The 144,179-nt window shown below is 38.5% G+C and overlaps 1 protein-coding gene and 1 long non-coding RNA gene across 2 annotated transcripts; one reads left to right on the forward strand and one right to left on the reverse strand.

Annotated features, from left to right (window-relative positions):
* The first annotated feature begins 23,367 nt into the window (after positions 1-23,367).
* On the forward strand, positions 23,368-24,679 carry LOC133626026 (uncharacterized). The gene is made up of 3 exons (XR_009819233.1): positions 23,368-23,412; positions 23,543-23,707; positions 24,617-24,679. It is a non-coding gene; the product is annotated as an uncharacterized LOC133626026 (long non-coding RNA).
* Positions 24,680-32,261: 7,582 nt separating this feature from the next.
* ATP10B (ATPase phospholipid transporting 10B (putative)) lies at positions 32,262-82,478 on the reverse strand. Its single transcript, XM_062002750.1, is given in 22 exon segments — positions 32,262-32,763; positions 35,688-35,875; positions 36,324-36,428; positions 36,532-36,612; positions 38,063-38,263; positions 39,603-39,728; positions 40,251-40,327; positions 41,603-41,915; positions 45,222-45,406; positions 46,864-46,990; positions 47,713-47,819; positions 48,337-48,946; positions 49,487-49,666; positions 55,138-55,373; positions 56,334-56,586; positions 57,716-57,843; positions 60,267-60,398; positions 63,974-64,080; positions 66,782-66,867; positions 68,595-68,799; positions 80,937-81,131; positions 82,201-82,478. Coding segments are annotated over 22 exon segments (4,419 nt in total). The 5' UTR covers positions 82,476-82,478.
* Positions 82,479-144,179: the final 61,701 nt, after the last annotated feature.

Below are 144,179 nucleotides of genomic sequence, written 5' to 3' on the forward strand. Positions count from 1 at the left end.
GTGTCAGGAGGCTGGGACATCCCTTTTTTCTATAGTAGCTAGCAACAGGACTAGGGATAATGGGATGAAGCTGGAAAGCAAAAAGTTCCATTTAAATGTAAGAAAAAACTATTTCAGTGTTTCAGTGAGGGAGCCCTGGCACAGGCTGCCCAGAGGAGTTGTGGAGGCTCCTTCCTTGGAGGTCTTCAAGACCCACCTGGACACGTTCCTGTGTGACCTGATCTAGGTGAACCTACTTCTGCTGGGGAGTTGGACTGGATGATCTATAAAGCTCCCTTCCAATCCATTCTATGATTCTATGAACTGCCTGTTAAACAGCACAATTTCCCCACCTCGTGATACCATCATTGCAGCCTCCCACTGCTGTCACCTGTTTCTGAAGAGACATCATTGGCCGATCTGTAGCTGCTCAGGGTAAGCAAATATCTCAAGCTGAGAAGTCTGGTATTGGTACATGACAAGAAAATCCCTCAACCTTAAAATTGCTTATGGTAAAAAGCTCCAATTTGTAGATATCACTGTCTAACAGACCAAACCATCTCGGGAGTTTAGGAATGAACCTGGCATACACTGGCGGGGGCTGCTTATGGGGAAAGGGAAGACTAGCATGAAATACAAAGTTGGGTTTGAAGGAAAAGCATCTTAGTCTAAATCTTTACCTTCCAGTATTTAAGTCACAGTGGAGCTTCCTGCCATTATTACAGCAATTAAAATGCAATTACTTTTTCATCTTTATTTCAGTTTTTGAATAATTGAAACCACTTCAAGGGTGATCCGTAAAGGAAGGTATTTTGCATGTGAAAAGCTGCAAAGCGTGGAAGAGTTTGGGGTGTCATCAGTCAGCAACTGAGATTGGTAATGCTATAGTGAGCCTCCTCCTTTGCCTAGCCCTACAGGATCATGGAAAGAGGCCAATTGCTGGATTTCTGTACTTTATCTTGATTAAATGACTGTTTCAATTTGGTATTCACTCCTTTCATATTTTTAATCACTTTAAGATTTTCATTTTATAGTATTCACTTATTTAACTGCTTGTTTCCTGCCAAGTCTAAAAAAAGAAAGGCTTTTCCCTCCCTTCTACTTGCTGCAATAAAGGCAAGAGTTTACACAAAATTACTTCTATATTTAAAGCCTCCTGATGTAAATCTCTGATTGCTTTAAATAGTCAGAGCTGGTAGATACTGCAAATAAGTATTGGAGTGAAAGATCCCGAGCTGCTGGGGGAGGCTGACAATTGCTGCGAGCGTGTGGGCAGGTTGATGGGTGTCCCTGAGGCACAGGGCGAGGAGTAGCTCCCCTGGGACCTGTGTGGGTACTGCTCCTCCCCAGATCCTCTGCAAGATCTTGGGAATTGCTGTGATTCCTTCTCAGGTGTGTGCTGTCTACCTGTGAAGGGACCATATTCCCCCCAAAGGCTCCTGCAGCACTGGGAGTGGGAGAGCAGAAGGCTGCCAGTGGCTTCATGTCATGGGCAATTCTCCAGAGATATGGGAAGAGGAATGCCCTTCCCATGGGGCTGTAGTGATTGCCAGACTGACAGCAATAGAAAAACAAGCCCTTTTTGGTTCCTTATCAACCAAATTGAATATCATCTGCCTTGTATCTTAGCCATGGTAATGATAAAAGAAATACAGTCTACATGTGCTGGAAAGGATGAAACTGTCTTAGGTTTTAATTTTATTATTAGAGACTTAAGGAAATCAACATATTCTCAAGTGTTTGCTGTACTACTTAGCTTTAGCACCCTCATTTAGCAAAACTTTTTAATTGGTGTTGAGGGATGTAGTTTAAAGGTGAACAGCAGGAAAGTTAGAAATCATCTGGAGGGAGCTGCTTTTGCAAGATAAGCTCAGGGGTCACTGCTAGAAATGATGCCTGCAGACACAAATGCCATTGCTCAGCTCAGCTTGGGCATAGTTTCATGTTACAGCCCAATAGCTAGAGCAAGATACATCAGGTATTCTCGCCTGCCCAAGAATTGCGCTGTGCTTTAAATTGGGTTTGACTACTGCATTTTAGGTACAAATAGCTTCTTAACTGTTGGGGCACTCTGTGATTAGTTTATGAATCCAGTCCTAGAGAAATGCTTTATGATATATTTTTGCTTTTTTACTCTCCAAAGTGGATTGGTTTTAGCAGATACCTTCAGAGGACACAAGGAGGGGCAGGCAGACTGGCCAAATAGAAGACTTGCAGAACATCGGATTGGTCCTAAAACTTGACTGGCTGCAAAATCTTATCAAAACGCAGCTGTGGCACAGCTCTGCCATAGTAAATCCACAAGTAGTGGGAACTAAAGTCTACTTTTGCCTGCAATCAGTTGCAGTGCTGCAGCATGGGTTTTGCTGGACCAGTTTGTGGTGTACATGAGTACGAGAGTCTAATAGGGTGCTGGGGAAATGACTGCCCAAGGAAAACTGTTTTCTTGGTACAAATATTAGGTCAAAAGTGAAAGAAAAAATGAAGTTACAAGCCTGTGTGACATTTGAATTTAAGCTGGATTTGCCAGGAACTGTTCAGTCATTGGCACAAACTTGGCCTAAGGACCAGGACTGTGTAACTGCATGGACTGTGTTTTCTAGATTTTCCTGGCTATTAAAAGTCTTTTTTCTTTTCTTCTCTGCCCTGATAAGGTCACATCTGGAGTACTGTGTCCAGCTCTGGGGTCCTCAGTTCAAGAGTGATAGAGAACTGCTGGAGAGAGTCCAGGGCAGGGCTACCAAGATGATGAGGGGACTGGAGCATCTCTCTGATGAGGAAAGGCTGTGTGACCTGGGGCTATTTAGCCTGGAGAAGAGAAGACTGAGGGGGAACCTCATCAGCACTTATAAATAACTAAAGAGCACATGACAAGAGGATGGGGTGAGTCTTTTTTCTGTGGTGCTCAATGACAGTATAAGGGGTAACAGGCAAAACCTGGAACACAGAAAGTTCCCATTGAACAAGAGGAGAAACTTCTTTCCTCTGAGGGTGAGGGAGTCATGGCACAGGCTGCCCAGGGAGAGTGTGGAGTCTCCATCTCTGGAGGTTTCCAAACCCACCTGAATGTGCTCCTGTGTGACCTGATCTAGGCAGACCTGCTTTAGCAGGGGGTTGGAATGGATGATCTCTAGAGGTCCCTTCCATCCTCTACCATTCTGTGATTCTGTAAATGAATAGAAGATGTTACAAAGAGCAGTGTGTGGCAGGACTATCAGTTGTCAACTGCTTCTTGCTTAAGTTACAGGATGAGTAAGTGAGGGGCATACACTGTGAAGGGAAACCTGAAATCTATACCAAGTATAGTTCAGCTAAATATGCTGGAGTCTGAAGGCTTCTTACAACATGTAGGTGTTTCATGTTCAAAAAGCAGCTGTGGCCTTGATGGTGTCTGAGATCTGAAAAACCCTCCTTCTCCTTTGTATGGATTTTCTTTAGCCTCTAAATCTCAGTGATATGAATCAATCATATCTGAGCATCTCTGTAAAAATCTCACGTCCTTTCCACTATGAGTTTCACCCATCATTCCCCTTTTCAATCAATAGAACAAAAGCCAACTTCAGTCTTCATTCATAATGGGTACAAAAACCAAGTCTGAGGTTTGAAAAAACCCCACCTTTTGATCATTTCTTACCCCCACTCCCAAATGTATCTAGTTTCTGACAAGGTTTAGTAATTAGAATCCTGATGGGCACGAGTTCTCATGGATTTTCTGATACTGCTGGAAACAGCACCAGCCTTGCCTTTTTGCCATATCATAACTGAAAACCTGACAAGGATGTGTGTGATCAGAAACCTTCTGAGAAAGTGTGGAATGACTAAGCAAAAGTTGGAACAGTCTTCTGAGTTGATGCTCCAGAGGGGAGACAGAAGAGATGGAGGAGTTTTAGGATTTTCATGCCTCTTTCTGGAGCCATGAGCACCGTGAAGCATGGGCATCCTATAGCAGCTCCAGTTCAAGGTCTCAGCATCATTCACACTCGTTAATGAATTGCTCAACCTTTCTGCATAGTGGAGATTTGACTTTGCTGTGATTTTTGAGGCAGGAAGGAAAGTTAAAGAGCAGCTAAAGGAAAATCCAGGGATTTGTGTTTGACTGAGCAACAGAATGACTGGAGCCCGGTCTTGCACCCCAGGAGCTGGTGTGTCTATATAACCCTGTGTGCTCAGAAGGCAGGGAAACACAAAAGGAGATGGTGTGAGCGAGGACAGTGCTTCACTACTGTGGGATGTTGGGAGCTTTAGGTGAAAATTAGAGCAAAGCATGGATTTTTCTGTGTGTTAAAATTAAGCCTGTATGAATCCTTTACTTGCTCTTATTGGACTCACTGGCTGAGGTGTGGAATAGCCACACAAACTACCATCATCACAGACAACCCCTTGTTTTATTCACTGCCTGTTTTTACAGTGAAGCAAGGTTTTACCCTGCTTGGTTGTACACTGAAACAGTAATTCTGTCCTCTATATCAAAGTCACTGCAGGGCACAGAGCTCCTTGAGGTGACACAGCCAGGATGACATTTCTTTACAGGTTGCCATGCCTTAACCTAGCTGCACTGCAACAAGAAAGAACAACCACGGGAGGAGGGTGGAAAATTACCTGCCAAGTCATTTGGTTTCAGTACAAGTGGTCACTTCCCAGTTCCCTTCACTGCAGAAGTTTTCTCTAAACACGTATTCCTGCAGCTTGCAGCCAATTCCACTTGCTTTTCCTCCTGCAATTTCTCCTGTCCTTGAATTTGATCGAACCAAGCTGTACCAGTGTGGTATTCAGGGCTCAGAGCATATAGTTTCATGAGCCGTGCTCCAAAAAAATTAAACGAATTGACCCATTGATCTCCTCACCCTTCACCCCCAGCCCCAAACACGCAGCAAGACCTGGGCTTCAGCTGGGGAGTTGCTGAATTTTTATTGTCTTAGGCAGTTTTTCTCTGCAGATTGATTTCTGTGAAACACCTCAGGGTATTTGCTAGCATAAATGCTGTTCCAGTGGTACAGGTTGTTTGTTTACATCCATAGGAGGAAAAGAGCCCTTATTACTGAAATTTTGCCTCCTTCCCTCAAGCTTGTCCCCGGGAGCCACCACATAGGCAATACTGATATCTGCTTTTTTAATTTAGGACCAATTTTCTATATAGATGGATGTGACAATGCATAAATAATACACCTCTTTGCTGCATGGATTGTTTATTCCAGACCTCATTGGCATGCACAGCACACAGGCAAACCAAAAGCTTCTCTGGATGGGTATTGTCAGATAACTTGCCAGGTTGCTCCCTAGAGAAAATCATCAGGCACACAGAGCTGGAGTTTGTAAAGTCCTTTTCTTTTATTCTTTCAATGCACTCTGTGCTGGTACAGCAAAGTTCAGGCTGAATCAGCACTCTCATTAAAATTCCTTATTTTCAGGAAGTTACAAGTTGCCTGTGAAGGGAAAGAGAGCAGGACAGGACAGTGTGGAAGCAGGGCTCCCGGGATGGAGGCTTGTGCACAGGAGTTTGAAAAGCACACAAAACCAGAACGACAAATGCTGGTATAAAGCAACCAGTCGTGCTGGATGGCTGTCAGGCTGTGGAGGGTGAGCACTGGAGAGATCACGCTGCTGCATTCGGGATGTTTGGGCTGTCTGTGCAGATACCCACTGACTTGCACCCTGTTGTGCCCCAGCACTACCTGCATGGGCAGGAGAAGGGGCTTTTTGTGTTTCAGAAGCCCTTGCTCTGAGGGGATGCAAACACCTGGAAGGCTTGTTTGCTGTGGAGATTATCATGGTGCATGATATATTCTACTTAAATAGATTATGAAAGACCCAATTCTCCCCTTAATTGCAAAATTCTCAAGAACTTCATTACGAGCAGCCCTTAAATGTACAGTTTAGAGCCTTAATCACTCGATATGCCATATGCCATTCCCCAAATCTAATACTGCGAGCAAAACCCACTCCTAAGTGCTTTATGATGAACTCAATTTACAACAGATACCAAATAATATTCAGCTCTTTCTTATTGTCTTAACGCTGGGAAGTATCTTCTGCATTTTTTCGATGAAAGTACATTATTAAATCTGCTGAAGCAAGGAGTGAAAGGGGGTTGGGTTTAGGAATGTTGGATGGTAAATTCTGCCCTGCTCTCAGTCTGAGGGCAGTCCTGGTGAAAAAATGGGGGATGACAACAAACCCCTCTGTTTGCCCAGCTCACAGAATACTGGTTTGCATAATGACTGTATATTAAGTTTGCATTAGGTTTATAGTTTATACCAGTGCCTCAGTGGCTACATAATGCATGGAAGCATTCTCAGCATCCATATGGTGGAATGGCTCATGATTTTTGAAGCTAACAGAAGTATAAAGGATTTTCCTCAGCTGACTGCATGGTGTTTAGTGTTAGTTGTTTCAGATTAGTGAGAGCCTATCCCTTCTCCCAGCATCTAGAGATGACAAGGCAACACACTACTGACTGGATTGTTTTTTTTTCAATGTTTGTTATTAAATTTTGCAAAAATGCAAGCGGGGAAATAGAGTCCTGAGAAGCTTAGTCAAAGCAAGCCTATTACCCAGAGGAAATTACATCAATCTTGGAATGTATTAGCAGGGGAAAATGGAAAACAAAAGACATTTTGTTAAATGAGACTTGTTTGAGTTGTCTTTTGGAATGTTTTTTTTTCCTTAGCAAGTAATTGCCAAGCTAAGCTGCAGTAATACTATAAGCGTGGTACCAAGATAATGAATGATGGATGATTGATAGCTGACGTGAATTTAGATGGGTGATCCAGCTGACCATAAGATCAAGGTGTCCTAGTTAATGGGCAGGAAAGGCTTGGAAAAAATGAATATGTAAAGTATATTGAATGAAGCATAAGAAAGTTAAATATGATAATGTTTTGGACCTGCTTCCTTTGCACGGTCGCCAACAACACATTGCAGTCCTGCACTGTCAGCCTCAGGTGAGGAGGCTGCAAGTCTGACTGGCAGGGTTAAGGTGTTCACTTCTGCATCTTGACTGGAGCCACCTGATTTGCTTTCAGCAGCAAAGATGTGCTAACACACACAGCTTGACTTCTGATGTATATCCATGAGAAGGGTTTGGAGTGACAAGTCAATGGGGAGAAATGGAGTATTGGCTGCTTTTAATTTGATATTTTTTTACACCCACAAATTCTGTGTCTCATTTAGACAGCCAGTCTTTTAGGCTCCCTCCTTAGTCAGCAGAAAAGATAAGCTGCCTCTATGGGCAACCATTTTAGTTGCTCCTACATTTCCTCGTCCTTCTTGTCTCAGAGTCCCTAACCAGATTTGTAAGAGGAAATGAAATCATTCCACAGAGCTGCCCATGTTTTCCTACTCACCTCAAATCTCTGTCACAGGCAACTGAAGCCCTTGTAGGAACAGAGGGAGATCCTAGCTGTCACACAGAGCTCCAAACAAACAAAACAAGTATTTCTAATAGAGGTTAGATCAACATATAGATGAATGACTTTGATCCTGCCCATGGCAAAACACTCTCACCTGCCTTGCTATGTGCTGAAGAGACTCATGGCATTTCTACTTCCCTTGTTTTAAGCAAAATTCTCCCTTCAAAAAGTACCTGGGCTGGTAACGATGAGCAGATCCAGACAGCAACACAAACAAATAATTCATGCCAGAAATATAGCAGTTTTTTAAATTTATCAATAATATTTTTAAATATCTATAAACCTTCAGCTGAGGAGCAGTTTCCCAGAGGAGTACTCACACAGCCAGTGTCACTGCTGCTCTTACACTGTGTGGCTGAGAAGCTCCCTTGGGCATCAGGACGTTACATGCAAACTGTGCACAGACGTGGGAGGGCTTGGTAAGCAGAGCTCAAAAAGCTGGCAGTGAGAATTAATGTATTTTGGGTACAACAACTGAGCTCCCTCAGCTCCATGCTATGCCCACAGCAGCAAGAGAGAGTACCTGGCGTGCTACTGGGGGCAGTGGGGCTGGGCACACCTCTTGCCTTAAAACGAGCCATCGTTATTCAGCTACCAGAGACAGTCATTTACTTTCTCCAGCCTGACTCTACTCCAGAGCACTGCTCACTATGAAGAGATTTGTCACCTTTGAAGATCTTGGAGTGAAAGCCAAGATTTCTGGGTGCCACCCCTTGCTGCAGCCCCCGCCAGCAGTGTCTCTTAGGGTGGTGTGGGGAGCCTGGCCTGGCTGTACTGCTGCGATGGTTCAGGTGATGGAGGGCTTTGAAGAGCAATGAGAATGTGACTAGAGCTTGAATTTCAAAAGTGTTATTAGTTGTTTCAGAATTATTAAATCTAGGGGGAGAAAAATGACCCTAAATCTAGAGCTGGAAGGTGTCTGTTTGGTTGAGCACTGCAGATGGGTGGCAGCCAAGGGACCAGACCTCCGTCCTTTCATCAAGTACTTTGGTTACAATGCCTCATCACAAACACTGGCATTTTTCATAGTAAGTGTGCACATCAGTGCACAGAGGCTGAAATATTGGACCTAGTATGCCTGGTGCTATACCCTGTGCCAACTCCTAGTGCCCTGACTCCCGCTCTGTGTGGTTGTTCAGGTAGAGGTATCATCAGCCCTTCGCAGGGGGCAGAGCAGAGCGTGGTGGGTTGCTCATCACAGCCCAGACACAGTGGTAAAGCCCTGTGTGTTGTCAGATGCCCCAGGGACCAGCTGGATGAGGCTGAGCCCCCAGCAGGGGAGACAAGCAGAAGGCTGGTGCGATTATGCTCCAAAATGGCTTTGGGCAAGATGCCTAACACGAGGTTGGGGGGCTTGAAAAATTGCTTGAGATGTGCAGCCAACCCTGGCACATCTCTCAAATGAGAACCATCTTTTTTCTGCTGGGATAATCTATCATACTTGAAACATTCTGAAAGGCTGTATCTTTCCCCCTAACCATCTTTATCATTTTAATTTAAAAGCTTTTTAAAATTATCACCCAAATAAATGATAAGTGGTAACAGGGTAAACTGCTCTGAGCTTTCCATTAGTGCAAACAATGCAAAGCGACTGTGCTCTATTTACAGAAAATTAATGAACGTAAAAAAGATGAACTGCACGTCATCCTGGTGATCCTAAGTTGTTTTTCATGCAAGGATGTTTGCAGCTTTATACATTAAATCCTGGGACAAAAGAAATGTCTCTGCAATATTAATAGTTGTAATATATGATTGTATGTGAAGGGAATAGAAATAACATTTATTTCATTTAATGAAGACTAATGAAGTTGTTCTGATCTTTCCATTACAGTTTCAACAAGTTTTTCTCATCAAAAAAAATCTACATTTTGAAAGCTATGTTTTAATTTTAAACTTCTGAAATGCCATCAAAACAGTGGAATGCAAAGGCAATATTGTAGGATGTCAGAACATTTCCAGTTCTGATGGGAAACAGATCCATTTCAGAGGTTCTGTTTTGGTTTTTATTAAAAGATAAGAAAATCAGGTTGTTACAGAAGAATTCCTTTTTCTATAGAAAAACAGCACATACTCCTCAGTGGGCTTATCTACAGCTGAATGGAGAAAGAAGGTCTTTTTCCTGAACCTAATCAGGGCAGGATACTATGCAGCTTAGGATAAAGGACAGTGTTGAGAGATTGAGAGAGGGAAGGAGGTAATCACTGAAACGAACTCCTCCTGGGGTACCAAAGTCAGCATAGATAGTCTTTGAAAAGTGCCTTTGGCTTTTAAAGTCTGGTTAAAAATGCTGGAAAGCAGATAGGACCCGGCTTTCTGGGGAGTATTCGTGACCAGATTCACGGTGGAACACGCTATAGGAACCCACTCATCTGTGGGGTGATGGAAAGGGAGGGCATGGACCTGGCCAACCATATATGCATGACTAGTAACAGAGGAAAAGGGTAATGACTGTTCTTTTGGTTTTGTGAGCACCTAGAGTAGCTCGTGGGCAGGAGAGAGGAAGCTCCTTAAGTAGGGAAATAATTGAAAGCTATATCTCACCTACTTCCAGGGCAAATGATCTAATAGCAAAAACATGGAGAAAGAGAGAAAAAGCGTCTCTTCCCTTTTATTATCACCTGCAGCTATGCTCCTGAAAACCCTGTGGAAATGCCCAGGAGGTACTTTACTGCTGATGAGAGTCTCTGTCTAGGTGCACCTGCCCCTCCTCTCCCTATCAGCTGCTGGGTTTCAGAGCACAGCTTCTAGAGGGAAAAAAACCTCATGGGGTAAGTTGTACAGAATTTTGTTGCCTTAATTTCTGTCCTATATATCTTACTCTGTGTTGGTGCTGCTACATAAATCTGCTGTCTAACACCTTCTCATAGCGTTAATAGGGTTGTTGAGCCTTCAACATTTTTCACACCTGATAGTTTCTTAGAATGCATCAATTATTTTCCTACCTGTGTTCACAGTTCTGTTGTCATTTGTAAAAAAGAAAAAAAAAACACTAAAAAAAAAGGAAAGAGAATGAAGGATTGATTCTATTTTTAATTTAAACAGAACTGAAGCCTTTCATAGCCTTTATATAAGCACAAATGTGATAACTACTGAAGCTGATGGTGAAATCTGAACTGGTGAACTGCCATTTACAGGCCAGCAGGTGTGAAGCAGAAGAAGCAGGACAAGAAAGTCAGGCTGAAAATAAGATGAAAATAAGATGTTGGTGCCATTTCTAGCTGCATTGGTGCACCAAAGCACATGTAGAGACCCACAGATACACACACAAAAAGCTTTTGTCCTATAATGTTTCATTATTATATACTGGGTAAAATTTCCTGGTATCATTTATCCTGGGCTGAGATACATCTGTCTTCTCTCATTTCTCCATTCTTAGCAATGTGTAGCAATCTGCCTTCTGCCTCTGTTGTGTCCCTGCCCCCAGTTTCTCATCATTCCCCTGTTCTCTCACCATTAGACACTACTTGTTCTGTAGCCTACTGCTGGAATGGTGCTGGAGGCGGCATATTGATGAGACCTTCATGGCACCTTCTGTTCTCTCTGGTGCTTCTGGAATGGCACCATGGCATGCAATGGCAGACAGATTCTTGTCGTACTCAGGACCCCTGATGTCATACTTTTGTTCTAATATACTTTGTGCTTTCCCTCAGCAGTATTACCCACACATTTACTTGACTTCTTTCTTGCCCTTGCACACATAATATAGAAAACTGACAATTTTCATAAGTATAGACTTTTCTGCCTAATGGAGATTAACATAGATAGTAAGCATTAGTGCAAGACCTGAACCTTGGTGCCTTTCATGAATTTGCTCATCTATTTGCTGGGTCAGGTTCTGATTAATTATTTTCTCACATATTTATGGTGCAATGTCATAGGATAGACCTACTTATGCTGTTCTGCCTTTCACAGCATGCACAGGGAGAGGAAACCATCCCCCATCCGTGTAGTTGTACACATCCCCTGCTACCTCCTCTCTCTGTGATTTACCTGCTTTGCCATACTCTGTGACATTAGAAAATCCTGGTGTGGTCAGGGAACAGTATGGCTCAGCAACCTGTCCCTAAGGAGACCCCAGCTGCTTCTGTTGTCTGTGTGGTTGAGTCCTGATGCTGCTGCTGTTGCTGCCCCCTGGGTGAAATGGAGCAATAAAATGACTCCAGAACAGTTGGACATTGCATTAAATTTGTAATGGTTCCAGCCTCTAGTAACTGTTGGGTTGGTGACCTTGAGCAAATCACCTTCTCTCATGCCTCTGCCATCCCTAGAAACAAAATGTGATTTCTGGAAAACCTGCCCATCTGACAGTGAACTCTTTAAGGGACAGAGATGGATTTTCTTAGGTTTTATTTTTTGACATGTGTGCTTTTTCACATGTGGTGTGGGACCAACAGTGTTCTGCACTAGTCCCTGCTGGCTGTGGGGTGTGGTGGTACCAGGGGAAGTGGGGCAGGGAGGACAGACCCTTCCCTGCCACTCCAGGAAAGAGCAGTGAGATGACTTCTTGTCCAAACCCTACTCCTTGATGGCACCTGTTTTGACTTGCTAGATGCTTCCATCAGAGCCCCATGGGAGCACTGAGCTTTACCTGCAAGTGACAGCCAGAGTTGGCTGGGTGCTGCTCACACTGCTGTGCTGGTGGGACTTAATGCTACAAGAGCTGGAAGGAGTCATAACCCACCAAACCCTGCAGCCCCACTGTATTTCCCAAGAGGTACCTCTGTCTCCAGAGTCCTCTTTCCATGCTCTCTCTCAGTTTTGGGGGTGTAGAGATCTCTGCTGGCTCTTCACATCACAATTTGTTAAAAAAAAATGCAGTGGAAGCAATTCAAGATGTGGCAGCAAGAGTCAGGAGTGGGATTTGGCACCCGAGGGAGTGGGGCCCATCTGTGGCTTCAGCATCACGGCTGCTCCCCGGGAGCTCGGCACAGAGCAGGGAGGGGGAAAACAGGAGAGGGGGGAAAAAACAAACCACCCAGGGAAATTATTTACGTGAATTTGATTTCTGCACAAATCTTGCCCTAAAAAGGGCACAGCTGTCGCTCCATTTGTCAACATCAGCAAGTAATTATGTAAAGAAAAGCATCATTGTACTTTTGACTTTGATGCTTGCCGTGTCAGCCAGAGGCCGATAGATGGACCACTTGGATCACCAAGGTAATCCCACGATGTGAATGTGCCAAGCTGCAAGAAGGGCTCCTCTGGCTTCAGATCAGCTTGTTAATTTTTTTTTTCCCCCTAATAATAGAGTGAGAATTGAGAAAGAGAGAGAAAATTAGCAGCAGAAAAAGCAGCTTCCCTTTTCGAATAGACAGTTTAATTTATTCCAGAGCACAATGTACCTGATGAGTGATAAGAAACAACTTTGATATCATACTAAATAAATAAAAAAGGGGTTGCATAACCTAATTTTCTCTGGGTCTTACAACAGTTTCCATTTTATCAGCTTTCATTTAACTGGAGAAAAATTAATATGATGAGAAAAGTAGAGCTACCTTGAATACTACCAGGTTTCTTAAAAAGAAAATGAAAATGTCTGTAAGCAAATTATTTTGTGTGCAGGTTGCTGTGTGGTAATTCAGGAGAAGTTGATGCTGGGTGAGTGGCACTGAAGGCTGGGTTCTCGCTCCCTGGGGTGGAGCTCACTGGCAGAGCAAGGGCTCTGGGGCTGGTTGGGGTGCTCAGGCTTGGCACGTGGCTGCCTGTGCCTTGGAAGGAGGGGCACCAGAGAAGGACAGATGTCCACATGCACCTCAGCTGCACTGAATGCAAGCTGAATGCTCCCAGGCATTGCAACTACCCCCAAGATTTCAGAGGCAGCTGGTTATAACAGCCATATGTCTTTCTTGCCCATAGTGCCTGATGTTCAGGAACATAGAGCCCATTGGGCTGTCACCAGGTGAAGATGGCTCCCAGAACGACTTTAGCCTTTTTGGCTTTGTGTGTGTTTTAAAATCAGTCTGAAAAGAATAGTGGTACAAGGGTTTAGCTGTAAAATTCACCATTAAAACAGGCAGTTGTAGGTAATTTCAGTATTTTCTGGTTTCCTATTGCATTGCAAAGGAGACAAGGAGTTGAGGAGGCCTCTTTGCAGCAGTTTTGCTTTGGATAAGTCCAACTCACGTTAACCCAGAGGAGAGTGTCAGTGCCTGTCTAACTGACTGGTGAGGGCAAATTGCGTTCATGCAGAAGTTCAGCCTGCAAAGCTGCCGTGAGTTGTACTGCTGCAACATCATTTGAACTAGGTGTTTCTGAGGGGCTTAAACTGCCACAGCAAAAGGGGGGAGGTCCCATTCTCTTTGTCTGAGCAGTTGTTTAAGCTGCCACGTGTGCAATGTGTCCCGCGTTCCTACCCTTGATCTGAACTTAAAGGCTTCTGATAATAAGAATACCAGATGCCAGGAGTGCCTGGGAGCTAGCTCACCCTCCTCCCAAAAGTGATGCCTATCTGCCAGCCACTGGTCCCAGGGCATAAATAACTCTTGCAATAGTCTGACATGGAACTAAGCCTGTTACTTTACATGTGTTGTAGCTCTGCTGCTGGAAGTAAACTCGTACATGTAAATTGTACATCAGTAAACAGTGACAAATGTGACCCGATTCCTCAGGCGTTAGGCATTTACATCAGTATCTTTTGTGCTTCAGAAACACAAAATGGGAATGGGAAAGTAAATTATCCAGCATTAGGGGTTATTTCACTTGGACTTATCTTTTTTTTTTACAAAAGGAAGAAACTCCCTGGTTGTGCAGCATGTCAAGAGATGCTAGCTGTAAAGAGGCAGTGAGTGCTTCCTGCAGTGCTTACTGCTTTCACGCCACTCAAGTAATGATAAACCTCAAGTGGGCATGGTTTGGGAAATCATTCTGTAGTTCCCTCTCTGGCCTATGCTGTGCTGGTCTCACTGCTTGGCCCACAGTGCCAAGTGACATATAGATGGGCTACAGGCAGACACTTGCTGTGGCCAAGGGCAACTCTACCTCAAAGCGTTTCTGAGAGATCAACTGAAACAGGCTGGGGCATGCCCTATATCAGAGCCACGCTGTCATACAACCATTGCCACCAAGTTACCTCCACTGTACCAACAGGCTTTCCACCACACAGAAAATGAAGATAATTCAGAAGCATAGCAAGTTGTAGATGTGCTTTGCACTAGATTGAGGTATAGAAATATATTGCAGATGATATTTGCTTAAAAAGACAAGTAGATTTTTATTTTTCTATCTGCTAGGAATGAACTTAATTAAAAGCTAAGCAGTGTTTTCCTCTTCAGTTATAATATTACAATTAGTGGCAACATCTGTGTTGCAAAATTTATTATTTGTATGTGCAATGCTGTAAAATGCACTTTCCCAACGTTATAAGCTGGTGTACAAAAAGCCTGCAACTAACTAATTAAACAACATTAAAATGCTAATCTAATTTGGAGTAAGGAAACTCAATATAATTTCTTGTCTTTTAAAGTGCTTTTTATTCCATTACAGAATGCCAGGGAAACTGTGCTGCGGTGTGAGCTGGGAGGGTGTCCTTTCACCAGAGGTTGGGTCTGTAACATACAGGCTGACACTTCAGATGAACTCAATATTGGGATGTTAGAAATGGAGAAGTGCCATATGGATGGTCCTTGAATCAACAAGATTTGAATGAAAGATGTCTTCAGGAGATCCCTGAGTGGCCCAAGGAACAGACTTCATCTCTGCATCTTATGGTGCAGGGTAAGGACAGTGGCTAAAGAGGTAATTTCTTTCTGACATGAAATACTATTTTCCCCCAACTTTTGATCCCCAGAAGTTACTTAACATAGAACATGGTGGGAGTCTTCTCTGCAAGGACAAAAGGAATTGCTCACAGCATATGGCTGTATTTATCTTTCTCTTCAGCTAGTGTTGTACTCAGTCCTCCTCTCACTCTCCTTTCATCACCTTCTGCCAGTGCCTTAAACAGACCCCTCCAGTTCCATCTGTCCTGGTGTTAAACCCCAGTGGTGGCTGAACCCTCCTGGGAGGCGCAGTGCTTCCAGAAGCCCTTTTGTCTCTTGCCTCATGGTACATGGGCAGGAAAGTGGAGAGACGTGGGAGGCAGGGTAGCTGCTCAGCCTCTGGTGTCTGGTAGAAGCCCAACTGCTCTGTGGTGTGACTCACTTGCACAGGAGACTGATTAAGCAGAGGAATACCTCTGTATGGGTTATAAATAGCCTAAGTAGTACATAGCCTATTTCAAGTCAAAGTCAAAAGATGACCTTGATTGTCATCATTGGCAGCTTAAATCAGCCTGTGTGCCTTTGCTCAGAGGCAGATCAAACAAAAGCAAGCCTAAGCACAGGAATAGTTATGAGGAGAAGCTCCTCCTCTGGGGAATTTCACCCGTGACTCTCCTCTGCTGCCTTGGTACCTGACTACAAGTTCAGCCTGGTATCAGGAATTCCAGATGGAAACGCAGTGTCAGCGTGTTAGCAGAAAGAACTTGCAGGCAGAACCCTTCCAACGGGGTATGCTTAACCTTGGAAGATGGATTTAGCTGGAGTAGAAGGGAATAGCCTTTTCCACGACTGCAGCCAAGCTTATCAGGGATTGTGCATTGATCTGAGTCAGTAGATTCCTACAAGTGTGGCTCTGCTTTTAAGCAAGCAGAAGTAGAGGCACATCAATAGCAGGTCTCTTTTGGAAAGACCCATTAACACCCCACACCTCAGAGCTCCCTTCCCCCCTCCCCATTAGTCCGGAGACACTCAATGGGGCTTTGTCTCACATCTGGGCTTTTAACCTCTGTGAGCTGTTTCTTCAGCTCAGAGAATTGATTGCCTTCCCAGTTCTACTTAAGCTGGCAGAGTATCTTTGTACAGCCCATTACAGCTGCCAGTCATCTAAATTACATAATTTGCATTGATTTGATTAATTCAGAGGGTTTCTAGCCATTTAGAATGGAAACTGATTTTCTGTTGCTGTTGCACATGTGATGCCTAGAGACAAAGGTACGTTGGGCTTGCTTTGCCTTCCAGACATCTCCCATCCTGCTGCACAACTGGTGCATACGAGCTCTCAGAAGTACCTCACTGTGCAGTCAGACAGGCACATTTCAGGGTGTTCCTGCTTCTTCTCCACCCATCAGCAATCATTTTGTCAGTGCTGAATTTTCTCTGTACACTTGCAGCTTTTCTTCTATCATTGAGATGAAATACAAGTGTTTGGTGATGTGACACAACCAGGATAGAAAATATTGAACTGAAACACATCACCTCATCAGCCTAGGGGTTGAGAAGTATTTATACAGCAAATCCAACTCTTTTCCTCTGAAATGAAGCCATTTGTCTGCTGTTTAGGAAACAGGAACCTCTCTTTGATGAAGAAATCCAAGCTTCCATTGGAGTTACAACTTTGCATTGATGCTGCTTTTCTCCAGTAGCTGTGGAGAAATATAGTGATAAAAAAGTAGAAAATTGTGTTTTGTTGGGTCAGTGAAAGAAAGGGTGAAGTGAGAATGGGAAAGCTTAGTTAAAAAAGAAAGGCAGAAATACTTTCTGTTGCAGATGAAAAAGCAGAACCGAAAACTCTGGAAATCCAGATCAAATACCATACAGATAGATTCCCTTGGTGATTAATTAGTTTGTCAGGGAAAAAAAAATCAAATAAACTGTGTTTTTCAGTGTTTCTTTTGCTGGGTCCCATGTTGTACTCTTGGTGATCTCAAGGGGAGCACTCTGCTGCTGTCTGTCGCCAACCACTTTGTGCTGGTGCCCTCTGCTCAGTCCCAGGCTGCTCCTGCCTACAGAAGGGATGAAAAGATATCAGGAAAACCTCAATGCCTATGAGGAACAGTTATCTTTGGGATGGGCTTATCACTTTATCTTTTTTGTACTCTGTTTTGAGGCAGCAAGGCTTTTGCTCTTCAATTCTTTGCACTGCAATCTGCACTATTCAATGACTTTAAGACAAAATAAGTTGCTCATTCTCTCATGGGTAATAGCCCAAGGCTAGAAGAAAGCTGAGGACTGAACAGGTAGAGAGAGAAAGCATCATGATAAATTTGAATTGCCTCTCTGATCTGGTTTGGTTTCATCCTAGTGTGTGGAGTAGGAAATGTTCTGACTGACTGCAGCAATGCCAGGATTAGATGGTTTTAATTACCATCAGCTGTTACATATGTTTGTTATACATCTGATGTCAGACTTTGTGGCCTATAATACATGAGTATCCTCAGTTATGTTTGTTGAGTGACTCTGGAAGTCCAGTCTATCTGCTACCCTACAGTCTGATTCTCCAGGACCTTCCTGCAGCAGGGAGGATTCATAGGGCAGCCTGGCGGGTTTACAAGTGTGAACAAAGCCTTGTTGCCCCTGCACAATGAGTCTGGGCATGAGGGGTCAGTGGCTTGCTTCGTGATTCCTCAAGCTTCTGCCAGAGACAACTTGTCCTGAAAAGGTCCGTCCGTGAGCTTGGGCTCACTCTCCCAATTGCCTTCAACGCAGACTGTGATTGCCTTCTGGGGCACATCAGAGTACCACATGCTGCTGACTACACTGCAAAATATGGCATGTCATTCTCCTGCTGAGAAATCACCTCTTCAGCCTGTCTTCCCTTTTTCTTGCTCCTTTTTCTTCTGGTACTGAGGCTTCCTGGGGTGTGCAGAGTGGGGCATGGATCAGATGTGCTTATTCCTGCGTGAGCAGAATGAGCCCTGCCCCAAGAGCATCTGAAAGCTGGAGCAGAAATCACAAAAACTGAACTTTATTTTAGGCCATTGAAAGATGACTCTCTCTGATAATGATACTTAACAAAATGTCTGTTTGTCCTAGGTCAGTAGGCACCAAAACCAACCCCTTGTTCCTGCCCATTCTCTCCTCAGCTGAGCAGCCTGGACCTGGCTGCCAGACAGGCTTTTAGGTCATCCAGCTGCCATCAGTTTTCTTGGAGGCTGAAAAAATCAAAGTCCTCACAGAAGCAGAAGAAAACCTCATCATTTTTCTGTGGTTTGTCCTGTGTGTTTTATAGCCAGACTTTCTGGCTGCTGCTGGCAACTTTCTCCAGGAAGTTGGGAGCCTTTTCTTCATACACTCCTCAGGAGAGATGGGGAAAAAAAAGTGTGACTGAGACCTCTGTTTATCAATGTGTAGAAAAGAAATTGGCTAGTGCCAAAATGGTCAGTGACGCCTGCCCTGGCCCTTAGATGTACAAATAAGATATCCAAGAGCACCAAGAAATGAAATCTAATAGAAATAAAGCTCTGGTGCTTGTCTGGCTTTTGGTGCGTGGATAGGTAGTGGTCTGCCCTGTCTAACCTTCCCTCTCTCTGTTGACTGACCAGCACCATACCAGGGAAGGGAACACGTAGGAGTTGTTTGTCTCTTTGTCAAATCAGAGATATACTTGGGAGAAAACAAAACAAAACAAGATAAGGCAGCCAAGGTGTCACTTGTACCCACACAGGGTAAAAATGGCAGGTCCCACTGAGCCCAGAGGAGCTGTACTGCTTTCTAGCAGCCAGATATCCAACCTGCTGATCCTCAGTTTAAATGCAGGTTAAGCCCAAGTGCCACACAAGAGAGGAGGAAAGCAGAAAGGACAGGTTTTGAGGTAGAGCTATTAACAAATTCCTGTAAAATATTTTTTCTACTCTCACTGCTGTTAAAATTTGGTTGGTTATGTTTTGTTTTGGTTTATAAACAATCAGAGTAATTCCTCTTTTGCAGGTTCATGTTTGCTTTAAAGTGCTGTTAGGCTTCATAAATCTATTTTGGATTATCCTGTCCAGATAACCCTGCAGGCAGATCACATTAGCACCTACTCTTTCCACCACCTTGGTGAAGTCCCTTTGTGTGACCTGGAGGGTGATGAACCAGCAGCTGGAAGTGTAAACTCTGAGACAACTACCTACTTTAGTGGTAAGAGCACATGTAGGGACCAACAAATTCACCCAGAAGCCATGTAAGAGAAAAATATTACCAAAAAACAGATGATGCAATGTAATATGTACCCACTCATCTCTTTTTCTAGAATATTTGCAACTTACCTTACTGATAGCAAATGCACTGATGCATTACACGTCTGATATTCTTAGGAAAATTCCTTGTCTGAGATTTTTTTCTTCTGTGAAAGCTTTTAATAATTCAAATCCAACCTAGAAAGTCACCACAAGGGACATTTTGTCTTCTCAGCTGTGCAGAGGAGGACCTACACTCTGCCTCTCTGATGTTGAACTACTCAAGAATCCTCCTCACAATTTATTAGGCTGAATTTAGCTTTTATTAAATAATCTTTTTCTTGATTTTTATTCATAGACCAAAGAAGCGAGGTTGATGGGGTTTTTATCACAGCTGATCCATCAGCCAAAATCAGTCCAAGTTTTCCTGACCATCATGCTTGCTAATTTTTGTAAGCTCTTCCACATATACAGAGTTATCTGCTCCATCCAGGCAGATCTGGCAGCAGAAATTCAATGGGAAATTAATGGCCATCATGTCTCTTCATGCCTTGATCTCCAGGTGGGCTGGCAGGGCAGAGTGGGTTATGAACTTGCTGATAAACGAGGAATTGTACCTACTAGAAGGTATTAAATAGTATGGGTAAAACTTAACAGATTAATATTTCTTCTTTGTTAATGTAAGTACCTGGAAAATCATGGAGCTTATGTAAAACAATATACATAGGGACATGCATGTGAGTATATGTATATATATTTCAAAGTAGGGATATGGAAATGCACACCTTTGCTTCCCAGGGTTACAGTAGTTCACGATTAGTCAGTTTAAATCCTCCCACTACATAACTGCCACGATGAAAACTAGTTTTTGTCTCCTTTCCTCCTTTACAGTGTTCATTTTTTTTAATGTCAAATGTGATGCTTTTGACACTCAGAAAAAGAATTAATTTGTAAATTAATTTATTTATAGGCTTTTCTATAGAGTTCAGCACTGTCAAGTTGGAATGTCCTTCAAAAGTTGCTAGGTGACACTGTCGTACCTCAGTCTGACGAACAAATGAGAGCTCATTATGTTGATGCAGTGGCTTCAACCAGACACCCTCCTTTCATTTTGATAGGTTTTTTTTTCTCAAATCATTGTAGGTTTGTTATGAACTGCAAGCAAGCTCAAATTATACTTTTCAACAGTTATGCTGTAGTTCATAACTAAACTAGTTCATAAAGTTGATGCAAATCTTTCCATGTTGTTTTCATGGCAATCAGAGCAAATTCCTGTACTTGCATGAGTGAAAATATTCATAGACTGATCCAGAAAAAAGAATTCTTCGCAACTTTTAGCCTGAATTGCATTTACTGAAGATGTAGCTAATTCCTTATTTCCCTGCCTGTGCTGAAATGGAGTACAGCTGACCCAAAGAGTGCTTCATCTTTGTAACACGTCTTCACATTCAGGAAGACTAGTTGAAAACCCACACGTTCAGTGTACTGAAGGTGCTGCATACACAACAGAAACATATATGTGTATGTATATGCTTGTGAACCCAGGGCAGAGGAGTAATTCTGACAATATGGATCCTTAATCAGAGCAAGTATATTTTCTTCTATCTCCTTTCTCATAGCTGGAACTGTAACAGCTAATATTAGAGCTGTATGACAAGGTAAAGGAGGAAAAGAGTAAACATCCTTCAATTTCTTCACATGTTTTTCTTTATGTTTTTTCTTTTTTCTTAAGCATTTCCCAATTTCTTTCCTCCCTGTTTTGAAATAGCAAAGATGCTACATTGACTCATGAGCATTCACGTCGACTTGTGAGTATTCACAAGGTGCTCCCACTTACATGGAATCGGTGAGAAATGTGTTTCTAACAATTTCTCTGTAGGCAGGAACCCATGGAGCTGGGAACTGTCTCTCAGTGGGGCTTGTCTGCAGCAAAATTGTGAGTTAGAAAAGGAACTGCCAAGGGTTTTCAAGGCTCTGACCTGTCTCTCTCTAGCAACGTTTTTGTCATCCAAATTGGCATTGATTCAGGATGTGTTCCTGTGCGGGGTAAACAATAGCTTAAAGCAGCTGTTAATTAGCTCAACAGTTCTGATTTTACTTTTCATGTCTAGATACCTCTTTCAGAAATAAGCAGAAGGAAAACATCCAAGCAGAAGAATCAGAAGGCACAGGAAAATAAATGGATGGGGATTGCAAGTGAAAAATTAATGAGGAGAGACCTCATTTTACAAGACTTATATAAAGCCAGGCTGCATCTGTGCAAGGAACAGGGACCCAGAAGGAGAAATCTGTAAAAATTTAGAGTAAGGTGCAAAACTTGGTAGCCTCTTTCTCTCTGTTTGTGAATGTAGGTGTGTCTCAAAGATCAGTTGTTTATGGCCATTGCAAGCTCATTTCTGAACTTTCTACCTTGTTTTTATACCCCTCAGGCAGATCCTGGCTCAGGAAGCAGCAGTGTTCATGGAGGTATGTGCTGTGGGCTCAGCAAGGCTTATCTCACATTTATTTAGGGATATCAAACCTCCTTATGCATCCCTTTTTACCCTATCCATTCATCACGCATAACTATGGATTATATGCAGTTTAGATATATGGTTTAATTATATATGGTTTATATATAAATAAAAGCACTTAGCTTCTGGCCAGGATGAAACCCTTTGTAACATTGCTGCTGCTCATCCATCTGCCTGATGAAAATTCTGGAAAGCTTGGGACTGTTCCCAGCCCAAGGTGTGCAGGTAAACTCTGTGTTTGTGGGTGCAGGAGAAGTCTGCAGGAAGTAATTTTTGCTGAAAACAAAAGGTACCTGGGCAGTCCTACAATGGATTGGGAATATTTGTCTTTCTTTTACAATTCAAACTGTCAATTGATGGACATTTCCATTCATAGACTTTTAGTACCTTGCATGATTGGACTTGGATTCTCACTGTAAACTCTTAGTACTTAATACCTGAAGAACAGGACTTTTCATGGTTTCCCTGAAAGAGAGGAGCATCTGCAGGACTGCCAAATCAGAGTGCTAGTTTAAATTATACCTCTTGTTTATCTGCCTGTTGCCCTGACTGGAAACTCAGGAGAATGATTGAAAATGACAACTTTTGTCCTCTTTACTAAGAACATCTCAGGTAAGATGGAGCAGCTCATCCTCTAATATTAATTGGTCTCCAGGTATTAACACACTACTTATCTCTCCTACTGATTTCTCCTGCCAATCTTTGCCTTACAGTTGGAATAAAGGGATGGAAGCATCATCTGCTATCCCATTGCACAGGCTTTTTCTCTGAGTAGCATCATCCGTTAGCAGTCAGTCTAATTTGATTGTTTCCAAATCAGAAAGGACAGCTGTCAGCCGCCTCCTAGAACAGATTCAAAGGTTATAATCAAGAAATATTCTCCAAGAACTTGTTCAAAGCTGGGGCTTATCACTCTTAAATAGACTGAAGATAAACTAGTCAATTTACTCTAATGGACAGGTGTAATCCGAGTATTTAGTGTTAATATAGACTGGCTAGACTTAATTTGAATGCCATGGATCTTAGCTGTTAAGACTGGCAGGACATGAAGCAGTAATGATAAATGTTTGTACTTGCAAAACTGATACTTCCAGTTTATTTTCTGATATGTTAACTGTTGAAATTAATAATGTTTAAAACATGCACTTCATGAATCTGTTCATATTTCCCTTTGAAATAATTGCTATTAGTTCTCATAATGTTGCAAGGACCTGCCACAAAATAGCAGGGATTTCTCCTGATGGTTCTGATCTGAGTTATCTCTAAATCTGACATCAATGTTATTTCCTGCCGTCTTTGGACTGCTCCACTTCTGCCAGCACCGCAGCCACTGATTAGGTAAAGAATGCTTATTCTCATACCATTTGTGACCTGTAGGGTAAAGTATTATTATTCCACTTACAGAGTGGGAGGGCAACCACAGAGAGATTTCTCCACCTCCTGGAAGGTGTTTAGCTCTGTCAACATCACTGAGCAAGACCTGCAACTGATGAACCTTGAAGAAGCATATTTATTTTCCTGTGGAGAGCTGCCCAGGGCCAGACTTCCAAGGGGGAATGTCAGCTGGCAAAGGCAGCCTCACCCTGGTTGTTTTAGGGTATTTATGCATTTTGGTTTTGTTTAAGACACCCTGTTGCAGAGGGAGAGACTATCAATCCATCTGTTGCACAATTCAGTCTGAAAAAAATACACACTTCCCAAAGTCTGATATCTTTCTGTTTTAGCAGCATGTTACCCGTTTTGGTACTGGCGTCTGCATCTTTCTGACCCTGAGACCTCTGCACTGAGGGAAGAGGATCCCTAGGGGCTGGCTCGGGAAGGCCAGTGTAGTCAGTGACTTCTTAACCTCAAGATACTAATTAAAAAATGCCCTTGATTCAGCTCCAAGTCAGGTAACAAAACAAAAGGCCCCAAAAGGCCTGGAGAGGGATGGATGTTCAGTAAATAACAAGACCTATAAGACCTTACTGTTGGTGACAGACAAATAGTTTCAGTATATAGAGCTTAAGTCTTATAGAAAGTTGTTTAAAACTATGTATATCCAGTTTATTTTTAAGATATACAAGCAAATTGTTCCCTTTGCTTTTTCCAAAGGTCTCATTATTTATCAGTTGATCTATTTGTGGCTTAACAAAGAACTATACACAAACTAATACCCATATTTTTACAATAAATTGTCTGTTTTGCCTTTTGGGAGCTGAAACCATCTTTTTGATGGTGACAGACAATTGATCAGAGTTAGACAAACAGTATTAAGCAGGCAAAACATTTCTTGAATGTGAGCATTTAGGGCATTCTGAATAATTTCTTATTCCTTATCAATCTTTAAAATGATTTTCATTTATCAATGAATGACAGATCTAAATAAATCACAAAACACAGTTTTGCCCATAAACCGTTGACTTTTGATGTTGAAATGTCAAAAGAATGAGGACAACTTTGTTAAGAACACTGTAAGAGCAATGATTAAGCTTGAAACAATCCACTACTGTATATGCATGTCAAAAGCAGAAATTTACTTGGTAGAGGTAGAGTCAAGAGACTGATGAACTGTGAATCAACGAAGAAATCATGTAATGGGTAATTGTGTCAGGGAGGAGACCATGACCACCAATTCATGGACCACCAACTCCAGTAGCACCCCCACATTCAAAAGAAGGTGATGGAAGAGGCAAAGTAGGCATACATGCTAAATGACATACTAGGCAAGAAAATACTGGCCAAAATAGGTGTGTATAAGTGTGTAATCTATGTGTATAAATACAGTGCAGAAGCTCATGTTGGGTGTGCTTGATTTACAGAATTACCACCGAGAACCCAGGGCTGCTGGAAGCTGACATGTCTCCTGAGTGTATGATTTTTGGTGAGTTACAACTATGTTAACACTTTGACAGTTTTAACATCTGTTTTTTAATAAAACACAACTAATTTGCACCTTAACCTATTTCCTGCCTTTTTTTTAGATGGTTGTAACTTTCTGGTATGAGAATAAAACATTGTATGTAACATACAGAGCATATCTAAGGAAATACTTTCTACTAAGTAGTTTTCAAACTTTTGATGTTTGTGGGCATTATCATGAAGGTTAATAATGACAGAAATAATAGCAAGCAATAGGTGCTGAAACTCCTACAATAAAAGAGTGACAAAGTGAATATGAAGCTTCAATATATTGACATTTATATGCATCTATTATCTTGATATCTAACTCTGAAAATTCCATTTTGCTTCAAGATGTATGGATTTTTATACCAAAAGCATTGTATGGAAGGCTGATGTTTTGGAAATGGTCTGATATATTAATTCTGCACCATGATAAAACTTTTAATGTAAGCCACAGAGCTGCTCTGAAGTATATCTTTCTATTTCAATTGGTTTAGAAAAAAAATCATACATTTCTCTGTGCTGGGGGTGATACAGAAATACAGAAAATCTAGACTGTGGTGAAAATGATGAAGCCAATTTAATTAGGAAAAAAAAGTGAAAATATTCAAGACTTTCCTGTTTCTTGGTACATGTTGGACCTACCTCTGTGTTACTGAATGCAGCAGAGGCTTTGCTGTTGACCCCAGGGAGTGGTGGGGTGCTGTCCCCAGCACAGCACCCACCACTCCTTTCATAAGAGGATTCTACTGCCTCTTCCAATCTGCCCTTCAAGTCTAGGATGTGCTAATGAAATTAAAGTTAGGGATTACTGATCCAAATATAAAAATGTACCTCCCCTCGGCAGAAATAAAAAAGTGAAGAAGCCCTACAATAACAGCAAATCTGTAGTTTCAAGTGCTGTGATTAAAAATCCAGTTTCAGAAACACACAATCAACATGAACCAGAGAGAGCTCTTCAAAATGGGCTATAGCTAATTCCCCTGTACAGCTTGTCTTTTAGTTTCTCTGGTTGCTAAGATACTAGCAGTATTACCTTTCACTATGTCTTTGGGATTTGAAGATTTATATTCACTTACCTCCTGTAAATCTCCTCCATGTATTGCATCCATACCTTTACCTGCACCTTTCCTTTCAGAAAGAGCAGGTGGAGAGTGTAGGTGAGATTCTCTAAAGCCACAGACCCTGAGTTACTCCAGGGGAGCACTCCTACCTTCCAACCACTTACAATCTGGCCTGGTAAATGTACTGCTTTATTTAGAAATTAACAGTTTTGAGGTCGTGTCATACCAGGTAATGTAGGCTCTTCTATAAATACAAAGTAACTTAATTATCCTAAAAAATGCCCCAAAAAGGGTTCTGGTTTTCAAAGTTAACTTTCAAATGATATGCTCAAAGACCTGATTGCCTCAATCAAAAGAATTTTGATATCTAAATGGTTGTGTATTTTAGGCTCTACCATCAACCTTGAACCATCAGGAAGCCTCCAGGCTGTGGAAGTTATCTTCAGGATTTTATAAATGATGTTGTCCATTTCCATGAGAACTGAAGATGGAGAGATTTGAAAGAATCTCATTCCTTAAAGTTCATCACCCTGACTAAGCGTGATTAAACACTATAAAATGTAACATTATTTGCTGATAGAAAATCAAAGCATTTGCCCCCAGCATGCTGACATTTACAGCAGTGGAGAGCATTTGCACATTTTATGCTTATAATAACAGATGAGGTATGAAATGGATTCTGATAATGCTTTGAACACCATGGAGGTCTTGTCATTTATCACAGCATATGAAATTGCTCTGGATCTCTGCCGTTATTGTGATATACTTCTATTCACTAAAAGTAAAGAAAAGCTTTATTTCTATGATGGATGCTGGATGAGTCTTCAAAAGTCCAATAAGCAGGTTCTCTTCAAGTAAGCCCTGCTGCAGTGCTAATCTCATTTCTCACAGGGTTTTTTTAAAAATTAAATTTTCCTTTCCTTTCCTTTCCTTTCCTTTCCTTTCCTTTCCTTTCCTTTCCTTTCCTTTCCTTTCCTTTCCTTTCCTTTCCTTTCCTTTCCCTTTCCCTTTCCCTTTCCCCTTCCCCTTCCCCTTCCCCTTTCCCGTCAATAAAGACTTGAGTAGATAAATAGCTGATATGGATTGTCTCTAACTCCTTACTGCAAAGGCATGAGATTCCCTCTACTGTCTTACATTTCTGTGAAACTATGATATATCACAAATAAACAGTTACGTGGAGAAATCTCAAGAAGTTGCAATTCAGTCTAAATTTTAGATGTATGCAAGTCAGATGCACAAGTGTTGCCAGAATATTGCTTCTAAATAGTCTGCCTTCCAAATCAGTACTAGGATTTAAAACTTTTATTTGGTGTGTGCTTGGACTCCTTTATTGAAGGGTACTAGAGAGTCAGATTCCCTTGGGATGTAAATTTTAGCTTTTGGGTTTTTTTGCATCTGAGAACTAATAGCTGCCAGCACAATTCTGGCTCTTTGATGTCTCTGGACTATATTCCCTCCTTACTGAGAAACTGAAGATTATGAAGAAGAGTAGAAAAGATCTTAAGAACTGATTCCCACAGTTTAAATATGTTTTAAATTTTTGAGAAATCATCTTTGAATCTTTACACATTACCTCCTCTCAAAAGAAGATTAAATGTAAAATAGTTGTAGCCTACAAGTGAGGGGCCATTCTTTACAGTCCTCTGCACTTAACTGAGAACATACATGGAGGCATACTTTAATTAAAATGATAATTTAAATGATTAAAAACATTAGATAGACACTTCAGGTCCTGAGTAACCTCTGAACAATGCTTTAAAGCAGTTTAAGAATTCTGTTTGGAAATCTCCAGAAGGCTTTGGACATCTTCACGTTCTTCCTTCATCATTATGGTGCACTCCCAACCTTGGTACTTATTAGTCTATCATCTCCCACTCTATCTTGTATCTACACTGTAATTGGATGAAGAATTGGCTTTCTCTTCAAATCTTGATTTAGACCATGATCCTAACAGCCACAAGATGCTGAAATACTGTAAAATAGGAACTATTCAGATGGAATATATATGGATGTTTGTTCTTCCTGGCAAAAGTGACAGGTCCTGCACTTGGATCAAAACAACCAATGTTACAGGCTTGGGGATATGTGGCTGGAAAGCTGGATTGCAACAGCAAAGCAGCAGGTAATGACTTGATTTCTGAGAAGTCAAGGTCAAAAAGCAGGTTTTGTGCAGGCAAGACTTGGCCTTTTAGTTACAGTGGTGATCATTTATAGACCTCTGCTCTCCTGTTGAAGAACACAATAGCCACATAAGTTCTTTGGACACTAACCATAGAGAAACCTTCAAAGTATGCCTGTAGGTGGGAGCATATTTCAGTAGCTGCACTGGGAATGGTGGATAAAAAACCATTGCCTTCAATGCTGTCACACAACAGGCAGCTACCCCTCTGATATTTTTGGACAAATAGTGATTCAGACTTCATTCAATCTCAGTCTTGTTTATGTAGCTGAGAGTAATCAGGTGTTATATTAAAGAGCTGGGCAGCAAGTTCTAGTCAGAGTTGTCTTGTGTGCTGATAATTGCAGCAAGTTCCAACCACTGCCAATGTCAAAAGTACTTTATAGATCTTCAGTGTTATTTGGTCAGCTCTCAAAATCTCACCCTCTGTGATCATTATGTTCAAGAGTCTTTTGCCTCCACGTTTATATTTTTACTCATCAGTGGTACTTATGAGTATCTAATCATGCCACATCCTGTCTGCACTCACCTTACCTCTAAAGCAAATAGCTCTGTCTCCGCACAGCACCTCAAACTGCAGTCAAACAAGTGAATTAAACAGTGCAGTATCAGCCAACAAAGCGGGAAAATACATGCAATTCATCCTTGGGAAAAGTGGTTTCTGTGCTGGTGCACAATACAAAGTGTAGTTTATCTATATCTACATAGTTTAAAACCTGGGTTTGTATTTTTGAGATAAATAAGAAAATAGAAGTGGATCCTTCCTTCTAAGCCACAGTAGTCCTGAATTTTAGACTGAACAGTTGTTGCTGATATGAAATGATTATAATCAGCTATTGCTGTCAAAGAAAGACCTCCTCCCCAACTTGCTGAGCTAAGACTGACATGGACAAAGCATACTTACACATTTCCCACAGTGTATATTTCCCAAAGTTATACATTTCCCACATCTTGTGTTTAAAAAAAACAACCCTGAAAACTTACCTCTGTTGAGAACATGATGGATGACCCTTTACTGACCACTGCAAGCAGGACTGGGATTAATCTTCTACTCAGCCAACAGACCTGGTACGTCAGCTCCGTTCACCTCCATATGAGATGCCATGTAGGTATAACTCTGTATAGCTCAAAACACTGTTGTACAGGCAAATGTTGCTGATATACATCACTGTATATCATTATTATAATAATTTCATAGACCAAAAAAGAGAATATGCAGTAATTTCATAAACCCCCATTATTTTTAGTGTTTGAATGAAGTGAATGAAGTGTTGGATATTACCAGAGGATACATTAAAAAGTAAGGCACCTGTTCTATTGTGATGCATTCCTGTTAGAACTAATGGAATACCTGTCTTGAAGTACTATTAAACATGTCTTGAAATTATAAAAAAGCTATCTTTAAACTCCAATTAGAATAATACACTAGTGAATAGTAGTAAATGTAGTAAATACACTTCTCTTGCAAATAAATTCATTGGAGGGCTTGCTTTCCTACTGTAGGCTTTCCTACTGTTTTCAAACTCTAGCTCCTGCTTTCCAAAGACATTGATGGTCTCAGCTAATTTACCTCATGATCAACAGCAAGTGTCTGTTCACCACCTTTTTACCATGAGATGGTTCACAATCACTGCTTACCCAGGAGCACAGAAAAGAGCACACTGTTTAGCAGTGAATGTATTCCTGAACTACAGCAGTATGTGCTTTGTAGCAGGGATGGTAGTATTGTCACCCAGGAGGAGGAGGTATCAGGGGAGAGCTTTGTAAAGCTGTGGAGCCAGCTGGGATGCAGAGGCCAGGTTGTGCCTGACATTGCCTTTTGTTTCTGGTTGTTTCAGCTTTCTCTCTCCTCAAGGATTAGGATACTTCTATGTTGAAAACTCTCCAGATAAATTAACCTATTGGATCATGTTGTTATCATCTACCACACAACACTATTAGCAGGTTGTAGGTCCAGCTGAAGAATTATTTAAAGCAGCCAAGTTAATTTGGGTTCTTTCTTTCTTTTAACTGAAGTAACTATTTTTATTTACAGTCCAGAAGCTATTTAGACAGGGTTTGTCTTTCACTTCTTTCATCCCCTGACAGAGCAGGGAGTCCTTAGCTATAGAGCTTTTAGGGACTGTTTTGCTGGAGGTCATAAGCAATCTTTCCATCATTCACCTTCTTAAAAAGACTCTCCTTTAACTATATACTATTTTTGAACCTATGCCCAACTGTCAGGGCAAAATGCATGGTGGAATGGTTTTACAGATGCTGTGATGACAAAACATGAAATTTGTTCTTGGTTTTGAATTCAGGAATGTCTACAGGTCTTCCAGCCTTGCTTAAGCATAACCTGTCTATCCCTTTTACATGCATGCTCAGTCACCTTGCACACTCAGATAAATCTGTTTTCTAGTTTTCATGATAAGCATTCCTTGCATCACCTACTAGATAGAGGGGTGGCATCTGAAAATGTGATTTTGTCACTCATGGCTGACAATAGGAAAACCACTCCTATACCTCTAGTTTTGCCCTCTCAACAACACACAAAGTCACGACCATATTACATTTATTGCTATAAAAACACTTCACATTTTGTAGTAAAATATATAAGAAATTGGTGTCATCTTTAAGTTCAGAGGAAATGGACCATTTAATGTAAAAACATGTTTTTTGTGACTCATAAAGGCTTATCTTCAGTCTTGCCACCCAAGGTCCATTCTCAGTTAGTGAGCAACATTTGAGCAATCTCACACCCCATTAACAATAATCTCAGCTATGCCTAATTTCCTTCATTTTGTACATCATGCAAAAAACATCTTTCTTAATTGTTTTACAGCTGACAATTAATACTTTAACAGTTACAGTTCTATGTGTGCTCTGGCTCTGGCTCCCAGAAATCCTACTGGCAGGTATTGTACTCAGTTTTGCCTGAGTTGCTTTAAAGTAACATCTTGATGACTGTAGTTTTAGTAATAATTGTAACACACAGAAGTTAAATTATTCTTTGCTAAATAGGTTATCAAACAGGTTACACATTTTAATAGGTAGTAAACAGCTAAATTAAGATAACATGTATAAAAAAAGTCTAAAATCCTACTTAAATCAGAGCCAGTGGAGGTTCACAAAAGTACAGATTTCTTGAGTTTGTAACATGATTAAGATTTCACCCTACATTGTGAAAAAAAACTTGGGAAATGGTCTTACTAGTCTACATTTCTATAAGAAATAGCAAAGTCACCTTTCATTGCATTGCAACAGGTAGTGATGACAGTGACACTTTATGGTGTTTTTTTCCTGCATCTAGTTGCCCTGAGATACTGAAAAGGATGAATGTATTATGCATATTTTGGTCATTCCACATCATGTACTTACTGCAATGTGATTAGTGACCTTCGTATATTGCTTGTCAAAATCTCTGTTACTGAGATCTTCTTCAACTACTGAATGTAACCAACTGTGGGAAGTAGCATGATTTATACTTGATGAAATGCAGCAACACTACATAATAATATAGAAAATGGAAGGAAGACACGGAATTTTTAGATGAAAAAGCAGGGTTAATTTTAGAATTCTAGAACATAAATCCTTGAATTTGACTTGTTATATTTGTCTGCTTTTGTAGATAGGAAGAAGTAGACTGCATGTATTCCTGAGTTATCCTGTCAGTTCTTGTCATTCAGTATATGCACTCTTCTACTTCATAAACTCATTTGTCCTTTTCTTAACAGTATCATGTCAAACCACCGTCTGCATAAAATACTGAGCTTACTGTTCAGGGAAAACAGACTATAGACCTGATATTGTTATATATATAAAGTATGGTGCAAATACTTTTCATACCAGGAGGTACCATTTTTTTTTTCCAGGCAGAACTGTAATTTTTAAGTTAGTAAGGTATTTTTAAGACTTTGATAGTAAAAGCTAGAGTGGAATGTGTTGCTCTAAGACTTGGCTTAATTTAGAATGTGTTCTCCTTCTATCACCTCAATAGCATAATAACACTGAAACATCACTAGTACAATTCTTCCCTATGATGGTGAAATAAACATATTCTGTGATGAAAGAAGGTAATTGTACATTTCTCAGCAACTGTGTGATACTCATGCAACATTCATCTAACGATACAAACCCAGGAAGATGAAGGAGTCATGTGATGACAAACCCAAACTATTCATGCACTTAGGAAAAGTTGCATATTAGAGATATTACTCCTTTACTCCACATGCCTCTCCTTTTGTAGTGACCATCATGGTTAAGTATGAATAGCCCTTTTTTTCTTTCCTGTGGTCTTTTTCTCCACGTGGGCTGTGGATCCCATTTCTGAATGTTCCTTCAGAGTGTCACTGCACTCACGGATCGCCGATGGCTTCCATGGTTAAACTTGTCTTTACTTTTAGTCAGTTTGCCACCATACTGTCCAGGAGTTGCTAACCTATTGGGTACAAGAGGGTAATGGCCAGAGGAAGGTCCTGCTGAAGAGTCTGTGGCAGTAGATCCTTCCTCTGCCCACTTATTAAAGAAATAGTAGCCTTCTTCAAGTCTCAGTTTTCCGAGAGGATTTGCTTCAGAGGCAGAATGTTCCTGACTTTCTGTGTCCTCATGAGACACAGCTGCTGCTGCTGGATGTAAAAATGGTGACACACATAAGTGGCTGACATTTTGGTCAAGGTCATAATTAGATGCAGGTGATGCTACGGGTACTCCAGTAGTTTGTTTTCTTGATCTTAATTTCTGGATTTCAAGATCCCGTTGCCCTTTAGGAAGTTTATCTAGTTGCTGTGCCTTCAGGATCAGAGATGCTCCAAAAGTTCCTCGTAGAGCAAAAATAAAGAACCTGAAGAAATAGAAAGAGAATTGACTGCCTTACCAATGGATTCCTTCCATAATTTACATCACTTAGCAAATCTAGTTGATAATTTTCCATTGCTCTGCAGACATCTGGTAGACACCTGTGTCTGGAAGACGAAAGGTGACTCTTGGATCTTAATGAAACGTGTAACTATACATTATCTTGGTCTATATAGAGTAGACCACATGTATATAAATATTAAATAAATGATAACAGAAACATTTGATTGTTGAACAGGGCAAGACAGAAACACAGAAGCTCACCAAGAGATGCAGTATTTGAGGAGACTGAGATTCTATTTATATTGCTACAAGGGGCTAAAGAAGGGATCTCAATTTAATAGATAAACTCATAAATTTAAAAACCTCAGCTAAGGAAGCAAAATAAAAAAAAAAAGAGAGCTTATATAACTATATATTGTGTGCAATAAGAGCACACATCCTCTCTCCATGTCACGTCAGTTTTGTCTGGAAATAAGAATCTTTTTCAAAGTATCTTTCTAATAGAATTTGACCTTTTTATAGATGACCTCATGATGTATTTTAAAACAAACACACAGACTCTTTGAAATTTCATTAAACAAGTTGCCACCTTCACATCCCGCTGTTATATGTGTATGTGAACAAGTATAATAAGATTAAAAAGCCTAACTAGCTAGATTAAGTACAAAAAGGGCTTTTAAGGCAGTAGATTTCTCAGGCCTATTTGCACAACTAGAAGTGGATAAATTCATATTTGATGTGTCTGTGCTCAAGCTGATCAGTCCTGTAGAATCTCAGGTCTGGGAACTGAGTAGTTTCTGGTCATATTTGGGCAGCTAAGAGGACAACTACAGAGAACTCAAGTCCATCTGTGTAGATCTGATGTGAATGATACTGTCTTCTGTCTTTCCTCTCAAGTTGTCCTCAGTATCTTCTGTGCAAGTTGCAGGTAGACCAGAGAGGAAGACAGGGAAGAGAAGAACTGTGTCTTCCATCCCGTGAACTGCTCTTGCCCTTCCCACAGCCCTGCAGGGTGTGAGACTCAGTTGCCTGTTTAGCTTCTGCAGGGTTTCCTGGCAGACCATAATCTGCCTTCCACAGATGGAAAAATGCATCTGGTTCATATGTTGAAGTCTTCCAAGAGATATGATGCCTCCCCTTGCCAAGTAATGCACATGTAGTTCAGATCCCTTCCTCTTAACAGACGCAGAGTTTTAATACCTCGTGTTTGGCAGTTTGTATCCCAAAACAAACTTCAGAGTCAGTTTTGAGATGCAGATGCTCACAGAATGCACTACAAAGTACTGCCAGACAGTGCTCCAGGAAGGGCCTGTACAAAGGCAAGGCACAGGCAAGCTCCCCCAGAGTGTCTGCAGCATCTCAGAAATGTCAGCGAGAGCAGAGGGCAGTAGCAAAAAGAACCAAAGAAAGCAAGGCTTTTAAACAAAACTTCTCAGAAAGAAACCAGAATCTTAAGAGTGCAGCTGGTTTCTAAAGGAAGTGAAGGAATTAAACCTTAAAACTAAGTATATTTTAACAAACACTGTTTTCACCACTGCTGTGATATGCTGACAAAGCTAAATTGTAGCAGAAAGTGGGGGCTGGATATTCTGTGAAGACTCTGCAGAAAACAATCTGGAATATCTACATGAGGAATAGCAGTTCTTCAGCTTGGAAAATATCAAGATATAAATCTTTAAGCTCAATACCCTGCTGAGGCAGCAACAGTCTTAACCTTGTTGAATTCCCAAGATGGAGATACGAGTTCTGTAACCATGTGTTTGTTGTAGCTCTTAGTAGAGAGCTCAGGATCAGAAATGACACTGTAAATGAGGGCTGATAGGAAAACAAAACCACACAGGAGCAAAACAGACTGGAAAAGGATGCCCTGCCTAGAAGACATGAGACCTTACTGAACAACGTGTTGTTTATCCTGACCTGAAGTTACATAATGTAGCATGAAGTCACAAGAACATGTCAAATGGGGAAATAATAATAATTTGAAGAAAAATATTATCTAGTCTTGAAAGGTTTCTTTTTAGACAAAGTTAAGGCTCAGATTCCAATGCCTCAAAGCACTTACAAAACCAGATGCTAAAAATATATCCCTGATTCTTGCACCAGTGTGCTGCACTGCTTCATGACAAGTAGGACAAGAAGCAGACTAGTGAGATACTCGGTAAGATTGCAGTAAGATATTAGTAAGGTTTCTTTTATTGGCCAATCACAAATAAAGGTTTAAAATAAGTGATGCAACTCAGAGAAAGCATATCTGCTTAAAGAATGATTAAGGTATTAAGCACTAGAAGTAATAAGGTTACTATATGCATATATGGGAACAGAAAATCATTAAGTTTTACAGGTATTTGTTTTTTCAGTGTCCTATCAAAACAATTATTCCTCTCCAAATATTATTCACCCTCAGTTAAAGTCATCTTTAACATACCCAGATTGTCACACAGAGTAATGCAGGAAATTGTTTAATATAGAAACATATTCTTAAATTTGGCTTAGTAAGGTACTGTAATATACTTAAGGAACAGAATACATTTTGTAAATCTCAAAGCACATAGGAATATTTCAAAGACTTGCCTTCTAATCTTAGTCACTTCAACAACATTGTGTTTAGGATAGTGATCCATTATGCAGCAGATTTGTACTGGTAAACTTTGAAGAGCCCAGAAAGAAAGGTTTTCATGATGGGAAAACAAAATAAATAGATATATAGTGACTTATCTAGTGTTATATAACTGAATAAATCAATGGTTCATGAACTGGAAAGTTGAACCCAGGCATCTGACTTCCACAATGATCACTTATCCCCGTGAACATGTCTGCCTGACATATCACATATCCATAGACATTTCACTCAAATGCCTAGAAACCAACAAAATGAAAAGTGAGAGGAAAATGGTGCATCATCCAAACCTTGGCAGGAGTGCGATGACTGGGGTAATAAGGCACAGTAAATAGAAGGTGGGTTCTGAAAGCTGTTTCTCCATAATCCAGTACGGGTTGGTGGGAGGGTTGCAGACCACACAGGTGGCATTGTAGATCAGAGAGAAGACGAGGTAAAACACCACACTTCCAATCATCGCTACCAACTGGAACAGGGTCTGTAATTGTATGAAATGACAGTGATGCTTGTGACTGTGAGTGGAAGATGGGAGGGTACAAAGACAGATTGGAAAAAAAGTATCCAATAGTCCATGCTACTGTCAAGTGCAGTATGAGAAATAACTGGAAATCCACTTACAAAACAACAGTGACAGTGAATACGGTTCGTTAAGAAGCAGATTGTCTTATACTGAAGTATGTAAAAATTGTGTACTGTCCTGTTCAAAGGCACAATAGAAGGAAATTCTGTTGCTGTGCACATGAAAGTATAATCCTGAAGCTACGAATGAATTCTGACACATTGTGAAGTCTCAGTGCATCTGTTAGTTACTTTTTGTGACTTGGAATTCAGATAAATTACTCTGAAAGACAATGCCATGTCTAACACAGTATGTTATGTTCATGTAAAAGAAATAGTCACATGAACAGGACAGGTGAAACACATACCCATGTTTTCATTTCTAGAGCCTGATGCAAAAGAATGGTCAGGAGGGAGATGGTATTGATGGGGTTTCCAAAGGAAAACACATCTATATCAGAGTCTTCGTACATCTAGAAAACAGACAGACTGTGATGAATCTTGACTATTTAGAAGTAATTTCTTCTGTTTTTTTAAGGATGGGAGAACAAGAATAGTAATGACTCTGGTACTTACCAAATAGGGGACAAAGAAGCAAATGAGGCTCTGATAGAAGGCATCCAGCATTGTGAGAAGAAAAGTTGACAGCTTGTATATCTGCAGGAGTTTATGGATAAGTCATTATAATGGGGCACACATCTCTACTCTGTCCTATAGACATAATTGCTGCCTGTTTTTCTTTCATTCAGACTACTGATTATAGCTAACTGGTCTCCATGAGTAAATGCCTCCCAAGCATCTGATTTAGATTGAAGCCTTATTTCTGAACGGACAACAACAGCTCTTGTTTCAGGGTGGATTAAATGCCAAAGCAACAACAATGACCTCTTCAAAATGGTAAAGAACATATATTTTGCATATATCAACAGTTCCTAAAAAAAGGAATGGAAAGTCCTACAGAGGATTCTCAAATTCTGCACTCCCTTGCCCAGGATTTTCAAAACATCATTAAACACAATGTGAACCACGTCAGTGTTCATCAGTGCTAAATATCACAGTCCAGGATAATGAAAGTGAGTATCAGGAGAAAAAGAAGTGAGAAGAATTCCTAAGTACCCTGTAATGCTGCAATTTAAAACTAAGGCCGCTTCAAATTCTGCTCACTAAGATTTTCAGAACTTCCTGTTAAAAATGTTGAAGCAGCTTGGGAATAACTGCTACTCTTCTCTACATAGATGAAAACCTTATATGCATGTCTATATATGTGTACTCCTCACAAACATACTGGTTCTCATCAGACTGGTTCTCTAAACCTGACAGGTACACTGAGGGAAAAAACACATTTCATGCATATTTCCCGAGGATTACCAATACTGACTATAAGTAAAATAACTAAATAAATGAAGCAGCTTATGCCTGGAATAGCCTTGATACCAAACTATGACAAAATCCTATGTGTATCAACAAGTGTATTTCCAAATCTGAGAGCAGGGGAGAAAAAGTTGGTTGGTTGTTGATTTTAGAGTTTGTATTTTCTTGTCCTTTTTTGCTGTAACTTTTAAACAAGCTTTTTCTCTTCAGTAAGTTGAGTGTTCAAAGCACCAAATCTGAGCTGAGTTTAATCAAGGATCAGCTAAACTGTCTTTCCCTCATCTGTTACATTTCTTATCCTGTTTTATTTATTTCTCCCTATGTCTTCACTGCAAAATTTTCTATATACGTGGTGCATACAAATGTACATACACATGTATTTGTTTCATTATCTCATCTTCAGATCAGAAACATCAAACACAGGGCTGATTCACTAGCATATTACCTAAAATACTGCAGCATTTTGGTATCAGACTGCATTGCTTCAAGTTTTTAATGGCAGAAGCAAGCTTCTCGTTTACATCTCCCAACTATGACTAAACATTCAGCCTTCCTTCCAGGAAACAACTTCAATCATATGTTCCTTACTAATTCTTCTGACAGTAAACTAGAAACCAGATCTGGATTACTTGGTTCTAAATAAGTCTAAACTCCACTTTTCCTTCTCTTCTTGCAAAATCAAAAAATATGTGGTCCTTTAGCTTATCAAGCAGTTATTTCGGCAATCAAGACATACCTCTGAATTCTGTCCACTCTTGTACAATTCAGGCAAATCTAGAAGAGTTTCTGCAGAAACATCTCTATCCAGGACTCCAAAGAGGAGAGGGGGTACAGAAGTGAAGAAGAGATTGAAAAAAATCATCTGCCAATAATCTATCATCGTGCCACCTGAGAACCCACAGAAGAACTGGTACCAGAAGAGCAGGTTGACGTAGCTCTGTGGAGAAGCACATGGAAACACAGTTGCCTGTTACAAGCTGAACTGTGGCTCCCCACACGTGCAGAAGCACATCCTTTGTGCAGATGTGATTTCATTTCTCTTTGGGAGTTGTGAAGTTACATCTCTCCTGTGGCCTCTCCTTTATGTCCTCTTCCTTTCCCATGCTATTCCCTACTATTACAGTTAATCTGTAGTTAATCTGTTAATGTATAGACAGTCTATGTCTCTCACAGTTCTACCTATGAGGTTTATGTAGTACATTGGTTATTAACAGAATTTCCCAAAAATACATAGTTTTGGTTAAAATGACTGTCAGCTCTGCACTTTATTCCATAAAGCACTCCACAGAGGTCTACTTCACACTGATCCACTGTGATACAGCTTTTTAAAAGCTATTAGGTTTCTTTAAGAAAATATCAGAGAATAATTAAAAGTTCACAGCTCTGAGCACCAGATTTTAAAATCCTTTTACAAACTAGTTGCCCCTGGGGAATCAAAGGCCTCCTGCTCCCTAATGGTAGGGGGAGATAATAGAATGGCAGCATCTCAGTCTGGAGAGCTATTTCTCATTGCAAATAAATATCCTTAGAGTTCAAAGGACACCTAATCAATTAAAAAAACACCCCTTTCTATTTCCATTACTAATTTTAAGAGTGATAAGAAGGAATCTTTATTCAAAATTATTAAAAAAAATCCCAACAGATACTTTGGATTCTAAGTAAATAGTCTTTCATGCTCAGAGTGCGTTTCATGTCAAATGGACTTGTTTGCACAGTCTTGTAGAAACTGTATTGCTATCAGTTTTTTTCACTTTACATTCTTCTTCAATGCACAGTTCATTTGCATATACATTAAATTTTTAATAAAAATGCCAGATATGACTGCATCATTACTTGCAAGTGGTTCCTATCAAATTATATGCAAAAATTCAGAGGTTTCACAGGCAAACAATTCTTAGTGCAGAGTCATCTTCTATATTCCAGCACTAATAATCTGCTCTTTCTTATGCAAATTTTATTTTGAGGCTCTTGGATATTATTAATAAACCTTCTTGAACTATCATATAAAAGTTACTAAGCTTTGAGTCCTTTTTCCCCCTGGAATAATGCTATTTCAAAATATGTTTAGAACCCTTATTTCTCTGTGTTTTATGCAGCACATTACTAGGAAGGAGGTAGAATACTATAAACTTGCAAAGTGAAGAAACAGGAGCTGTAGCTTCGTAAAATGTAAGAAAGTATATCCTGCAAAAACAAACTCAAACCAAAGAAGAACCTCTCTGCTCTGGACTTAACCCTTGCTAGGATGAAAATGTCTAAAATTTTAAGAACCTTACCACATTTTTGTAGAAAAAGTAAATCACCATCTTTGCCAGGCGAGAATAACACCAGTGTCCATGGACAAGAAGGAGTTTTTTGAGGTGCTTAAATCGGGATATTGCAAAATCACTAGCCATCACAGCCTTTAGTAAAAAGAATAGAAGTTAATTTACAAGATATCTGTTTTCACACCCACTATGATGCAATTTGAACATGGTCATTGCAATGACTTCTTACTATTGAATATTGTATAAAAAACCAAACCCACAACCTTGAGAAAACAGCTGGAACTTCCTATCTCTGCAGAACTCTGCATCTCAAGAGAATCAGGAAGGGGGATGCGTGGAAAAGGATTTTCAGTAGAAAACACTGGAAATGCTATAGCAGAGATGATTCGGAAACCAGATGCTAACCTAACACTGGACAGACATCTGGTAATTTTCCAGACTTATGAGCAAATACACGTTTGTCCATGCATGCTAATTGTTGGCTCAAAACACTCTTTTTTGACTGGACCCATAATTGCATCCTGCATATTAATTTACGACAGTAATCATGCCAACTTGCATTGTTAAGGTGATGCCCAAGAGTACAGGGCTATGAATCTTATTAAGCAGCAAGAGACTATGTGACAAAAGAGGAAAGGGAATAAATTGAAGGGATACCTGCATGCCTTCTTGCCCAGATATTCCAATTCCAACATCAGCTGCTTGTATCATACTTACATCATTTGCACCATCACCTGGAATGGGAAGAGAGGAGGGAACAATAAAGTTCAAGAAAGGGTACTTAATACAAAATGCCTCTATCAGAACAAGGGAAAAACACTAGCTATGTTGATAAACAAAGACTATTCTGTGCATACCATAAATCTTAATTAGGGTAATTGATACTCATCATCAAGCAACCATGACCTCTAGGCTCTGATCTTGAATCGAACATTCTCCTTCCCAGGAGACCTGGATCCACCAGGGCTAAGTTTGACGTTGAGACCAGCTGGGTGATGCCATGGGCACCCTAACACCATCTACATCTACATTGTTTTGTGCATTTCTGCTTGGTGAACTCCATATGCTCAGCAATGTGCTTTGCACTACTCCACTGAATTCTCCGTATTATAAATTTGATTGCAGTTGACAATGTAACAAGCCAGTTTCAGGAGTTATTCTGCTCATTTCAACTTGCAGCAATAGGTTAAACACATAACCAAATTTCTATGGAGAGAACAGCCATGGTTGCTGCCTGCAATGTAGAGATTGTGAGTTAGGTTAGCTAGTAAAGCAAAATAAATGAAGCAGAAGACTGAAAGCTTATATTTTGAACTCCAAGGCAAAGTGAGAAAGTTTGAAATACAACAGACTCTTCCTTTGCCATTTGGTCCACAGATGATATTTATTAGTTTTAAGTCATAAAAAGTCCATTCTTCAAGGATTTTAGTGGGATCCCTTACAAATGGTGGAACATGAAAATAAAAAACTTTTCATGTTATTTGGAGGCAAAATGGAAATCATAGAATCATAGAATGGTAGGGATTGGAAAGGACCTTTAGAGATCATCCAATCCAACCCCCCTGCAGAAGCAGGGTCACCTAGATCAGGCCGCAGATGAGTCAGTGTTTCTGGAGATAACTCTATTTTCACCAACTGGGTAAGTCTGACAGGAGAAGAGCTTTCTGAAAAGACAAAATGGTGACTACTATTGACTTCTTTCCATTCTCACAGAGAGGGCATTCTGGATGGAATGTGTATGCTTTTTTACAGATACACATGAAAGGATCTACTGGAGATTCTCAATTTGGAGTGCCTTTATCTAGTTTAAATGGGGGCCAGATTTACTCAGTGAAAGCTGAAGAAAGACTTTCATATGGTTTTTGATGAGGAAAGGCTATTCAATGCGATTTTTCCACTGTATCTATTTGAGGCAGAAGAAGCAGCTCATACAATATATTCCATACATTTCCATAATTCATAAAGAATCTTCTTCCCCCTTTCTCAGGTGAAATTCAGAATGGAGGTACCTATTGACAGGGTCATCACTTTAAGCTGCCTCCGGACGAGCTTGACCACCATACTCTTCTGCAGAGGGGTGGAACGGCAGCACAGCACCGAGCGGCAGTACTTCGTCAGCTCCAGGAACTTGTCCTCCAGGTTCCCCTGGAAGATGATGTTCAGCGTCCGTCCATCAATCACTAGTCCAAACTCAGGACTGGGGGCCTCAGAGGCTGAGAAAGATGTTGGGATAATGCCAAAAAATTTCCTCTGTGTTTTTTCAGCCTCATAATTCTTCCTCACCTCTTCCAAGGTTAAATTCAAGAGAGACTCACAAGTTTCCTGTGAGAAAAGAGAAGTGGTTCTGGAAATAGTAATCTTCATCTCTCTTTATGGCATAGCACCTTACAAAGTGTATGTTTGTATAATCATGCCAGTGGGTCTAAGCCTATCAGATAAACATTAGGGAAAACTGTTTGGGAAATGCACCGATTCATCAGATTGGAGATTATTGCAACGACGTCATCAAATCCTTTAGTGAAAACAGTGTGCCTCTTATCAGCTAGTGAACTGTAGTGAGGAATTATTTTAAAAGAAATAAAATTATCTTCACATCAGGAGAATGTATTTGCATTTGCAAAGCTGAGAGGTCGGAATTTTCTGGAGGAGATTTAAAAAAAACTACTTCTGATATGAATGATGTGAGATATTGCAGCATTTTCCTCCCTCAGAAATAAACAGTGCTAGAGAAACCAGAAGTCCAGATTTTCAAGATTATCCTGTGACTTTGAAAGTTGGGCTTTTCTAGGTCATAAATCAGGTGTGTGTCACAGTCAGGGAGACAAAATAAAGCTTCATATTGCCCAGTGCTGTGCCTCAAACACAAACTAAGTCTTTCCCATTTAGCAAATCTGCCTCATTGTGGACCAAAGTCCCCTTTTGAGATGGAAACAACAGGAACTGACTTAAGTATCAAAGCTGAACAGGTTTAAGGAGAGCACTTTACTTCTCCCATATAGATCTCCTACATTGACATATCACTATCAGAGAAAACCCAGAATGTTCTGAAAGTTGTTTTGCTGCCCGTTAGTATTAAAAGTTCCCTTTATTTAGCACTGAATACCTGAGGAGCTAATTGCTCCCTTTTCTACCTTTTCTGTCAGCTTTATTGAGTGATGACTCAGTTCTAAAATGTTATTTTCACTTTATGTTGCATAAGGTACATGAGTAGGATGTTTGCAAGATTTAAATTACACTTAAGTGGGAGGTTCTGCAATCAAAGGTACCTCTGACATCTAATAAAACGCTGCATCTAGCCTGCACACTTAAAACCTCTGAAAAACACTAAAGCAGCAAAATCTTTCTGTGAACAAACCAAAAACTGTAGAGGAAATTCCTGGTTTGCCTTGGCTTACCTTTTTTAAACAAACCCCCAAAACTATCTACTTTGTGTTTCTTCTTCCTGGAAGATATATACTTTTCCATGTTTGAAGAAGCTACTGGGCTCAGAGGGAGAGAGAGTCCCTTCCCACCAAAGTCAGTTCTAGGGTTAACTTTGGCAAAAATAATAGCTTAAATGCTTTACTTGTATTATTTGTTTTTTGCCTGCTGCTGCCATTGGGACACTCTTTCAGAAGCAGTGTCCTCAGCTTCATTTTGCAAGGGAGGGAACTAAATCTTATTGTGGAGCCATGCCAGCACCCACTGAACTGCACAAGCACCCATATATTTGCAGCTTGGACTGTCTGTATCCAGGGCTGTACAGGGTGTTACAGGTAAGTGCACACATTGCCTGTGTTTCCTGGAGCCAGGGTGGTCCCTCCTGCAGCATCACTTCTCTGACAGAAACCATCTTCTAATTTCCATCCTAAATATATTCATTCTGCCTCCCGTTAAAGCAGATATGCGTATCAAATGAAATTACACATTGAAGCAAGGAATGTATTCCGTGCCAAATTCCATATCATCTTTGCATGTTTCCCTATTTCTGTGACATTAAAAGACAGACACATTTGCATAGGATTTTATTCTTGTTTGGAGAGCTACTAACTGCAGACAAAAGCAGTTAGAAAGTAGGCCATCAAACTGCTCTACACAATTGCCTGTCACAAGAAAAGCTGTCAGTATTTTAACTACATTTAATTAATCCTCAAAATAGCTTTATAGCTAAAGGAAAGCTTGTATCAGTAGTCCCTCTTCTATGAGAAGAAAAGCTGAGGCAATCAAGACCAGCAACTTGCCTAGTCACAGAAAGTAGCCCTATCTTACCTCCTCAACCTCCTGTCTACCCACAGAGAGGCTCATCTCACAGTAACTTCCATTACTGCTGAGCATGGGCTCCAAGTGTATGCTGCATAAAAAGGGCTGAGCACTCTCTGGAAAAAGGGCAGAGGCTGCTGCCTGGGGCACCTCAAGGGCATCCAGGGCTGTATGAGAAGAGGTCACCAGTGAGAAAATAAAAAAGGGCATCACAGATAGCTTTTTGGACCCTGCTTTAGGGCTCTAGAAATGATCAGGGCTGACTTCTTCTTAGCAAACAGGTTGGATTTAACCATAATGGCTGAACTCTCTCTCCTCTAAATCCATCTCACAACGTCATCTGTCCCACCAAGACGCCCAGAGGGATGAGGTGCTGGGCTGTGCACAGTGGTGGTCACTCTGCTTTTAAAAAACAAGACATGGTTTTCCTGGTACTCTCTTTATGTTGCTTTACAACCTGCAAAAGCCAAGGTTGCTTTCCTAAAGCCCTATACTTTCGCCATCCTTAATGGCTTTTCCTTCTTAGAAAGTTAAGACTTTATTTTCTCTCTTCTGTTCAGACCATTCCAGGAACAGCCATAGATTCAGATGGTTTCAGAAATAGCCATAGATTGCATCACAGATTGTTCACCGTATTTTTAGTGAGTCATAGGAGCTGACAGGCGCACCCTTGAAATGATTATCCTCATTTTGGAGTTAGTTTGCTTTGGCTACTGCCTGACCTTCTTATTGCTCATGGAAATTCAGGGAGTATCTGTGCACATCAACAACTCTGTGTGCCACCACAGAATGTCAAGAAAGTGACTGTTTTTAACCAGCTCTCAATTATATTTAGGTTTCCAAGAGGGTGAAATGCTACTTACACAAAAAGATACTGGATTAAATAGTTCACTAAAAATTTCTTATTAAGCCTAATCCTGTTAGGGAATACTCAAGTAGAAGGTTCTGGATTTAATCAGACCTACACCTGCATACTTTTTCCAGACTGACTCAAACAGTCCTTTCCAATTATCTTCCTACAGATATCACTTAGGGTTAAAATACCATTGCAACTGAAATTTCCTCTGCAAGGTGAAAAGGTGGATATCAATATTAAGGAATTGGGCACTTAAACTGCATATTACCTTCTTACTAAAGCTTACTATTCAGGTGATTTTAAAAAAGAATATTTTAATTTGGACAAATAATTGTATTTTAATTGGAACTCAGCTGTCTTGTCTTTAAATTCATCCTGTTACACATGGTCTAAAGAGTTTCTGTTCTAATGCTGCTATATGGGTTTTGGATTGGCTGTTTTGTGTTGAATGCAGTCTGAAGCAAAACAGTGCCAAGCTGTAAGACACAAAGAAATGGAAAGATTGCAAATTCTGTGCATATCTCTGTACTCACCTTATTTTCAGTGTTAATGGTGAAGACAGTGTCTCTCTGGTCCAGGAGCTTACAGGAGTATGCAATGTTAACTGCTGTTTCCTGTTTGTCCCCTGTCAACACCCAGATTTGTATCCCAGCCTCTCGAAGGGCTGCAATAGTGTCAGGCACTCCATCTTGCAGACGATCTTCAATCCCTGTTGCTCCTGGGCAAACAGGAAAAGAAGAAGTGAACTAGTTTTTTTTCACTTTGAAATCATGTTGGTGTTTTTTTTAGAAAGTCTTTGAGCTCCAGTTGTGACCCTGAACTTATCAAGAGCTGAGTGAAGGTATTGTCCAATAAACAAACACACAGGCACAAGATCTGCGTTTGGATTAAGATCTGAATGTTTCAGCAATTATGTTCTGGCTCTTCATTTTACTTGTTGCTAGAATGACATATTTCATTCCTTTTTAATAACCTAAAATGACAATGTACTGTCAGAGGAATTACACCATATGCATTTTAAAGTACTGAGTTAAGTTATGTCGAAGCAACCAGGAAAGATGAACTTTGACTATATAAATGAATGCTGTCCTTATTGTCAAATTATGTGCTTCACCTATCAAAGAGAGAAGAAATTGTGCAATAAGTTTTCGTTTTGAAAATGCACAGACTTCAAAGCAGATGCCAACACCCATCCTGGTGGCAAATCATCCTCTGAATGCTACAATACTCCTCATCTCTTCCACTAGAGGTCAGTTTGAAGATGCTCTAACTGTGATACGTTAAAAATAGGTATTGAATTAAGCTAAAAGAACACTTTTTGTGAACTAAAGTATGAAAGCACGCAGAGCCTTAAGAACTGGCAAAGGTAACAGATTCTGACAAGATCTACATTACCTCTTATGTGGTTCTGCTTAAGGCATTTACTGTTATTACTCTAATTCTTTAAATCACTGCAGAGATTATGAGAAGTCATAATGCTAATAGCTTGCAATTACAGAAATTCAGGATAATGAGGTATGGGCACAGATCGTATTCACAAGAAGATGAGACTGAGATAAGTCCAAAAATCAGTCTTAAAGAACACAATGTTTGGAAACAAAATAGAAAAGAAAGCAGTGAAGTGCTTCATAATTTAACAGAGAAGTGTTGTTAGATACAATGATGATGGATGATGCATGTGTCAATTAATGTAATGTTTAACTTGAAATATCCTTTGACAAATGTAGAAAGCAAACACAATGGCAATGCATCAACAGCTGGAATTCACTACCAAATATGCCCATGTGTTTAAGTGACCGGTTTTGTACTCTAGCTATCAAAGTTCCCTTGGAATTTGTGCTCAAAATTGAAGCTATCTCATAATATTTTATAAGTTTATCTATGGACAAAGACATGTGATTGAATTATGGGAACTTCACGATCTACCATGTCAGCCGATGTTCTTTGCTCCTGGCATGTGAGAGTTTCAGTACACTTTTTCCAAGTTACTGCTGCTCAAAATGCACAAGAACTTGTTTAGATACTATCACTGGTCTGTATACCCTAGCCTTGAGATTTCCAAATCTCAGAAGAAGATCTTTTATATAAATTAGTATAAGCTGGTGTCTGTCTACTTGCCAAGAGTATCACAGGAGAGCGAGTGATAGTACAATGACAATTCTTATTTTTAACTACCCAGCAAGGTGAGTTTGGTCTCCAGATTCTGTGCTGTCTCCATTAACAGCTCATCTCTGTTGTCAATTGCAGCTTCTGCCTCCCGACGAAAATTGGCCCATTTTCGAAAGTCATCTTCATTCAAGACCTGCACAACACAATTTCAACAGAGCTCATTGTTAAAATGAAACAAGAGAATGACAACATTTTGGATCACAGAGACTTACTTAACTCCCATCCAAGCTGGTAAAGTAATGTGTTGCCTTTTAAATAACACAAACTTTTCCAAGAGAAAACTATAAGAACTAGTACTAATGAAAAAATTAGACCTGCCCTCCTGTTGTATAAATGGCCTATGACTGAGACTTAAAAACATGACCCAGAGAAACTCTTGATCACACAGCCCCTTGGTTAGTACTTTGAACTAGAACATACTGTTTCTGAAGGTTGCTCTACGTTTCTCTAGAGGATGAATGTGACCTCTTTGTGGCACATGACAACCTCCGTATTGAAGTATCAGGCTAAGATGTACTAACTGAAGCTGAGGGCAAGAAAGCTGAATGCCAAACAAAACAGGAAAAGGCTAGCCTCTCTGTGATTTTTTTCCTTTCAATCACTGTAGAAAAGCTCATCTAGAGTTATTATAAGAGAAACAGAAATTAAGATTTTGAGATCGACCAAAAATCCATATGTTCACATGAAGAGGAAGCAAAAAAGAAATCAGAGCAATCAAATAGAAGGACAAGAAGATGGGCTGTCTCTGTCTTGTTCTCAAAACCAGAAAGAATGGTAACCATTACATTTTTCTAATACATTTGTTGACATGTACAGAGCAAAGCTGTAAATAATATCAAGCTAATGCTCTCCTGCCTTCTTAGCTATGCACAGAGTTCGTAGGCCATCACGGGCATAGTAGTCCAGATGCTTCTGTGTTTTTTCTTTTATTCTTTTCATTCTCTTCTCTCCACTAATGTCAGCTGTGAAAAAAAGGAAAAGGTTCCATATTTTAAACACATATCATTCAGACCTAATGGCCTAAGATTAACAAAGAGTGGGCTTTAGAGAAAACTGGATTCCAGTATAATAACATTTCCTTTAAAAGCTCAAGAAGTGTTGTCTGTTCATAATCTGAAAGCTTGATAAAGATCCTTGTTCTCCTTGAGACATTACTTATTGTTTTTTTTGTTTGTTAATGTTATAGCACTGCTGTTGGCAAGCTGAAATACAGTGGTCAGGCTCTTGTGACAGAATTATTACAGAGGACACGATTCACATGTGTTAGAGCTGTCAGCGAATTTTAATTAGCTCACTCCATATCCTAAACACCACTTAGGTTAAATAAATACCTCACTTCTGATCTGAAAAGACAGCACTGGAAAAGCTTACTCTTCCTGCGTATTTCTAATGCCTACATATAATATTCCATACAGAAAAAGGTACTGCAAACTCCTTGTGCACTGCAAACTTCTTGTGCTTCTTTATAGGAGACACAACAGAAACAACTCATTGACTAATTACCTTTGGCAGAGTCTTCCAGCAAGTCCATTACAACAGAATCAGCTCCTTTTGTGTAGACAACAATCTCCTTTGTCAGAGGATGTCTCACCACTACAGACATCCTTTTCCTTACTGAGTCAAATCCCAAAGTGTAGAGAATATCGAAAGTCAGGAGTGTGCCTTGGGGCAACCGTACAGTCACCTGTTCAGGAGTACGGGACACTAAAGTGAAACTGTATGCCTGGGCAGCGTAGACAAGTGCTGCCTCATCTGGGCTCTCAGCCTCATAACAAAAGTCTGTTGGCAAAGAACTGTTAGTCACAGATTTAAAAACCTCATCCAAGGAAGCATTACCAATATCCATACTGTCCTTGCCCTGGAGCTTGTCATCTCTACCACCAGCACAACAGTCATTGTCATTATCACAGCAATCCAATGCAGCAAGGTGCTCCTCAGTGTTCTTTGCGCTGAAGCTGGCACCTAGTTCTGAACTAGACTGAGATGATGAAAAAGACTGACTCAGGCTTGCTAATTTTAGTCTTTGAAATATCTGATGAATCTTCTCCAGGGTGATTCCTGAAGGTTTTATAGGTGGTGGGACTGTGACCTAGAAATACGAAAAGACCAAAGATTATAAATAACTAAATGCCAACTACAAAGTACTTCTCAAACCCTCAATATGGTTTTCTGTATCTAAATAAAATCATAAAAACTATTTTTTTCCTCCCCCCATCTATTTAGCTGTGGTGGGAGAATGCAGTGGAGGAGCCATTAGTGAGTTGGCATCCAGATTTGATGGTGATTTCTAGCTCTACCTGTGAAACAGAGGTGAAATCAAGCCCCTTGTACTTCTATGAATGGTCTGGGAGATCAGAGAAAACCCACTATGTTCAACATCTTACAATATATATAACATAAAATCTATAAAAGAAGAATTCAGATGCTGTGGTAGGCATAGCTATTAGCAAACATAAAAAGCTGTGTTAGGAAGGGATATACACTGTCAGAGAAACAGTAGATATTACACAAAAGGTGTAACTAGAGAAGAACCCCCAAATAAACTATTTTTCACCATTTCAGGTTTCACAACACTGCTCAATGTTGTTATACGGCAGCATAATCAGTTTTGATTATATACTTAGATTACCCTTTGTCTTGGCTCAGTAGCTGTGGAGACCAGGACTGTATTGCAGATGGCAAGGGCAAGAAAAAAGTCAGTAAGGGATGTGGAAGACTTCATATTTATAAAAGGAGAAAGGTTTTCAGTCTGGAGTGCAGCTTCTCTCACTCGCCTCAGCAGCCTGCTATCGGGAGCCACATCCTTTTCCTGGAAAAGAAATTGCTCAATGAGGCTTATTCCCATTTAGCTGTGTTCCTGAGGAAGAGCTACCAACTTGATAGCTTCTTCTTAACTCTTTTTAAATTTACACCTAGAATTATGTAAGGTAAATAAATGCTTTTTGAACTTAACATCTAGGGAAAAATACATTTCTAAAAACTGCATAGCTAGATCATTAGAAGGAAAAAGATGATTTCAGAATTTAACTTCTTTTGAGATCTACTAGAAGCAAGAAAAGTTTGTACTTGATTCCCTAACTTTGAAACTGCTGACTGCTGAATTAAGGGATAGTCCAGAGGGAAGTGGATTTAGGATCTCCCACTTCAGTGTGGCAGGTGATTGTTATCTCAATGGAATATATATTGTGTTTATGCCTTAGTTATAGCAGTATCACTTTTTGTTTCTAGAGTAATTTTGCTTTCTCCCCAGAAAGAGAAGCTATCTCAAACTGTTCTTCCTTGGTTTCTACAATAAATATATACATACATACATCATACGTTGCAGAAATGTTACTGCAATTTTACCACCACACCCTTCCTAATCGAGCCTAAATTTGCAAGTCAGACTACTTAACAATGTCACTTACCTACAACTTAATTTGATGTAGGGCTATGGAAGTATTACTTTTAATAGAAATCTCATATTAGCAGAGTCTGATTTGGATTTAATTCAGTGCCATATTTAACAAGATCTTTCAGACAAAAGACATCTTCCTGTGAGCTAATGCTTTTGGATGCCTTCTTTAAGGAACTGCCAAAGTGATTTAACTGCTTTCTAGTTCATCTCAGCTATTGCCCTCTTCTCCTTCAATCTGGCACAGTTTTCCCATGTTCCCTAAATATGCAACAGAAGTCAACCAACCACCTTCACGGCTGTGTTGTGCTGAGCTGAACATGTTGCACTGTAACTCCTGCTTGCTAAAGTGAACTGTGGTTCTTAAATCATCTTAATAATAGCAAATAAATCTACTGCTCATTTTGCTGCACAGAGCTCAATTCAAAGCCAAAGATGGAGCAAAGTTTTGCACTTTCTCTGCTGCAGGAGATTCTGGTTCCTCTGGCTCAGTGTTTCCATGACTTTTTCTTTCACAAATGGGGAAATGTTTTAAGTATAGATGCAGTTATTTCTCTAGCAAACTGATACTGAGGATAAGCCTGACATTTTAGTTATTTTCCCAGGTCTCTTAAAAAGAATCTGAGGCTGAAAAGTTAAAACTGTCATTCTTTAGAAGCTCTTTCACAAAATTGCACTGTAGGAGACAGTTAATGTGGGTAACTGAGTCTGTGTCAATAGTGTGCTCTGTGTATATAGCAATCCCAAACAGATTATCTGGACAAGGCCTACGAGAAACAGTGCAGACACAACTACCAAAACCATGACAGATTAGAAACTCACTGACTGTTTACCCAGGTATTCATATAATTGCTTTATGCATTGCCATATTAGAATGAACCTCATGAACCACAAATTATTACACAAGGATCTCAGCCTCTCCCATCATCATCACCCCACCCAAATTCTTTTTTACCTATATCATCAATAGCTACCTCTAGTTCACACCAAAAATGAAAATGTACTAGTGGATATGGCACTTCATCAGAAACGTTCTGAACTCAAATTTTGCCTCTGGAAAACCAGAAAATTGTCAGGCCAGTTGTGGTCTGAGAGGCAGGTTTTAAAAACAAAACAATACAAACATCAATATTCATCAGAAAAGTTTTTCTCCTTGTCTTTTCCGTATTCAGTGAAAACAAGGCTGACCTGAACTTCCAGCCCTATGGAACTTCAGGAGTTTAAAAAATTGCAGGCAAACAAGACTGTTCATTGACCAGCCTGAATACACATAAGACCAGACAAATGATAATGAAATAAAACAGTTCTTGTGATGATGATCAGTTAAATTTAACCTTTTCGCCACTAATGAGATCACATCTGAAGTACTGCATCCAGTTCTGGACTCACCAGTACAAGAGAGAAATGGACATACTGGGTAGAATCCAACAAAGCATCACAAATTTGATTAAGATTCTGGAGCATCTCTGATATGAGGAAAGGTTGAGAGAGCCACAACTGTTTAGTCAAGAGAAGAGAAGGCTGAGGAAGGATCTTGTTAATTTATATAAATATCTGAAGGGAGGTGCAAAAAGGGTGGAGGTCAGCTCCTTTCAGTGGTGCTCGGTGATAGGACAAGGAATAATGGGCACAAAGTGAAACAAAGGAGGTTCGATCTGAACATCAAGAAATACTTTTTTACTGTGAGAGTGACAGAACATTGGCACAGGTTGCTCAAAGAGCCTGTGAGGAGATACTGAAAGTCATCTGAACACAATCCTGTGCAACAAGCTGTAAGGGGTTTAGACCAGAGACTCTCTGGAGGTCTCTTCCTCCCTCAACCATTGTGTGATGTCAGTCTCCTTCCAAATTTCTCATAAATGTTTAAAAAATGAATAAATCAGTCACTTTAGTTCTCTCTCAGTTACCCTAGGATATTTCAGAAGTAAAGAGTTCACTGTTCTTCTTTCCTTTTGATTCCACATAAAACTTAACACATACACAGACACTGCACATTTTAATGGCATCAATGTAAACACTTTAGGCTTGGCAACAATTCTCAAATGTAAGTTTTCAGAATAGTTTGAATTTTTGTCCAAACAGATCTGTTCGGCTCAGTCTCTTATTAATAGGCAGATCTCTATGTCTTTGTATTTATGTTTAGTAAGAGTAGCAAGAGACATGATTGCCAACACTAAGCTAGGAATTTGCTTTCCAGTTCTCAGAGAGCTGATTCAAGCTTCTTTCCACTGCCATTGAATTTTTGAAAGCTTTAAATGGAGATAGGGCTCATTATTTTTGATGAACTGCATAAATTGTATGCAAAGAGGCTATACAAGTTGCCACGGACCATGCAGGCTACGGACAAAAATACTGGAAGGAGTAAAACAAGAGGGTAAGCCCTAGGAATAGGCTCTGTGTCATACCTGTGTTACTTTTGCTTTAGAAAAGACAAGCAAAGTTATTTAATTATTCTTCTAGGATCTGCAGGCTCCAGTTTAATTAACTTTATCAAATGCCATGAAAAACCCATCATCCTCATCTCTATCTCAGAGCACAGTGAAGTGAACATGTTAATTGATAAGAGTTTCTTGGATTTCAGCAAAACATCAAAACTTGTCAAGCAGAGAATACTCTTGCAAAGAGGCAGGCTGAAATACATTCTGTAGCTGCAGAGCTTCCTAATTGCAGAACTGCTCAGAATACTGAGACAAAGCTCAAACATAGTGATTTTCAGGCACAATCAATTACCACCGTACAGATGCACCTAAAATACCGTATGCAACCTGCTTATCACTGATTCACGTAAAGCTGATTGAGAGGAAGTACATTTTGTGATCACTGCATAGATAATGGTCCTTTAAAAACTGTTCACATATAAATTTGACATTTGTAAATTATTATCTTTTCTGTGGCACAGTTCCTTTCCAATTAAACTCTTTACATTTCGTAGGATAGTATTACGTTAACCCCTCTATGCTTTAAAATGTTTTTCTTGGCATCAGTTGTGACAAGCAGGTGCTCATAACAGGTGCTGTGCTAACCCTTACCCCAAAACCACTGTGTCTTCTCAGCAGTGCAAAGTTCTTCAATTTTACTGTTACCTGAGGCTACCAGTTTTCATGAATAGTTTTCATGCAGCTGGCACATCAACCCTTGGAAACTTGACATTTAATAGGAATAAAGCCAACAACAACAAATAGTACACTGCAAAATATTGGCCTTTGGACTTTATGTTGTTTATTGTGAAAAGTAGTTTTTCTTTTTCCCTTGAATCTTGTTGATCTGAAGAAGCTGTCTCAAAATTTTGTAGTGAGGACTGTGTATGACAGCCATTGACTAACTCTGAATACCTTAGTGCTTTTATTTTATCAGAGCCATTCAACCAGAAAGATTCTTGCAGATCTTAAATTTATGAAGTTAAATAGCACTCTTTATGTTATCATTCACACTGTTCAAAGACGGAATTTTCTTAAGAAACTTTGACTACTGAGACACATTCAGGCCCATGATGCTGCCTGCATAACTGGTTTACCCCTGACGCTCCATCTTTGTAGCAAAACACAAATGCATCAGACGAGATAATGCAAGTTCCAAAGGGCAAGAAACATAGGGACAAACAAAATTTTATATATCCCCATTTTAGTACTAGGGAATTGTCTTGATTGGTAAATATTTGTCACAGAGGTTAAATGATTTATCCAGATAGAATGACATTTATTAGCAGCTAAGGCTGGTTATTTCCATGACAGCAGCTTAATCTTCCTCCACAAAAGATATGCTTTCTAGTAGTTTCTCAGATATGGCTTTTACAGTGGAAAAAGCCTCCTCCAAAACATGACAGTTGATTTATAGAAGAAAATCAAGAGGCCAGGTAGTAAAAATAAAAAAGGAGCAATATAATGCAAAGAAATTCCTTCAAAAGTCATGACCCATAAGTGATTCTCAAAAGCCATGAGCTATGGATTCTCAACATTTGATGAGGATTGGACTGGAAAACACTAGGATAATAATTGACAAACTCTCCATAATCCAAGTGCAGGAGGAATATTGCCTGATAACTACTACATGACAGAGGAATTGAATGGAACAAGTAGGATCTTATAATAGTTTAATCTTCCAAAGAAAATGTCAGCAAGTCAAAAATTTACCAAGAAGAACAACTGCAGAAAACAAAGCTCTGAGAACTCTCTATTTACTAGATTTTTTTTTTTTAAAGAAACCAAGATTTGTGAAGGGTTTCCCAGGCATTTAATTTTAATTGGAATTCTAATTTTTGAAGTGTTTGACCTTCATAAAAGTCCATAAAAGCCATGTCTGAAGCCTTGAACATTAAAATTTCAAGAACAGTTGGATTTTAATTAGGTTGTGTTATATATTGAGAAGTTTCAGATCTAAAATTCATCAAAACCTTAAATCATCCTAAAACTGCCATGAAAACTAGGTGTACTTCCAAGTCAGTACTCCAGATGAGGGACAATCATGCATCATCCCAGCCCAGAATTCCCACCTCATTTCCCCATGCCTTTTAGAGCACCAGAGAAGCACAAAAAGCTCATTCCTCTTTGTGCAAAGTAGCTCCTGATGTTATGAACCACAGTGACAATCCTTGGACCAAAAACTTGTGTCTCTTCCTCCTCTCGTCAAGTAGTCATCACAAAATCTCACATGTGTGCCCTCACTCTTCTGCTCCAAACTTTGATACCAGAACCCAGTTTCTTAATCTCTCCTAGCTCCTCCCTGACTGCAGCCTGCACATTCCAAGCCAGGACTCCAATGTTTTGTCTCTCCCTTCCTTTGCTTAGCCCTACCAGGGTTTGTATTTCTCCTGCCCACTTGTTGGCTTCTCATCACAAAATGCAACAGAAAGAACTTATAATGTCTTAGCTCAGTCTGTTTATACTCACAATGGTACTGCTGAATGCCACTTGAGACTGGTTACTGTCACGACGACCAAGTGACCTGTTCCTTGTATGCCCCTGAAAATGAGCCCTAGCACTCTGGCATCTCCTTAAAGGTCTCACAGTCCTCTGCTTATAAGTGGCTTGTCCCTCAGTATTCATGGGAGGAAGAGTCAAATGGTGAAGTTTTGCAAAGTCCTCGTCATCTAAATCCAACTCCTTGTAGGTTTCCAGACGCTTGGCTGTAAAAAGAGAAAGTGACACCTTACTTATTCTATTTTCGCATTGTTCATGAGGAATTCCTTGGTTGGTTAAAAAACCCTGAAATAAACTAAATCACAGCCAAAACATCTCAAAAGCTAGCACTGTCCTCTTCACTTTCTGGCAACTTCCCCTCTCCACTGTTTATTATTGCGAGAAAACAAAGATATATCTTTAAAGAAATCAGTCGCTTTTATGGATTTCTGCTAATGCTTGGTCTCTTTAGCTGCCTTTTGCAGTTGACTGGAGCAGCAGAGTGAAATATGGTAATTCATAAATTTGCTAATATTTTCAGTCACAGAGCACAGGCATCTTTTTGGCACCTTCTTGCCAGCTTAATAAAATCCATCACAATATGCAGAGAGAAAAAGTAGCAACCAAGAATGGGTCTCAGTCAAACTGCCAGATTCAGAGCACTGAATGCCAACAGACTTCGGATACAAACTACTACTGGAGTTGACTGAGGAAAATGTGTAGCTGTACCTTTCATATTACACAGAAGACTATGGTAATTACTTTTGGACCCACAGAGTTTAATTATTAACTAATCTCAGTTTGTGAGCTTATAAAATGCTGTTTGACATTCATTTAGAAATGATAGAGAAAATGTTCTCTTTGCACTCTCAAATGGATATTGAATGCAGAGCAAAGCCTGAGATGCCTGCAGAGGGAATAGGAAAACCTTTCCCAACTGACTCCTCAATCATTTAAAGCACCCTCACTTTTGTGAATCTTTTAACAAGAGTCCCTCACATAATAGAGACAAACCCACAAAGCTCCACATTCACTCATATGGCTCAGTAACTTTAACTTAAATAAAAAACTAATTAATACTTAATTTAAAATAATACTTAAATAATGCTTAAATTAATACTTAATAATTAAATTAAAAACATTTAGTTGCTTTGAGAGAAAAGTGAGTGTGAAAAAGTGCCTCTCACCATTTTCCTGATGTGAAAACTCAATTCCATCAATAGTACAGCGTCGAAATACCATTTTGTTTTCTGTTAGAGTCCCAGTTTTATCTGAGAAGATATACTGGATTTTCCCAAGATCTTCAGTAATATTTAGGGCACGGCATTGTATGGGCAAATCTGCTTCTTCATCATACAGGTCAATGTCATTGTGAATTAAGAAGACTTGGCCCAACTTGACTAACTCAATGGACACGTAAAGTGAAATGGGGATTAAAACCTGAAAGAGAGTTTAAATTCTCAGTGAAGTGAGACAAGGCTTACTGCATTCTGTTAGTGTGTCCTGGCACAGGTATGCTAACAACATTCAGAGAAACTGCTCTTCCTACGGACATACCACAGGACTCAGTAATAGTTCAGAGGAGAGAAAAGTCTTGCACACAATAGCAATGGATAAACAGGGACAATAGCTGCTAAGTTTAAGACAATATTCTTAGAATACCAAATGCAAAGATGAGTCTTTCAGAGAATGCTCTTACAAAGTACATTTTTTGGACTGAGGATATGCCTGCTGTTACTCTCCTGAAACTCCAAAAGGATGCACTAGCACAGACTAACTCTTAATGGTAGAAAAGTTTCACAAGCAATTACTTTGCATGCAACACTTCCCACTCACTAGCTTTCCTGCCCTGAAATAATAATGAATTCTTAAGATGCACAAATATTCCATTTCAGTAATGAAGAATAATCCCCTAAGGAATCTCTGAGCAGCTCTGGAAGTTATCTTTGCATTTCATTCATATTAAAGAAATTCTGTCCACTTAAATCTCAGCAGTTACATCAAGAAATCTGAAAAGTAAATGTGATTTTTTTTCCCCCTCATCCCATAAAATGTTCTCTCTCAATTAGGTTTAATTAGACTCAGATATACAAGTATCCTACTCCTAATTTAGCTTCTCTCCTAAACCAGCTGAATCATACTTAGTTATTATTCCCCATTGGCAAAAAATGACAATCTATGTTTCACTGCTTTCCTGAGATATTAAGTGGCATTCTTATTTTGGAATTCTGGACATAGGCACAATAAACCTCACCAACTTAACATTTAGATGTAAATATTCTCTTCATTGTATGTGCTAGAAATTTTGGAGTTATTTAAAGACATATTACACATCCTTCCTATCTGTATCCTTGTGGGGTTTCAACAGCAAGACAGAAAAGTCTGCAGTTTGAAAGCAAAAAATCCCCCCATTACTTTACACTTGGATGATTTGCAACACTCCTAGCAATACTTTCAAATAGGATTAAGAAGGTAGTGCATGCTGTTAGTTAATTTTAATTGTACATTAGTGATTATACTCAGCTTTGAATAGCTTCCTCCTTGGAGGTAACACGTTTTTGTCTTTTACCTGCAACAGGATTATCATTGTCAAGAACATGTAAAAACCAGAAAGCACTGGAGACAGAAAATTGCCATTCTCATCTGGGACATCATAAGGTGGATGATCTGAGAAGTTTCCAGTCCAAATGCCATGCCCTGTAGGAATGAGGTACCATATTGAAATACACTGAGCAGTAAGCTGACTGAAAAAGTTTCTGAAATTTGCAGATATGAGCTGTTATGATAATTAAAAAGAAAGAACATTTCCAAAGCAATACCAATACTGTAAGTCTATTGGACAATGCCATTTATATGCAGAGCTTTGTAGCACATGCATATAATCAATATGGTAGCAAGAAATGTACAGTCAATGGATATTTTTGTTTGCCTGTCCCTCAGCAGGTATGCCCCGGAGTACTTAGCACTGCACAGATCTTTCCTCAGTCTGTTCCTTTCTGCTCGAGGACATCCATCTGTCTTTAAAGATCCTCATTTCTGAAGACTCTCATTCCTTTTTCTAACAGAAAGAAATCTTGTAACCTTTACATAGACAAATTGAAATATTTCCTATTCCTCCTGACCATTGCTGATATCAATCTGTCTTTGTCAGAGTATACATACCCCCTATAGTTTGGTCTGGGCAGCTTGTTTTTACATTCTCTTCAGTTAAGTCACACCCCAAAACTGCTGCTTCTGCTGTGTCTTCAATATCAGTAGGTATTATTGCACTACTACAACAAAAACTGTTGCAGGACTTAACAACATCCCATCACAACATATTGCCTTACTGAAGTAAACTTTGCTCAAGGGTAGTGCTGAATTTACAGCATAAGAAACTTCACATCGACTAGCACAAACAACTCAGCTTCCCTCCTTGCATCCTTGCTCCAGATGCCAAAAACCTCTATTAGTCCACTTTGCATATCCAGCTCTGATAAAATGTCCATCAGCATCAGTTAAGCAAGTAGTTGTTTTGCAGCATCTGCCTACTAAAATGTTGCCAAAGTAATCCAAAGTATTTCAGCAATACTTTCAGGCTGCTAGAGACAACCATCACATCTGAGTAAGAAAAACTATGCCCCACAAGTAACTTCTTACCCTGATTTTTCACTATGGGCGAGAAAAATCCTGATAACTGATCCACCAGTGACATTTCTTCCTAGAACCCTGCATTTAGACAGGGTTGCAAAGCAAGGTCTGATGGTAGAGATATGAGACGGTTTGAATGGGTGAAAGTTGATGAGCTTGTTGTTCTTTTGCATGTTTTACTTAGATTATGAATATTTTATAATTACTTCTTTTTTTAAAATCCTGAGTAGATACATTGTTTATTAAATGCTGGTTTTTATACCTGATGACTTTATACCTTAATTTAAAGGATTTTATTACTCAAGGGCCCCTACACACCAGACAAGAAGTCTCTAAATCCACATGAGAGCAGTCAGGAAACAATGAAAATACTCTTTCTTTCTCTCTCTCTCACACAGCATTCAGTTGTCAAACTGAAATCTCATTTCTGTGTGAAAAAAGCTCACTGCAACCTGAAGCAGTAAAGTTAAAAAAGGATTAATTCAGCTCAATCGTTGATCTTTTTCGGATGACCCTTCCTTCTAATGGTATTACACTGGTGACTGGCTGGTGTGGTAGGTCAGCAAAACTTGATAGGGCTACATGATTTGACTCTGTCACTACAAAACTAAATCAGAGGAGTAGCACTAAGCAAGTTATCGTCAAGATGGAATTGATTAAAAAGAAGAGGAGCCTTGTACACAAAGTGCTTATGAGAGCTTCTGTTATCTCTTTAAAGCAGTGTCCCATTCAAAAGTCAATGGGATTAAAATTTGGTCCTTTCCTCAAGATTATGGAATCCTATTAATCCTGATCTGCCTGGGACAGATTGCAATCAGACCTGGAAAGCAAGCATGTGCTTACATGCAATGAAGATGACACTTTTGAGATTATCAATCTAGTAGCCTCTAGTCAGCTACCCCCAGCTACTGTATTCAAATGTGCTCCTTTGCAAGGACTCCAGAAAAATGCTGTCCATTTCTACCTAAAAAAATTAATCCATATCACAGCCTGCTACAAAAGGGCTTTAGAGAAGAAAGGTAGCTGTCAAGACTGTAAACTCGATGAATCAGTCATGTGGAGCTCATCGGCTGGAAATGTAGTAGCTCTGGCTAACATCACTCCTGAGCATAATAAAGATGTTACTGAAATGAAAGCTACATCAATTTACTTTTGTTGTCATACAAAAGGAATAAGCATCCACTCAAGAGGCAGATCTGAGTTAGCAGGTACCAACTTCTATAATGCATTAATGGCTGTAACTTACTTGGTTTACACACATCTTACCACAGTGGAGATGGGTCTTAACTGAAATGTTTACAGTAATAGATGAGTTTTCTTTCATCTAACTTGCTTGGATTTGCCATTTGAACCTCTCTAGTGAAAAGAGCAAGGAGACTAAAGCCCTTAAGAGCATTCAGCTCTAGATCTGAGCTTGTATCTATAAGATGAATTTTAACGACCATTTAGGAAACAAACATCAATGAAAGATTATTGTCACTGTTTCATACCTATAGCTCCAACAAGACACATCACGAGCAGGAGTCCCACACATAGGAAAATATCCATGTTCATCTGTCGCTCTATCTTGCTGCGCTTGTAACGAGGACCGTTGTTATTTAGCATGGCCTTAGTTTCATGACCTTCAAAACACAAATGAATGTCATCATGTTTATGTAATATTTTGTGGTTTGCTTTTTTTAAAATGGTATTTCTCTCACAAAGTGAAAGCAGGATGATCATGACTAATATTAATTTGACTCGTTTCATTCAGTAATTTTACTGCCCGTCTTCTCGTTTGATTGAATAGCAGAATATATCAAAGCATAAATATAGAGGTTTACAAAAGACCTCCATTACATTACAAATTTCAGCTATCATATACATTTCATTTTCCCAAAGAAGGCAGATTCAGAAAGATCACAAGTCTTATATAAATATTACAAAGCCAAATCTCCTCCAGAATAAAAGGAAAAAGAACAATATTTCACAGAATCAGAGAATCTTAAGAGTCGGAAGGGACCTTGAAAGATCCTCTGTTTCAGCTCTCAAATTCCAACATCCAGATTCCTGAAACTTACATTTGAATATTTTGCAGCAACTATTTAAAAGCCAACAGACACATTTCATCTATTAACTTAAATATAACCCAATATGTCAGATCCAGCAGTGAAAGACATTAATGTTTGTTTTTTCACTATGTGGTTGTAACACACTAATAAAACAGTAGGATAAGAAATAAAAAAACCCAAATCCTTAAAATTTACTGAATTAGAATTGAGCTGGTATATTTATAATGACAAAAAAGGCATGCTATCAGAAGCCAAGAAGCAGAAATTGCTTTTTCTGTTCTATTAATATTATCTAAACTGTGGTTCCATAATTGGGCTATCTGGATACCATCTGTTGCTATATTAAATGATATCTTTTATATTTGTTTCTACAGGCCTTTTCCCTGAAAATACAGACCCTGCAGATTTGTATTTAGTTTTCATTTGTCTGTGCATGACGTGTGAGAAAGGGATTGCTTTCCAAGCTACCTTTTGGCATTCTCTTTGAGAATAATTTGAACCAAAAACTTGAATTTAGGTGTGGTTCAATCACTCCTGCTGAATTCATTCCAGGTTTACATCAAAGGTTATTAATTGAGGCAGAGAGCAAGAGAGAAAATTACTCTCCAGCCTTATGTTCAGGACATTCACCCAAGAGCTGAGACTCCTGGCTTCCTGTTCCAATGAATATGTAATTACTTACACAACCTGGAGCTATGTCGATGGGACCAGCTCATACTACCAGTGCTCCTTCCTTTCCAACTCATGTCTATGTACATATCCACTCATTCCACACATTCAGGTATTCATGGTACAGCTTGTGAAGCAGTAGATGTATGTTCACTCCCAAACAGGCAGAACTGAGAACAAAATCTGTCTTTTCTTCCATGAACGAGTGCTCTAACCACCAAACTGCGGAGGAGGATGCTGTTGTGTGCAATTCTGTTCCTCCAGCAGTTGTGTCAATCTTGTTCCTCACTTCTAAGTCAGGCTTAATGAAACGTTTTGTGTTAGAAACAAAACAAGACAAAACCCTCTAATCCCTCCTAGAAAATTCTCAAGGAGATGTTGATGGATTTATTTCAGGAAGAAAATGGGAAGACATTTATTTCCAAATATCAGTGCTATCACTTCCTTCCCTTTCATCTGACCAATAGGAAAATGACATATCTTTTATGCAGATATTATATTGCAAGAAATAGAATATCAGAAATAAAAGGAATAAACTGCTTTGTTCTCCTCTAATCTTCACAGTTTCATATCTGTGCAACATGGCACCTCACGTAACCATCCCGCTGGAACCTTGTGTATCTGATTCTCAATGTTGATGGGCTCATCTAAAACTTCATTCTGGTACTTTATTATATGAAGAGCATATGATTGTTGATGCTGTTCCTGTCACAGTGAGAAAACTACATTGACTGTCACTTTGTAAAGGGCTTTTTGTTCGTTGATGCTATTGCTTTGTGTAGAACCATTTGGGTAGACATGGCCCATTTGGGTCAGATGAGAACTGCACAGGCTAAACAATCACATTAAGTGATGGCTATACCCTTCACAAAGACTTCCATTAGAAAGTAAGTTTGAGGAGTAATAGAGTTATAAAAATGGAGAATGTTCCATCTTATTATTTGACTGATTTTGATTGTTCAGAAAAGGTCAGAGACTATGATTAAAAGCCAGAGTAAAATCAATGTCAAAGAATCCTAGAAATTAAGCTGGTACTGGCTCAAGTGAGTCTAATTTTAGAAGAAAAGAATAAACTTTTATACTGACATTAACAATAAGATGACAGTTGGAAATTGAATTGAAGACTTAGATCAAAGACATCATATTTTGAGAATGACTTTAAAAGTCCAAGCATTGGTACTAGCAGCTTAAGCTATATTAACAGAGATCCTCATTAGGATCGTTGCTGGAGGTCAAAGGAACATACTGGGAAATCTTGACTAAAGAGAAGAAAAGTAGGAATACTAACAGGAGAAGTGACTTCAATTCTGTAGGGAATGATCCATACAGACATTTAGATATAGAAGTTAATTTAAAACAACTGAATGATGAGTGGGGCTCTGTCTGATGGCATCATCCTTACATGTAGTGGTCAGAGAAACAGGCAAAAAAGAGCCATAAAGTGCAGGCTACTTTGCAAACACGTGGGAGATAAAGTCATTTAGTGAAATAAAATGGTCAATTGTCAAGTAAACCAATCTGGATTATGGGGATTAATCTAAACTAAATGACTCTTGGAAAGATGGTAACTTCTATTTTCTCCTATCTGCCTCAGCCTTGAACCCCTTGATACCAATTAGGTATAAACCAGGTAACATGACTATTGGAAAGATAAAAATACCAATAATAGGATTAATTGTTGTTTTTAAATTGACTTTTACTCAATTTGCAAATAAAGAGGGAAGCTGATACACTCTGAAGCAGAACAGGGTACAGCTGGCAAAGCCAATGACAAATCACACTTGCTGAGTAAAAGCAGTGGTAACACTCCAAAGGTAAAAGGTGCTGAATAAAAGATGAAGTGACCCACTGCTGAACATGGCACTGCTGCATTTGATCTGGGCACTGACACTGTCTTGCTTGATTCTTGTCTCTGTTGCATGAAATTCATGGTTGTATGGACACACTATGTCTATGTCAGCACAAACCTGTGCTGCTGCTGCCTCTTCTGCCACCTCCAGCTGCTGTTCTTGCTGCCTCCTGTGTGCAGGCTCTGGCACAGTTTGGCTTTTTGATGATTTTTTTTTTCTGCACAGTTCTTCAGCTGCATCAGTTTCTACCCTGAGGAGCCATTGAGACCTCCCTTAGGGCTGCTGTGTAGATTTTATGCCAGATGGAATTAGTATTATAATCAGAGCTGAGAGTTAAACTCCAGCAATTTTTTACTTATCTGGATATTTTTGCAAAGTATTGTGAAGATAGCAAGACATTTGACATACACAAGGATACTGTCACTTGCCAGAGACTCAGTGCAGGACTTTCTGGCTTTGGAGATGGATGAGTCACGCCTTTATTTCAAAAAGTTATGTAATTTTCCCATGCACTACCAGTTCTTAAAACAAAATGTCAAATTGTGGTGCAATATTGGACTACGAGTATTTACTTAGGGATATTTACAGGGAAATTCTATGCTTACATAGGTGGAAAGTACATCTTACCTGCATATATAACAATTCCTATTGCCACTTCAGTATTTCTGATTGTACATCCACGAAGCAAGAGGCTTTCAATGCTAAAACCAATTCGTTCATGATTTGTCTGCTCCCTAGAAGAAAGAGAAACAAATAAAGTAATGTCTCTTTTTTTCCTCTTCTAATATAATATTAAACAAATGTTTAGTGTGCATATCTGTTTTATGTTGAAGCCCTGTTTTGCTTGTATTTTACTCAGCTTCAATAAAGGCTCCAGTAAGAAGTTACACAGAAGTCCGAGCATCACTTTTAAAGACCACTTGCATGATGTATCATGACATCAATATGAAGCAGGTTTGGCTTTCACTCAGTACCTTGTCTGCTAGATTCAGTATTTTATAAATGAAGCCAAGATACATTATGAGACTTCATTCAGATGAAATTCTTTCAGAAACATGAGCTTCTGGTAGAGGTTCAGATGAAGATACCTGCAACCTGCAAAAGCCTTTAGCTCTCTGTCAGACATCCTCATCTTTTGAACCTCAGGTTGCTTAAACAGTCTCTAGCCCAAGGCTCGCTTCCTCACTCTCACACTGGATGGAAGACTTTTCATCCTGTCTGAAGATATCTCTTCATGCATCAGATCCTTCTGCTAGGAGAGTAAATCAATGAAATCTTAGTGGAAATATAAGGTCAACGTTCCATCAGACAGACAATGTGTTACTTGCCTCTGAAAAATGAAACAATAAAACTACTTCTGCTTACAGTTATTACATACTCTGGTAGGTTCCTCCTGAGATCTTTACCAAAGTTGAGATTTTTCACTTCAGTTACTCCATCTGGTTTTGTTATGTAAATATGAGCATCAGAAAATATTTTTTTCCCTAGAATATATATATTGCTACTTTCTATTTAATATTGGACACTGCATTTACCAGTAAACTGCAGTGACATCTAAAATGGGGTCAAGGTGAGGTGCTATCTCAGGACTAAGTCTTATGTCTATGTGCATCTGCACATCATCACATGACATCAAACTAGACAAGTGAAAAGGTTTAAGTGCCAACAAATAGTAAAAAATAATGCCAGAAACCTGTTTTTCCAGGAATCTGGATTCAGCTTTGGTGAGCTCATTTAATAGAAGCCTTCTTGTATCCCCTTAGGCAGAATGTGTTGTGGTCAGGTGTGTCAGATGGACATCACTGACCTGTTTCTTACCATTTCTAGCAGAGAGAGTATTGTTGCTGTTTTAGAACAAGGCAATAGAGCCTCAATAACTTATTAAGTGTTCTTGGAGGAAAACATAACCTGCTCCAAGTAATTTGTGTTTACAAAATAGGTCAAATAACAGCAGTCCAAAGACAGAAACTCCACTGTTAGTAAGTAATTTCTACTGGAAATTCTTTCCTCTGTTCCTGAGGTAAGGAGAGAAGGGCAGCTAATCCCATATTCCACCAAGCAGGCAAGTTAACGGTCATTTCCAAAAGAGATTTCTGTTACAGGCTTTCAGTAGAGATTCAAAGCTTTTTGAAGCCAGTCCTAGGTCTTAAGGGTCCTGTGTATTTGTGTGTTTTCTTGTGACACATCACCTACATTTCTACAATCTCAGTGCTCTTGCACCATGTTACAGCAGGCTAATTGGATGGATTGCTTCAATTTAGATTATACCCAATGGTCTTCAAGGCCAGCGACCACAGCCAGAGATCAAGACAATCTTGACCTCTTTTTTCCTTTTAAGATATCACAGTAAAGGGGAAATGGCATTGCTATTAGAGACACCATTCTTGCAGGACTTACATTCTTGAGATCAGATGAGATGGGGTCAGTGCTAATGGGTGAGAACCCCCTGGTTTGCCCATATTAGAGGATCTGGCCATTTGCAGGTACTCCAGATACAACACAGTCACTGCATACTTGCAGAGACATTAACTCTCAGTTTGGCTACTGGTAAACTTAAAAAAGCTGGGGCATGGATAGGGATGCTGGTATATTCATCCAGCTAAAATATCCTCTTAATGTGGGGCATGCATTTGGTCTGGGGTAGCAGGTATTTTGGAAAATTCTCTGGTGTGGTGTGAGAATCAGCATGGACCAACGACCACTCTGAAGAAGGCCTTGGGAAACAGCTTAATTTACCTTCCTCTTAATGGAGGGTTAGTGAATTTTAGGATGTGAGATATGTCATACAAATTGGCCTTGTAGACAGGGTATGGGCTTAAATCTGTTGAATTTGCTGCTATAGATATCTCTGTTATGCCTGTGCCAGAATTATTTAATGAGGAGAGAACATAAGGAACAGAGAGTGAGGATTTTCCTCACATAGAAAGGTTTACACTAAAACCAAATAAACAAAAGCACTTTTTTTTTGAACCAGTCCAACACATTGCTTAAGTAGGATTTTTCTTGCTTGCTTGTTTTTTCTAGCTGTAAGAAGAAAATCTGATTTGTTTGTTAGATCCTGGATACTTTTCCCTGTGGCTGTAAATATGAAGAAGCTAGAGCCATGGAACTGAATATCCTTAAACATTAGGAAGGATTTAGATTATAAAATGTGGCCTCACCTAACTCTCAGGTCAAATGTAAATGAGTTTATACCTGAAGCTGGAGCCTTGTAAGGACAGTTTGTACAAAACAACCACAAATTCAATGTCAAGCCTTGGTGCTTGGTTCTCAAAACACAGATTCCAGTCTACATTTTATATTGACTTCCGAATCCAGGAACAAATAATAGTAACATCCATCAATTTCTGCAAAATATGTTCCTTCCATCCACATTCTCCAAGAGAAATACTAAAGTTCAGATACCAAATGAATTTATGGATAACAAATACTTACATATATCCTTTGAATTTGTTGAGATCATTGTTAGGCATTTCACAGATGATGGTGTTTTGGAAAAATTCAGGTTCAAACAAAGTATTCTGCAAGAGAAAACACACTGAGAATGAGAGGCAAATCCAATGAGTACTTGAAATGCTAAACTCTAAGAACAGCTAAGTATAGACTGTGAGGATAATTGAGGGCTGGAGCACTTGCCCTAGAAGGAGAGGCAGAGGAAGTTTTGCTCATTCAGCCTGAAGCAAAGCTTCAGAAGGGCTGACTAAAGATCTGAGATTTTCCTCCCTTGCATTAATAACTGGTTAAATTTAATGAAGAAAATGTTGTGTATTGGACAAGAAACCACATATACCAGGCAGTGAAAAATCCTGTGTTCATGTAAAGTGAAATCAACAAATAGTTCAAATTATTTATGAAAGAAAAACAATCTTCAACCAAGTGCAAGCTCACATGAAGAATACTCCAGCATTTTGAAATATGTTGGAAGATTTACATTACTGGCTGGCATGGTGTAATCATAAAATAAGAGCTCTCACATCCAAATAAGACTAAAAAACCAAGTCTAATAGCAAAAAAAGCTGAACCCCAAAAACAAAGATAAAATCCCAACCTCAAATGAACAAACAAACAAAACAAGGCAGTAGAATAAATCCAAACCACTGGGAGAGACAAAACAAGACAGAGCTTTTCAGGCAAAGTGCTCACTTGAAAACTCTGTAGAGCTGAACTGAGAAACACAAGTTTGCTTAATTTTTTTTTTTGTTCAAGAAAACAGGCTTGGGTTTTGCACTGCATGAAGCAGTCTGGAATGCAAACAACATGAGAGGTACTTGACTGTCATAGTGGTGTTTTTTTCTTAACTGAAAAAATACACAAACCTTTAATTACAGCTTAAGAAAATGTGATAAAAATTGGATTTGAGAAATGTGAAAGTGAATCATTGCTGCTGTGTCATAAAATATTTGAAAGCATGGAAACTCATTCTAAACCAGACTCCTCCCATTAGAAAAGCTAAAAGTCAAGTCTGCTGCTGGGCCTCCCTGCCTTTTTCCACTTTTCCCTTTTTCCAAGATAGACTTCCAGCGATTAAGCTCCTTCAGAAACTGCAGACCCTGGGATTCCTTTATTGGAAGTCACAAAACCTTTGCCAGACTGCAAGAGGACACCCTTACACTGACAATCCCAACGACTCAACCTTTTCTTCACTCTGCTTTGATTTTTACTTTATTTTCTTTCTCTTGTTCTTCTTTTCTACCCTGAGCAATACATATATATTTTAAAAATGAATATACAACAGCTAAGTACAAGCAAATAGAAAATCTGATATGGAATAAAAAAATTGGAGGAAATATAAAACTTGATGAACATAAAGGCATTTTGTACACCTGACCCATGTGGCTGGATACTTTTAGAATCTCTTTTAAGAGATATTGTTAATCTCTGATGAATCTTGTTCAACTCAATAAACTCAACAGGAAAAAAAAAACCCAGTACATATTTGGTTGTGTTAGAAATATTGGTACAAGACAACAGGAAGGTGCAAAAGACACTTGGAGAGTTCACTGGTAATGAAAAAACTAATAGGCTTTTAGCTACTGCTTGTTGTTGCTTAAACCTCTGCTGATGCAGCCTGCTGCAAACAACTACTGTCATAGCTAATCTTTTAGGACAAGCTGCTGCTTTTTGTGCAAGATGTCTGCTCTGACAGGCTTTCGTACCTGTATCACCACAACCAGCCCATCAGAACTGGCTGAAGCTGATGTACAAATGGGCCCAGAACAACCCAGCACTTCATTCTGAGCAAACTTACCTGGCCGGAGAACCCCATCACAACCTGTCGTTGTTTAAGGTTGGTCTCCCCATCGAGGTTGGCTGTTTCCAGGTGACAGATCCCATTCTGATCAGAGGAGTACAGCAGTAGGATATCAGCTGGGATGATCTCGTTGCACTGCAGCTGCACAAAATCCCCCACTCGGACATCTTTCCAACATTTCTCAACATAAGCATGTTCTTCCCTATTGCATTAAAGACATGTCATGAGTCAACAGTGACATTGGGAGGGCAGGCCTCGTGGCAAGGGGGTTTATGAAAAAGTAGATAGCGGGGTGGTGACACATTGGTGTACTTTTTAAGAAGACACAGCACAACAGTTCAAAATGAATGATTTAAGCACTTTCATAGTATCACTTGAACACATATCTCATTCAAATAAACTCTTTACATGGAATGAAAAGAAACTGCAACAGAAGTTCTTTTTTTTCCCCATTCATTAGCCCTATGATCTCCACAGCAAGAGAGAAAGTTGCTCAGGCAAACAGATGTTTTAAAGCAGCGTGTTCAAGAAATTTAGACATTTCACCAAAAAATATTGTGTGACTAATTCTCAGACACATTTCTAACAACAACATATAGATCCTGAAAGAAGTAAACCAATATCTCCACTATGTTTGTCTCAGGTCTGTGCAGCTTGTAACTGTCAAAAGGTAAGTACAAATGTTTAGCTTAGCACGCAGAAACAACTTCAAAAGGTAGGACTGTGCACAAATGATCCCTTAATATTAAGCAATAACAACGTAGCTAGAGTCTTAGTTTAGTGGAAAAGTTAAGATAAGGAACAAAGAACTTTTAAATTTTAAAAAAAGAAAGGACAAAGTGCCTACAGGGTTCAAGGAAAAGAAGTTATTATGTCTATATTACTATGATTCTATGTCATCAACGAGCCGGTGCTCAATGGTTCAGGAATCTGCAAACTTTTCTGACTTTGCATTTTCAATAATTGATCTTTCAATGGCTCTTAATCATCTGAGCAAACTGAAAATTGCACAGTAAACTTTAAAATTAGTGGGAAAAACACACAGGCAGCAATGGCTCAGTTCCTCTAATTCTTTGAGAAGAAATAATTTCTTTAGTATGAGTAATTAAATCATCTTATGTTTTGCTCTGAAGAGGGAAAATGCACATGATTCTTTACCAGACAGAGAGTAAAAGGCTTTTTACTAATGACTCAGTGTCTCCTGCTTTGCTTAAGTTTTTAATCATCCTCATCTATAGCCTGAAGAGTACTGCCATTCAATTAAGTGTTTGTATCATGAGAAGAGGAGCATTGATACAACAGATAAAGTGTTTTGCTCAGTTCAAAGAACACATCCAAACACTGCGTCAGAGCCAGGCTGGTCAGGGTTAGTTCCTGCTAACCTACTTCCCTGGCCCATAAAGGAAAGCCAGCTGCCGTGACGCTAACCCTTGCACTTGGCTGATATCCTTATCTGTAAAACAACACGAGTAAGCTTCCTGCAAAGGTTATGATCACAGTTTAATTCTGTGCATTTCCATTTGTTACTCAAAAAAAGCCCTCCCAACCCCCATCAGCCCCACTGTAACTCTTTAAAACCCTTTAATGCTAGATATGAGGTGCTTATTAAATAATGGTGTTGTAGCAATAATTTTTCCTTCTTACATTAATTTTTCCTTCCTGGTTTTTTTCATTCTTCTTTTGTCTGACTTTTCTTATCTGTACGTCCTTTTTCTCAACAACAGACATAAAAGACCACACTAAAGAACAGAGGTTTGCTGTAAGTTAATTTGATGTTTCTGCACATTTAAATAAAAAATTCCAGATCAATTTCTATTTGAAAAACATTTAACCAGGTGCATCTTGAGTATTTAGTGCTCTACAAAGTAGATTGCAATGTTAATACAGCAAATCAACTAAGCAATTGTGAATCCTTCCCATGTCAAACACTTTCTAGGTAGAAATTTTGAGTTTGTTTAAAACATAAAAATAAGAGCAGAGAAGCAGTTTTGACCAAGCAACTTCTGTAATCAAGCAGATGTTTTGACTTGCTATCCTGGATATCTGGATGCAGTGTACTGTTTGCACCCGGTGTTTGCTATGGCTTTTGCAGGGTAATCCTACCTGTCTATACGTCAACTCTTGCACAATTCTGAAGTTTATGGAACACGCTTCTGATTTTTTTTTGCTGCTTATGAAATGCTATAGAAGGGCCTTGCCCACCTGGTTATCTTCCACATCAGCAAGAAAGCAAGTTAGCAAAAATAATCCACAGAAATCACAGATTTGTAATATCTTTTCAATAGTTCCTTTGAAACATACATTGCACATAAAGCTTCAGGTTCTGCCCATTCACTAACTACAGAGGAGATGATGAGTCAGAAAAGTCAATTGACCTCTTTCAAATCACAGGAAAAGTCTTAGCAGAGGGACTAGAGTTCAGGAATTTCTAGAAGTCCGAATCTGCACTGAGGTAAACAGACTACCCCTCTCTACCAATGAACATTGAATTTGGTGAAGAAACATTTTCTTTTCCTGAAAGAACTGTTCATCTGGAGCTGTAAGATTAACAATTTTCTATAGTATAAAGGTTTGCTACAACCTTGTAGAGAATTACAAGTGGATGAAAGGAAGAAAAGTGCTTCACAAGGAACCTGGTACACCCCACAGCAGCACTGGCCCAGTAGCCTAACAAGATTTTTCAACTGAAGCAGTTTCCTTTTAACAATTCCCATAACTAGGAACTAGGAACATTGTTCATTTTCTGTTCAATGATTAAAGTTCATCCCACAAGCTCTGGCTGCTAAACAAACAGAAGAGCTTCATAAATCTAAAATGGTCTGACAAGAAGCATAAAAAAAAAGGCAAACATTTATCCGATAAAATAAACAAGATGTGGTGATTTTTAAAAGGTGGAGAGCTGGAAATCTGATTCCTATAGCATGTGGCATCAGGGCTCTGTTACGTCAAAGACACAATCTAAGATATAAGTTTCTCAGTGTTTTCCCTCCTTTACTAGTTAATTTATCAATAGCACACTTAAAATGCGCTCCCTTGCTGTCACGGGTAGCGTGATAATGCACATCAGAGGTTAGTGCTGATAAAAAAGAGGCAGCTAGCCCTGAACAGTTAAAATCTGCCAGAACGTGTTATTGGACTTATCATATCTGACCAGAAGACCTAAACTAAATAGACTTTATGAAGTCATTTCTGGGAAGAAAAGATCGTAAAAACCCCTTGCTGTTGTTGGAGACTGGGGAGGGAACATGAATAAATTATTGACTTTGTGTCAACAATTTAATTTCATATTCCTGGATTCAATAAAGATAAATCTCAAACGAAAACTGGCTCAAAATGGATAGTGAATAGGAGCAAATAAAAATTATTGTTCTGCTCCTCAGAGGAGATTAAAGAAAAGTCTTTTTTCATGAGCACTCCACAGCATATCCATGAGTCCTAGACTGACTTAGAGAAAGAACTTCAGAAATCTATATCATCTATAAGTATGAACCTACTTGTTCAGCAAGAGTTATTTCCTTGAATCACTCCCAGTTCCACCTTAGGATCCTTCACAGCTCGAACTAAATGCATTGTTTGCTCCACTTTTCACCTCTTAAATTACAACTAGGTGATAATACTTAGAGAAAAATAATATCAATGTCCTGAACAGACAAACCCAAAGGTTTGTGCTTCATGTGAATTTGATAGAATGTTTCATTTGATAATGAGTCCCCTCAAGTATCACTTTACACAAAAGGCTAATGTTCTGAGATTCCCAGTTCTTTACAGACAATGGGTAGAATCACACAGGTACTTACCCTTTGCAGTCTGTTTTTGGAAATAGAAATGCCACACATTTTTATGCTGTCAAAAATTACACCAGCTTTTCTATGGAAAAAGTTCACAAAGTGTTTTCAAAGATCACTTTATGACCATGACCTCACAGCTAGTAGCTGCTGTCATGAAAACAAAAAACTGACAACAAAGGGGCTGATTTAGGACTTGAGGAAGGCACTAGACTGGAAAGGGCAGAGTATAGCACAACTTGGCTGATGATGTTCCTGAGATACAGATATTATCTGAGCATGAGAAGGTACTACATTGTGCATGACAATTCATCACCAGTTTCTGTCATATTAACATCACAGTAGTTGGGAAGGTTGTTTTTGTGACATGGACATCAGCCCAGCAACATCAATGGTGTCGCTTCACAGCAGCTGGTGCTGTAACAAGTCCTGGTTAGGAAGTGCCTATAACATTTTCCCATAGACCCAAACTTTCTCCCAGGATTTTGATACTGCTTTAAGACAGCAGTGAGCATCTTGAAGATAATGGGAGTGATTTTTTTTTCTGACATCTAATAAAATACAACTTTAATGATACCATTTTGGCATTCCAAATTTCTTTAATGCCAGCAATAGATTCTATCTTTTTATGTGCTAAAACGGTCTAGCATCCTAACAAGGAATCTCTCAGTGATAAAAGAAGACTATATTCAACTTCTGTAATCAATTCAAGTTTATGTGAACTTTAAGTAAGTACCAGCACTTTATAAATGTATTATATGTCCATATATGAAGTTTTGGTTTTCCTTTACCTAGGTGTTGTAAATCTCGGTCTTGTTTTTATAATGATGTGCCTGGCACCAGCTAGCATGAATAGGTAACTCCAAGGTCACTTCGTGACTGTTAATCATTAACAGTTCCTAAGAACCCCCATTAACTTATCAAGCTTCTGGAAGACACAGAATTAGATCACCTTTTTTTGCTACAGTCATCTTCCTAGGTGATCACGTAACTCTCGGGGTCACATGGTAGAAACTTGTTTCTCTCCAGCTTTTAATGTTTTAAAAATTCAGGCAGTTAGGATGGAATTTAATGCCATCAGGTCAAGTCTCTCAGCTAAAATCTTAGGTTCCCGTTTATTTGCCTTTTGTGTTTAGTCATTAGCTTCTGCTGTTGCCTTCTAAACTTTGCACCTTTTCTGTGAAGCAGCTTTAAATGCCTTGGCAGGTAATAGATCTTGAAGAGAGCTCTGATAGAGCAATGCCCAAACCACTAGTAGCTTTAATAATATATTTATGGATTTTCTTCCACAGAGACCTGGGATCCTCACTGTTGCAAAACACGCTGACTGACAGCAACTTCCAGCTTGCTGCTCTATGACTTTCAAGTGCTGCTGCCTGGACTAGTTGAGTGTTCAAAACTTGACTATTTTCTTTTGCATTTACTCAGTTCAGCATGTAACACTTCTTCATCACACAATCAGCATGCTCAGCAGAAGATGAACTAATATTTCAATTGTTTCTTCACAATTTTGGTACCACTGCCTCAGCTTACAGAAGGCACTGCTTGTGCCTTAAGTAAAACCCACTGCTAATTCTGGTATCCATAGTTAAACTAGGTATGAAAATTTCATAGTACCTGAAGTACATGCAAAATTTATATGGATGACAGAGCAAATGATGCCTGCTGCCAGTAATCCCACACAGAGAACATTATAGTCATCTATAAGAAAGGGAGTGGCATTGGATATTTCTAGATGGATAGTGAGTTGCAATAATATTATAGCACATAATAATCCTGACGTCATTGTAACTTATTCATATTGCTACTTTTACAACAAATAATTAATGTTTTGATTGATTAAAGTTCATGCTTTGTGGCTGTCATAGGAATGCACCCTCAGCTGTACAACAACTGGAGATCTTCAGGAGACCTTCAGGCTCCAGCTGATGAAATTAATGAACTGCTCAGAGAAGGCATCATCATTGTGTAGAAGTACTGTTACTGCCATGCCCAAGAAAACTGATTGCAACTTTGCTTGAGGGAATGCAGTGGGACTTCAAGTGGGTCACTGGCTTTAGACTTTTTCTGGTTTTCGTATAAATGAATGCACCAAAGTCTCCATTATGATCCCAGACTTTAAAGTTACGTTTTGGTAGAAGAAAAAAAGGCAAAAAGTAAAGCTCTTTCACAAGTGAAAACTCAGTGCTGCTAAACAAGACTTTAAATGAAGGCAGTGTCAGCAAATCCTTTTTTGCTTACTGTGCCCTAGGCAAGATGGTATCTTCCTCTCACTCTGCATTCTACTCTACAAACTTTTAGTTTCACTCTGGGTTGAATTAGCTGCATACAATGTTTCTGGGGTCCAGAGAAAAGTTCTTTCCTCTTTCACCTCCGATTTGACAGTAAATCAATTCCTGTTTTCAAGTGCACTCCCTATCCTTCTCCTGACACCAAAGACCTCAGCCAGTCATTGTGTCTTTGGCCAATCCCAGCTGTTCTTCCAGACATGGGAGCAGCCAGGGGAGACGTGATCTCTCCTCCAAAAGCCCACCTGATCAGAGTATATGAAAGAGGTAGAAACAGAAAGGCAACCTTTGTCTTCACTACATAGCTTCCCTAATTTTAAGAATATACAAAGCATACTATACATACAGTAACTTGTAGGGAAGCAGAGATCTCCATTGCTGTCATAGGGACAAATATTACCCAATTACAAAACTTCAACTGACTGAAATACTTTAACATACATTACATAAATCAGAGAGTCTAGCTTAAGCCACTCTCAGCTTTTGGCAGTTCTGACTTTGTGCAACAGAGATGTCTTCTGCATTTTTTTCCTTATTTCCAACGCTGCAGTAGGACCAATTCATAGTGCTGATGCAGAAAGCTTTAAAGATCTAAAACCTCACATTAAGCAGGTAAAAAGTCACAGTGAAGGCCAGCTTTGTTTTTTACATATCACAGACATCAGTGGACCTACAGAAGAAGAGGAGATTGGTGTTTGCAGGAACTACTTGACAAGTACAGGGCCTGAAAACATCACAGAGAAACTTTCTATTGAAAGAATAATCAGGCTATCTTATTTAGGATGCCTCTTGACCTACAAAGTTACCTTGTAGCTCAACAGAAAGATTCAAAGCCTGTGAACTAGGCTTTTTTGAGTCATTGTCTCAGACATTTGAGTTGAGGTGCTTCAAATTAACAATGTGAATAACTTAAATAATATTAATGTTTTTATGGCTGTTGCTGTCTGATGTATATTCTTTCAGTCAAGGGCGTTGCTATGCCATCTTGAACAGTGCAAAGCTCTTGCATTTGTTTCTGAGTGTTTATTGAAACACTGATTAAAAAAAAAAAATCAGGTTGAATCTTCCAGAAGTGTGAAATTCATGAGAAAAACTGTCTGGATGCTATGGACTATTTACAGAAAATTATAGCTTAATCCTAGGGGTATATCAGATCCAGGTCATACATAATTGCATATCAAGTAGGTCTTTGAACATTATAGAACTTAAAGAAAATAAAATAATAGCTTTTAACAACTATTGAGTTGACATTCACTTACAGGTTTGTATACCACCTTCAGTGCTGGTCTTTGTTGTTACTAAGTTATTGATAAAATGGAGATGGTTCAGAGAAAACTAATCACTTTTTAAAACCATAGTAGCTTCGGAGGGACTGACTGACAAGAAAGATGAAAAGAGTGATCTATATACATATCTTGACTAAAAAATGTCTGGGCATAGCAAAATGAACATGATAAGAATCACATGTATTTGAAGATTATAATTAAATTTTATGGATGAAGAATAACTAATTAGAGTTGCATGAAACTGGGTGACTTGAAGAATTTAAATGCAATTAAAGAGGGTTTTAAAGCATGGTATCATAGAAAATACTTTGACAACCACAAGGGAAGTCCTCTGGTTTGGAAAACTTAAAAGCAGACAAAGTATATTTTAAAGAATATGAGGAGAAAGGAGGCAATTAAACATAGGTCTGTACCATCCACAATTGAATTCTTTGTTCTCTTTTGGTGCTGTGTGATTTATTTTGACAGCACAACAGTTTACATACAGTTATTACAATTCCAAAAGTTTTGGTTCAGAAATTAAAAAGTTTATAATCAAATATGAAATCTAAGTCATTACATCTCCCCAAGATAATTCAATTCTTATTAATTGTCTCCCATTTTCTCAGTTAAGCATCCTTTAAATTCACCACTTGAAGTGCATTTTCCTTCATTTGACTAGCAGACTAGATTTCCCATTCCAGCTGATCTCTGTGAAAAGCAAATTAGACGAAATGTGTTTACAGGGCAACCTATTTAAATTCAATTTCCCTTGCTCTGTGTTGAAAGAAGGCAAGTTACTGCATTTTCCATAGTCGTCAAGAAAGTTTTGGAGAACATTCAGCATTTGGAAAAGATTGCTCTGCCTTTGTATTTCTTTTGGAGCAGGAATGAGAGTTCATCTAATTGAAATCTGAAACAAAGACAATGCAGTCTCCAAGATTAACTGTTAAAATCTAAGTAACATTTCATTTTAGGATGGAAGACCGGGTACTCTATTAAAAGGACTTTTTTTGCTGCCACAAGACTAACAGAATTTGCAGTGCCTTAAAAAAGACTTTCACCTATGTTAAAAAAAATTATCTACAGGAGATGAGTCATAAGGAAGAAAATTAGAAGACATCATGCTCTTCCATGACTTTGCAGCTAGCAAGAAGAACAAGAAATATCAGCTTCCCTAAACGCTGTAGAAGCCTGATTAAAATTATTCATGATATAATGAGCTGTAACTACTGATCTGATGGCAGTTGTAATTAACCACAATTTTTCCAGACAGAATGAATGCTATAGTCTGGAGCACTACTCATTTTCCTTTCCTTTCCATCACCTTTTTGGGCCATAAAACTTCAGTGAAAAGCAAGATTCCAGACAAGATTTATTCATAGATCAAAGTGGTTTTATGGGATGGAGACAATTTAAAGACATGTCAAGTTTCTGCATAAGAAAATATTCATGGTAATAACTTGAATCTGGATCTGTACATATGCTGCAATTCTACGATGGACATTTTTCTCTTATATAAACCAAGTTTTACTGTATTCTCCACTTCTCTTGTTCCCATGCTAAAATACTTTCAGTTATAAATTAACACAGTTGCTTTATGTAAAGTGGAAATAAATAAAATTCTTATAGAGATTCATTCATTAGCACCTGCTGCACTATCTATTCTCTTTCATACTGAATTTAACAAGTGTTAATAAATAATCCATTAACTCATGGGTTAATGCAACCTTGAAGAGACTTAAAAATCCAACTAGATTGCAATCTCAAAGATAGGCAGAAGAGGCAATTTTACCATCTTACCCAAAGAGCTACAATTATTGACAGTCTTCATGGTGGAAGGGAAGAAATCTTAAATGAACAGCATTTAGAAACTTGTAAAATGTATGTTTTTTGAGAAAAGTTGCCAAGGATAATGGTGTGATTTTGTTTCTGACAAGTCATTATCTGGATGTGGGGATAAGTTTAGCCCCCAAACAAGCAAATCCATTGTTTTTCTGTTTAACCAGCAAGACATAAAAAAAATACCTGACAAACACATGCAAGAGAAACAAACAGAAATGACAGCACTGTGTGATAAAAGCCAAAGTTCTGCAAGATCTTACTTGTGAAAGCACACATTATATAAAGCACTGTTGGTTAATTTGAAGGATGACAGACAACATTCACAGAGATGGAAGGTTTTGTTCTTCTGACTCCCAGATGTGATATTTTAACAGGGTGAAGTAATTTCCTACTTTGCTGAGAGAATAGTTTTGATACAATAACACATAATTTTCAAACTTCTGAAAGTCCTAAAAGCAAGAAGTCATGAAACATTTTGAAGTGAGCACAGACACATGTAATTAAGGCACTTAGAGATGACTGAACAGAGATACACATTTCCAACTCCCATGTTCTAGTAAAAGAAATAGCACTGAAAGGCAATCTACAGCCTAGAGTATAAAATTAACATAGTTCAAAGGGCTGTCTGTTAAAGAGGCTTCTTGGCATCTAAGAATGCAAATAGGTCCTATGACAGATCTTATTTTGTGCTGCTTTGTATTGATAGACTTAAGCCCTCCTAGGAATTCCTTAGAAATCCAGGTAATTGTACCTATTTAAGCACCTGTTTTCACCACACACTATGTTTAAGAGGCCAATAGCCACACCAGTACTGTGAAACTCAAACTTACCTTCCCAATCTGAAAAAAAGGTTTAAAAAGAACGACATATCAGAACAAATACCAGGTGATATATAGTCACTCTGATAATTCCCTGTTTCAATTAAATAACTACTGGAAAACTACAGTGATTATTAACTTTTAAAACAAAAAGCCTCAGCACTGATAAAGATCTCAAGTGAACATTTTTTGTAACAGAAGCTGTATTAAACTCACCTGCTGTAAACGTAGCATCCCATATGATTGATTTCTTTGTCTAATTTGTACCGCCGAAAGTCCTCCCAAGCATCTTTAATGGCTGTAATGGCCATTATAACACAAATTGGGATCACAGAAACTTCTGGTTGGAAAGCATTCAACACTGGCACAAAATTCAGCAGTGCAATGCCCACAAAATAAATATTAGCAAAGCGGTGAAACTGCTCATAGATATTTTTAGGGAGGAAAGTCAAGATGGTGTATTTTGTAGTCTTAATTTTATTGGAGTCATAGTATCTGTTTGGGTTTTCCTTCCATTTCTTACATCCAAAGGCCAAATTGGAGATAATCACACGTTTGGTTTCATTTTTCTTCTTTCTTTTCTTTACTTTTCCTCTCTTCTCCAGCTCTTCATTTTGGATTTCAGTGTCTGAAGCGCCACATCGGCAGCAGGTTTCCTTGAAAAAATGTTTTTTCCATATCATTCTAGAGAAGCAACCTGGAACACTTTTCCTTGACATGTTGTTTTCTTCTTAAAAATAGCCTGAATTTGAAAACCAACAAAGTGAGAAGTGTTCAATAATCCAATTAAACTCCCAAGTGATGGAGAGAAGCGTCACGATGTCCGAAGCCGAGAGCTGTTTCTCCTTCAACTCCAACCTCCACCTGCCTAGGGACGGGAATCATCCTGACTCAGCTGCACCAGGTCCTAGAGCCTGCTGGGGTGGCTGTACCTCACATATGACAAAAGCATCCTGTATGTTTAGTTATTCCTGTTAGCAGACGCCTGGAGGCCCCATTCAGAGCACTTCCCTGGCATGGACTATCTGCTCACATGAATTGTCTGTTTTAATACAAAGCCGTGACACAGCTAAGAACGTACACACAATTTTCATGGATCATTCCACGGGTTTCAGAATCACTTCATAAGCCTGGGAGTTGCCAGGAAGTTCAAAGGTAATGGGCAGAGCTCTATATCCCAGAAGTCAACAGAAGATTACTATAAGTCTCAATACAGACAGTGTTTCTCTCTTTTACTTCCTCTACTATTTGCTTTCATGAACGTAACATGGATTATTATACAACCAATCAACCTTTACCCCACCAAGACAAAGTAAACCTGTGGCTTGTGAGAATTACACATAAACATAGGCAATTGAAGGGTAGTTTACTAAGGCTACTCAGCCTGATCATTCTCTTCTGATAGACCAGACCACCTACTTCTGGGCAGCGAAAGCATCCCTCCCTCACTCAGTGACCCCTCCAGCCTCTCATTTCTTCCTCCTTATTGGTCCTTATGCCTCTGACACATACGTATGCAAGCATAGATGAGGGCTAATTTCCAAGAGAGCTAATGAGATGTGTACAAACCATAGCAATTTTCTTCTCTACAGCCTGTACTTAAGGAGAGGTGAAAAAAGGAAGAGATTTAAACATTAAGACTTCTTTTAAATGAAAACTCCTGTCTATTGTGTTACGTACTGACAAGCTAAGTAGTCCCAAGTCAGGTTAGTACTTGAATGAGAAACTCTGATGAAACTGAAATGTCGCAATAAGAATTGCACATGAAAATATTTCTTCCTTCTGAGTCAGTACTGAGCAAACATCACAGCTTACTGCAGGATGTTGTATGATCTTTAAAAGTGAAATCATGCTGTATTGATCACTACTGTTTACTGGAAGTCCTGTATTTTTTTATTCAGTTTGTGGTTATGCTTCACCTTGGATGTAGTTGGTTATTAAATTTTGTATCAATGTTCTTAGCATGAAATGTCTGAAAGGTATTGCTCCATTTTGTTAAACCACTCCAGTAATCCTTTCCAGGCTTGGATACATTTCATTTTCCCTCCAGATCCTTCATCTACCTGGAGAGGATGTTGTGGGTGTTGGCAAGCTGGTTTGGAGACTTGGAATGGAAACTTGTATATCAGCACACACTGCTGTGATACGAATCAAAACCTCAGTGATAGGAGTTAAATGAGACAAATGAGGTATTTCTAAGGCAGAACAAAACTCTTTTAGAACAGTTTTTCCAAATTTACTATACTCCAAAGGGTCAGTGAAGGAATTACTGCAAAGTCAGTTTAACAGTTTCCACAACATCAAAGAGAAGGAAAAATACTTGGTTTAGTTTACTTACTTGTCATAGATCCTGGTTTTAGAGAAGTTTATGGTCCTATCAAATTGGTATTTTCTATAGTTTTCAATAGCATCCTTAATCATACTGGCAAGCAGCAGCATAATCAGAGGCAACATGGTAATCTCCCTGTGGAAGACTTCCACTTGTGGGAACCAGTTCAGAACCGCCAGAAAGAAGAAATAAAGACTACCTATCCTGGAAAGGGATAAAATCAAGTAAAAGCAGTAAAAAATTAGAATATGTCATTCTGACACATCCCCCATCTGTCAAAGGAACAGTAATCACTTCAGTCCTCTACCCTCTTCTTCCTTTTCCAGAATGAATTAATCAGTTGCTTAACTGAGATGTTGTTTTTTTTTTTCTTGAGAAGAGCCTGTGATGTTCATTTGCATAGTATAGCTACCTCCATTATTTCACATATTACAAACACTTTTTATCTCTAGGATCTAATGCTTCTTTAATGATCTCCTACTGTCTTACTCTTGAAAATAAGCACAAAACTCAAACAAAACCCCCAAAACCTTAAAAAATTAGATAGATGTAACAGAATGAGTGTAACAAACCACATTTAGAATGATGGAAATTTCCCCATCAGAATTCCATGAAGAATTTTTCAGGAGTGAAAGGTGAAATCATGAATATGTAAATCTAGTATATGGAATGAAGGTTTTGATGCTAGAGATGGATATAAAACTTTAATTTTTCTTTATCATAGTGATACTTCCCTGGGCATCTTATTGATGTGATTCATTAAGCTGAGGGAGTTCATAATTTCAAGCTAATATGTGGAAAGAAACTTGACCCATCATTTGCATACCCATGTATACTATTTATAAATTTAGGTGATGAAGTCACTTGCATGCTATTATAAATGCACCAAAAGTAATCTATGAGCCTCTGAAAGCTACAAAATATCATAGATATCTCAACACATCTAACAAATGTCTTTTCATTTTCTTAAAAATTAGAGGTTTATTCAACACAAAAAAGAGAGATTTTAAAATAAAAACTTGGAACTTTGACACAGAAACCTTACAGCATTCATAGCAAAAACCTAGTCACAGCATTGGTTAAGCACACCTAGCATTTGCTTGCTTTAAACTTCCATTTTAGTGTGAACTGAGTAACAATAGGGTAACAGGTAATCCTTACCTAAATTTTAGTAATGTGATAACTGCCAAAGCAGCCCCTCTCCATCACCCTGAAATATCACTGTTTTAGAGAAAGTTCTTAACTCATATATCACTGAATGATTTTTTTTTACCTGTGAAACTGCTCAAAAAGATTTTGGGGCAAAAAAGTGAACCATGTATATTTTGTGGTCTGTATCCTGTTTCCAGAATAAAACATAGAGGCTTCTTCCCAATCTTTCCACCGTCTCCCATTGGCAGGAAACACAATCCTCCATTTGTTTAAGTTGAGTTTTGGTTTGACTCTGACAGAAAACAGCAGTGGTGTTGATTCGGATAGAGCCTGGGAGGGACTTTCAGCTCCTCGCCGCTGCCAACGGTAGAAAGCAGAGTCCACAGACAAAGCCATTCACAGCAGGGATGTCAGGCTGAAAGACAAATGCATGACCAGAATTGAAAACCAAATGCATTCTGGTAGGAAATTCACTTCACGTCTTGCTAGCAGAAGTTTCACGCAGCAAACAGTACTCCAGTGCATTGCATGTTCAGCCTTCAAGCTCAGCACTTTCTGCAGAGAATGTACAGAATAAAAAATACAACAAAGTCTTCAATATGGAAAAATCTATTTCTATCTCTGGGGAAAAAGCCAAACAAACCAAATCTATTTTCTGCATGTTACAACAGCAAACTAACAGAGCTAAAGCAAATTTGACACAGGTAAATAATGTTTTTTCTATCACAAATTCTGTAACATTTTTCTCAGTCATAAACTACCAACAAATCTGTTCAGGTATTTTTCTTCAAATGTCTGACTTCCTTACAATACTTTTTCTATTCACACTTACTTACAAAGGGACCAGTTCAGACATTGAATCTTAATAGGCAATACAGAAATGCAACATCAGCTTCATCTCATTTAAACTCATGTAAACAGCTTTCCAGAGTCTCCATAGAAATCTGATTTGAATGGAAAATGCCAACCAGCACTAGAACAATGGATGGTTTATTGGTTGGAGAGATAAAAGAATTAAATCTCCCAATACTAATCTTATTATCATTGAACACTTGTCTGCTGACTTGTTTATACATCTGCCACTGCATTCGTGATCCAGTGTGCAGGATGCTCAGGTGTATGTGGCATTATGCTCAATCTAAACCCAATAATATCTTAATCCAACAGCAGGAGTTTGAGGACTGGAAGTTGCCTCACAATGATGAAGCACTAAATGTGAAAAAGTAAATAAAAAAAAAGGCACTGGCCTCACATGACTTCAAGGTTCCATCCAACAAAAGATGTGAACTGAACTTATTTTACTTAGATAGTTGGAAATAAAGAGAAATAAATAATGACTTAAACTTGGACAATGGTCAGTTGGATTAAATCACTGAATAATTGGTTTAAACTTTATTTAATAGTGTCTGTATTTGAAGTAGATTGAAAATATCTGTACATGTTTGCACAAGTCAAAATAAACACATTTCAAATACATTAAAGCTTTGAAATTATTTATACCTCTGTTACCAGTCAATCCTTTTTTTCTCTTTGCTTTTCAGCTTCCTCTTCCCCAAAGCCTAGCTTTTACTGTAATATGTGACTTCTTTTGGAAAAAATAATATTTGAAAATATGTACATGTTTGAGTCTTGGAAGGGGAAAAACACATTGTACTGAGTTTCACTAACACAATTGATGTGTGTTGTTTCATCAGCAAACAGCAAGTATTGTTTCTGCACTATTACTCCCTAGCTGATGAAAAATCTTGAATATAGAGTTTGGGTTACTCAGCAATTCTTGGGGATCCTCTATTTTGTTGAGAATTGCTAATTTTATGCCTATGAGAAACCTGGAAATACTGGTTCAGCTGATACAAATTTAAATCTGAATATCTAATGAATATAGACTTGATGACATATTGTCCTGATAGAGGATGTTGCAACTGTGAATGCCAGTGAAGGTAAGTTTCACACAAGCAAGTGAAAGGAGTTTTTAACTTGTCATTATTTGTGCTGTGATCTACAGAGTGGAATTATTCACCAGTTGAAAGATGAGCCACTGCAAGGTAAAGCAGTTGCCATTGTGATAATGGGTTCATGTGCCTTTAAAAATGATCTCCAGAGCTTGCTGAGTGTTAAAAAAAGCAGCAAGCCTGCAGGACCCCAGGACATAGATGAATTGTAGGCAACGTGTAAGTCAGAGATGGTCTGCATAGGAGAAGGTATACTGAACCTAAGGCTGAGCACCAGATTCTCCTTCACTCTGTTTTTGTGCTGTGTTTCGGGCTGTCCTCCATCACCCATAGGAACATTGTGCAGATGGACAGGAGAGGAAAATGAAGGCTTCATTTAGAACTAGTGAGAGCCTTGGGAGAAGCAGCTGTCTCCTAGCACTATGTAGTGGCATGTAGTTTATTCTGTTTTACTGTATGTGAGGAGCTACTGAGAAAAAGACAATAAGAAGCATGGAGTACTGGTCTGGAAAATCAAAAGAAAGTCTCCTGTGCCTTTCAAGCTATAACAGCCAATATTTGTAAAAGATATGGATCTCAGGAACCTTTACTCCATAAGATAACAAGTTTAAACTACTAACACAACAGAGGACTGAAAGCAAAGCAGACATGGCAACAGACTTCCTTGTGTCTGGATTTTAGAGTACTTGTTGCTTGTTTGTTGAGGCAAATTAGTCATTTGGAGGTGTTCCATTAACACACACAGCCTAAACCTCTGAATGTTTCGTGCAGAACTGAATAAACTTGTAGTTTAATCCATAGACGGGACTTTCTGTAATCCATGTCAACTAATCTGCCAATGCCCAAATGAATGAGTACTATGACTGAAATAAAAACTAAAACTATGTTAGAGCCAGCATTTTCTTATAGCATGATTTTTAATCTGTAGTGCTGAAAGATTTTACAACAAAAAGGCAGAAATTCAGTGTCTGTGAGTTACCAAAAAAGGTACAGCAATGGTCTGGTGAAAATGCTATAGGAAATGATGCTACCTATGTTTGCTAGTTAAAGGTTGGATACTTTTGCCACTTTGTTCTGAGCAGCAAGCACACCAGTTGATTTCAGATACATTGTAAATTAGGATCTGAATCGTGGATGGGAGAGTGGCTGTCTTTTGTGGCTCAGATAAACACTATACTACACATACATATGTATTACGTGATTAAAGACATAAGTGGCACATAACAGAGTTACATATATGTTACACACTACTTACCAAAGCATCGAATTATTTTTGTGTCTGAGACACAGTAAGGTAAATTGAAATTTCCTAAAAAGTGCATATTAAAAAAAAGCAATAGTTTCAGTCATGTTACTAAAAATAAAAGCAGACAGGATTAATTAAGGCATCTTTACACATAAACAGCAGCATGTCTTCCACAACTTCCCCTGAGAAACTTTTTTCTACAGCTTCACAAATCACAATTACACAAACCTGCTTGACATGTAAAATAGAGTCTCTCTTCACCCCTCTGTAACTATTTACTTAGAGAACTCACCAATGAAAGAATGACTTAGTTTTATTTAGTTTGGAAGTCAATCCTCCCTTCATGGGTTTCTTTGAAAGACAGTTGTCATGAACAGTGCCATATCCATGGAGAACAATGCCAGTTGGTGCCACCATACAAGTAAACGTGTTGTGGGAGATCCAGAGACTTCAGAACATAAACCATCCAAAACTAAGCAATTGTTACATAGTGAGCAAATGATGCAGATGAATATGCAATCAAAGCAGCAAGCTAAGGACTTTCTTGAGATATGAACTTCAGTGCTGGCAATGAAAAGGTAGCAGAGGCAAACACAATACTTACTATTTTGGAACAGTAAAGTATAAAAAAGATCCTAAATTTGCCATCAATGTTAGGAGACTATCTACCAGGAAAGAGGAACGAACACAAAAATATGTTCCTTCTGTAAAATGACAATTTTCTATAATTCAGGCAACTGCTTACAAGAATCTTCCAACTTACTGGCACTTTGATGTGTTATGCCAATTACTTTCTGTATGGTAGGAAATCTATAAAAATATTGCATTCTTTTGGCAATATATCTAATGTATCTGTCCAAATTCTTTCTAAAAAACCTTCATAAAATCCCTTTTCTACAATTCTAGAATATTTTATAGGTGCACACCCATTTGATTTCTGTTTTTACAGAGATATTGAAAGGAGCCTTGAAATGTGGATTTTTTTTCAAAAGATATTTAACAAAGTGACTGTTTTTCCTTCATCTTAGTGAAGCTGCAATACATATCCCAAAAAAGAAAGATGTAGACATTTTAAATACCATTATGTTTGGGATTTACCATCTATTCCACTTCAGCATCGAGATTACAAGAAGTGCTAATTCCAGTGCTGGCACATTAGAGCAGTTGCTGTTTTGCCTAAGCTCCTGCTTGTCAGCCTCTTCAGAAAGGCTTGCCTTTAAAAGGAATCAGCAAGTTCCAGTGGTCTGCTTTATCTCTGACTGGTGTTTTGAGACCTTCCCTAGGATGAAGTCAGAAATACAAGAGCAGCAGCAGCCATGGCTCCAGAAAGCTGCATTATGCTCAGTTACCCTGTAACTGCTCAAAATGATGAGAAACACAAAAAACCCACATGTATCTGTGCTTCATCTTAGCACTTGTCAGACTTGGAAACTAGGGGACAAAAATAACTCCTCTATGTCCTTAAACCATGAAACCTAATAAAGAGGGGGAGGGAGCCTGGAGAAATTATTCTAGCAATGTCCATATTCTAGGAATATCCATGACAATTTCTCTCTATTGCTCTATAATCACGACCATATGAGCTTTAAATGTCTCATGGTCCAGTTTTTGTGAAGCTGCAGTCAATTAATGCTATTACTATAATTCCCATGGAGTCTTATTCAATAGTCTAAAAAGCCTCAGTTTCAAGAAACTATTTTTCCTTGTTTTACTCCATTACAGATGGATACACTGGAGGTAGCTCTCAACAGGACAGACACATTTTTCCCATTGGTAACTCCCACAGCCATAGGCATATATTCACTATATGAAATTATAATGAGTCATTACCTATCTTGTTTACTTATCTTCCTTCTCAGGAAACAGAATCCTGCCCACAATCCAAATTTTTATCACTCTTCTCTCATCTTCCAGTAGAGCTATTATGGTCTTAAGAGACAGGCAAAATGCTAAAACATATCTAGGTATCTCAGTTCCTGAACTTCTGTATTTGGAAAAACATGATGAGCAACAAATAAGTGATTAAACTATTATGCATTTATGACAAAGGTAACCCAGCTATACGTAAATGTGTCAAGCAGACACCCAATTACATTAAAATGTGAGACAAGAAATGTGTTAAGCTGGTGTTAGCACAGGAGATTAGTAGCCATATTATTTTACAAAATTGCATCAACATGTCTGAAATGTGAAGGAATTACCAAAGCATGAAACCCTTTGCACCTGTCCCATAAAATTATGGAAGAATATATGTCCAAGAGAGTTTTCAAGATTTCTGGTATTGGAAGAAAGAGTGAACAGTATGCTGTAAATTAAAATGTTATAGTTCACACTCTCATAGGGAAGCTCTTGAAAAATCAGAACTTCTTTGCAACAAAAGGAGGACTGACATTGTACTCTTTCTGCAGAGTCTGGAGTGTAATTTGATAACGTGTATCATCAGGCAATTCAGAGGGACAGTGTCATTAAACAATTTTTTTTCTTTCCCATTTGTACATGAATTAGAATATCCAATTTATACGAACTAAAAAGAGTGTGCTTTTTAAAAAGATACACATTTAACCTGACAGTTTTGTAATGGTATTCTAGAAAAGATATTGTGATGCAGTCCCATAAAGAGGATTTTACAGAGTCTACAGAACAAGTCTTATGAGGAGTAGCTGAGGGAGCTGGGATTGTTTAGCCTGGAGAAAAGGAGGCTGAGAGGAGACGTGATCTCTCTACAACTACCTGAAAGAAGGGTGTAGTGGAGTGGGAGTTGGTCTCTTCTCCCAAGTAACAAATGACAGGCCAAGAGGAAATGGCCTCAAGTGGCACCAGGAGAGGATTAGATTAGACATTAGGAAGAACTTTTTCACCAAGAGGGTTGTCAGACACTGTCCCAGGCTGCCCAGGAAGGTGGTGGAGTCCCCATCCCTAGAGATGTTTAGAAGACGTGTAGATGAGACGCTGAGGGACGTGCATTAGTGATGGGCTTGGCAGTGTGAGGTTAGTGGTTGAACTTGATCATCTTAAAAGTCTTTTCCAAATAAAATGATTCTATGGTGCTATGATATGCAATAAACACAACAAGAATGTATTTATTGCAAATAGCAGACAATTATATCTCATAAAACCTAAAGCCACCGTTTATGTTTTGAAAGCGTCATTTATTTTCTTCTTGCTGCATTTAATTAGTGAATGAAACTTTCATCATTGTCAAGATTAGTGCTACATTTCTGCCCTAACCATTTGTGAAGTCAAAGTGTACTCATGATTTAGCCTACACTGTGGTAAGCTTTCACAAGAAGCTCTAGCCTGTCTCCAAAACATGAGAGGGATGTGAACACATTTATAAACCAGAGAGAAACAGGATACTTATATATTCCTTTTGTTAGGAAAAGAGCTGAAAGGCATATTGAGTCATCAGAGACAGAGGGAATGATGCCGAGTCCTTTCCAACTGCAGATTTCAACATGTCCAGATGGTTCAGCATATTAGAAATGAACTACATATACTTATCTGTTTCAAGGCCTCTCAGGCAGGCTTATGCATATCAGTGTGAGAACATTCAGGCATTCTTATACAAGGGGTGAACTTAAGAGACATATCTTAAACAAGAAAGAAATCAAATGACATGCCCAGCTGCAGATCTCTGCATTTCAGACTTGAGAAACTGAAGAGAGGATTCCTGCCTCTTGTACATTTACACAAAAACTTTTACACAATCATGCCTCATGTGCTGCTTATTAAAGGAGATGATAGATCCACATTAAAGGAAAAATAACCCTTCCCATAGGCATATGTAAAAACAGTTTCAGAAGCTAGTAATACAAAGCAACAATTTTCAGAGATATCAAAGAAAGACAAGGTCTATACCTTGTTCTCAAAAGCTGTTTGGGTATTTCTGAAAATTTGACTTCAGGGTAAAATTTCAGACAGTATGGAGTTTATTTTTGAAAATCAGCACTGCAGGAGAATGCAACAGCAGCACTGAAATGTAGATGTGCACTAAACTAAGAAAATACCCTTCCTATTTTTCACCTGATATTTTCATTTCTACTTTTCCTGTAAGGCAAGAAAGCAGTAAATAATTTAATTTCCTTCTAATACTTAATTCCATTATTCTAAAACTTTTATTGGATTTCCTAATTGAAAGCAACAGCAATTTTTCTTCTTGATGTTTTATGTGAAAAACATGGCATCCACTCATAAAAACCGTTCCAGGGAAGGTTTGGCTGGGGAGATAAACGTTACCAAATGAAATGAGTATTGTAGAAATTTCAGCCACAAACTTCTTTATCTGCTTTACTGTTATCTGCTAGGAAATTCTTTCATTTTTCCTTTTTTGGGTGATACTACATAGAAATTCCTTCTCAGTCACATCAGTTCTGAGAAAATATTTTGCATTTAAGTCTAATGAAAAAGGGAAAGGAGATTGGGAAGAATGAGGAAGGCAGTTACACTGATTAGCAGGGTACAGACCACAGCCTGAAATTATGCTGTAACATTTTATATTAGAGAAATAACAGTCACAGTATGAAAGATGCTAGAAATGAAAAACGAGCTTCAGAGAACTGCTTCATTTAAAAAAAAGCTGGTCATTGCAGACCGTTGTCATTCATCTGACAAGAGAAATGGATTAACAATTATATAATGTTTTTGGCTGGAAGTTTGTGTGGGATAAACAGAGCAAAGCTTTTCATAAATCTAATGCATCATTAGACCACAGGGCTTCACTATTCTGTTGTTATATTAGATTGACATGTTTTCTATGCCTCAACTAGATTCTCTTTCCTTGGAGAATAAATGAAAAAAATCTTGCAATAATAGGTTAATTATAAGACTCTTTCCCGAGGACAGACCAGATTTCAGTGCCTGATGCAGAACTTTCTTTTAGCTTGAGCAGTGTGGAGGCATGTTCAGGCAGCACAATCTTCTGCAGGGCTGCAGCTGTGTTATTAAGACTGGTTTCAAAATAGATGTGCTCTCAGCATATGCTGACATACAGGTCATACAGACAAGGATGATTATCAGATATTATTCAAGAAGGAAGCTTCCAACTTGCAAACAGTAATGCTGGATGCTGTGTTTAGATTCAGTCTGTGAATAAGGAGCTTGCTCTGATCTCCCATTTAAATTGAGAGTTAGACTAAAATTATCTGTCTAGATGCAATGAATATCATCGCTGCCAGTGTTCCCAAATCCTACAGTGGTCTATTCTTATTACATTTGGGCCCACTGCACTTTTCACAAGAGTAGGCAGGGGTAGCTTTACCACCTTCCAACACAGTAATTACCTTTGGCCTGCTCATACCTTCAACTGAGATGATATTGGGAAGAGATATTTGCACAGAGCTGTTACAAAGTATAAAATGGCAAGTTATTACTTGGAAACATCGGATTGAGAGGGCAGTCAAGTCTGTGGTTTTCATGGCTGAGGTGCTCTTGAGGTTTCCCTTACACATTAGTGCCCAGGAATGGGCAGTGAATTCCACTATCTATCCTAAAAAAAGTCCTTTCAAACAAGTAAACACAGTTCCAGATATGAGACTGCAGGCTTTGGACCAGTGCAGAAGTGAGAGTGGTCATGATAAGAAATGGTTAAAACTACACATCTTGCCATATATGCACTTATGAGGAGGCACTTGAGGTACTGTCCTAAATAGAGCTATTTTCTGAAATTGGGGCTTTATTCCTCTTCTCCAGCATATATAAGAGCCATAATATGGGAAATCTTATTCATACTTAAAGTGAACTTTAAATAATATTATTTTGTTTCTGTGCCACATGAACAAACATTGGTATGCAAAGATACATGCCTGTATCACTGGCCTTTGGAAACAGTCTCCATTTAACTTCTTACATACAGGCAAACATAAAATTCATTCTCTCTTCATAGAAGAGAGGGTAATTCATAAATTTCATAAAGAACAAGTAAAATTAAAAATGCCCCAGGCCTACCTTCTTCCTGAGCTCCAGCAAACTACATCTCCACTCTTTTCATAATCTGGTTATCAGAAAATAAAATCCAGATAAGGAAATGTAAAGGTGGATATGCCACACTGCCTTTCACTCATCCATTTGACATCTCCAGCTCCCCTCTATTTCTCGGTAGACAGTATGTTTATCTATAGAAACATTTAGGAAACCAGTAATCAGAAAAGGCAGCAGCAACCTGCATCACCGGAGTTCTACAATCCTGACATCTCTCCATGGTGGGGAAAAGCCCATCTTTAAGGATTTTGGAAGTATTTAAAGTTTAAATTTTTAAAAGAATTTTAGGCCCAGTTAGTTTTTTTGTTGGGTCCAAACTAGTCAGTCTAAAACCAGTAGTGGAGTAATGCCCTGCAACAAGCCCTACGAAACATTAATTAAGCAAGGCTATAGAAACTCTGCTTGGACAAAGGAACTTCCATGGAACACACAACCCAGGTGTCAATCCACAGTGCCATTTGCCAAGTTGTCTCCACCCAGATTCTGAAGAAAAAGAAAGCACAGAGAGTTAGGTATGTCAGGGAGGGAAACCAAGGTTAGGACAAGGCAAAGTGAGACAAATTATAGACCAACTCTACTGGAAGCTCATTTAATCAGAAACAGTTTACTTGGTAAACAGCAAATATACACATCCAGCCCAGTATCTATGTCTGAGGAGCTGCTTTTTTGCAAAGTCTCTTGTTTTTCTGAGTATATCACATGAGAGGCATTCTCATTGCTGCAGGATGGAGAAATTTTCCTCCATGTTCTCACCTGGCTATGCAGAAATCTTTCGAGTTTGCTATTGCAAAAGAGACTAATATCTGTTCCAGTCCAGTGTATGCCTCTGTCTCTGGTTCTCTCAGTGGTCCTGCACACTACTTAATTACAAGACCATGCATTTCAAACTCTGGCAGTGGGAGAATTTAGTTGCATTTTAGCCCAGAAATGAGGACACCAAAATTAGAGCAATTGTCTGAATAATATTTTTTTGTTTGTTTGTTCCACTTAATATTCAAAATCAAAGTGAAGTGGCCTTCAAAAGACAATCTAATATTTATAGTATGTATGATTATAAAGCACTTAGGAGCAAAATTATGTTGCAGATGTTCATGTGGGAACTCAGCAATGCTGAAAAAGTCCAAAAGGAAGCAGAAAAATTGAAAATAAATTGGAAACTGACCAGAAGATCCTTTATATGTAAAAACCTTTTATGCAACTATGTTTTTGTCAGAATCTGCTGACTCTAATTTCAGTTCTCCAAATCTGAATATTAAACTAAAGTGCCTCAAAGAGAATAGTTACTTATTCATATGAAACGGAAAGAAAAAGGAGAGAGGATAAAACAACTGCCAATTCAGTAGGGCACAGTTCCATGTCAATCAAAGATCAAGGGAAAGCTTAATCAGGATCTAATCACATAGTATTGTTGAAGGATTTCCCAGTAACAACTGGGCTGCTGAAACAGGTGTGTAAAGTTGTTCTGGCTTGTTCAGGAATGATGCTTTTCAGGCCCTCAGTCCAGAAAGGTACTCCTGGTAGTAGTACATCACATTGAGAGCATCAGGAGAATTGAAATGACTATTTCAGCTAGTGGAGGATGGAGCCAGGTTAAGGTGCAAGAAACTCATCTTCCCTTTCTGCTAAGCCACAGGTTTCCTTGGCCTCAAAGACCATCACAAATTCCCATATAAGAATCTAAGCATAAAGTGCATCATAACACTTACCTATGAAATGCTCCTAGGAAACATTAATTTCTTTTAAAAAAAGCAGAAAGATTCCCTTCAATCTTACCTCTTTTTTTCCCTTCTATACTCTTTGATCCTCCCCCAGGCCAAGGTAACTAGGATGCACATTTTTGTATTTAAACTAGAGAGATGAAAATATGATAATCCAACACAAATCATTTTGTAAGACCACAAAAAAGCACAGTACAAAAATTCACTTGTTGGCAGGGTATTTCCCCCCAGTCTCATGTTAATAAAATTTAAAAGATCAAAATGTACAATATGCCTAGTCAAGGCTTGTTTTCCTAAAAAGCTATCTACCTACCTTTTTTACCTATAACTAATTTCCTCTGCTATTTTTGTCTTTTTTCAATCTATATATAACAGAGATACAACATTAACTTTAGGAAATGCCATCTTGCCCCAAAGAAAATGAATCACTTGACAGGCAGCCAGTTTGGGCAGCAGTGGCAGGGGGAAACTGGGAGAGGAGAGGGGTAGTGGGTAATTGCTGCTCTGTTTACATTGAAAATTATTCTGGTTGCCTAAACCAAGTTAAACTATTCCAACTCTTCCCAGAGCAAGAAATCAAAGAGCAGTGGCCTACAGGCAATGTTCCACAGAGATGAAGGGAGATTATGTTTGTACTGCGAGGTGACTCAAGCCAGACATTTTGCAAGGGAACAGTGATTGTTAAGTAATCTTAGGAAACTTTGGATCTTATTCCCACAGGAAAATACATACCCAAAGCAAGATCAGTTAACCCAATCACTTTGGAAACATTGTATTTAGAGAGTATCAGTTGTACTGCAGTGAGGTAACACAAACAGAGACTCAAAAGTACGTTAAAAAGTGGGCTCTAGAAAAAATTCAGAAAAATGACTTTTACTCCATTTAGTCAGGCTGCATGTAGAGAAAACAGTGATTATACCTAAGCATCGGCACTATTAAGCAGAAATGGGACAGACCTAATGAAGCACCTCTTTGTTATTCAGCAGTGCAGTTCTTTTATAAAATTAGGCAAGCCTTGCCAAGAAAAATGGGCTGACAGGAAGCATAAAGCTGTAATGTTTCATGCTGTAACTATTTTGGGTCTAACAGAGACAGTTATCCTAACAGAGCATCTCCTCGTGCTAGAGTACAGATGCTTGCTTGCCAGAATTTTTTCAGGAGCATAGACAGAGTTCAAACTTTGTCTTCCAATCTATGTTCAAGCTCCATGTTTCTAGGTAGGTTTAACACAAAATGTGTTATAAGGAAATTCACAATAAGTTTTGGCGAATTCTTAATTCCGGTCTGAAAGCTCCTATGAAACCTTGAAGTAAAAAGGAAACAAATGATCTGTCATCCTGAAGATTCCACAGGCTTACTGTTTTGTTTCTTTATAGCTTGTGCAATCATTTAAGTGAATTCAAAATCATCATGATTATAAGCAATTGGTGAAATATAAGTGATATCAGAATAGCAAGTGTGAAGACTGAAACCAAAAGGAATTCAAGAAATCTAATTCCAAACCTGGAATTCATTTGTTTCTAGTTGCACATCTGAGATGTATCATCATAAACTGTATTGTTAATTACTGTCTAACCAATTGAAACGAGGAGCATTTAATTCTGCTGGAGATTACTTAAATCTGAAATGTACATTTAAAACAGATTGGGAAGTATCTGAAGTGAAAACATTCTGAAGAACTGTCTTAAATGATCAAAAAACCCTGCCCTTTTCTGCTATTACTGCTTTCATTTCTAAAATTTCCAAGAAGCTGCTTCAGAATCTAAATCCTGATGCACGAAAAACTATTTTGTTCACCCATCCTGAGGGCTATTTGCTTGGTTGTGGCACATGAAAGCTTCATACTATTACAAACACTAGCACAAAATTCAGGTTTTAATTACTATGTAATTAAAGTGAAGAACATGAAGTATGCAGTCACTCTGAGGATTTTAGACAAGTCTTATTGCAACAAAAACAGCAAATATTTTTTTGCTTGCCTTTAAAGTATGATGGTGTCTGATTTCTGATGCAAATTGGAAGAATGATTATTCAAAGTACTCCATTTCATTATAACTCAAAGCAGATGACATTCAAACACAACAGAAAGCATTAGTAAGCATAAATACTCTTTGGGTCTGATGTATAAATGACTTAAATTCTAGGTTAACTTTTTATATACAATAGTTTCCACTGAAATTGTATTAGGTTATGAATCTGGATTTGAGTCAAAAGAAAGCAACTCTTAATGTCTTCTTGCTTATACTGCTGGCACAAGACAGACCTGTAGCCAGCTCTTCCTAACAAAATCTTAAGTATTAGAACTGGTCCCATAGAGTGGGTAAAAGAGCTTCTCTACCACCGCATCCAAGAACTATGTTTTTGTCAGAGCAATCTGCTTGTGCATTACTACAGTTATTTCAAACTGACTTTTTGCTTTTAAAAGCAGAGAACTGTAATTCATATTTTCACACTGAAGTTGATTACAACCTGCTACCACAGATGGAACTCGATCAGTCATCTTCTCCGGGTTTAGCTATAACTCTGAAGTGGTTGATGGAAACTGTAATTGTTTAACAGTTTTGTTTTGAACAGGCAATGCTATGAGCCTGTACTCAGTCAAACTTCCTTGAATTTTGTTCATTCACTAGTTATTTTATATAAGCCAGCTGACCTGCTGAAAACAATGGAATTTCATTTCCTTTAAGTTCAGAGAGGCAGATTCAAACCCTCACATTTAATTCTATCTTTCTGTTTCTTAAATATTTTCTCTAACTTGAGTGTCTTGAGTGTCAAATCTGCTGTCCCTTTTCATTACATCACCATATAGAGAAGTTATAAACATGATAAGGTTCCGGGAATTACACCATCTGGAATGAAGCTGTGACATTTGTAGGCTGTTTGTAGTAAGTTTATCTGACACAGGCACTTGAGTGAAAGTTATAACAAAACCACTTTAATCTGTAGTTACCGTTACACTGGTCTAAACTAGAAGATGCTGCACAGCGATTTTACTGTTTTCCTTAGGAGTTAGAAGATAAAATCTTTTGACAAAATAATCTATTTCTCTAGCTAGTATACCATTTATTTATCATTGCACTGTAGCACCTCAAGACATGTTTTATGATATCCTGTGAATTCCATGAAATAAATTATTTTCAGGAATAAATCCCCCTTGGACAAAAGCTATAGATCACATTGGTCAATCTTGCCATTACACAATATTCTAAACTAATCTGTAATATCCGAGTACACTGTTTAGGAAATACTAGTATAAAAGACAATATATCCACTCTAGGAACCTTGTTCATGAAAACAGTCCTTACCAAGGACCTACATTTCCATTGGTAAGAGAAAAGTGAGTTGCTTCTAAAACTGAAGTGTCACACTTTCTAGTTTTTTTTCAGCTGTCTGGGGCATAAGACTCTATAGGTTTGATTTCCTATTAACACTGCCCCATACTTTAATCAAATTGATCCTACAGCAAGTATAAGTCTGTGCTTGATGAAATTCTTGATTCAATAACACCAAGAAACAGGGGTCTCTCCTAAAATATATTTTCCTGAATTTCATACAGTATACGTTTAGAACAAATATAAACACACTCAGGGTTATTTCCTACAGTAATTTGAAAGGAACAAGACCAATTTCAAGACTACCATATAGGAAGTTCCACCTTTTGCTGACAACTGATGAAGAGCATTGCCAGCTGACGGTGATGGCTCCTGGTGTTAGTGATGAAATATGAGGCAGCTCTCCTTGAGAGATCTGTCATACGCTCTGCTGTGTATAGATGGGTACCCAATGAAGAGCAACATAATGATAAGAATACAAAAGGGAATGTGTTTCGGTGATGGTTTAGTGGAGAATTGTTACAACACAATGCAGCACAACCCAGGACCTACCTTTGTCACACCTGGGATGGCATTGGTTAGATGTGTTTTCTTCTTTGCCCAGACCCATAGTTAAGTATATCTTGGATCCATCCATGTTCCCTTGACTAGACTTCCTTCTAACAGAAACCACACTGTAAAGTCCAATCTGCTTTGCCCTCAGATCTCATAGCTGGGAAGTGCTTTTGTCTATCTCTGTTTAAAGGAAGCCCCTGAGACCCTGTTACTGGATTAGAGCTGAAAGTCCACAGCTGAACTGGTAACTTAGTGACAGCTTCAATAAACAGAGTATTGAAATATTAAATGGTGCTGTTTCCGATGGATTCTGGATCTGATCAACATTAAGAATAGAATAAGAATTGGTTTACCACTTATTTTAAAGCTTCATCTGTTTGGCAATTATTAACCATGTAGCCATTGTAAAGATGGGATGATGTAAACGAACCACCCTTATTGCAAATAGGAAAATGGCTGTTAGTGTTTCAAAACTTCAGGAACAACTAACTCAGCCTTACACTCCATCCCAACAGACTTCACCACACAGAACTGTGCAGATTATTTTGGGTTAACCCACACCAGCTGGTTAGAAGTCACAGCGCCTGGCAAATTCAGACTTGTATTTTTAACAAACACAATACTTTAAACACAAATATCAAGCAGAGAATTTGGATTCAGGACTTTGCTTCCTATATATTTTTACCTATGTTTACATCTTTTAGCTTTGCAGGCCACCCCAATTTTTGAAGAAAGTTTAGCACATGATTTTGCCTCAATTCCACATATGACAGTGTTAAAGTAGGTCAGTGCCATTCATTAGAAATAAATGTTTTAGTGCAAATGGATATTTCCCTTTGCCTTGTTGCCCCTAGGGGAAAAACAACTCAACAGATTGTAATAGAAAAATGACACTTCTCTACTGACTTAGCTTTTAAATGTAAACTTATCATAATTTTTCCTTTTTTTTAATAGACCTAAAAGAGGCCCTTCCTGAACTAGAAAATTTCTTCTCTGTCCTCTCTGAGCTATATGGTGTTAAGAAAGAAATAAACAGGAAAAGTAAGAATCCTTTTATATAGTGTGTAAGAGTAAAAATAGACTCAGCTATATGTCTTTTATAAGTTTACTGGTTGCTCACATCCCAGAATTAATCTTTATTTTCATTATGCAGTGCTGCAGAGATTAACAGGAGAATAGACACAAGGGCAGATGACTGACACAGCACACTGAACATGAGCAGAACTGTCTAAGAAAAAGCTCACAGATACCTCCACTGAAAATATCCCTACTGAGCCTGTATCAGGCAGCAAGTGAGGTATGAACAGAGCGAAGACAACTCTTTAAGTAGCAATGTATTTATTTTACAGCCTGCCCACCCTGCCTGCCTGCTTCCTTCCTCTATTAGAGCACTTTGCTGTACACATGAAGAGCTCTCCTGGAGGCAGTTACATTTATGAACTGTTTGCTCTCTGCTCGCCTTGCAGCCAGCAGCAGCACAACCATCATTCACTCTGAGGAAAACTGAACCAGGTGAAGAAAAACGACTCTCCCCGAATGCCCTCATAAATTCACACGGAGCAATAACCATACAGCACTACCCAAACCCTTTAGTTTTATTAATGGCAGGAAGGCAGTATTTTCTATCCAATAAATCTTCTTAGCTTCACCTACTGGTCAAAATGGAAGATGCACCATTTCAGCCAATTGTACTTGCCTTGTTATTACAGGTCCTGCAAAATATTGTCATGTAATGTGGTTCACAGGATTGCCTCCAGGCAGAAATAAGCTCTCACAGAACAAAGAAGAAAAGTGGGAAGTTGAGAACAAACACTAGTCCCTATACTCAAGAACAACTGCAATGGTCCTGAAGAGAGCAGCAGGACAAGCAAGTAGAGAAAAGAAATCCAACTATAACAAGAAACTTGAATAAAACCTAGAGTGGCCTACAATTGAGTGACAATAGTTAGAAGTCCTGGAGCAGAATACAGATCTCAATAATACATATTGACAGAATGGACAGCGTAACGTACCCTGTCTCTTTCTCCATGCTTTATCACTGTTGCTTGCTCCTGTCTGGAGAAGGGTGACAATATTTACCATCCCACAAATGTGCTTGGAGTCTACCAACATTAAAATAAGAAGATGCTCTAAGTATTATGAGAACCACTGGCTGATCAAACTGGTGGTTATTTCCTTGTGTCTGAACTGGCTTCAGTGAAACTGTTCCATCACCAGGGGAAACCAGCTGAACTCTCCCTGTCTACAAATTAATAAATCCCTTAGACAGCTGTACCACAGTCCTAACTGCAGAGCTGAAAGAGACAGACCTCAGGGAAAATGTGCGTGGTTGTTAGTATGTGTGTTTTGCAGATACAAAAAGACAAACACAAACTGCTGTGTTAGGAGCCAGGGAGTGCACTGACACTGTCTTCTGTAGTTTGTCTAAGAGAAGAGAATACGATACTACATTAAAACCGAAGGCGAATCAAGTCATGAACCAAGTGTGTGGCTTAAGTGTCCATAAAATGTTTCAGGATATATTAAATATAACAGAAGAGCTTTTAAAAAATAAGTGTAGATGTAGCAATGACTTCACATCTATTCTGACCATGCATTTTCCTGGACTTGCAGTATTTGTCACTGTTAGAGCAAACTCAGTTTTGCCTTTGAACTAAATTGCATTGTAAAGGGGTGAGGGGCACAGGGACTTCTCATAACAAGTATAGGAGTAAACAAAACCAACTTTACTGCTCAGCTTTGCAAGACCATGCTGTAGGCAACATGCTTCTTTTTAGCCTAAATGCAAAGGAAAACATGTGCAGTTATGGTATCAGTCCTTCCATCACTCCACTTTTCCTTCCCCCTTAAGAAGCTTTGAATCAATTAAAGTCAAACTCAGAGACATTAACACCCCACAACTTTTGTGAAAACAAGACCCAGACTCTGGAGAAACACCAGGGATAGCCTCCCCTAAATGAAGGGCTGTGGCACAAGTGCAGTAGTGATATTCTGTAGTAGCTGATGCAGCTAGGAGTCTTCCCTAAATCAGGCATTACAAGTTGCAGTGCTCAAGCGACTACTTGTTTGTTTTCACAAAGCCTTCAGAACATAAACAGTATGAGGGTATTATCCAGGTTACTGAACTGTGGTATTATTGGCAGGAGCATTACAGATTCATTTTTTTACTATGGATCTTTAAGTAGGAGGCTCATTATGTTGTTGTTTTCAAAAGCTAAGAACATGTTTGCAACTCTCCAATATGATCCACAGGCATTATTCCACTTTTTCTTTTCAATGCCAGTGAGAAACATATTCTCCAAAACTGAGAAACTTTTTAATTCCTTTTTTCCTTTTTTAGAGGAGGCTGTGGGAGACAGGATGGAAGTGGCATCAAAATCCATTTTCTACAAGAATAATGTGAAGTCTACCTTGCACAGCTTAACATTTTTAGTCATTTCCATGCACATACCTTATGTGAGGAATAATAATTTGTTTACTGAATGGTGGCAAGCCTAAAAAAGCACGAAACAGATGAACGGATACTCAAGTGTCTGCTTAATGACAGTTAAATATATGAGAACATGTATAATTTCAGCCTTCAATACCTGCACCTGGCACTACCCACTTCAGAGCTTTGTGTGATAAGCACTCTGAGTATCAGCTTTCAAATGGCCCTGGAAATGAGATTCGTGCATAATGTAGATGGCCCAACCACTGGTTTGACAAAATCTCCTACAATATTGGAGGTGTTGATACTGATCTATCTACTTCTGTATTACCTCATTATGTCTGATTAGATGTTATATCTCAACATTATGACCAGATTCTGGATGCTGGGAAGTTTGTGCAGTGGGTCTCCAGATCTGGAATAATCTCATCATTGAGTTTCAAGTCACCTCAACCACAGGGGACATAGGTCAGTGATGCCTTGCATATAGTGAAAAAATGATAAAAACAAAGAAAAATATAACCAAGACTTATTGCCAAAACAGCAGAAGGTAACTGTACTATAGAAGACACTTGAAAAATGGATATTTCCAGGTAAACTAGAGGTGACTACTTCATAAACTCTCTTTGTAGAAATATATCATTGGGGAGAACAGCTGGGATGAGATGTGCATGAAAAAAAATACATTTTTTAACGTGGATTTCCAATTTATGATGAGGACTCCATAATACACACAAGGTCACCTCACTTGTCACTGAAATGCAAGTCGTCTGTAGAGTGGAAGGTAGTTACCAATTAAGAGCAGATAGGGACATTATAATAACGGCTTCAAGCAAGTGATTTCAAAAAGCCATAAGGGGACTTTTAGGTAGGCAGAATGTAATTATCCATTTGGAATTCAGCCAGATACACACCACTCTCTGAACTCTGCATTTGCTGCCAATCTAAATAATACTGTATCCCCACGATTTGCAATGGCAGGATTGCTAGGCAGATCACAGATTAAGCACCAGGTACCTCATGAGCTATTTGCAGGATAGTTGTAGCAAGCCCTGCTGACTGGGAAGAAAAAAGCTAGAAAAGTATCAGGCAGCATGACAAACTCTCTGTTGCTTTGAAGTCAAGGACAAAACCTTTTCACATGTTAAAGATGTAAAAAGTTACTTGGTGTATCAACCTTCTTGCAAGCAACTGCAGCCATCTGGCTTTCTTTCAAACCTCCCGCCCAGACAGCTCCTTTATTTATATAGCCCCTGGGGAACCTCACACATTTCTGACAGCTCCAGCAGACGGGTACTTTCCCTTCTCTCTTCCTAACTGCCTATATCTGTGCTTTGGCTCTCAGTCGCTTTCTGTTTCCAGACATGCTGCTGAAGCTGGAAACAAGTGCCAACAGAATTGGATCTTTTCAACAAGACACACTCGAAGCTATGTTCTCCACACTTAACAGGGCATCTACAATCCTCTACGCACACACTCTTATTCTGTTTTCCTGCTACTACTGGATTCTCTATACTGAGCTATTCATTTGAGGATACAAGGGTATTGTCCATGTTAGCAACACAAGTTGGAAAGGAGCCCTCAGAGTCCATCAGATCACTTCACCTAGTTAGTGCTGTAGTCTATGATGCTCTGTTCATTCAGTCCATTCAAACACCATTTGAGAGAGCAACATGGTAGACAGTAGAGCAAGTAAACTTCTCCCCAGATCATTTCCCTCACTTACAAGACAGAGAATATGATTTCTGCTGGTTTCTCAGTACCTGATCTTCGACAGAATGGTTAGAGCAGGAAGAGTAGCAGCAAAAACCAGAGATCCATAAGTGAAAGTGTATGATACACTGGGAGCAGAGTTCTTGCTCTCAAGATTAGAACAATTGTTATATAATTTATAACCTTATAAGATTCATGGATTCTCCTTCATTTTCCTGCTTCAAGGGACAAACCTATTTTGAATTGAGAGATTAAAAGGAAACTCTGGAGAGTTTCTGGAGCTGTTGAGTTTAGGGTTATAGAATAATTTAGATTAGATAGGACACCCAAAAGACCCGACCCCTTACAGAAGAGCAGGGCCAATTTCAGTTAGATCAGATTGCTCAGGGCTTCATCCACTCAAGTTTTGCATATCTCCAAGTACAGAAGCATCATAGATGATGCTTTAAGAAATTCGGAGACATGCAGCCCACAGGTCTGACAACATTAGCAATTCTTGTCTGTTATTGTAATAGTGCTAGGGAGGTACTTAAAGCCAAAATACCTATATCCAGGTTCTAAAGTTTAGCTAAAAGAAAAACTGAGAGTCTTGCAAAGGCTGATTTGAGAGAATCTACCTGAGATAACACAAGAATCCTCTCTCTTTCAATTATGTAAATTGTCTAAGGAAATAAACCTCTCAGGACAATGCTTTAAATTATGTCTGTATATTTAGGAGGTGTAAATATGCAGCAAAGGATATTTCCTAAACAATTTCCTAAATATCAGGAAAAACTAGGAAAGCCAACATCATCCACTATTACTTTAACACTATGGTTGTCCAGAGATGACATTGCCAAACACGTTTACAAATCTTCCTAACGTCATATAGCCCTTCTTGCTTCAGACAACTAAGTCAGTCAGACAAAATACAAACTGAAGAATAAAGTTGATTTGTGAGAGGTAGGTGTGACTGAAAACTACAGCATACTGTTCAAGGAATCTAAGTATTTAAGTTAGTCTTTTACTAGAGCCACACGAAATCAGATGAGGTAGTAAAAAAGGACAGGAAAAGAAATCAGATATTCGTCTTCCTGAATTATAAAATCCCTTAATGATTCAGAGAGGCACAGATTAAAGGACAAACTTCTCTGCAGCCAGATTGCAATATGACTCTAGTTTGTTATGGGTAGGGTGTCCTTATTTTTAATTATTAGTATAATACATGTTTTAGGGCTGTTGACAGAATGTCTTTAATTAGGTACTACACCAGAAGTGGGGCACCTACATTATTTCCATCACAAAGTTAAGCTGTAGTAGAATGATTCAGCCCAGTTTTGTTGGGTTCAAGGATTTGCTCAATCAAAATTTAATGCTTAAGAAAATATGATACTTGTTTCCATTCAGAAATTAGCTACAACAATGCCTTCAATGCAACTTCCTTGACAATGTTTTCATTATGTTTAAAACAACCTTTTTTGAAGCAGATTGGCACATTTTAAAATACGACTTTAATTGAAAGCTCAGTAAATTGACACAACCAATCTGAAACTGTATACTGAGATCAGGAAATGATCTGAATCAACTTGGAGTAGACTTCAAGTCTGACATAAACAACAAAAAATGGTGAGCAAAATCCAGACTAGGAATTTTTCATTAAAACCATAAAACATCCTTGAAAACTTTGCTTGAGAGTTTGAGGCTGAATCATTCTAACACATTTCTGTGATGCAATTGTAAGGATTGGTGATCCCACACCTGATGAGAGAAGATCATGAGGAATTCAGTCAGATCAACTCCATCCACCTTTGCCAGAGAGTAGAGTATGTGTTGCAACAGAGACATCAAATCTCCAGAGGGAAATTTAGAGTACAAGGTTTCTAAGCTACATTTCAGGGGTGTGAGCTGTTCCTACATGACAGGTAGTATGGATAGGAATTAAAATGAAGCTAAGCCCCCACACCCCAATAAATGCCAAATAAATAGTCTGAGGTTGTTTAAAGCTGTTATTTGTCATCAAAGAAGAACCACAGCTACACTCAGGCAGATTGGATAAATTATTTAAACTACAGCAGTACAACTCTTGTTATTTCCTGGCAGAAATCTCTTCCCGTGCTCCTTGAACAACCCCAGTTAGTCAAACAGAATCCAGACACAGCCATCTCAGTATATTCTGTAATTCACCTCCTCACTGCCCATCTTATCACTGATGGAAATGAACCAATTATTTAAAGGGATTCAGTCTTTAAAACCTGTGATGGCAGAGTTATGTTAAAGAGAGCAAGAAGTGAAAATGCTGTTACATTACACCATTTACTTGGAAGAACTACTATCATGTCCACTAAAACTTACACTGTCTGTGCTACTAAGACAGACAACAAATGCAGAATTTCTTGCTATGTGATTTTCTGCATCAATTATTCCTGCTGTGGTTTATTATTAGATTTTATTTAAAAGATGGCACAAGTGTTTGAATAGGTTAAGTGTCAAGGAGGCAAAGCATTATAGGATATTTTAATTCTCAGATCCCTGCTTGCAAAGCAGAATGTTCTTTCTGCAGCCAACACTGTCAGTGAAGTCAGATCAAACATTTTAGATTTTTATATTGGTTTTCAAATGAAAAGAAGGACTTGGAGCCAAACAACACATTTGAAGAAAAGATTGCTGGTGGCACTACAAGTGAAAACTTCCAGACAAAGCACTACTTCAGCACATGCCATCCAGAGCCTTGAAGGTCAAATCCTACTTAGATCACTCTGGAAATGTGGTTGAACAGAAGCTCTGTAAGTACACAGGGAATGGGAGTTTCTGTCATAAAACAGCAGCAGCATTTGTCATGACTGGCATTCTGTGCTGAGGATGAGCCTCAGATGTTACAGGTTGGCTGCGAGGCAAGCTCACAGGGCATCTGTAGGAGCTTATCACCAGACATTACAGGTCAGGAAACCTGAAATAAATGAAGCCATATTTTCCAGTACTCTTGGCAGGCTGTGGAGAAATTCCTAGGCAGATTTGCAACAGAGCCCTGAACCAAGTCTCAGGCAAGTTCCTGATGACCTGCTACCCTCCCAATGAAGATTTTCTATAGAATCTGTCATATCTTAGTCACTCACCATCATTCACCTGATAGTAGCCCAAACACAGTTACAAGAAAGTTAAAGGAAAGAGGTTGAGTTTTCAACAGTGTTTCTAGGTAACATGTTGCTTAAAATTGATGCCTTGTTAGGGATTATTCAGAATACATTCCCTTCTTTTTTGTCCAAAGTAACCAGAAAACTGAAGAGATGTGGGAAACTAAGATACAGAATGGTGACAGCAGCTTTCCTGACCTTTACCTGTGTTCTCTGTGAAACCTATGCTCTCTAATAGTCCTTTACGTCTCAAATTCTTCAAATGCAGAAGACCAAAGGAAGGAGGTGCTCCTGAGTAATGAAAGTGAGCTTGCAAGCAGGTTGATCTCATGAGCTGCTGCCACTTCATTTTCCTGGGCATCTGTCAATGTATTCCTCTGTGCTACCCTGCTGCACAGAACTTTGTGTGCTCTGAAATGTGTTAACACAAGGCTCAGTAACAACCCTTTTAAGCAAAAATTGCAAGGCACATGCCTGGGAAAAAAGGAAGATGACAGCAGTGACACACATTCGGTTTTCTGACATGAAGATTTTTGTCTCAGTGGATTTCTGTCATATGTGGACACTCCACTCATCTTTCTGCAAAAAAAAAAAAGGCCCACTGTCTTTTTTTCTTGTTATCCAATATGACTGTCGTCAAGTTTCTGACAGAAATAACTAGAAAACACAAGCACAGCTTTAGATACATCTGGAAAAACTGGGACTTGGCAAAAATACCAGGTCAAATGGTAGATCAAGCAGTATGGAGAGGCTGCAGAGAAGGATGTTTCTGAGTTACAGTTCTCTTGATTTGTTTAGAGAAAAGGGATTTTACTCTTAAGTATTAGATTGAAATCTTGTGGATTGAAGAAGAAGAAAAATCTCAGGCTCTCTCTTCATCTCTCTCACTGTTTAAAAAAGTGTTTAAAAACCCACTTCATATTTTCAGTCCTCACCTAGAAAACCTCTCTGTGAGACACCCTGCAGCAGAAAGAGACAGCAATAACTTCAAGATCTCTGTGTCTATTTGTCATCCAGTTAACTTATCAACACAGGGAGATTTACCACTAGAGCTCTAGGAGCATAACCTATTCTGGCATAATTAATGCACAATGATTTTCTTTAACTATTCCACCTAAGCCTGCACGTTTATATTTAATAGCATTTTAGTCTTTGTTTCAGTCAAAACTGCCAAGTTAGGAAAAAGCTAAGATAAAATTAACACATCTTGAAACGGATATCCATCTTTTCTACCTCTTGGTAATGGCAGGATTTTTCAGTAATCTCTTCTCTGCATCATTTAGTACATCTCTTCTGTATTTGCACAAGCTATATGGAGTATAGTACATCTCAACATTAGGGATTGGATTTTGTTTCCTATTTACCACACCTAGGAGGTATCGATGTACTGTGCCATTTTCACCTTCAAATCTCCTCCTTTTTTAAACATTCAGATAAATTAGGCTTGCATCATGCTGCAAAGGCCACAAAACTTTAGTTCCAACAATTTTGTTGTAGCAGTAGGAGGAATGTAGTCTCCAAGGTTACTGGGACACAAGTAATTTAGAAATTTCAAGCAGCTCATTGAATTGCACAGAGAAGATATGTTCCCTGCAGGAAGCAACACTATGAAAGTAGATAGATATTGTCTGCATTAACTGAAATTTCTGAGTGCTCTGTGGAGTCAGTCCTATCAGCAATGCAGGCTGGGGACCACAGAAGCCCAGCTACCACAGTGGGGTCCCTATAGATCTCTTGGCTGTGCTGATGGAAGAAAAACTTTGCAATCCCCATGCTTGGGATTGAGAATTGTTTCTGAAAGTTCAATCAGCCTCAATGTAGACACCTACGATGCCATATTTGTGCCTGTCATCACAGGACAGAATTTACAATTAGATGCAGAAGCAAAAGGAAGTAGCTCCTTTCTATTTCAGTCATACACACCTCTCTTGTGTAAGGAATCAATTGCTTGATGATTTTCTCTGATGCATGCAGTAGGGATGGGCTTAAAGATGGTTTTTGACCTTTCCCGTCTCCATAAAATACATCAGAGTAGAGCCCAAATATCAGAATACCTCCACTTGTAGCAAAATGAGGCAGGTAGAGGCCTGATCTCAGTTACCCAGGCAACTGCAAACAGCGTGGCCTGCTCATGCTCATTACAATTTTTCTCTTTTTAAAAAGCATTCAATCCTGGAGTCTGCAGTGTTTCCAAGTAATTATATTCATATGGTGCATATACACTGCAAAACCACCTTCTTCATTTTCTGCCAGACAAATTAACCATGAAAATGGACCAGCTTAAGAATGTAATTTTTACAGACTAATTTGGCAAACTAGGCAGTCAGTATTACCTCAATCTGGGCCGCCCTGTCTTCTGGGATTTCACTCGCCTGAGGCTTCTTGAAAAAAGCAAGACAGCTTGGTGCATGCATTATGAGGGGAGGGCAGATAGGTGGGAAGAGTTATGATGGAAGGGGAGCTTCACTTTTGCAAACCCTCTGCTATAAGTCTTCAGCAAAAGCTCAGAAAAGTTTAGGTATTGCAATGGAGAAGAGCTAATGAGCTCCACACTGGGAGTTGGGATCAAATGTCTTCAGAGCTTAAACAACTAGTTAAGTGATCTGGTCAGCTCCATCTGAACTGTGTTTTGAGGAGGAGAAGTCTAAAAGTGTAAAATAGGGCAGTCTGTGGATTTAAGGCATGGCACATTGGTAACTATGAAGAAGAAAACGTATCTGTTTCCAGATAGAAAAGATATTTCTGGACCCTGAGACATTTAAGGTGGAGTAGACTCGATAGTCTGTTATCTAGAGTGATTGTATGAAGGTATGTCCCTCCCATCTTGTTGCTACTGTATTGGAGAAATTCTGATAAGGGGAAGAACAAGTTTTATCTGCCTGCCCTGAAGTATAAACCACCTTCACCCCAAGCCTCCATCTCAGCAACAGTAGTCGGCATGCCATTCTTAGGTCTTCAGACACTGACAATGTAGCTGAAAAGGTGTTTGCTGCTCTCAGCAAATGGCTCTCTTTGCTTTCTCCTACAACTTGCCCACCCATGCAGGAACTCAAAATCAGGATTTCAGCTGACCAGATTGAGTTTAAAACAGCTCTTGCAGACAGCCCTGAGGGTCCACCTAGAAATAGGACTGGAACTTGAGGCAAAGGAAAATAAGACTGAATGTTTAACACAGCTTCCTATTACTCTGAGCAGTAAGTCAGAAATCTCTCAGTTGCTACAATGTGTACAAGTCTTCAGTTACAGGGCACCATTCAGTCACCTGGAGATGCTAACAGATGGCACAGCCTGTCCCTCCATTGCTGAGGATCTGAAAAAGGAAGTAACCTTCCAGAGCAGTGGAAATACACAATGTGTTTAAAGACTTCTAAGGAGAAGCAGGAGAACACAGTGCTGACACTACAAGCACTCTCTGGAACTGGTTGAGATTTCAAAGAACTTTTTAAGGATGGCAAAGAATACAGAAAAGTGGGAACCAGATCTTCATAGGAGAGAGAGCATCATGTTGATATCTTTCATCACAGAACAGTTGATAAGTCTTTTTTGTTGTTTTCTATTTAATACCAACTGAAAGGAATTTCTCAGTAGCTGTTAACCAATTAGTGTATTTACTAGAAGACAAAGGACTGTTGAGTTCAGACAGAAAAAAAATCTCATCTTTCTTCCATAAATTTGCTTGAGTTGAGACAAGTAAAGCACTCTCGGTCGTACTGACAGATGTAGCATTTACTGTCTGAACTGGGCCAAAGCAGAGCTGGAATGAATCATGCTTACATTTCAGGGGTTCCTTTCAGGGCTCAGATCCTACCTTCAGCATCCTCATCTGTCCACCTCAACTGCACCACAAGCATCCTGCTTTCTTCTCAGCCTGTGACATCTGCTTAGGCACTTCAGAAGAAAATCAGTTAAAAGTTTTCCTGTCACTTTTTGCCCAATGAAGATAGGAGAGTAACAGACCTCCTGGAATTGGCTAGGAACAGTCCCAAAAAGAAAGACAAAAATTATACTTTGACTGTAAGTATAACAGTTGCAGTGCAGCTTGTAACATTTAAAAATTAATTACTTTGAATGCTAGAACCTAAAGATGCTAAATTAAAAAAGATTTGCAGTATAGAAGAAGAAAGATCCAGGACAAGCATTTAACTTGGATGAAGTTATCTAGGCACTAGAGTAGACACTGCTTAGAAGTGGGATAATTCTCTCTCTCTTTCCATGGGCTACAGAAATCAATTAGATCCTATGACTTGCTAAATTCCAGTACTACTTACCTTTAATAAGAAATGTATAAGGATTTTTCTTATTATTTTCCATCTGCTAATGACAGGGGTGGAAAAAAGAGAGCCATGTTATATATGCTGCTCAAATACTGCAAATAAATTTCAGTAAAAATATAGCACTCTGAAAAAAGCACCTAAGGACTTTCAGGTTATTGTCCTAGATAGAGAACCTCACATGCAAAATCTATGTAAGTGTAAAAAGAAACAAGAAGCCTCCACTATTGCACCACGTTATGGTAGTGATGTACTGTTGTTGACTACTTCTACAACTTTAAGGAGACTCTTCTGAAAAGAATGGATATCAATAATTAGAAAATAGTTCTTGAAGTTATGTGTTGATAATCCATTTCAGTTCCTCTACCATACAAAGAAGCAATAAACATTAAGGCACAATGAGGTCTTTGAACATGAAGCTATTCTTTAGATGAATCTTGAAAGACAGCAACATGGAAAGCTATAAGACTATTTTTGGATGGCTCAAAAGTAAGGAGAAGTGCCAGTTTTTACCACTTGTTGGGGAAAAAAAAAGACACCTCCAGAGGTATAGTGACAATAAGTCAATGTATATAAAGCAGGAAAAAAAAAGAATAGCCGTGGCAGACAGAAAAAGTGAATAATAACATAATAGCTAGGAGCAGTGTTAGTCAGGGCATTGCCAGCTCATTCTTCACTTTTCATCTGTCATCTGGTGTGACCGTCATAGAAGTTGCACACTATTATCTTGACTATAGACACTTTCTCTATAGGAGATTTATCAAGGTGGATATTTTTAATGAAATAACTTTAGAAATAATAAAAAAAGCTTTTTTCTTTTTTTTTTTTCATAAAGAGGTAATATCTTGATGAGGATCTTTCAAAGTGTCTTTTCTATTATAACACCTGCATTACCTGTAAAACCTTTAATATAAGATCAGTTTGTTAAAAGACATTAGTATCAATCCATATGAAAACCCTTGTATTCTTTTAATGGAAAGAACCTGTCATTTCCTGTCAAATGTTCTCAGTTAGCAATTATTATTGTACCTACATATTTTTTGCCTTTCATGTGTTATGAGCTAGGTGGAAAAAAAAGTCTCTTACATCAAAGAACAAATATAAAAATAAGTTTTAAAAGCCTTGCAAAAATGATGCTTTAGAAAATACATCAGATGCCATTCTAGTGTCCAAGAGAAGTAGAAATTATTAAACCATACATCTAGAGTTAGAAAGGAATGATTCACTCTGCAGGAAATAGACAAAAACCCCCAAGCCTTTAGCAAAGGCAAATAATGAGTAGCTGCTATCACCTGTATGGATATGAACAGTTACAAATGAATAGCTGTAATTGCTACTGTGCACTGGCTACAAACTTCACACCTTGTTAGCTTCATCATTTCCTTTCCATCAGCTTTTCAGTTGATGTTAATCCCATGGACAAAATTGCACAGAACCCCTCTGGGTAAACAGTTGATTCTGAGATACCAGCTTTCAAGATTCAGAGGACTCAGAGAAGACAACTTACCCTTCTAGGTAAAGCTGATTCATATTCCTTTCAGAGTGACTGTGCCCCCTCTCAAGTGAATTCCACTCTTGCAGTAGCTTTAGCTATCCAGCCTAATGCCCTCAGGAACATGAAGGGTGAGTTGCAACTGGTTTTCTGCAAAGCAAAAGGCTTTCACCATCTGGTGCACTGCTTCTCTGTGTTTAGAACAGACATGTGAATCAAACCTTTTGTTTATGCATTTAACATGTACTGTAGGCATTTCTGCTCAGTCAAAAGTAGAAGAAATCTTTGAACACAATGAATATTTCTTTTAAATTAAATGCAGAATTTCACTAGAATAACAAAACTTTAAAAACTGGTAAGGGAAGTTATCTGAGAAACTGAGAAATTATATCAATAGTAGAAAAGTTTTACAGTATAAAGACATTTACTCCAATTCAAGAACTGATGTATGGGGGAATCCTACCTTTAGAACTGTATACAGCATACCTTTTTCTACAATAAACTCATCCACTTACTTTTTAATCAGTTCAGAAACACACATCCAACTATTCTGACATCTGGGATCCTCACACTCTTAAAGACAGGCAGCACAGGACACAGAACCATTAAAATTCTGTCTCTATGTCTCTTCTTGACAGGTTCTTGAGACAAAGAAGTAGTACTAAAATCTTCATGAAATAATGTATTTATTTATTAAATCCTTGAATCAATTTAGTACCCGAGAAAATAAGAGCCTAGTGAACTTTACATTTATTCCAGTCTAACTCTGACCCGTCACTTAATTTGACATCAGCAATTTGTCTTGTTGAAGCCCCTGTTTAAAGGTTATGATAGTTTGCACAGGGCATGATAGAACTTGTAATGTCATCACTGACAAGGCTACAACCTTCACTTGTTGACATCTTATCAAATAGTCTCATTCTTGCTAAAATCTTGGCCTGAGTTACTTAAAATGACACTTTTCCATTGGCAGTGAATGAGTCAGCCAGTAGCTGCTGCCCAAAATAATACAAATTTGTAAAAATAAACAATAGGACATAGTTATTTTTATCATGTTGGACTTGGTTCCTGAAATATCACTCAGTGACACGGCACAACTTCTGCAAAGGGTGAATCAGCTAGAAAGCTGGAGTGGATGTACCCATTGGATCGACAGCATTGTAAGTAACAACACAGGAGGCTCTGCAACCTCCTGCTTCCTTCTCTCACACTGCTGCATCTAGCTTCGCACAGAACCTATACAAACACTCATTGTGCAGGTGATATATCTGCAAACTCTGTTCAAACAGGTAGAGGTCTTGAACTGCCTGATGAAGGGCACATGAGACGGCAAATTTCTGGAGTCAGACAAACTAGTTTTTATTTGCCATGCTACTAAAATTTCAAAACAAGCCTTCAGAGGAGAAGGAGTTAACCTTTAAAAGTTAACCATTTTGACTCTGAAGTGTCTTCTCTCCAAAGCACAAGCTTGAAGATACATGGGTGCACCCTGAACGATAATACTCAGATGTAGCACATTAGTTGGACAAGCTGAATTTCAATAGCGGGACTAGAAACCCCAAGTTAAATCCAGATTTATGGCTGCACAAAGTATATTATGCTGATTCATTACATAAATTAACTTTTCTTTAGTGTCAGCCAGAGATTTAGCATGTTCTCACATTAGCATATAGCATAGGTCAATGTTCCTGAAAAGAAGTTGCTGTCCCCCAGGCACTTAGATGAGGGGTCACTTGTTTTATGGCAACCACAACCCTTCAGAGCAACCACTAAACCCTGAGGGTGAAAGAAGTGCAGTCTTCCAGGAGCTGAAGGAAACCAGAGACCATCAAAGCTGATAGTGATGCTGAAGCTGACACTAGTTACAAGTCTGCATTTAGTCTGGGAAAGTCAGACTCCCTCAGGGGAGGCGCAATGACACAGAAGGTACAAGTCTTGTCTTTGATATGAAATGATAAACACACAAATAAAGTTGCTGTGCAGAACTGATAGTTGGGAATAGGAAGCCTTAAAAAACCAAAAAATCCAACCCAAAACAATCACAAAAACTCCAAAAAACCAACACTAAAACAGGAGAGATCTGAAAGATCAAGACAAGAAACATCAGCAAGAATTGACTTGCTTATGGTTGACACAGCCATTGACTTTACCATTGTTTTTTAACTTTAGATTCACAGTGCCTGAAGTATTTTCCTGAAATAGTTCCAATTCAATAGGAGGGAAAACCAAAGAACTTCAAATAAGAATGAAAAAAAGAAGTTTCTAGGATCTGAAGATTAATATGTTTCATATATCTTTTCTGTTCCCAAAGTAGTGATCTAATCATGTAGATGTGCCCTGTTTTGTTAACAGTGTCTTGTTCTTATGGATACCTGTTGCCAATAGTGGGAAAGTCAGCATAAAATTGTGACGTCTGTACTGGACTGTAATTGGGAGACACTTTTTCTAGTTTTCAGTCTGCCACGGGCTTCTGTGACCTACATCCCTTTGTGATACTTTTAAAATTACCTATCTAGATTGCAAGAGCCATGACTCATTATTCCAAGTATGTCACCATGGACTAATAGCAAATGTGTTTATTGCAACTCTTCTTTTAAACCTCTAAAGCAAAAAGAATAGAATTTAACTAATCATTGACTGATGATAATTGATTCTGAATTTATCATGACCTATAACAAGATTCCTTTTCTTTATTCCTCTTCCTTTTCCACTAACTATAGGATTTATTTTTAATGACAGCTGTCCCATTACAACTAGTATTTGTTTCTGGACTGCAGTTCTCATTCACTACTGTGTTGAACACTTATCTAGCACATTGTTGTGAAGTTGAATATGAAACTGGTTTTCAAGCTGGTTTAATCATGATTTACATTCACCTGCTCTGTACATTGGAAGACTTCATCTACACTAATATATCCAGCTGACTTAAGTAAACATTTTGGAAAAGGTTTACTGTCATGAAGCAGATCAATCCCCTAACTCTGATTTAAACCTTACTTGCATCATTAAGTTGTTCAATTATCAACTTGAGATCCCTGGAAGCTACAAGTCAAGTCTGAGAAATGTGTTACTATGTCTTTTATTATCTTATTATAATTATTATTTTATTATTACTGCTTTGTGCAAGAAGCAGCCTCTGTATACAACATGAAAAGCTACCTCTGTCTGCATTGCTGGGATAAAACTTTCTGCTTCTGCCCTTCTCAGATGTCTAAGACGCAGCTTTGCTGTTTCATTCATGGCACAGCAAATCACTGTGAATCTCTTTGGTGCTAACTGGAACATGAAAAGACAGTTTTTCCACTAAACATTTGCTGTCATAATGCCCGTGACTCATTTATCTTTAATTAATATCCTGCTATTGTCGACAGTATTATGTTGCAATACCTAGAGATCACAGAGTGCTTCCCTTTTTCTCAGTAGCACACTACTTGCTTTGGCAGAAGCATACTGCATTTCTAGATCAAATAACAGCTGTTTCTCTTCATTAATCAATTATTTAATCAATAAATATGTGATATGCCAAGTAGGAGTTACAATTAAAAGAGGGACCAACCTTGCACAATTGGTTCTGAATCACTTCTTTGCTTGCATATGTGTGGCTCAGGCTGACAGCACTTGGTTTGATAGAAACTGAAGCCCATTTCTACATTAACAGACAACAAATCAAGTGCTAAAGCCAACAGAATGAGACATATTTCACTTTGCACTATAACATCTACTTCTACTCTTGACAGATAGATCCACAGATGAGTTGACTGACCTAGTTAAAACTGCCCAATTAGCTGAATAAATGACATAAGAAGAAAGTGAGGAAGAGCAATACTCTAGAGAGGGAGCTGTCAGGGGCTCTGCTGGGAGTAGGGAGGATCATCCTACTTCTGATGACACCACACTTAAGTTTTTGATCTTGCTACTCCTACTTCTTGCAGAAATAGGAAATCTAACAAGGTAGGTCAAAAGACACAGTGGATGATGTATTGTTTTCCTATGGATGAGACAGTTCGTACCCATCCTCAGAGAAGAAAGGCCAGCACTTCTTTCTCATGCTATTATAAACTACACTAACTAGGTAATAAAATAGCAAAACTGAAACCAGAGCTCATGCCATTTCTTTCCCCATATTTTCTACTAATAAAATACTACATTTCTCAACAATATGCTTAATATGTAAGGCACAGAGTCACTGCTTTGGACCAGCTGTAAAAGCAGATCATAGGTGGTGGGATGGCCATGCTCTAGTCCTTCCAAACTTTTCCTCTGTGGTTTATACAGAAGCTGTGTTGTTCAGGTAAGCATTCCTTTTTTCTCTAACCCATGGAAATTTGTATATGTTGATGGTAAATTAATTTTTGATTCATCTAATTTGCCTCACCAATTTATTTCAAGACAAACTCATGACACTACTGCAGCATGTCTTGTATGGGTTTTTTCTCAAGCAAACAACAGGACTCAGTGAGCAGAATGGATTTTTCCTGATAGAAATGAAAGCAAGAGAACTGGGAACCAGGTATAAACCACAAGATATAATTTCTTCCAGATGATACAAAGCTGTAAAACAAGCTATACATCTGATCCCCAGAAACAAGCTTTGGTGCCTTGCAGCTCCTTGTATCAGATGTCTATTGGCTAACAAATAAACATTCATGCTTCAGACCAGATATCAAAACCTAAATAGGACCCTAAAGTAGAAGAGTTTCAGGCTACCTCCCTCCCAGCAACAATGCATCAGATTTTGCTTGCTAGAACAGAAAGGGTCTTGCAGTACAAGTGACACAGCTCCAGCATTTGCTGCAGCTTACAGAGATGAATCCCTTCCTCATCTGTTGCTGGAATAGCCAAAGGGGAGGCACTAATGACTTTGTGCTGCATCCTTAAGATTAGTGGATGCCCAAAAGGAAGCTACATTTTGCAAGGACAATCCATACCTCAAAAGGGGTGTATAGTTTAAGAAAAAGAACATGTAGCATTTCTGAGAATAAAATAACTCTTTATTCCTCTCCTACATAATTAAATCCCCTCTCACTTTTTTGTTTGTTTGTTTTTGTTTTGACTCTTTCCTTTACCTGAAAGAAACAGAACAATGAGAAAAATGAGAACATATACATGTAACTTAAGTCCTTATTTCCCAAGAGAGAGCTTCTCTGATAAGGTAGACCAGTGCAGAATGACAATGAATCATACATCCTGGAATATAATTCAACGTCACTACTCAAAATTGTTACTGTGATCCTTAACATCAAGATTCTGCCATCATCTCTTTCAGGGCTTACAGGTAGGACAAAACAGTTATTTTACAAAGGCTGGTGAATGCTTCTTAATTTAAAGACTGTGAATAAAACTAAACACCAGAACAAACAAGGTCATTATAGTAATTGTGAGTATTGAGTGAACTTCATTGTCTTCTGACTGCTTGATGAAAGGTTCCTCATAGACCTTTTAGCCAAAATGAGCTTGTTGTACAATGTATTTTCTTTATGGAAAACCGTTTTGGCCCTTTTTAGATCTTAAATGTTGTTATAAATCAAAGAGGGTTTCAATGAAACCTTTCCCAATCTCAAGGGGTGTTAATATTGTCAAAATTATCCCTTCATCTTTCAATTGGTTATGAAAATCAACAGAAGGGGAAAGTGTTATTTATGTAATGAAGAGCTTTTGAGTACACAGAACCTATATGGCATAAAAATTTTATAATACTTACAAATTTGATATACTCTGTACACAAAAAAAAATAGATACATGCTGTACAATTGCTATGTTAAACCACTGAATTCCATCTGCAGGTAAATTCTCCAGATACTTTAAGTTTCTTCATATTAAATAGCCTGCAGGTGTGGAAATAAGCATTCATAGTCCGTACCAGATGTCAATGTCTATTTAAAACACATAATTTTAAAGACTATACTCCTGATGTCATCTGTAATCTGTGATTTTATGTACAGCCTATCTCTGCTCTTCACTACCAGTATGGAACAAAAAGTCATATTGACAGAAAACTGTGAAAGACACAATTTGATTCCTAATAGACCAAATTTTATGTAGAAGCATATTGAAAGCATTAAATGAGATCCCCAAATTGCCACTACTTTCTCAAGTACCCCAAGGAGCTAAAAGATGTTTCTTTGTCGATCCTTTCTCATTCTGAAAAGTGCAAGATCAATTAGTGCCTAACTCAGACACAGTTAAGAAGGTGACCACTGCCATAGACAGTGAGACATGGGGAAGCTGCATCAGTCAGGATCATCCACTGTTGGATTAGTCCTACAGAATTGCCCATCAATGGAGATTTATGAAAACTGCAGTGTTTAAGCTAGTAACGCATCCAACATAAATGTTTAATACAGAATCAGTTATCTCAGAGTAGGACAACCACTATTATTTTCTAGACAAGTTATGAGCAAATGGTTTGGCAAACCTAAGAAATATAGTAGCCTGTGAGAAGAGCTCTCGTTTTCATTCCTAGTGCAGGAAATCTAGTCACATTTTCCCCCTAAGGTAACAGTTTCTTCTTTATCTCACTTTTAATTCATCTTACAGAAGGAAATCCTTGTTCATAATATCTACATATTAATGAAAGTTGCATCTAGATATTAGGGGAGGACTACAGTCTCAAGTGTCAACAGAGATATCAAAGGCACCACTAAATTTAAGATCCATAAACAACTGTCAAAGATCATGCATGACTTAGTGAATGTAGGTTAAGCTCTGAGGGTGCTGAAGAAAAGCTACTACATAAACCAATAGCATCTGGATGGATTTGGATGGTTATTCTACTTTCCCCCTTTTGCAAGTCTCAAATTAGGATTTTCCATTTATTTAATTTTTAACTAGCTATAGAAATTAGTTTAAACAAGGAGATAAAGCAACACAAAGACTAAGAAACACTACAATTATTTTAGAGTTAGAACAATTTAACTGCCTGTATTTCAGAGCTCACATCTGTTACAGTCTGAGGCTCATACATTTGTGTTCAAAGTTGAGAGGACATGCCTTACATAAAAATTAATTTTCTACAAGTACCAACATTTTTGTTTTAATCCTTCATATATTCCATTTGGGAAGGAGAAGCACTGTTACCATCTTAGAAGTTTGTCTTGAAGTGTAGCACAGGGATTGAGCATTTGAAATCATCCCCTAAATCTATGTAATTCCAGGAAAACACCCAAGCTCCACAACTAGTGAAAAGTCATTATCATGATTATAAAAGTGAAAAAAATGTTCTTTAGGTGAAAGACATGACAAGCACCAAAGCCTATTCATTTTCTGTTACAACGAGACTGTTTAAAAGCTTTCTGCAGCAAAAAAAGGCACAAGACAGTTTCAATACACAATGCAGTTATGGTGCTAAGTTTTGTCTAGCAACTGCTCAGTTATGCAGTTAACACAATTATGGTATCAAGAGTGTTTACAATAGTAAGGCTAAAAGTAATTAATCAAAAGACAATATGGTGGCATAGAATGGATTCTGGCTACTTGCCACCCTAAACAAGAATGGAGGTAATTGAAAAAATATTAATAATAATTGTGCAGATTTTTTTTTCCACTGGAGTGGAACTTTCCATCCCCAATTTAAACATCAAGTATTGGGTCAATGAACATTTGAGAAGTCTTTTTCCCCTTGGAAACCACACATGCACATACAAAACTAAAGGATAGATTTCACATCAGCAAAAAATGAACACAGGCATCTCTGCACTGCTCTTTATAAGGGTAATAATTCTAGTCATTGTATTTCTAATGCATAAACAAATAAATAGTGATAAGTGATACCAGAGTATGCCACCATGATTTGACTGACAGAAGGTCTGGGCAGGCAGATCTAAAGAGTCCTCTGCAGACAGGCTTTTTTAAAAAAACAATTTCTTGCTTATAAATTAGAACCATGGGTCATTAAGTTTTCTCTGTTGAACATAATGCTACTTAACTAGTCAACCAAGGCAGTCAGCCATGAAGGACAACCTAGATTACATATTTTTCTAATTTTAGTTTGGAAAATAGGAGAGAAACCTTGTTGACTAGCAGTGATTTTTTTTTCTGCATTGATCTGCATTCATGTAATCCAGCTGTGATATTCAAGGTAATATTGCCTTTGAAGTTACTTGAAAAAGGAAGCTCCACATTCTCTGTGAAGAAACTTTACATCTATTGTACCTTGTCTTCATTACTTCATAACAGTTTGCATTACTTAAGTACTGTGTACCTGTGTGAAGGACTGCAAAACATTCTAGGGAAACAGAATGTGTGATGGTAAGAGTCTGTAGCCTTATCTGAACCTCTTTTCAAGCTTGTCTTCCCTTTTAGAATATATTCTACCTTATATTGCCTACAACAGTCATGAATTTCTGTTCTATGTAGACTTTTGTTAAGCACTACTTGCAGCTTTTCAATTGTTTCTTTTCCTTTTAAGTGCTTTCCTCACCTCCACACAACAATCTGATTACTGTCCTCTTACCCAAGGGACATGTCCTGGGGGTGTCTCACAAAATCTTGAGCTCTTCTATTCACGATGTGATTAACATTTCTTTACTGTTATTTAACAGTACAGTCAATAGTCAAAATACACAAAATAGTCAACATGCACTGTTGTTTCCTAAAATCCTGCATCTATCATTCCTTTCTGTGAACAGAATTATTTATTAAAATAGAAAAACAAAACCACTATGAAATTGTTTTGAAGGGATTTGGCTAACTACAGATTTTTTAATATGCCTCAAAGGCTTCCCAACTTCCTTTGGGTTTAGTGGTTGGCATAATTATTTTCCTCTTTTCTGACAGTTTATTAAACTACATTTAAACTGTGATAGTTTAAAAATATTGTACCATATTGATTTTTTTTCCCCAAAAGCATCATTCTGAATGCATTCAGTAATCATGTTCCAAGTTCTATCCAGTCAGATACTTTAAATGAGGACATCCTGGCATAACATATGATTTACAGGCTTATCTATTCTCTTTACCTTTCATCAACATGTTGAAAAAGACAACAGAAATTCTTGAAAAGTTAGCACAGAAACTGTGACTGAGGGTTGTGGCAGAAATTGCTTGCAGTGGCAATTCACTTGAACAAGACAGTGAATTAAGTTTTCTTTCAGATAGTGTTTTTATGTACAAGGTGTTCCAAAGTGATTTACAAAATCTCAAGTTATAAAGCAGCCTGGCAGAGCAGATACTGTGAACTAAAAGATACATTATATGCTCGTAAAGGCTCCAGACTGTTTTGAAAATTAGGTATGGGAAAATAGCTGCAAAATTGGAAATGATGAAGCTGAGATAGAAAATGAGGAAAAAGAGTGGAGACCATTACCAAAGGACGACATTAGGTTCTGGTGAATCATCTAAACATCAGGAAGAGAAGAGTAACTTTCAGTTTTAACACTTGCCTGATTACCCCATTATTTTGACTGATATGCTGTATTCAATTGAACCATAAGGCCTCGAATAAATATCATTAGGACTATAACATTTGCCTTGAAGGGCCTCATCAGTCTCATCCTGTCATGGGAGACCACAGGGAAACTGCTAACTTCATGCTGACCACAGTGAAATGCATTAACGCTAAATGGAAGTCTGTGGCTAACCCATAGATAGATTTGCTGGAAAATATTCAATATAAATAAATAACAATTAAAAAAAAAGATTATTGCCAATCAAATATGAACTCCCAGAGATCTCCCCATGTCAGAAATCAGCTGCTCTCAAGATGAATCTCCCTCAATGGTTCTACAGTGGTAGGCATGGAGAAGACAGCAGGATTTGCCTTCTGTTCAGTAACCAGATGCTTCTCCCTCCACCCCAAATCTTTAGGCACTGTCTTTCCCAAGTGCCCCACAATGGACTAAGGCAGCAGCCAAGCACCTTTCAGATTGCCATCCAGAGACTTGGACTTAAAGCTTGAGATCACAGAATGGTAGGGGTTGGAAGGGACCTCTACAGATCATCTAGCCCAACTCCTCCTGCTAAAGCAGATCTGCCTGTATCAGGTCTGTTTTCACAGTAAGCTCCACACTGTGTGAAGCCTCTATGCCACAAAATCTAAGGTTGAAAAGTCATTATAACGTGGATTTCATATAGCAATAGGCTTAAGAAATCCTGAAAGTCTTCTTTTGTCCATTTTCAGATAATCAGTCCTAAATGCATGCTGTGCTATAAGAAAGATCTGCTCAAATAAAAAAAGAGAATCATATTAAACAAGAAAATGTGATAAAGCAGATAAAACCCCATTCATTAAAGTTCATTTTTGCAAAGGAGAAGAAATTTACGTCTCTGCTTCTGTAAATTGGACCGTCAACATTTAAAACCCTTTCTTAGCTTATAATAAGGACAGACAATAAGACTGGAAATGGAAAACTTTTCACAGGAGAGGAACTTTCTGTTCTGATCCAAATAGTTGAAACAGTGATTAAAACCTGCAGAGTTTCACAACTGTAGCTGAAATAAGCCACCAAACGTGAAGGCTGTTTTATGGAGAGTAATTAATAATTTAAATGGATCTACAGATCTCTCACTTCTTGGGCTTTTTCCTAAGAAATTGATAATGAAAAGAGCATTGCTGGCATATTTTCTTGTAAAGTGTTCTTGTCCCCCCAGCATTTTATGATTTGGATAAAAGAAGTGCAGGTTTTTTTTTATCAACCCAAAGAAGAGAAAATAAGTCCATTTGAAAGAAAACATTTAATCTCTACGAGGAGGAGCTTGTTGGAAACAATCATTGCAACAAAGTTTTACTTAAAAGATTAGATCATTGATCCAGAAATTTCTCATTCACCAGAGCAAATTATTTTTTTCCTCCTGAATAAAGTTTTGGTAAGGGAAAATTAAACATGGAATAACAGAAGTATTTAAAAAAAAATGTGAGTTTATTTGTTGAAACTAAAAATCAAATACAAACTGTATTTTGTAAGATTTTACAGTCATCAGTCAAGAGACAATAAAATCTGTAGCTGATTTTCTGCCACTGAACCTCACTGTCAAACACCAAATGAAAGAATCAACTTTCTTTTTGTTTAAAAAAGGAATATTTTTTAGCTCATGGTTAAGCTTACAGAAATAAATTAGACAATGAACTCAGATTGAAGAAAAAAAGGTTTTTCAGGGAAAGAAATGTCATGATTAAGCTTCTAAACAAGATTCCTCTCCAGTGTTGCTGAAGAACAGATCTAAAAAGTTGTAAAAAGACAATAGAAAAGTTTGAATATTTAAGGTTTCCTAGTTGGGATCTTACTACTGTGTTCTCATACAATATCTTTGAAATTGTTTTCTGGTTAAAAAGCCAAGAACACCAGCCTGTTTCTTTTAGTTCCCTAACGTGATTTAGATACTCTTAGTGTTAGGAGATACAAATAAATACTCCTGAAATAGCATCTCATTTGTAGAATTAATGCTTGGTTGGATAGATAGCAGCAGTGAACTGTCAAACGATTAGGACTATGGCAATCTGTCCCATTCATTTGGTAATTTATTTTCAGTTCTATATATTCCATGTAGAAGAGTGTAATCTTAAATGTATACTTTCACTTCTTACTTACTGAAGCCAGCAGACCATTGCAGTCTCCAAGATGAGCGCTGTCACAAATGCCAATGTGACTCTGTGGTGTGTCTAATTATTTTGACTGCAGACATAAGTTCACTCAACCCATATTTTGAGCTCGCTAGATGTGAATCAACTCCAAAGCAGAAAGCTGTGTTTCTTTGGTTAAAAGCACTGAGCCCCAGCTAACGAGCCCCTTTGAGACACAAGATGTAATGGTCTGGACTCGGTGCCTGCTAACAGGGCTACAGTGCAGCCTCTGCATCACACAGCACTTGTGTTGAGTAGGTGGAACAAAGTGTGCCAGCAAAGGCATATCAGCACCCCCTTAGGAGCCTGTGCCATTGGTTTCATAAAGAAGCAAACTCTGAAATCACACAGGTGCTTTTGATAATTCTGCTCTCACTTCCTAGCTCAGGACTGATTGAAAACAACTGGTGAATCTTGGCAGTAGCAATTCAACGGGTCATGTCCCTGAGGTCTCTGCCTAGCTCCTCTGCCAGAGGTCACTGCTCCTCATCACTGAACACGTACCCGTGCACACATCTTCACCTCCTCAGGGCAATGGCCCACGGCTCTGCTTCAACCAGGACACAGCTCTGGAGCAGCAGCTATGAACCTTCCTGCTGGTTCCTCTATATGGCAGTGACTCAAGACCTGAGGTTAGAAACTTCTAAAACTGCTGTAACAAGACTCACTAGCACTCACCTATCAAGAGTAACTGCAAAACTGTGTGCAGCTGTGGGATGAATAGGCCGTGTGTTTAAATTATGTCTGAATTACTTGGTTTCTCTGGGCAGTACTGAGGATCCAACATTGTTCAGGAGCTGGACCTTCAGAAACCTGCCTACTCCTTGAAGAACATCAAAGATAGCAAAGGCAGAAGCTAGAGACAGACAGGAATAAAAGTCTTGCTTTTAATGTTGGATATGAGTGACTGCAGCTTTAGTTACAAAGGGAAGAAAGCTTGGAAGAAATTTGCATTTAGTTCCATGTTTAAATGCAAACAGTTGGCAGATTGTGTTAAAGTCTTCATCAATTTATGAAGGATCAATGATGTTGCAGGAGTCTGGAACAGCCTTTTGTGCTCCCTTCTGCCTCTTTTGTTTTTCTTTATTAGCTTGCTGTGGTTTCTGCAGTGCAGCATGAGAGAGCAAGGTATCTTCTGTACTAAAGAAGGGCGTTTAATAAGAGTTGAGCTGATCTAAAGAACATTCTGGCTCCATTTATCACTAAAGAAGGCACACCCTACTCTGTGATACTGCAAAACATTTATTCTGAGATGGTGGTGGATTTTAAGGCAAAAAGACAGAAATCAGTTCTAGAGCTGTAGTAACTGATCAATCTCTTCTTAGGAGTTGTGTTCCCTCTCTCGGCACTACAAGATGAACTGGAAAAAAGCCCTAATCTGATTACAATGGGCTAATTATATTGAACTTCTCACCATAATGTAAGCAAAAAAATCTAACTCCAGACTAATAATTTTGAAGCAATTTTTTAACAGAAAACTTCTTTTGTGACTTCTATTAGACATATGAAATGCTAAACCCCACAGCTTTCTTACTGGAAGCTTACCAGAGAAAAGGCACCAGAGAAAATAATTCTTGAATACTATTCCTTGCCATCTTCTGAAGCTGAGTTTGTGAGCAATTCTCTTGTCTTTCCTCTTGTTGACTACTTCACCATGTTGGAAACAGTAAGAAAACGGGCAAGGACAAGTTAGGCAGAATTTCAGCCCATCATATTTGGAACCCTTGTGCACATACCACAATAACTTCAATACTTACATTCCCTTAAGACGGTACAGAGTCAAAAAATAGGTTTTTAATCTGCTTCTTTCAGGAAAGGATGAGTGATTTGCTACTAAGCAAAATAATAATGAAAATAAACCACAACATCCAAGATCTTTTGCTATTTGGTATTTCAGAGTTGGAGGGATGCGACACTGCTAAACAATTCATGAAACAGGCTCAGGTTGTTAAGGGTACTCTTCTAGTAAAATCAAGCCTTCCAATAATCCTCTGGGTCAGATTACACTACCAAAAGCTTCTTCAAATACTTCATTACAGTGACCATATTGTCTGCTGTTACTCTAGCCTCTCTCAAAAACATGCAGACAAGCCCTGACAATAGATTATGACTAGACTACTGCTACAATACCGCTTTTCCTCATAAATATAGTCAAAATATGCAATTTCTTCTTACAGATCCTGTGTCTCCTGAGATTATCATAATATGAAGAGACAAGAGAGGGAAAACATGCTTTTTTTTTTCCCAAGTGGTTTCATTTTGACAGCACTTTCTACTTAGTTAATGTCATTGCTTTTCTGTATTCTCACTTTTTGTGTCTACATCGATTTATTTAATTTCCTGGCACTATCACACCACTGGTGGGAGTACCATGGCTGTCACATCACCTACATCTTCTCTGAGGTCTGGGGAAAATGGTGGCCATGCCAGCTGCCAGTCAACCATAGCAGATGTAACACAGACGGAGAATGAAGGAGAGGACACAACTGCAGAGAAGTCCTTGCCATACCAGTTACTTTTGGGCTGAGAACAGTGAAACAATAACACTCCAAAAGACACTAAAGAGGAGCAATTTTGAAGCAGGAATAGCACCTGCTATGTAGATGAACAGTTTAATTAATCCTTGTAAATGAATGAGAGCTTTGACAAGATACCATGTAAGCACAAAGAGCAAATGAAAAATTGTTAATCAACTAATAAAATCTGTGATGCTGCAAAACTACAACATGAACACCTACATCTTCTATATCTATATGATTTATTTACTTTAGGAACTACTTAAGGTCGAATTTCCAGCTGTGAGTACTATGACTGTTCCCCTAAGGTGTTTGAAAGCAGTGATTCATGTTCTCAAATGCTTTGATAGAAGCTTACTCAACATGTCGATAGGCTAATTGAGGGAGGAGTGGTGTGCGTACTTAATAGGATATTTGGCTTTAATATGTGGAAAACCTGCCAACTCCCTTCTTTATAACCAGGAAAAAAAACCCCTGAAAAATCTGACTAGACTGAAATCAAAGGGAAGCTTGGCCTGAAAGCATACACACACACTCACAAGGCCCACACTCTACTGGCCATGCTGCTCAGAAAGCCTCAAGGCTCCCCAAACCTCTCTCTGGCTAATTAAATTCCAGACAAGGTAGAAAATTACCATATTAGCTCTCTACTCTCTGTGCTGGCTGGTTTTATAAGCAATTCTTGGTAGAACTACCTGAACATCCTTCTGTCAAAAAAAACCCCAAAGAAACAAGAAAAAAAAGAGTTAGTAAAAAGTAATAAAGAGAACCCATCCACATTTTACTTCACAAACAACAAAGTGATTACCTAGAACAGAGAGGCCAATTCTGAGGCTAGCAATGTACCATTTTTCCAAAGGTTTCTAATACAGAAGAGTTCAACTGTGCACAAGGGGAGGAGGAAAGGCAAAGAGGTGGAGCAAAGGGAAGATGGCTTGAGAGAAAGACTCTACCCTTGCCTGCTCCCCAAACGCTTCTTAAGTAAGTGCTGGCAGTTTGCTGTCCAACCCAGAACAGTCTATTTACAAGTTCTCTGCAAGACCCAAACCCACAAATTCATTGAAAATAAGAGGCTGTAAAATTGTTTCAGTGTAATAAGAACATTAACACTTCCCAGTATATGCATGTACTGACTTCCTCAATTTCAGCTTTCCAAATGTAGTTTTAACTATTCTAGGCTAAAATATGTATGCTGCATGCTCAGGCAAACCTCCAGCTGCATAGAAATGAAATATTACCAAAAGAGGTTGTTTACAAGAGCCAGCAGCAGCAGCTAATACATATTATGATATGCTAAGCTTTGATAGTCCCATATCAGTTGCAGTTACTTAAAAATGCAGTAGCTCTAAGATTGAGGCAAATTAAATTTTCTTTATTAATGAAATAGCTAAAACAATGGTCAGAGAAATACAAGAATGTCAGTGGTAAAAGTTACCAATTTGTATGAGACAAGCTGCAGGCAGCAAACTATCCTTGTTGACAACACCCTGGAGAATGCTAAAGAAAACACCCAGTTTTCTTTGTTTCTTACTTACATTGTTTGATCCAGGCACATAATCTCTATTAAACTACTGAAAACGACCTCCTTGGGCTTACTCATTACACAAATTTCTTTCCAAAATGAGATGCTGGGTGCCTAGCAAACAGTCTGAACTGTTCCAAGGAATTTTTCTTAGAATGGTATAGACAAACAGGAGCCCAACTCGCCCCACAGAGAGGCAGACTCAGGTCTGTGCCTCTAAACAACTGGGCCAACTCAATCAAGATGTCTACTCGAATAATTAAAAAGCTTAATGAAAGCACCAATGGAGGAGAAAACATGGTCCTGATGCTGATTTGTTCAGGCTGATATTGCACAGAACTCAAGGAAGGAATAGATGTAGCACAGCCCAAGAGAAAATATAGCATCTCAAATTTCACCTGCCATTGTTAGCTCTTGGAAATTGAGGATAAAATTGAACTCTAGATTATTTTAACCTTTGTAATTGTCAGAGAAACTATTTTAAAACTATGTTCCTTGAGTATTTGAGACCGTTTAGAATTAAACAACCTCAAATTAGGGCACTTGCTTGGAGGAATCTTCCTGCAATAACACACGGGAGAAAAATGCCCCAGCGCAGAATAACTCCAGGGTGGTTGTAATGAGAGATGTGGAAGTGCAGGAGAATAAGCACTAGCTCCTAACCTGAGGTTGGCACAAGCTGAGGAAATAGGAACAGGCAATTCCCAAAACAACATTATCTAAACATCAGAGCATCTCTGAAACAGGAAGAAAGTGTTGTCCGGTAGAAAAATAGCACAAACCCATGAATATATGTGCTTACTAACAAGCAAATAAAAGCTTATTCTTCAGTAAAACTCAGAAGTCTCTATTATAAAATATAATAGTAGCAATCTTCCAAAATTAGCTTTGTTTGAGAAGAGTGATAGGTATAGGAACAATGGGGTATAAGGGCTTGGCCTGTGAAACATAAGGGACACAAAGAGCCTGACAAAAGGATATGGCTATTAGCAACATTAAATAATTTAGAAAACAACACTCAGGGTCAGGAAGTTTAAGTAGCTCCTGCCCTACAGCTTCACCATCTGCATTAACTAGTGCTTAATAGCTCAGAAGCTTAAATCCATACGAGATTTTCACAGAACTTTATCCACAAAAGGTGGGAAGAATATGCAGCCGAGCTAGAAGTCTGAATTAAGCCTCAAAAATACTGCACAATTCAAATATTGATACATGTTCCTAGTCCACACCCTACTAATCCTTCTGAAATTACCATATAAATAAAATGTCACTGTGGATTTAGTCAGTTAGTGATCACTTGCAGGTAAACCTCATGACTGGTTACACTAATAGGAAGATTGCAAAGACAAGAAAAATAAAGAGAGGGAGATAAGAATGTCCCACAATTTTGTAAAGAGAATATTTAAAATGAACCTTTTGGAAAATTTGTCTTACTGACAATATTATTGCACAGATGAACAAAATATGACATTGATATTCTTATCTTTCTGATACTGAGAGCCACCATAACCACTCTGCACACACACATACCCATGGCATGGACAAGACTGACAGAGATTGATTTTTCAACTTGTCTAATTGGCCTAAGGATATAAGAGCTTAACTGGATCGTATTCTATCTGAGCTAGCAGCTTTTCTATTTGCTAGGAACAGAAAGCAAGCAAGATTACATATTACTTGTTGTTATGTCAATTTTCTCGCTAGAAAAAATCAAGGTACTTTTCTCTGCTGAGGTATTTCTTTAGCACAGAAGCTTACAGTCTGCTTTGTTTGCCTGATACTCACTTGTTTGCTTGATACTTGCTTTACTTATATGATTTCTAAAAGCTTTTTTAAAAGACCAGATTCAAGAAGATTATTTCTCTGGAATGGGGAATGGTGAAGGATGGCTCAAAATGTTCCCAGAGGTAAATGCAAACACATACTGCTTTTCTCAAGGTTCTCACAATAGGCCTCCAAGACAGTAGCTGAGGGCAAAGGAACACTGACAGTACTGATGCACCAGTATTACTAACATAGCATGCATCCTTTAGAACTCTTTTTAAAGACTCTGTAAGCAGCTCATCTTTGCATTATTTTTTTCCTTAATTCATCTTTTGGTGTTGAATTAGAATCAGTAAGTGGCCTCTGAGAAACAGTGCTCTGAGCACCGTCACCATAAAACCGCATTTCCTCTGGCTGCCTCCCAGTCAGACTTCTTAGCACCTAACTTTGGGACTGAATTTATTCCATAGCCTTTGCATTTGTGGGATAACTCAGTCTCTGTCTTCTTTCTGCAAGATAAATCAAATCTACCTGAAGATATTATAGGAGTTAACCTCAGAATAAAGGAGACACCAGTTTTCACTAGCGCATAAGCTTCCCTACCTAACTGCTCCCCAAACTAGGCTTGCTTTAAAATATGAACCAGGTATAAAGCTCACACCAGTTCCTGATGCAGCATTCTCTTCTTGTTTTGTTGACAAAAGGATTAATTTTTTTTTATTCCCTGTCTCTTTGAGAATTCTTTCATTTTAATATTTAAACTTTCCTATTTCTTCCCCAAATCTCCCTGGAAAGAGCTCCTCTGCAGTCTTCCGTGAAATACTATCAATATTAGTATTCTGCTGCTAATTCAAGCTTCTCTGCTCCACAGCCACACAGCAGAGTAGCCTAATGTAATCATATTGCCTGCTATCTGCAGCAATAAAGATAATCTTTTCTGAACCGTCTCATATATTGGCAGTCTGTGGTTTAATGGATTACTCTTTGGAGGAATTCAAGAATATATCTGAAGTGTAAAATAAAACTTTACCAGAAACAGCTTCAAAAGTCAACAATACAACTAGTTTATATTAAAACTAAAAGTTCCTATTTTTTATGCTCAATTTCTTTCCAATATGGATCACTTATTACTGAAAAAGTCTCTATTCTGCCTGTTCTAAAACCTGTTTGGTTTTAAAGATCCTGGAAAAATTAAAATCACCAGTGCTTATTAATGTTGCTTTTTGCATTACTGAATTCTGCAGTTATGTTTACAGTTTCATTGTGAGTTTATAATTATGCAAACTACTAAGCAGTCTACATAATGTACAAGTTTGGGTTTACTGACTAGGAGCTGAGGTACATTTCTTTGACGTTGCTTATATGCTATGCAATTCAGTTTGCATTTCCTATGCTCCACTGCACTGTACTTGTCTCCAACAGTACCCCTTGCATTTCACAATTTATATGCAACCTCAGTACCTTTGCAGACATTTGGCTTTCAGATATTACTTAAATAATTTATGTGTGCCAACTTGACATTTTGCAAAGCAACATTTTGATAGCCCTGTAACTGCTGAAACCCAGTGAAGAGATTTTTCCCTTTTCATTATAAACCCAATTGTTCTCATCATAGTTATAATTTAAATACTGTGAAAACTGTTTTAAGCTGCATATATGACATTTAAATGGGTGTTGATTTTTCTGGAAGTCAGGTTTTCTTACATCTACTCCATTGCTTTAAACACTGCATTCTTCCTTCATATTGTAAACATCCTGGTTCTAGTCACTAATAGACTGTTTCTTTATCCTGTTTCCAAAGGCATAGATCATTCTCACCTGCTTGTGCAAAGCAGTTCTGAATACGTGTGTCTATGCTGCTCTTGAGGTCTGGTTGCCATTCTTTATCATTCTGGTAGCTAGCACATGATATCAGAATGGTAAAATATTTTGAGGTAGACTAGCAGCGACCAACAACCACCCAAGCTTCCATTTAAACATCCTGCCCCATCTAAAAGGTTGATCTACTCAATCACTCTGTTAAAATATCATCTAGGCAACCACTAAGCTCATGAAAGCCAAACAGAAGTGGTTAAATACCCCTACAGACAAATGTAGGCTGAGATCAAACTCTTCCGGTGTTCCAGGCAATGACTGGCTCTCTCACAACCTCATGAATTGTTAAGTCCTGTAGCCCTGCTCATGAGTCAGTTTTCCTTGGCTTTGAGACAGGATCAGCTCCTGACTGGAGTCCAGGGGCTGGTTAAATACCTCAAACCAATGTGGTTAGACCTGTGGCAACACCTAACTGCTTTCTGTATCCCAGGATTATCTCATAGGAAAGAGTTGCAGAAGAAAATGTCAGAGGAAACATCCAGTGAAGCCTGAAAGCAGCAAAGTTTTGCTCTCTTCAACATCTGCTGCACATTGCTATGGCAAGACAGTGCATGCTCTCTCACAGGGTTCACCTGTGCCAACCAGCAAGCAGGGTTTCGTATGTTAATGTTAACAGCAGCCTCTCAGGATTACAGTCAACATTGGCTTGTGCCCCTTCTGCATGCATCTCCCCTGTGCCATAATGGCACAATTTTAGCAGGTGATTAATTAGACCAATTAACAATTTCAGCCCATCCTCAGGGTATGGACCATGCTATATAAACTGATAGACTCGAAACCACAGAAGGTCTTGACTCAGCTCTGGTTATGCTTTTATATAGTCTCTGTGGGACAGCAATGCTCAATTAACTTATATTACTGTCTACAAACTTAATAGAGTTTTTATAGCTAGAAGAAATCTGTGATAATTTTTTTTTTGCCAGCTCTCATGTCTGAAATGAGCTGAAAATAGCTTTTGTCCTGCTGGTATAGTGGGTTAGGCCTAGCAAGTCTAGATCTAGGCATGGGAAAGGCTGTGCAATATTAGTCTTGATTTCCCCTGTTCTCCCCTGCAGTTAGTATGAAATCCACTCTTCTTAACTGTTTCTGAAATAGTATTCAATCCACATCTACCTTTTGAAATAAAAGGAAAAAATCTGGAAGAGAATTTTTTTCCACCTTGTGTCTCCTTTCCACATTAGTTATTTTGTGTCCTCAGTTCAGCTGAAAAGGGATTTTATAATGTTCTTATACCTACTTGTTTAAAAAAAGGAATTTCTTTCAGCACTTTCCAAGCTCCCTTGTATAATTATGTGAGAAATATAAAACATTTTTCCTCAGGGAATAAGCCAGCTCATGCAGTTAAGAAGAAATTTTCCTTAGAGACAGATAATTTCATAATTAGCCACTACAGGATTTCTTGTGGCTTCCAGCTATTATGGGAGAAAAGATATTTGACCAGCCTGACTCACTGGCCTCAAACAACATCACTGTTACCGTGTTCTGACTGAATTGGAGTGGACAAAAGCTCTGGTAAAATAAAATTGCCTGCCAATGCTAGCAATGCCTTCCTTCTCCATTCTGTTTTTCCTTTAAGTTTTTAAACCCTTCCCCCCCCCCCCCCCTCAATTAACTTACCTACTGAGTTTCTGTTTAATAAATTGAATTACATTTGTATTGGTCAGAACTTGGACCTTCTACATTCACTTCCCTTCTGGAGATTTTATTCATCTCCCAGATTAGATGACACTTTGTTTCTAGATTTGCAAAGTCTAACAGTGAGCATGCATGTGCAAGATTCAATGACAAACTGACATGGGATGTCAGTATAATGATGTTGTTTCATTGTAAGACCTCTAGAAATCAAATTCTTCCTGTGCCAATACAAATAACTTATCAAAATATGCAAAAATTCCTGCATGAAGGAATAGACAATTTAGCTTAGAAAGAACAAGGGAAGGAGAAAAGAAAAATATAGAGCTACAGTGAGAAAAGCATTTGTACAACATTATAAGTGACTCTTGAGAAATTTAGATTCCAAGTTCAGATCCGCAGTCATGGATCACCCTCATTCCTCTTTCTGAAAAGTGTTAATTTTCATCTAATCAGGTGAATTATTTCCCAGTTATTTGTCAGGTGTTACAGTGAAATAAAGCTGGTATATAATTTATTAACTTTATACCTTGGACTTCACTGATCACAGTAACTAAACCAGATATTTAATTACCAGTGATATTTGTGCATTGAGCATCTTTCAGTCACTGCTTCCTGTTCAGGAAAACTGCTCAAACTGGTCATACTCTTTGAAATGGCATTTGGATGATTGTTGCCCAGTCAATTGCTGAGCAAACAGTGCTTAACTAGTTATATCAGTGGGTCTAGGCAGCAAGAATCTTGAAAAAACACTCTGACAAGAATAGATGACAATGTTATGTACTGTGATCTAGCCTGAGGAAAAACAAAGAATATCTCTTAAAGGCTGAGAAGATAAAATCCGATCATGGATGGATGCAGGAAGAAGAAAAAGGTCTGACCTAAATTAGATGGAAAAGAACCATAATTGAAAGACATTACTATTAATGCAAGTTATTTCTCTGATGCTTTTTATTTCTTTTCTTATCTTACAGTTTGATCTTGCTAAAGTTCATTTCACTTCTCTTTCCTCAATCAAGCTTCATACCCCATCCAAGCCTTAACTCTTCCATCTGCTTGGAAATCTTCCTGCCTAAGCTCAGCTGCTGCAAGAAGGAAGCATCCTGCCTCAGTGAGACAAGTCTATAGGCTGGTGTCTTGACCAGAATTTATTCCTGTCTGAACTCCTCGGTCACAACCTTTGCTTCTCTGAAGAACCAAGCCTGGTCACTCTCTAGGTTCTCAGTGTCTAATATCACAAACACAAAGACTGCAATTACTGTGAGCCAATATTCTCATATAGTAATTTTCAACAGAAACTTAAGACACATTTCCCTCCTCCCAATGGAAATGATTCAGACTAGCTATTGTCTGTCATTTCAGGACCATTTTGAAGTTGAAGTGATCAAACACTGTACAATTGATATATCTCATACAACTACATTCATATTGTATATCAACTACTGACTCATGTCTCGTACATTTTGTAAGAATCCCAAAGAAATGAACACCTAAACTAGTCTGATGAAACAAAACAAGTGCATTCCAAAAGGAAAGAGTTGAAGTTTCCCAAGGAAAACAAATGCTTAGCAGGCAGCCACAGAGATACCATATCAATGACCTCAAAAAGGAATGGTCAAATGGAAAAGATGAAAATGAAGGTCACTTAAGCTTTAAACTTATTTTAGCAAAGTACCACAGCTTCATTATTCTAATCAATAAATTCCTGAAATGATCAACTTCTGCTGCAAATTTGCAGACTTATAGCAGTGGTAACTGTCCCAACACAGTAGCTTGTTACGGCTATAAGGATGTTTGTATAAAGGTTGTAGTGTTATTTCCAACACAAGTGTACAAATAAAAATCAGGAAGGTTTATGAGAGGCCCAGCTATGTGTTTTTCTTTTTACTAGACAAAAGTATTCAAAAAGGAGGCAAGGCTTTTACCACCTTGGAAATAGAAATACCCTTATGGATAAGGAAAAAATGGATTTCTTAAGTAAGAAAAGGAACATTAACAAAATAACAGACGTAACTTTTTATTTTGAAATGTTTGCAGTTATGATATTATAGCTGCAAAATGTCTGTCCTCATCATAAATCAAGTGAAAATGGACAGTTCAATAAATACTGTGACTTTGTGTGATGCAAGTGTAACCATCTGTAAAACTTGTTTGGAAGCGATTCTTCAGAATCTAATCAATGAAAATTGCTTGCAAAGACCTATATACAGATTAAAAGATGAACATTGTGCCTGAGATTTTAGTCAAAAGGTTGAGATCTCATATATTTGCAATCTTTCTTCTCACCTCCAGAAATAGGCAACTGCTAACATTTTGTCTCGCTGGAAAGTTATTCAACGTTAATAATATACACTGTCAAGTGATTTTTTTTTTCTGTTATGAAAGGTTAAAACATCTCCTACAAATGCTACATTATTTTTTACATGATTGTATACAATAATGAGTCCCAATAAATAATAAATATTTAACTGACTTCTTTTTAACAGATACCCATGTGCACAACTGCTTATTCCCCAAATGGCACTAACATTTTCTTCCTACAGATTTATTAATTTTAAATACCTGAACCTATGTTAAATGGAGTGGGTTTTTTTCCTGTTTAAGAAAAAAAGTAAAAAAGATTCCTTTATTTTCACTGTCATGTAAAAAGCTCTTTTGAGAGATACAGGAAATATTACAAGCACAAAGAAAATAAAACATTCTGAGTCATTTAATAAGTAATTCTAAATTCTGTAAGACAAACTGTACAAAAATTAGCATACTTTTTTCCCCCCTGAAAACCGAGTTTAAATAGAGATGGCTTCTAATTTGTAACAGATATTAACAAAAGAAAATGGCCAGAGAATAGTCTTTTTTCTATGAATCACTTGTGCTCAGATTTTTCATTACAAAAAAGCCCAAGAAACAGATCAAATGAAAGCATGGCTACAGAAGTACAGACATTTTTCATTAAACTACAGAACACAATATCTGCTTTATCTCTGCATACATTTCTATATTAGGTTTTGATTGCTTGATGGTATTCATAATGATTTGCAATTCTAATATCATTTTGCTTGGAATGAGAATCTGTAGCTATTTCAAGAGGTGAAGGGCTAATTCACATGCTATTTATTGCAACTTTGAGTGCACCGAAATATGAAGGACTAATCTTGTTGCAGCTACATTACATACAGATTATCCAATAGAGCTACTGAATACATTGCTTTTGGTTTATTGACAAGTCTTGTAAGAGCAGCTGGATTATTCATGTTGAAGGGATATCTACCACCAAAGTCATCTTACTGGCTTTGGAGAACTATTTTCATCATTCTGTATCACTAAGACACTGTCAGAACACGTGTGGCTGGTCAGTGGTTTCCTTGGTCTACATGGATATTACTCTTGGGCACCGCTTGCCTGAAGAAAAGCTTCCTTTCAGCTATGACAGGATGAAGCACAGTAGACAAAAGAAATCATGGAAGCTCTCTAGTTCCCACAAGTGAATTCCCTTTGCTCCCATATTTCTCTGACGTCTGATACAAGCCTTCTTACTGGCTGATTTCAGTCCTCTACGTGTGTCTTTTTTCCACCTCAAATCTGAACCAGTGTGTCCCAGAGGGCCTTTCCTTCCTGTCAAAACCTCTGACAGTCACACCTATGTGTTGATGATCAACTTCATCTGAACTTGCAACACAAGCCTATACCTTACAGTTGTCTATCAACTTGCCTGATCTTGAGAATGGGCTTGGAAGATCTTATGGAGTAACAGATTCACCTACCTAGTGTTAATGTCTGCTGTCGAAATTTTTAGTCCAGAGAAATGCAAGCATACTGTAAATAGATACAGAGGAGCTAATGATAAAATAGTGTGTATCTACAGAAAGAAGTTACTTTCAATGCAGTTAGACACAGTTGCCTTGGACAGAAGATTTGCTAAATTAATTCATTCCACATTCCTTCAATATATACACAGTACAATTAAACAACACTTACATATCAACTAGATATTAAATACTGTATCAATAAGAACCTACAAAATGATACTTGCTTAACAAAAGGCGTTTTTTGGTTTTCATTGAACAAGAAAAAGTCAAACATACAGGGGGGAAAAAAGCACACCACAAAACCAAGCAACAAACCAACCAAAACAAACTAATATTGCTTTTGTCATGTATGGGAGCAAAACTTGCAATGTGATTTAGTAAATTTTAGTATCTTTTTAGGTCTTGTATTATATCATTAGGCAAGAATATAACCTAGAAGCAAAAACCACATGAGCACTATATAAACAAGACAGTAAACATAAAATATTCATTGGAGCAATTTATAAGTGTCCACAAAACTGTAGAGAAACAAAGTTTCTCTTAAGAAATGCACAGATCTAAAGACATGTTAAACATCATTGCCTGATTTATTTCCTCATCTCCCAGCCAGAGAGTTTTAAATTTTTACCTAAAATTTCAAAGATTGAGTCTAAACACAAACAACAGCCACTTGCCAACCTTTTCATTAAGGGGGATTGCCAAAGGTACTTTTTTGACATCTATTGATTTTCTGTGTTAGTGAAGGGAAAATAGCAGTAAAAAGAAATGTAAAAATACAGTCAAAATATGTTTCCCTATAGCTCAGCTCCAGGAAAAACAAAGTTATAACAATTACCTACCATATTATATGAACAAAATTACAATCACGTCATATGTGAGGTGTTGCAGTTCCTCTGAAACCCTTTAACAGTTGGGGTCTGATCTCACATTTACCACTGTGCTGAGCTCTACTGAAGCCATGCTGCAGGTGTACACAGCTAGCTGGAGGGAAGAAGGCTGAGCTAAAGGCTCCTGTCTGTCTGTCACAGTCTGGGAAGATAGTCTCTAGAGAAAGAGCTCTTCAAAAGGTGGTTAAGGCACTTTAGCTCATCAGGAAATTCTTCATATTTGTGTTTGAAGATAGACAGAAACAAAAAATCAATAGTGGGAACGTGTAGAAAAGAATAAATCATGGGGGTGAAATGGAGAAGTAGGTAAACATACAGTCTGACAGTCTGCTTGGGGCTATAATGCTGCAATTCTGAAAGAAGTTTTTAGTGTAGCAGTTCATCTTACTGATGTGAACAGACCTAAAATCACTGCATCTCTCGGAGTTACATCTATCGTTCGTTACATATGCTTAAGTTACCTTACAAGCATCTAAACTAGGAAGAGTAGCACTCAGTCTGCTTATGCTACCACCCAGAATGCTCAGAGGCATGGACAAGGAGTTCTGCTGAGTCACTAGCGAGAAATGAACTTTCCCCAACAAGACCTGATCCTTCTTTGCATTCAGAAAAGAATTCATAATCCAGACTGCGGGTAGCTGGAGCTGCAAGACCATTTTCAAGTCTTCCTTTGCAAAGCCGTGTCTTGCATTTCAATGTACCTAAGTCATCATGGTAATGAAACTGCAATCTTCTAACAGAAGGTGCATATAAAGGTAGAAGTTTATTCCTCTCAGAATCCTGAATAAATAATTTCTAAAAGAACCAGAGGCAGGAATAAAATATTTTCTTCAATGGTTTTCCTTTTTCCTGTTTCTTTAAGGTAGTTTTGATTATTGCTGCCACACAACTGCTGGGACATCCTCTCCAAGTGAAGGTTTTTCCCCACAGAATCAGGCTGTGTGGTAAGACTCTCATTTGTGTCAACTCTTCAAACAGCTTCTAGCAGAACAGTGAGAGAAAGAGCACAGATAGCTTATTCTCTGTATTCCCCTTCCTAGTTGACTTCACAATACTGATCACAATCGGTTTTGAAACAGCACAAAATCTGAGATTCTTATCACCATTATAAAACACAATGTTGTTTTGATGTTAGGCATAAAATTATTTCTTCTAAGGACAAAAAAAGAAGACTAAAATGGCAGCTTGGAAATAAAGTTTTCCATCAGTTGAGCATACCACAGCTACAAATTCTATTCACAGAGGTCATCTGACACTACTCAACTTTAAAAAAAGTATATAATCCAGTATTTGGACACTAGATGGCAATGTTAGATTTTTTTTTTAGTCATGTGATTGAAAGGACGATTAAATGGAATCTTCTAAGAGAGGAAAATCCTTTTTTTAGGTTAAAAAAGAAGAAAGGACTGTTTTATCTGGCTAATAAAGATCTGAAATTGAGTGATAATCCATCTAAAAATCATGGAAAATCAGCAAAATAATTTTCTGAGAGACACAAACTATAGATTACCTTGATAAGATCATCAAGTAGAAGGTTAAGAAAAGAGAACAAGAGTGTAACATACAGTAAAATCATCAGGCTTTACTATTGTCCCTTAAAAATATTTTACAATACAGTTTCAGTGCTTCAAAGAAACAAAAGAAATGTAAATTTGACCAAATTTTTCACTTCTCTGTATTACTGATATCGAGACATCTGAGGAAACCAAGTGTCCCCAGTCACCATGAATTTAAGCTTAAATTTTCTAAACTCTTGAGCAGCCAGCTCTGCTTTAGTACGGAAAAGAAATATTTACACCTAATATATATAGCTGCAAAGAACTGTTTTTGAGGGCTGTTCCTGGGAGAAATGATGATGCAAAACTTGAAGGAGAGATGGTGACTGTATGCTGTGTTGGATTTGTGTGTTTTCTTTTCTTGGTAACGGAGGAACCAGACCCAATACATACACAAAACCCCTAGATTTTACCAAGACTGTCTTTTGAAACCTATTTCACAGAATATTTATGCTTGAGCCTGTCTTCCTACACAACAGAAAATGTGTGAAATAAAAGATAGTTTCTTTTATTTTGACAATCTGAAAGTGACAACACTGTTTTCTCTATGTCTTTCTTAAATAAGAACAGGAATCAGGCAAAAATCAGTTCCATCCCTGCTTCTCCACTGTTTCATCTGCCACTGCTGGAAAACATCCTTTTATTCAAACGTTTTTCCTGTTGAATGTTCAAAAGATTCTCAACATTTTAAATATGTGACTCTCTCAAATCACATAATTTTGGGGGTTGGAAGAGCCTTAAAGATGATATCCTTCTAATACCCCTGCCACGGGAAGGGACATCTTCAAGTATATAAGGTTTCTCAAAGTCCCATCCAGTCTGTCCTTGAACACATTCAGGAGTGAAGCATCCATAGCCTCTCTGGGCAGCCTCTCCCAGTGCCTCATCACTCTCATAGGGAAGAATTTCTTCTTTATATCTAACCTAAATCTATCCTATTTCAGTTTAAAGCCATCACTTCTTGTCCTATGTCACTACATGCCCTTGTAAAAAGTCCCTCTCCAGATTTCTTGTAGTTCTCCTTTAGGTACTGGAAGACTGCTGTAAGGTCTCCCTTGGACCTTTCTCTCCTCCAGACTGAACAACCCCAGCCTGTCTTCATAGGAGAGGTGATCCAGTCTTCATCATCTTCGTGGCCATCTTCTGGATTCACTCCAACAGGTCCATATCCTTATGTTGAGGGTCCAGGGGAGTCTCATGAGAGTGAAGTAGAAAGGGAGAAACCCGTTCTTCAATCTGTTGGCCATACTACTTTTGATGTAGCCCAGGACAGGGCTGGTTTTCTGGGCTGTAACGCACATTGCCAGGTCACATTGAACTTCTCTTATCAACTAAGACCTTCAAGTCTTTCTCCTCAAGGCTACTCTTAATTCATTCTCCACCCAGCATGTGTTTGTGCTTGAGATGGCTCTAATCCATACACAGGACCTTGCACTTAGCCTTGCTGAACTTCGTTAGGTTTGCATGGGCCAACCTCACAAGTCTGTCAAGGTCTCTGATTGGCATCCCTTCCCTCCACTGTGTTGACCACACCACACAGCTTGATATCATTTACCAATTGGTTGGGGGTGCATTCAATCCTACTGTCCATGTCACCAGCAAAGATGTTGAAAAGTTCTGGTCCCAGTACAAATCCCCAAGGAATGTCATTCATTGCTGGAGTCCACTTGGACATTGAGCCATTGACCATAACTTTCTCGAGAGTGATCATCCAGCCAATTCCGTATACACAAAGTGCTCTAACGTGTTAAATCCATGTCTCTCCAATTTAGAGACATGGATATCATGGGACAGTGTAAAATGCTTCATGCCAGTCCAGACAGACAATGTCAGTTGCTCTTCCCTTATCTACCAATACTACAATACCATCTTTGAAGGTCATCAGATTTGTCAGAGTCTACATTAGCAATCCTTACATACGGTAGTGAACAGGCAAATTAATAGTATTTTATAAACAAAATCACCTAGACTGGCTAGGCTACCTCACAGTCAAACACTCCTTATTTGGTCCTGTACAGGGACTATTAAACAGGTAACCACTCATACTGTCTTTGGGAAGCAGACATACACCAGTCTTGTAGGCCATCACATTTCACTGATGTTCCTAGTAAATCACTAACAGTTCTTGCTTATCATTATATTTGGGAAGAATCCCATTATTTAAAGAATATCCAAACCAGTAGAAAGCCATTTTCCTTCAACTGTAGTCATCCTTCTCTTCATAGGCTTTGATAAAAACATATGTGCAGGGAAAATTTAATGTACCAACAAACTTAGTCTTGTGACTGACATATTAATAATCATTTTAATCATTATAGCATCCGAGTTACTTTTTTCAGAGAAAAATAAACTCAAGGTTAAATAATTTCAGAAAGAGAACTGATTAGGTACGGATTTAGGTGTTACAACAAACTTCCCAGTTTTCTTGTCTTTTGGTTTGCAGCTCTCTAACCTGAGAATAGTAATCAAATCCAATCTGTCTGGTGGGATGCTATGCTGCTGCCTTTTCAAAGCTACAGCAACAAAAACGTTTGGATGTTAATCTTATTATCTGGTGGAAATGCTTTAGGCAGTGTGGTTAAAGAGGAAAACACCACAGGAGCCACAATACAATTGCACTACTGAAACTAATCACAGATATTTTCTACCTGCCTGAGCCAAGTTCATCTGTCACCTCTGCTTCCAATAACTCTGTGATGGTTCAAATTCCGACTAATTTCCTTAACTACAACCATAAAACAGCAAGAGAATGAAAACAGAAAAGACAGCTTGAATTTTATTTTAAAATTGATTTGAAAAATGACAAATGAACACAAAGTATTCAGAGCCACTTGGAAATGAAAATAACTCACCAACTTTGTAGACTGAAATAGTCGCTATATAGTGGTTAAACTACTATTAGTTATTAAGCACAACACTCACATCTGATTATTTGTTATTTACCCCTAGTGCAGAAGTGCCTTGAGGTCTCAGTGAAGTACAGACTCTGTAGTATAAGAAGGGATAATTCTTGTCTTACAAGAGTCAAAGTAAGTAATGAAGGAAGGTAGAAGACTGAAAAAGTTAAATTATGCACCTAAATGATATGGTATATTAGTGGCAGGAGGAAAAACAAATTGAGATTTATGGATCCCTGGTCTTGTGTCTTGACCTCTGAGGGCTCAGCCTCAATGCTTGCTGCTATTATTTTATTTACTTACAATATATCAAAGCTTCTGTGGGCTTCTATTGCTCCACTAAAATCTCTATCTTTTGTTAGCTGGTTCTTTAGAATTGAGCTAGCTGGATTGACAATGGACATGGATCCAAAACTGTCAGCAAAACAATAACTGGAAATGCAAGCAGTAATGCAGCTCATCATTTACTTCAGTTCAGATTATAGCTCCACATCAATGACTAACGCGGTTGCTCTGAAAAACCAGAATACAGCAGTGAGACATGGCTTGCTTTAACCAAAGAAGTCCTCAAAAAAATTCATATATATTAACTGAAATAAGCTTGCATGGCAAGAAGTAGAACCAGTTTCACTGAAAGGAGAGGACTCCTGATGCTGGTCACCATCCTATTTTTTGATACACTTGTTTCATACAGAGTAGGGGAAAAAGGCACAAAGAGAAGGCAAAGTATTTCAGGAGGAGTTTTAGCTGCTGCAAAGGGACCTCAGACTTACCACAGACTTTACTGGGACTTGATATTGCCCTAATATGTACTGTAACACCTTTAAGAGTTTCGATAATTCTCCCACTTTCAGAATTCCCTGAAACTGAAGTGAAATCTATGAAACCACAAAGCTTAAATTAGTTTAAACAATCTCTCTACAATGAAGGCTGAAGAGCTTACTTCTGTGAGCTGAAGGACTCCCCAAAATATTAATATTAATTTATATTTGAAATATAAACATCTGGACAATACCAATTATTGAAGAGCTTATAAAAAGTTAAAGAATATATATTAGTATACAAGAGGTTCGCATTTATGCTGTTCCTTCAGTAGAATAACATATTACATACGTAAGATCAACAGGAAAAGAAAAAGGAAATATCCCAAATACCACCTGCTGTTCTTTTGTAGAGATATCTCTGCTCTGGGAAGTCTGCCCAAGAAATACAAGAAGATTTTATCCAAATAAAGATTCCATTACAGAACAGCTATATAGCCTTACTGCTTAAACAAGTGTTTGAGTTTTGCCTCCAAGGCTTTTTCTTGGCTCCTTTTCACTGCAGTTCAAGGATAGCACAGAACCATGCACTGATGAGTGTAATATCAGAGGGCATTTTGACTTAATCTTTGAGAGTCAAGTCTCTCAGTTTCTAACACAATAATTCATCTTGGATTTTTCATTCCAGCTATAACATGTCAAAAACCCCACGTTAAGCTTCACTCCAAAGCAGACATCAATAATATTACATATCATTGTTCAGTGAAAAAACCCCAAATAAAACATATCAAGGACCAAATGTCCTTTCCATTCAAAATCAGGAAATAAATCTTAGGGTGTTTTTTTTTCTTTGTGTGGAGGAAAGGCTTAAAAAACTCCAAAATCACACCAACAAATTTTGATAGTCCATTGGTAAAGGTTATATTCCTCCAAAGATCTAGTATTTACAATAAAACTAGAATTCTAGTGCTCATGGAGCTTTAATGACTTAGCAATGTAGACAAGGCCATGTTTATAGGGAATTATACAACTTTTGTTAGGTTAATTGATGGAATTGGGGGAAAATATAGATAAGCTTTCAGTCACTTGTAAACCAAATTGAGATCCCTTTGTTACTTAGAGCAGAATTAGTAAAAAATGCAATATGATAATTTTATTTCTGATGATCAAAATAGTATAAGATATTTATTAGCTTCTTTTTATCTTTTCATATGCATTCTTGGCTTTACTATTTTATTACCAGAGGGTTAAATATGGATGCTTGAATACTTACATATTTTAGTTCTACTTGACAGATAAAAAGAAGTTTCTAGGAGACTTTGGTAATGAGAAGTTAAAAGCAACAAGGGAAAAAATCCTGAGACAACGACCAGAGCCACAGGGCACAAGCACTTTTGATCGTGATTGCAGCAGATCTTGGAGAGGTCTCTAGAGGTTCCCACTGCTCCTGCTCTGCATTGCATCCAAAAGCTAATATCTGAAGTGTTTATGTTCAAGGCGTTCGATAGGTCAGAGTTCCTAAAGGGCATGTAAGTAACACAGCAGATTGATGAGGCCCTTTAAGGTCATGGTCTAGCCATTCAATAGACTCTTCTCAGATTTTCTGATTACTAAGATAGTTCTGTTAAAATGACTGCAGGGATAAGGATGCTTTTCATGACAAGTAAGAGAGCAAGTATGCAAGGTGTTTCAGTGAATGCAACAGCCTTTATTTGTGTTGTTCTGTGAGATCTGCATTGCTCTGCAAATATAGATCCGCAGTGTCTTAACAGCAATACACATTGCTGTCCATGCTATGGGACAGACACACGGCACAGTCTAATTCTTTGTTCAATTGAAACACCAGTTAATCCAAACTTTATAGGCATTGGGGATTTAGAGTAAGGTACTTATCTGTAAAAAATACTGGAAAGTTAAATGGCAACAGTGTTCAGAATTTAAGGTATTAGTACCTTATCACAACAAATGCTCCCTGAAAACATTGCATAGGCAAAATACATTTCAAAAATGCTCTGAACCACCATGAAAGTTACATAGCTAACAACAGCTTGGGAAGAAGCGGTATGTTAAACACTAATTATTGAAAACATAAGCTTGTGTGCTCCAAGCAATAGCATTCCAAAACATTCCATTAAAAAAAGAGAGACATTTCAAGAATACAGAAAACAAACCAGACATTTGGCAAGCCTTCTGGCTACTAAATTAAATAGATTTTCCTGAAGGCACCACGTGCATTCTTAATGACAGTACTTTTGATGACAAATGCTTTTAAACATGATATGAAATGGCAGCAGTGTAGGTACCAGATCTCAGGCTAAGCTGAATGTTGTGCAGAATAGAGCTCAAGGCAGGACAGAGGTTAAAGTCACCATTTCACTGAGTGACCACTGTCCCCTTTGAAACACATACATGTACAAGACACAATGCAGCCTTTAAACTCCAATGAGCTTCTAAAGTTTTGCTGTACAATTATTGTAGAGCTGCTTGAAGTAGCACATTATTAAGGCTCAGGTCTAGGGGCAGATATAACGC

Source organism: Colius striatus, chromosome 9, assembly GCF_028858725.1.
Source record: "Colius striatus isolate bColStr4 chromosome 9, bColStr4.1.hap1, whole genome shotgun sequence".
Lineage (NCBI taxonomy): Eukaryota > Metazoa > Chordata > Aves > Coliiformes > Coliidae > Colius > Colius striatus.